Source organism: Chelonia mydas, chromosome 24, assembly GCF_015237465.2.
Source record: "Chelonia mydas isolate rCheMyd1 chromosome 24, rCheMyd1.pri.v2, whole genome shotgun sequence".
Classification (NCBI taxonomy): domain Eukaryota; kingdom Metazoa; phylum Chordata; order Testudines; family Cheloniidae; genus Chelonia; species Chelonia mydas.
Genome location: NC_051264.2, coordinates 7,072,426 through 7,215,797, shown reverse-complemented (window position 1 = coordinate 7,215,797; position 143,372 = coordinate 7,072,426). Strand labels below are relative to the sequence as shown.

General features: G+C 45.7%; 4 protein-coding genes across 10 annotated transcripts; all 4 read right to left on the bottom strand.

Moving 5' to 3' along the window:
• Nucleotides 1-11,726: 11,726 nt before the first annotated feature.
• On the bottom strand, nucleotides 11,727-60,130 carry RPRD2 (regulation of nuclear pre-mRNA domain containing 2). Of its 2 annotated transcripts, XM_037882995.2 has the most exons (11): nucleotides 58,884-60,130; nucleotides 43,381-43,510; nucleotides 27,426-27,526; nucleotides 25,868-25,945; nucleotides 24,420-24,472; nucleotides 23,362-23,488; nucleotides 21,519-21,694; nucleotides 20,522-20,807; nucleotides 19,846-20,106; nucleotides 19,032-19,235; nucleotides 11,727-18,091 (listed from the first exon to the last, which is right to left on the bottom strand). In XM_037882995.2, the coding sequence occupies exons 1-11, from the start codon at nucleotides 59,083-59,085 to the stop codon at nucleotides 15,369-15,371; spliced, it is 4,341 nt and encodes a 1,446-aa protein (XP_037738923.1). In that variant the 5' UTR covers nucleotides 59,086-60,130; the 3' UTR covers nucleotides 11,727-15,368. The 2 variants fall into 2 exon arrangements, with proteins under 2 accessions (XP_037738923.1, XP_043391356.1); XM_043535421.1 differs by lacking the exon at nucleotides 25,868-25,945 and having other exon boundaries at nucleotides 58,884-60,128.
• Nucleotides 60,131-63,409: 3,279 nt separating this feature from the next.
• PRPF3 (pre-mRNA processing factor 3) lies at nucleotides 63,410-89,419 on the bottom strand. 4 transcript variants are annotated; one of them, XM_037883004.2, is made up of 18 exons: nucleotides 89,192-89,312; nucleotides 88,497-88,674; nucleotides 86,962-87,073; nucleotides 85,014-85,196; nucleotides 83,859-83,989; nucleotides 79,595-79,741; nucleotides 78,289-78,372; nucleotides 77,940-78,160; nucleotides 76,525-76,831; nucleotides 75,146-75,312; nucleotides 74,295-74,377; nucleotides 73,154-73,297; nucleotides 72,178-72,277; nucleotides 70,894-71,007; nucleotides 69,996-70,114; nucleotides 69,182-69,265; nucleotides 67,193-67,254; nucleotides 63,410-64,093 (listed from the first exon to the last, which is right to left on the bottom strand). In XM_037883004.2, exons 4-18 carry the CDS (start codon nucleotides 85,156-85,158, stop codon nucleotides 63,947-63,949), a joined length of 2,055 nt encoding a protein of 684 aa, XP_037738932.1. In that variant the 5' UTR covers nucleotides 85,159-85,196; nucleotides 86,962-87,073; nucleotides 88,497-88,674; nucleotides 89,192-89,312; the 3' UTR covers nucleotides 63,410-63,946. The 4 variants fall into 4 exon arrangements, with proteins under 4 accessions (XP_037738932.1, XP_037738930.1, XP_037738933.1 ...); XM_037883002.2 differs by lacking the exon at nucleotides 88,497-88,674 and having other exon boundaries at nucleotides 89,192-89,419; XM_037883005.2 differs by lacking the exon at nucleotides 88,497-88,674 and having other exon boundaries at nucleotides 86,962-87,090; nucleotides 89,192-89,359.
• A 2,124-nt stretch (nucleotides 89,420-91,543) lies between these two features.
• Nucleotides 91,544-104,214, bottom strand: MRPS21 (mitochondrial ribosomal protein S21). The gene is made up of 3 exons (XM_037883144.2): nucleotides 104,071-104,214; nucleotides 103,183-103,386; nucleotides 91,544-91,990 (listed from the first exon to the last, which is right to left on the bottom strand). Exons 2-3 carry the CDS (start codon nucleotides 103,263-103,265, stop codon nucleotides 91,810-91,812), a joined length of 264 nt encoding a protein of 87 aa, XP_037739072.1. The 5' UTR covers nucleotides 103,266-103,386; nucleotides 104,071-104,214; the 3' UTR covers nucleotides 91,544-91,809.
• A 13,228-nt stretch (nucleotides 104,215-117,442) lies between these two features.
• On the bottom strand, nucleotides 117,443-128,796 carry CIART (circadian associated repressor of transcription). 3 transcript variants are annotated; one of them, XM_037883163.2, is made up of 6 exons: nucleotides 128,699-128,796; nucleotides 122,258-122,815; nucleotides 121,333-121,408; nucleotides 119,709-119,787; nucleotides 118,743-118,866; nucleotides 117,443-118,224 (listed from the first exon to the last, which is right to left on the bottom strand). In XM_037883163.2, exons 2-6 carry the CDS (start codon nucleotides 122,801-122,803, stop codon nucleotides 117,613-117,615), a joined length of 1,437 nt encoding a protein of 478 aa, XP_037739091.1. In that variant the 5' UTR covers nucleotides 122,804-122,815; nucleotides 128,699-128,796; the 3' UTR covers nucleotides 117,443-117,612. The 3 variants fall into 3 exon arrangements, with proteins under 3 accessions (XP_037739091.1, XP_007068159.2, XP_027686121.2); XM_007068097.4 differs by lacking the exon at nucleotides 128,699-128,796 and adding an exon at nucleotides 125,279-125,656; XM_027830320.3 differs by lacking the exon at nucleotides 128,699-128,796 and adding an exon at nucleotides 124,827-124,987.
• Nucleotides 128,797-143,372: the final 14,576 nt, after the last annotated feature.

The window sequence follows — 143,372 nt, the reverse complement described above, 5'->3', positions numbered from 1 at the left end:
GATTTTTCAAGGGAAAAAAATCAAGAGTCAGAACTCCCTTTGATTTTGAAAAATGACTGTTTTGGTTTACTATTAAAAAAGTTCTACCCATAAAATATCATCAACAAAAAACAAGCCCCAAACCACGCACACACACAAAAAGCCCAAACAACCGCACGCACAATTTTTTTGGTTTGTTTCATTCAAAAAATGTTTGTGGAAAATATTTACCATTTCCCGAACAGCTCTATGGCATTACTAATAAAAGGATGAGTGAGCTTGAAGAAATTCCAGTAGCCAGTAAAAGCAAGGGGCGTTTTGGGGAGGTTTTAGCAGGGGCAGGTTCTAAGAATAAATAAGATCTTCAATTCATTAACACTAGATCACCTGCTAGCCTGATCCTGCCATGAGCAACATATAGGTCTGCCCATTCTGAGCCATGGCGGGATCGGGGCCTATTTTTTATTATGTATAACTTAAAGCCTCTTTTTACTTTTGTGCAAATCTAATCAAGGCTCCAGCTGCCTCTGCCATAAATTACAAAAACAAAATCAAGTTAGACAGCCAGCCAGCAGAACACAAAAACTCTCTTCCCTCTGCAGAACTAACCTTCAGACTCCATTCTGTGCAGCAGCATGTGCAAATAGACACACCTTCCAGCATGGCCTGAAGATCAATGGACTAGGGCTATTTTGGGTCATAGATTAGGAGGTAGCATGTTCCGTACCCCCTTAGACAGAACACGCTATTCCTAGCCCCTCCTCTTTTAAAGTATGGCGGATCCCCTGATTGCAACTGTGGCAACAGGTCATCAGGAGCAGGTACTCTCCCAAGGCCCTGATTCAGCAAAGCACTTAAACGTGCTCAAAGTGAAGCAAGAACTTAAGTCCCATTGACTACAGAGTGCTTTCCTGCATTAGGGCCTCCAGGAGAAAGGTCCAAACCCCTTGGGGGCTATTTAGGTTAAAACCCAACCAGATTAGCAACATTTATTTCTAAAGATGATTTGGCGCGTCAAGCTCAAATTTCTACCTAAACTTTGTCGCACTTTAGTTAAACGGTTCCATTTACCAATGGCTAGTTAAGAGTTAATAGGTGTTGTCCACCTGTTACAGATGTGAGCAGTAGGCTTTATGGATGGTTTTAGGTACACCAGCAGAAGGGGCCAGCAATGGTTATAACCAAGCTACTGACCAGTTGGACTCAATAACAAACTATAACAATTAACTATTTATTAAAATATCAGTAATTGATTAACCTTTTATAAACTATTCAGCAATTATAACATGTGACCAGCTATCCCTGGTCCTTATTTGTCCCTGGGCCTCTGAGCACTTCACAATCCTAATTTACTTCACGCCCGGGAAATGCTATGACCCCATTGTACAGATGGGGAACTGAGGCCAAGATCTGCAAAGGTATTTAGGCTCCTAATTTCCAGGAGACTAAATATATTTGTGGATCTGGGTCAGAGACTTACAGGTAGGTCTACGTAGCAAAAAAAAAAAAGTGAGTTCTTAACTCTGGTTAAAGTAGCAGTGAAGATACAGTAACTCTGCCTTTAATTCAGGTTAACACTCAAGTTAAAGCCCAGAGAGCAGGTGGGATTGAACTCAAATTGCTGGGTCTTCAGTGCTATTTTAACCCAAGCTGGCTAACCTGAGTTACGGCCACACCTGGCTTTGCAGAGTAGACACACCTAGAGTGACTTGCCCAAGGTCACATGGGAAGTTTGTGATAGACCAAGGAATTGAATCCTAGTCTCCCAAATCCTAAGCTAGTGCCCTAACTACTGGACTATCATTTCTCTCTGAGCAGCTGCACATGAAGGTTTGAATGCTACCTCTGCTTCCCCTCCCTCTTCCCCACTTTGCACCTTCTCGCTACTGCTAATGCAAGAGAGTCTTCTTCCTTGCAGCTCCTCCATCTCACCAACTCTCTATCGCACTTCAAATATCAGCTGAAACCATCTCTACCTCCCTCTCATCTTTGTTACACATATTCGAATGCCAACTTGCTGCACTGGAGGATCCAAAATTGTATTCAAACATAAGGGCCCAGGACACCCCAGTGCCCCCATCTCAGCCCAAACATCAGCCACCCTCTAACTGTTTTGAGTGAAGTGTCTGAATGGAAATGCACATAGGTGATGTCAAAGATTAACAAGATCTTCTGGAAGCTCTATCATTCAGACTCTCTGCTTTAGGCAAGTCATGACGTGAGCGGTAAAGATTTCATACAAAAGCACAAAGTAGCCGGTACGTGGAAAAATAGAAACTTTTGGCCAACTTTTACAAGCGGGAAGCTGAAAGAACACAACCCAAACACCAACGTTTTCTTTTGTGTATGGACTTCCGAGAGAGAGAGAGAGAGAGATTGCGCTTTTAAGTAGATGACACAGTCTCCATACAGATGTAGTAACACTAAAGCATAACCTGGGTTATCCTAGCATCATGGAGAATATTGAACACATTTGGATAACAAGGGGATTTTGGCATTTCACCAAATGTCAGGGGATGTGACCCTGCTTGTGATAAAAGGGTAGTGGATAAAGGAGGGGTGGAGAGCTGAAGTTGTATTTGACCTACAGGACTTTAAACCAACCCTGTGCTGCCTCCCTCCTCCCTTGTCTTGTCACATTGAGGCCCCCAAGCCTGCAACAATCAGATCCACTAAAGCGAATCCCCATGCTCATGTGGGCGCACACTGGAGTCAACAGGGCTCTGTATAGGTGCAGAGCTCTGCATTAATGGATGCGATTGCAGGATTAGGGCCTATCAAACCAATCCTACACACATTTATGGGACTACTCACGCAACTCAATTTACACGCAGGCTTAAAAGCGTTTGCAGGACCAAGACAAGCCTAAAAGGCCAAAAGACTCAAGCAAGAGCCCAACTTTATTCATTCATCCGTAGGGCCCTACCAAATTCACCGTCCATTTTGGTCAATTTCACGATCATAGGATAAATTTCATGATTTCAGCTATTTAAATCTGAAATGTCACGGTGTTGTAATTGTAAGGGCCCTGAGCCAAAAAGGAGTTGTGTGGGGTGGGGGGGGGTCTCAAGGTGATTGTAGAGGGGGTTGCGGTACTGCAATCCTTCTGCGCTGCTGCTGGCGGCTGCTCTGCCTTCAGAGCTGGGCAGCTGGAAAGCGGTGGCTGCAGGCCTGGAGTCCATCTCTGAATGCCGAGTTACCACCAGCAGCAGGGCAGAAAGAAGGATGGCACGGCATGGGATTGCCACCCTGACTTCTGCACTGCTGCCCACAGAGCTGGGCCCTCAGTCAGCAGCCGCCATTGTCTGGCCGCCCAGCTCTGTGGCCAGCAGCGCAGAAGTCAGGGTGGCCATACCATGCCGTGCCATCCTTACTTCTTCCCTGCTGCTGGCGAGGCTCTGCCTTCAGAGCTGGGCTCCCAGCCTGCAGCCGCTGCTCTCCGGACGCCCAGCTCTGAAGTCAGCACAGCGGTGAGGGTGGCCATACCACAACCCCCCTAAAATAACCTTGTGACCCCCCTGCAACTCCCTTTTGGGTCAGGACCCCCAATTTGAGAAACTCTGGTCTCCCCCCATGAAATCTGTATAGCATAGGGTAAAAGCACACAAAAGACCAGATTTCACCTGGGGCGGGGAGGGCGGGAAGACACCAGATTTCACGGTCCAGGACGTATTTTTTCATGGCCGTGAATTTGGTAGGGCCCTATTCATCCAGATTTAAACATGCATTCAGAAAGAGGAATGCATGTTTGCCCTTTGCTCCAGGCACTCTCTGATACATTTTAAAAATACGATACAAAACAGACTCTTCCCACCCCCACCTCTTTGACCAATAGTTAACATATACTCGTTGGCATCCCACAGCTCCCATTAACCTTGTGCTCACCACCATCCTGTGCTTATAGATTTAGGAGCCCAATGTTACTTCTTTCATTCGCACTCCTGACATTTTAAGAATTTTTTTTTAATTCCTTATTCCATGGAGCGGTTACCTTCTCTCCTGCTGAGTACAGTATAATTTTTGTTCCCAAAAGTGTATTTGGAATTAAGGGCTAAAGCCCTGATAGAGCAAAACGTTTCAGTATGCGTGCACATCCCATTGGTTTCAAGGCATATGCTTAAGTGCTTTAGCAGAACTTAGGCCCTGATTCAACAATCTGTTATACTGGAGTAAATCCAGCCACGCCATGGCAATTAGTGGAGTGACTCCATTACTGTTGGGAGCAGAATCCAGCTCTAAGTCTGAACCTACATTCTGCATCTGATTTTATTATTTAGTATTTCACTGCGATAGCACCTAAGACGCTAGACACCATGCAAACAACAGAACAAAAGAGGGGGTTTCATTGTTTGGGTCAGTTCACAGTCTTTGATTCACCTGTTTTGATACCATGCAACTTAAAAAAAAAAAAATTAATTTAGGCATCTAAACTTCCATTGATTTCAGTGGGATTTAGGTGTTTAGGAACCCAATATTTTGGAAAAGGACAGACATTGACAGCATTAGAGACTGAAATTCGAGTACAGAGTGATCACCACAAAAAAGTTGGCCTGGGTGTTAATGGTAGATAAGTCAATGTGCACGTACAGTCAAAAAAGCTAACAAGCTGGTAGGATGTATAAGAAATGGGATGAATAATACAGAGCTATTATAATGTTATATATAAATCACGTGCTCTCATCCACATGCTGTGGCCACCCCATCTCACAAGGATACTGCAGAATTAGAGTGGGTTCAGAGAAGAGTAATGAGTATGACCCAAGGGTATGGAAAAGCTCTCCTATGAAGAGACTGAAAAGACGATGATTGTAACCTTGGAAAGGGAATGAATGAGAAGCAACAGATTAAAAGTTTATAAATACTGAATGGTCTAGAGGAGATTGACTGCGTTCCCTGTCTCGTAACACAAGAGCAAGGGGACAGCCAAAGAAATTAAAAAATGAGAAATCCCAAAGCTGATAAAAAAATTTTTTTTCAGAAGGTGTAACTGGACTGCAGAATTCGCCTCCACAGGATGTCAATGAGGCCAAGAACTTAAGATTCAAGCAGGGACTGGACATTTATACAGCCAGCAAGAACGTCCAGAATTATCATTGATGACAAGAGTTTTTGGAAGGGATATAAAAACTCATATGTCTCAGGGTTTAAACCAATCTAAGTCTTTAGAGATCAGGCTGAGACCTTCATGGGGCAGGGAGAAGGGAGGCAAGAGATTATCCTAGACAGGATACTGGACAAAACAGGCCTCAGGTCTGACCTAGTCTGCCACTTCTTAAGGGAGTGGTATGCTCCCACTATGAATGCCTCTCAGCCCTATCCCAGATGACTCTTCTTGAGGGCAGAGCAGAGTTCAGTCTCCACGGCCTAGTCTATCCTTAGTGGCTCTGCTAAAACTGCCAATTAAGTGTCAACAATGAAGAGTTGAGGTGTTTTTGGATGGGGGTGGGGAGTGTTTGGCAATGGAGACATTTGTTGGGGACCAGACACACAGCGATTCTGGTCACACAGGCAAACAGCCCACCATCAGATCATGCCGTTTCCCAGTCACTAGTGACTGGAGTTGGTATTACTGTGATTGGATGGTAGCTTGTGTTTCAACTAGACATCTTAATTCAGTGACTTCCCTTCTCCACACACCCACTTTGTCCCCCACAGGAAAATGCAACTTGTTTCTTCTCTCGTACAACAAAGCTTCACAAAGGTGAGTTAGCACTTGGACGGACGCTAAGCATTTCTTGCATTTTGTTCACTCGCAATTGGCAGAAGTATTTGTTTAAAAAGAAAGAAAAAAAACAGTGCCCCCCGCAGGAATAACATTTTCTAGACTACCAAATCCCATGTAAAATTCACCTATTGCCTTGACAAGCGAGGCAGATTCTTCCAGTGGCTACGGTATTGCACAGGGACTGAAGAGATGTGTTCATCTCCGGTTTAGTGTGTGATTTTAGGCAAGCCACTTCCCCTCTCTATGCCTGTTTCTCCTCCCATCCTTTGCCTTTCTTATTTAGTTTGTACAGCATCTAGCACACTGAGGCCTTGACCTAGATTAGGGTCTCTGTGCATTATGGTAACACCACTACTAATATACTTCAACTAAAGATACAGCCAGGGTCTATCACTTGATGCACCATGGTTGGTCAATCTGTTCCTCTAATGAGACCAAACCTCAAGAACTATGGGCAGGATCTTTAGAAGCATCCAGCACTGGCCGAACTTTGCTCCCATTGACTTCAATGGGTCAGAGCCAGGTCAGGGGTGGGTGCTTTGAAGAAATCCCACCTTCAGTATTTTCCATTAAAAAACAACTCTCCTTGCTTATTCGTATTAGTGCTTTGGTGCCTGTTACCTGTTAAGTCAACAGCAGAAAGAAGGGAGCTGCCATTTAATTACCATAAGGCTGAAGATATAAATGTGGCGGAAGAGCATGCTCTGGGGCTAGATGAAGACAGGAATGAAAGACAATTATAACTAAAAGCTGGTTTATTCAGCTATGGGTGTTACAAGAGCTACTTATGCTGTGGAGAAACAGAGGAGTTGCTTATTCTCCTCGCTTTGATGGGAATGACAGCAGCCAAACAGAGGCACTATTGTTCCATACGTCAAGATGGAGATGCTAACTACCGGCGAGATGCTAACTACCCTAAAACTCCAATTAAAAGTAGGAGGGCTTCAACATCTTACAGCATCTTCTAACCTCAGGCCCACAAGCAAAAGGTTGCGAGTTGTTGCTTTATTATAGAATTTACACATCGTCTCTTTAAATCAAGATTGGACGCTTTTCCAAACAATCAGCTATCGCTCAACCATAAGAGTACTTGGCCTGTGTGACACAGGAGTTCCAACTGGATGATCCTAGTGACCCTAGTTTCTGGCTTACAAAAAAACCCAAAACCAACCACCCTATGATTCTATGAAGGGTATGAACCTTTGCAACTCCCCAGCAAGAGACTACGGAGGAAAGATTAGAATTGGCCACCCGCCGCAAATGCTATTAGCTGCCAGATTGGAGGGCCAGGGTTGTCCCAGTTCTTGCCCAGAGAGCTTAATATATAAAGGTACTTGAACAGCTGATATCAGATAAACTTGGACCAAGAAACAAATCCAGTACAGCAGAGCAGGAAGGGGGAGGAAAGAGGCATCAAAGTGACCATTAGGCCCCATCAATGCTGCAAAATGCAATCATCTTGGGATGTGCTACTCCAGCAGGGTTGATTGAAATAGATTCATTTTGCACCTAGGCCAGTCTTTAAAAATGGGACTTTCGACATTTCTGAAAATTTTACCCAAGGTCTAAAGCTTCTATAATACAAGATGCTGCTCCCCTAGGCAAGCGATTGTTAGCTGTGCAAACTGGAGAGGAAAGAGGAGAAATGAATGATTTAAGGCTAGGCATCTAAGAGAATTAGGTGCCAAACATTAGTTTCTAATGGAATTTGGGCATCTAACTCCCTTGGGCTCCTTTGCAAATCCCAGCCTTAAACCCATGCTGTCACATTGGAAGCCCTGACACCAAAGTCCTGTCCCTGCTAGCATTTTTAAAACATCTTAGGAGTTTACCACGGTTGAAGTGGGAAGTGTGATTTTAAGTCAAATAGACACCCCAGCCAAGCCTGTCGGGGGGGGGGGGGGGGGGAGGAAGAGGGAGGGATGGCAACAGCTAGTCAAACCACTGGTCAACATGACTGGCTTGTCAGCTAGTAGCACAATGAAAACTAAACCAATTTAGGGCTTTAGTGGGTACAGGCCTTGGTACCCAAATGCAATCAGGTCTGCAAAGGTAAGACCCTGCTGAATTACAGTTTGCAAATGTTTGAATTATTTACTTTTTTAAGATAAACCCAAATAAGCTAGTAATTCCTGCCAGCCTCTGTGGAGCAGAAACCAAGATTTTCAGGAGAGACCCTGCCCATTTGGGGAGCGCAGCCTGGGCTGTTAACAATGGCTGACAGGGGAAAGGAGGGTTGAGGCAAAGAAGTGGCATTCTCCATACACTGTGGCAGCACAATGGCCGTTTCTCAAGGGGATGGCTTTGGATCAGTGGCTGGGCTTGGCACTGACTACCAGGTCTGGTTTCTTGTCCTATGGCCTCTGAACTGTAGGAGCAAATTACATGTCGCTGTACAGCAGCCTCTGTCGGCTGATTTCAAAGTGGCTCCATCAGCTTCCAAACTAAGCGCTGCACAACTCCACCTGAGCCAGGGGCCCCTTTGCTTTGGACATTAGGTTGCTAGATCCGAGCTGCCATTCAAGAAACTCCTAACCTCCAATAATTTAGCAGGAGGGATACACCACACCTGTGCCATGTTCCATCCCCAAAGCTCAGCTAGCTACACCACTAATTCTCAGCACGTTCTTACAAGGGTGAGACACAGGGCAGTCGCCTCCCTATCACATCATATCTTGGGACATGCCAAGGTCACCTCAAAAGGGCAAGCTCCCTCAATGTATTGCAGCTCAGCAGTCTACGCAGGAAGGGTGGGGGGTTTTCAAATCACTTAAATGCTTTATAATCCCATCTGAACACAGCGAAGATACCAAGTGTCCAGCCCATGGGACAAATGCATTCCCAGCACAGTCTGGGGCTGCCCTTGTCTTCAATATGGTGGCTTAGCACATGGTCTTGACACACATGAATGAAAGTAGAGAATTGTGCATGACCAGCAATCCCCAGGGGTTGCACTGTTGTAAAGTGGGAGGAGGCTGGACGTACCTGCATCACGTTCAGCAAATTAAGAGAGCAGCTCTCAAGCTCCTGCCAAGTTGCTAAAACAGCCCCTAGGCTGGCATATGTTTGGATGCCCTGGCATAGGCTAAGCAGCACCTCACTGCATGAGCAGACTGAAATGCAGCTGGAAATAAAATCTCTATTTTGCAAGTCTGCAGTGGGGGGTGGCCGTGTCGGTGGAAAATGGCATTACTTCTGATGCTAACTTGCCAAGCTACGCATAAATAAGCTGAATGGAAGCCTGCAGAAGAAAATCTTTCAGAAGGTTTAAAAATGTAAGCAGTTAGTTGATTAAAATGGAATTAAACAAGGATGGGAGAATTTTGTAGCACTTCTACCCTGGGCTTCGTTATTGCCCGTAACACACAGCAGCCCACACTCAACCAAAACGCAAGGAACACCAACTGCAATTCAAGCAATTTTCAAATACCCTGCCCAGTTTTATCCATGCTGGGAAGTTCTTTTTACCCTGTGCACATTCAGAGTGCTGGGCTGAGCCTAAGGGATCATATCCCCTTGGAAGACTCCGACGCTGCATTAGCTTCAAGAATGTGAGAGCACTTAATGTGAAAACAATCTGCATCCGACACACTCGACACATGGGCCTCCAGTTATAGATTCTACAGGTCTGCCTGCATCAGGGATAAGTAACAGTACAGAAGAGGAATGCAGTGCCAGTGCTAGTTCAAACGGCAGCTCTGCTCTGAAAAGTAACTAAGTGGGCATATTTATGGAACAGGTCTGCCCACCCCCCATATTCAGCACTATGCATAATCTTAGTGACCTTGCAAAGTGCAAACAGCTTTCGGAGCGAGCTGCTGGATTTTATTCTTATTTATAAGCTCATGTAGCAACTGCAAGTGAGAAGTTAACAATTCAGGACAAGACTTTTCCACTTGTGCCCCCCCACCCCAGAATTTGGCCATTCATGGTTCTGACGCAGCAGTCCAGCAGAAACCAGCCTGACCTTCAGATCCAAGATGAAGTTTTCAGGGCTGCCCTTTAAAAAGCTCCACACCCTTCACTTGAAAATGAGAAAGATCTTTTAAGTCACTGAAGTGCAATATGGAACCCTACCAAAGTCAGTTTGAGGTAGGTCAGAGTAGAGGGAAGATAAATAGAAAATATTTGCATGGCAGGACTCATCTGAAGAGCAGGGAGAGATATTCAGGAACACCCACTGAGCTAGGGAGGAACCAAAGCCCCTCATGTTAGAGGAGGGTAGCAAGTGACCTGCTCTATATTAGTATATCCATAGTGTGACCTTTCTTGAAAACCTTGGAAAAGACTTTGTGAAATCCTCTCAAGATGAGAAATGGTATCAAAAGCAATGAGATGAAAAGGAGGGAGGGGAAATGGTCACTGGAGACGGACAAGGAGAGTAACTGCCCTGGGTTGGATGCTAAAGGGTGAGTGGATGCAACATCACAATAAAATGACAAATTATACACTCACTAAGGCTGGCGGGTACAGAGTGCTGAGCAGGATCTGACATATTTTTAATCTGACCAAGATTAAGTTTGCATGACACCTGAGCTAACGAGAGGAACTTTTACAGTTCAGACACACAGGGGGATTTAAGTTGTTAAGAGTCTACTACTTTAGATATTGAAAAAGCTATAAATAGGCTTACTGAATTCAGCAGTATTCTGCCTCAGTCACAAAAACCTTGAAAGACTTGGAGTTCCACATGAAAGACCGCACTAAATACAATAACCAGCATGTTTCCAAAACTAGGGGTGAGTATTCATTAGATTCACAGACACTGGATTAGAAGGGGCCTCTTGGCTTATTTTTGTATTGATTCCTAGAGGTCCATGACTTCCATGTTTAATAGTGCCTTGCTCGAGACGTTTGATAACCTTTCCTGAAGAGTTATTCTACTATCTAAATGATCTTTACAAAATGACATGTGGACATAAGTTTAGATACAAAAATTGTAGCTTGGAAAATAAAATAGGTTTCCTATTCTAGAAACAACTTCAAATAAGAATTCCTTGTTTATGTACGACTTTGAAGCACCTAGGAGCCAAATTACTACTACATTCTACTATTGTACCAGAATGCAGAATTTAGCAGGCTCTTCTTATTGTCCATAGTAAGTGAAATGCAAAAGGTAGCCAATCAGCATAAATGGCAAAAAGTAAATTCAGTTTAAAATTCTTTCCATTTTGATAATCTAGGTTTGGCCAGCTAAGGCAATTTGTTAAAAATTAATGACCATGCACCTCTGAAGTTATTAAAAATGATACTCTTTAAATTGCTTCACATAACTGCATCTTGTGCTATGCAGATACAGACTGAAAGTGAGGTTCTAGCAGTAATCACGGAGACCAGCTTCTCTCAAGGCTGTGTAGCCAGCTATTCCCATCCCCCAGCCAACAAAAAAGGACAGGAAGCCAAGACAACCCTGAAAATCAACATCATCACCCTTCAAAATTACATGACAGAACAGAAGAGTATGTACAGAGGCCAGAAACCAGTAAACTGGTGCAAAGATCTTACTCTTTTGAAAGGAAACCACACCAAGTAAAGTACACTTTATTAATATGCAATACAAAAATAAATGGGGGCGGGGGAAGTGTTGTCTCAGCCCACAAGTATTGGTAGAATATTCCATTTTCTGTATTTTGCTCTGCGAGTTAACAGTAATTTCAGATTTGCCTCCAAACACCGCCTCTATGTAAAATTAAAAGAAACAGAACCATCTTCCAACAGTTTTAAATTTCTTTCAGTCTTCAAAATGGTCACGGAACCTGAGCTGCAGGCAGATTTTTCCTTGTGTGTGTTTGTTTTTTTTTTTTTTAAAAGAGGTAAAAAAAAAAAAAAAAAAGGGTTAGGCCACACTAACCCTAAACTTGTAATTCAGCAAAGATGAAACAAAGCCTGGCTGTTGTTCTATACTGCAAAAAAACTGACGTTCTCTCTTCAGCCCAATATTGTGGTCATTTTCACAGATCAGGCAATCTCACACCCCCTGTACACTTAAATAGAGTTCCAGTTAAAAAAGAATATCAAAACATTAGAACTAGTTATTTTATTAAATGTATTAATACACATTTCAAAATGATCTGCAGTTTTATTGTCGCTTCCTCTAATGCACGTTGCTTTCTCCACACGGAACACTTGAGAATATAAATCCAACATATCCAATTAATCTTAACAGGCACACAAAAAAAGCAGCCAATATTTACAGCAGTTTTGAAACAACAGCACTGCAGCTTATTTTTGAATAATTAATTTCAGGATATGATCATTTATTCTGCACGTTTTTTAAAAAAATTACCATTATTCACATTATCTAAACAGGTTTCTCACACCTGAACAATGTTTTTACAGGTAAAGAATCTCTAAATGTATTTAGATCACAAAGTCAGCCAAAGCTGTAGACCGGCCTCTCTGATATACAACGCACACCATAGCATATCTGGTATTTTTCCAAAGAGGCAGGTATGCATACTGTGTATCTGAGGGGACCGTAGAAATCTAAATGGTGCATATTCATAAGTCTGGTGACAAGAACAGCTGTCCTACACTAGAAGAAGTCTAGAACAGGGATACATTTTAAATGTTTATAACCTCTAGTAAAAGTTAATTCTACTGACTGCCGTTAAGCTGTACCAGTGCAATGTTTGGGTTGTCCTCTCTGTTTCTAGAACAGCTGGAGTGCACACTGAAGGCTGTCTGCAATTTGATTTTCTTCTTTATGAAGTTATGTCCTTCATGAGACACACTGTTTCATGCTTTATTTAAAAAATACATGTTTATTTCTTTTTCTTATAAGGTGAAATACAAAAGTTCAAGAACGGTGGGGAGTTTAAATCACAGACACAGGAAAAAACGCCTTCATGTCCAGAAATAAGTTGTGTGGTTTCTACATATGTACACGTGTCTTCAGTTACTGTAGACAGTTTGTTTAAAGTAACAAGCACAGAATAAAATGAAAAACCTCAAACAAAAAACATGGAGCTTTCACCATTAAAATAGTTTTTTTTTTTTTTTTACAATAGGTTTTTGTGTCTTTTTTTTTTTAATCAGTCATTTTACTTTTCAAGTTACCCAAAAAGCCACCTCCAAGAGCAAGGAAGCTACTCGCCAGGCATGTCAGATGGCATGGAGAGCAGTTCTTAGATGGTGTCACCATCTGATTTTAATAATTCCTTACTTCGAAATCACCACTTTAAGCAAGAGCAGCAGAAACAATTCACATTCTTTTATTCTAGAGGGAATTTTTTTTTCTAGTCAATATTGGTTCCATTCTTACATCAGAACCTCCTGCGTTTTTTCACCCCCTGGGTTTCCTCCAACAAAGCATCCTTAAGCTATGACTTCTCTGAAACTGTCCCTTCAAGCCAGGATAGATATTAAAGCAATGGGATTGTGTAGTTTACGTTACTGAAAGCTTCATTTAAAATGTTCCAGTAGAGCAAAGAAGTTGGGCTAAGCTATACGTCATTTCCAATATATATCAAAAGCTGTGAAATTTTTTCAGTTTTCGTGTTGGACATTAACATTAGATATTAAAATATATCCATGTCCTACAAGTCCTAAAATTTAAGAGCTGTATGGCTCGACTTTGGGCATACAAGGAAATGAATGCTGAGCTAACCATTCTTCCATCTTGGGTTGTTTTGTAGGTGAGCACGTTTATTCTCACTAATAAGAAATATGATCAGACATTCTGAGTGCTGGTGTATAGGGAACTGAGTTATATCATCTTACTTCATATCATAGGATAAGCGAATTTTCACATCTTATTACATAGTTTTCTTGCTTTATATCTTTACTGCCTTGTTTTTTCCTTCTGAACATTTTGCCTAACTTACACAAGCTACCCTCACAGTAGTACTCTGGTGTGTTATCCGTTCAATAATCATATTGGAGGTTCACTGAAAGGAGCTGTGGTGTCCAACGAGAACAGAACTCAGAAGGAACAGAAAAGGAATAAATACTGTTTAAATTTAACCCAAAAATTTAAACACTCAGTGTTTGCATGAATTACACATGCAGTTACTTTTTCAGGAATTCTGTTTAACTGAAACAGTTCACACAACAAGGTGCACCATTCCATGATGCTGCCTAAATACAGCCCCCCTACAGACCAGCAGCAGCGATGTCTGCTGCTGACTGCAAAATGAAGTGGAACGCACGTTTTTGTTCTAAGATTAGAAAACAGAGAAGGTTTCTATGCATTGGCACTATAACATCATTCTTTCTGCAAACCCAGGCCAATTCAATAAAATACACCCATACAACCTTCCGATTCGCTTACTTGTGTATGCAAATATAATTATACATATTATATATATTAAATAAAACACACAGCCCAAGCACAAACAAATGCTCTGCCATTTTCTCGTTTTGTAGTTATTTTTATAGATATTTTCCCATACCTTTATCAAACACTAGTATGTTGTATTCTACTCACTTAAAAAAAATCAAATAAAGTAATTCCAACTCCACACAAAGTCTTCTATGCACATGGCAGCAGAAGTGAGTTTATGAAAATATGTGGGAAGAGAGTTTAGGTACTGTTTTCACATTGCTGCATGCAGTTTCTCTCTCATCTTACATGGAACTATGTGCTTCAAACAAAGCACACGGAAAGGTGTGATTACAAAAAGTGAAGAATGCATGTAAGTCAACGATGCTCCCAGCAAAAAAGTAAATATCGTTTACTAGACCTGGCCTAGCTCTGTGATACAAGACAAGAAAGAAAAAAATACGATGCAGCTTGTACATGCGAATGCAGGCGCATTTCAAATATACATTGTATACATTAAATGTGTGTGTGTAAGCAGATTTGAGTTTTACCGCTAGCTACCTCCCTGCATCCACTTATTTCAAATGCATTACTTGATTTATATTCAGCAAAATATAACCCTCTTAGCATGTTGAGGAAGGAAGCCAAGTTAGAGACAGGAAGTGCACAAACTTGAGAGACTGTTTTCTGAAACCCAGCTTGGGAGAAAAGTTCAAGACCCTCAGTGGCAAAGCTGTCAACTGTGAAAAGCAGAGGCTTTTTCCTTTTGCATTTTGAGAAAGGCAGAAAAAGCAAACAGAAGGGCTGAAAAACTGACCATGTTAGTTGCCTACCCTCTCCCTATTCCTGTCAGCAAGATGGAAAACAGCAAGCAGCAAGATGTTCCAAGGCTTCATAGCAAGGGACCGACTAAGCAGATATCAGTGAAAAAAGTGACTGATTAACCTAACAAAAGGCACAAGGAAGGGTTAATATTTCTATTGCCACAGGGAAGGCTTTGAAAGCTTGGACCCTTTATCTTCCTTAATCAACAGTAGCAACAGAGTTCCTTCCCCCATCTCTATTTTTTGACATGGGTTCGGAGGACTCATGAAGCAAAACAATTTGGTAATCAGCTAAAAATAACATCCCAACATCGCACATTCAAACATTTTTTACGACTAGAAGTTTTATTTCAACGGCAATACTCTTCGGAAAATTCTTATTTTTTGTTAAAACATTTTGCTAGATTTATGCCAACTGGGTGGCTTAAAAAAATAAACAACCAAAAAAAGTATCAGAACATATTTAATTTAGAAAAATGTTATGGGGCTCTTTAAGGAAAAACAAAAGTGAAAGCGCTACTTCCACTGCTCTCTAGAATATCCAAAATACCTTCACTTACAGAGATGCATGTCTGTTTCAGTACCTGGGAGGAAAGAACGGGCGTTTTGGTGCAAAGAATGGAGGGCCCCTTCCAAAAGGTGGCCGAGGCCTTTTTAAGCTCTGAAATGGTTCTCTGTTTATGAAAGGTTCCCTAGGCCTAAAGTCTGGTCGTGGGTTCCTAATCATCATTCCACTCCGGTTTACATTGTCTCTATGAGATGGGCCAATGGAAGGAACACTATGGGATGGCCCAAGCTGATCTCTCGAAAGGGAAGCTAGGCCTATGTTTTCTCGAACCCGACCAAGGGGTGGACCACTGTGGTCTCGCTGAGGTGGGGCCACATGGTCCCTTGGTCCTGAATGCACATTAAAATGCTCTTTTATAGTTCCTTGATGAATAGTACCATGATCCTTGGAAAACGTGACACCACTATGTTCCACGGTCAGGGGAGGGGCAGGAAATGGAATGCCACTGTGTTCCCCAGAAGGTGGCGGCGGGGTAGGGAATGGAACGCCACCATGTTCCACAGAGTGAGGTGGAGGGGGAGGAGTAGGAAATGGAACCCCGCTATGTTCCACAGAAGGAGGAGGAGGGGCAGCATGAGGCAATGAGAGTGGAGAGGATTTTTCTTTTGAAAAAGGATTAGTGTGATCCACTGATGACATGTGTGGAGGAACTGAGTGATCCCTAGGAAACAGGCTTCCATGATCCTTGGGCGGAGCAGATGGGGGCCCAGCAGGTGCACCAACTTGTTCCCTCTGAAAAGGAGTTCCATGCTCTATGGGAGGAGGTGGTATGTGACGCTCAAAGGCAGTGCTGAAATTATTTGTTCTGAAATTGTTTACACTCTCCTGAAATTGTGGCACGTGTTCTTTGTACTGTGTTTGAAAGCTGGCAATTCCACTGCCAGTACCCATGGTGGGCAGCTCAGTAGCACTTGAGGGCCCATTATCAAAAGCACTACCTGTATTACTTAGCTCAAACCAGCCTACTCTAGTTGCCTCTCGCCCGTGTCCTCTATTTCCTTTCCCAAGAACTCTTATAGATTCTACTGTCTGAATTGGTTCTCCTGACATTCCCCTATTGGATGCATTATGGTAACCCAGAGTTTCTATGGGGGCTCCTTTTTCTTCAGTGCTATCAGGCAAGTCTAAACAAGATGACGACACCCTAGTTTCTATACGATAGTGCTCCTCTTGCTGCTGCTGCTGCTCTCCTGTCGAGGTTCCAGCTTGGCTGAGACTAGACAGGCTAACCCCTTCATGTGAGCTACCTTTAGGAACCTGGCTAAAATGCTTTTCCTCAGAAGGCTTGCGAGATGCATTTTTAAGCATGTTCTTAAACTCAATTGTTGAAGTGGCAGAAATGGAAGAACCTAAAGATTTCTCCACACTGGATGTGGGTGGTCTACCAGCAGGATTTGAAAGAGTGTTTTGAGGAGAAAAGATTGATCTGTGAGGAAGTGAATGGGGAGAGTCTGGATACTGTTTCTGTGCCAGGCCAGAATGTATCACAGATTTTGATAAATTATTATGATTGGAGTCTGGTGTGAAAAACACATCGTTCTTACTGGGTGAAGGGGAACCATCGGATCCAGAGTCATTTGCTCGTAGGCTGTAACTTCCATACATTCCAGAAGACGATGACAGCGGATCACAGCTCTCATTCTGATCAAGAATAGACCTCATAGACTGAGGAAAAGACGACTTCACACTAAACTCTTGTGCTCTTTGACCGTAACTAGAGAGAACCTGCTGATACTCTGCAGTGTCGGAAAGCTTACTAGCTTTCAAAATGGATTTTGAAGGCTTCTTCTCCAGGTTCATGATGGCAGATGGTGGTGGCCCAGAATATTCAAAGTCACGATAATCTTCATCTTCTTGAAAAGATGTGTCTGGGTAAAACTTCTCCTGCGGGGAATCCATTAAAGAAGAAGGTATTTCCATATCAGACGATTGCTTGTACAGGCTGGCTGGAGAATCCCTGCCAAGACCGAAAGACCTATAGGCAGGCACAGAATTAGACAGTTCTTGGGAATATCCATCATCTCTGCTCTGAGGAGGGGACCTTGTGCTACTGGGAGTAGAAGATCCAGGGCTTATAATCTTTGATAATAAAGACATAGTGTCAACATTGCTTGATGTTGGCTTATCCATCATCTCATCTTGGGTTGGCGTTCCACTTCGTTCGTCACGGACTGGCGTTCCATCCACATTGTCCATAGAGGTGCTAGTAGGACCACGCTGAAAGTCAGATGAATGGCTTTCTGATGTGATGTTGGACCCTAAACTGCTTAAAATTGGAATATTCAAGTTTAGACCACTGAAACCAGGGTTTCCCTTTAAAAAATTGTGTATCTTCATTTCCAGGCTTGGAGAGGTGGGTTCTGACTCCAGCTTTGTTTTTGAAATCTCAGAGGACTGACTCAATGGGGTTTCTGTTGGTAAAAGGGAAGGACTGGTAGGATGGGTACTGGCAAATCCAAGGGAATTTGTTGGTGGTTTAAAACTAGAACTTGAAAGCCCTGGGCTATGTCCAACAGGAGCCTTGTTAACCGAAGTTGAAGAAACCTCAGCAGTAGAAGAATTTGGAGAATAACCAATATTTTTGGACATAAAAGACTGAGTATTGGAAGGAACATTCCTCCCTTTCACGCAAGAAACAGTTGTATTGGCGGGTGATGCTGAAGTGCTCTGAGATGCCGTTTCACTTGATTGAGCTGTATTTCCAGCAACGCTTTGAAGTAAGGATGACAAACCTGGAGAAAAAACAAACAAACAGAAAACATTTTTATTAGATATTTTAAGAGGCAGAGTAACCTACAACCATTTCAACAGAAAACTCGTGCTAAGCCATAATCATGATTGGTTTTGTAGGCAGAGAAGCTACAAACTTAAATTTTTGAAACTGACATCTGAGCCAACAAAATGGTTAGACTTTGCCATCTCTACATACTATTAAATATTAATTACTTTGCATTCCCATAGTGCTTTTGATCTCAAATTGTTTTACCAATATAAATTATAACACACATCTAAACCACATCGGTATTATGTCCATGTTACAGCTAGTTAAGCAGACATATGGAAGTGATGTTCTTAAACAAGATCATACGAGCAAGTAGCAGAGGGAACCCCCCTCCCAGAATCCTAGAGTCCTCCGCTCCACCGAACCCCATCCAAGAGCTAGGAATAGAATCCAAGTGGCACTCACTCATGGGTCCCCTGCTCTGCTACATTTTTTCCATGCACCATAAGATTTTAGCAAACACATGCAATATAATTACTTGGCTAACTGGAAAGCCAGGGTGAAGTCCAGCAATTAAACATATTAACACTATTTGCTTACTGTGCAACAACAACAAGATTGAGTCATAAAAGTTGCAACTAATAAAGCAAATATAAAATGTCCCAGGACGGTATCCAACACCATCAGATTTTAAAAAGGTTTTTAAAAGATTAAACACACAGGAAAACACTTCCCAAATCTGTTGCAAAACTGACTTGCCCATACCAAATACACTACCTTGCAAAATATAACTTAAATTTGGAAAAAGTGTTACATAATACAAGCTAATTTCCTCACGGATAAACTCGTTTCAGGAGCACGCAGCAGGATGCTTTAGTATTGATGCTGCCATCCAAATACAGATGCTAACTATTTATACCGTGCAAAAGGAGTGAATTTTAAATACTTACCTTGCAATGCTGGTGCAGTCTGGGTCTGGGTTTTGGAGAGAACTGATAAAATGCTTTCAGGAGTTATTTCAACTTTGGAAAGAATATTTGCTAACGGATTTGGAGGACCAGATGGAGTCCCCACAATAGGAGTCTTCAGGCCACTAGTAAGAGTCGTGGGGCTCGTTGGGGTTCCTGGGGAAGGTCTTGATGCAGGACTGACCCCTGGGGTGAAAACATTTGCTGCTCAGAAACACAAAATGCTACTTTCCAAGAGCAATGAAAACAGTCAATAAATACACCGCTCATACATACTGCTTTGTTAAGGTAGGGTTTTCTGGCTAAAAATTTCAACTATTACTAATACCAGTAGAGTTGCAGTAAGGTGCTAGTGTAGGCAAGGCTCCTGAGGCAACCAGCATTTAACATGACACTGTTAAAAATGTCAGCAGCTGTGGAAACCTTGTCTACAACTAGCATGGTCGCCTTCACTACTGCAGTGTTAACAACAGTAGGAACCCTAGCACAGACACACCCTAAGATCACTATGGTGCATAGACTTGGGTAGCACCATGTCCTACTTTGAAACGCTACACTACAGATCGCCTTAAATCATTTAAAAGGAAGCATGTTTAAAACTGATTTTGAGAGTGTGTTTAGTACCAATATGTCACAGCTCTCCTGAAGTACAGACTGAATTACAATTCAATGTTTTAGTTCTAAAATGTTAGAAGCAAAAAAAGATCTGACCAACAAAGTTATTGCTTGTACAACGCAGAATTCTGTCTCTGCTGAACAGCACCACTCAGTCACAACCTGCAATTTAGACACCCACCTGTATTCTTCATAACAGAAGTTAAGCTGCTAAGAATGGAGCTGATCTTTGCTAGGTCAACGTTGGCAAGGTTTGGCAGACCAAGTGCCGGTGATGGAGGGACAGGCACTGTGCTCACTGTCTTGGGAGTTGGAGGAGTCTGAGCAGGAGTTGTTACCGCTGGTGTAGCAACAACCACTGTGGAGGGTGTTGCTTTTGGGACACTTTCAGTCTTTGCAGGTGCTGAAGAAGGAACAACCTGTTTCTCCTTCCTCTCCTCCACTAATTCAAATATAGAGAAAAAACATGGAATGTTCAATCTGCCTCACAGAATTCTTTTGGCCTAAGAGCTGCAGGCTTCTCAATGTGTTCCAGGTTTAAAACATACTAATGTAAAGACTCAGAGGAAAAGCAATTGTTCATACTCTTTACTGAACTGTTAGGGTGTGTAACGACAGCCTCATGAAGAGAAGTTTTTTTATGCTTGTTTTTTAAGTTAGGAATATCTGGGTCTTAATTCCCTGTTTTTTGCTGGAGGACTGGCATAGTACCGGAGCTGCAGTACTCCCAGAACAAGGAAAGTTTCTCAACATCCTCTTGATTCTAAATGAGGTCTGGAAAAACTGTTTTGCCTAAAAAGTTTTGTGGATAGTATAAAACTATTAGCCCATTTTACTGCTACTTCCACAGAACGTACCAATAATTTTAGAGGCGTCATCTTCCACATCAGACAGTTCCATGTCCTCCACATCCCGATTATCTGCCACAGGTTCCGGAGATACAGACTTCTCGCTTTCCACTGCTGGAGACTGGATGTCATCCTCTTCCCCCATTCCCTGGAAAGGGGACTCAGAACCAGTTGGAGATGGAGCATCCATACTTGGAGAAGGGACAGGAGACTCTTCTGGATCAGGAAGAGTTGCTTTCAATTGATCTAATTTTTTCTTTAGATTGCTCACTCTATTGGCAAATGTTTTATAAGCCTAACACACATAAAAAAAGGATATTTAGCTTAGTGTCCTTTATAAAGAAGGAAAAATAACACACCTTTGAACCATTTCTATAGTATTAATAGCAGCATATTCAACTCCCCAAGCATCTCTGCCCCTGCATTAAGAATTTCGCTTTTCAGTATGGCTTGTAGAGCAAAAACCTCAGAAGGAATATTCATGTGACTACTTTTTCCATTTAGTTAATGCTTTTGTTGGAAGAATCTTTTCAAATCCATAAACTATCACGTTTGATACAATGCTGCAAGAAATGAGGAAAAACTTCAGTACCCAAAAGTCACTCTCAGATCTAGATTACCAACAAAGGTGTTCAGCTTCTTGACATTAACTTTACACTCAGCATAACAAATGAATCTTTTCTTTTTTCACATGCAGAGAATTTGCAAAACATATGAGAAAAATGGTAGGTCAAATTATGAGCTCCTATCAACCTTAACAGCATCTAATTATCTCATTAGTTGACCTCCATCATCTCTGCTCTCCTTTTAAACCATCTGTGTTATAATCTCACACAATTTCTACTTCATTCATTAGTACACTGAGATTTTATCACTTATTTTTCTAGTAAAGAGTTTAACAAATGCAGATAAACCTCAATTATCAGTTTGAATTCAGCATTATGTCCTCTTATTAGTAATGCTGTACCAATAAGATATTTGCTACTGGGGAAAACTTTGCACTTACATTTGCTACCACCTTGACTTCCTTATATTGTGCTTCATAAAAGATACCAGCATTCTCAAGCACTTCAATTAGTGAGGGGCCATTTTTCACCTGCTTGTCTAAACCATTTACAAATTCTTCTAACTTTGAACTCGCTTCTTCAAATTCTTTGGAGAACTTTTTTCCTCCTGTTTTGTCTGAAAGAGATAATATTAACGACAAATTACATTATGCACATTATCTCCCCTGGAATACACAGAGCTCTTCTCTCACTCACTCACACACACTCACACAGAATAATTAATATTCAGTAAGTTGGTACGTGCACTTCATAGTTTTTAGCAGATAACTAGTGTAATAATTGGTAATGAAGTCATGTAAAGGCAAAGCAACTAGCAGTCTGTATTCTTTGGTTTTCAAGCCAGTGATTAGTAATAACATCTAACGTGGATTTAAAAAAAAAAAAAAAAAAAAAAAAAAAAAAGAAAAACAAAGAATAAAACCACATTCTACATGCATGTGGGGCCACTAGAGTTAGCCTTTTGAAATTCTACTCTTCCAATCATCTGGGGTCAGTAGTTTTGATCTGTTTAGAGGGGCAACAAAACATTATTCAGTTTTCTTTCACCATTACATTGGTAGGACTATGTTTATGGGCTGCTACATTTTTATGACAATTTTGAAAGGCTGCAGTAACTGGATACCAGCTACTTTTAAAGCAATTCAATTTTACAATGAAATTTCCCATTCATTTGGGCAATGAAACTAAATTTGTTTACTCCCTTGTAACATTATTTCCAATCAAGTTTACACAGCTTCCTAAATCTTAAATTATTGTAGCTTTATTGAAGAACTAAGCAGCTAATTATTAAATCTGTAATGTTAAGTTATGGACTACTGAACACATTAAGAAATCCATGCATTCTGAAACACATACTCTGTTCTGAGGAAAACCCTGTAACAAACAAATCCTGGCCAGCTACAGTTTGTACTTTGTACTTGCTAGCAGCTGTTGTACATATAGGGACAGATTTACAAAGGTATTAGGTGTCTAAAGCTGCAGGTGGGCATTTTTGAAAATCTCACTAGGTGCTTATCTGCAACTTTGGACACTTAAATAAATACCTTTGTAAATCTGGCCCATGGCTCTTATCTCCATGCAGGTTATGTACTAAACTGATGAAGTGTTCCATCCCCTTCTCCTAGCCAGACGACAAAGGATGGCAGCCTTTGGGTATCTTCAGTTACTCCTTTAGCTCAAGCAGTAGAGATGTGCTTTTGGTGCTCAAGCTCCCAGCTTCAATCTCACAGTTTAAGTTGTTACTACATCTTGAGGACAAGTGCTCTGAAGTTCTGTACTTCAGACCATTAAAGGCACGATGTGCATTTTTAAGTTATTTGAAAAATAAAAACATTCAATACATGCATTGGGAGAACTACATTTTTAATTAAAAACAACTGTAGAAGAATTACAAGATCTACTACACATGAAAACAAGATATTGGGAGACTATGTGCATTAGGAGGCAGTTGATGTGCTCATGACTGAAATCAGACATTTCTGTCCTGTGACTTATGAAATGCTACAGTGACAGCTAAAAAATTTGCGGTATCAATACTGCTGTAATGTACTGGATCACTAAAGTAGAATACCGCAGTACTGCATTTTTTAAATAAAAGGAGCTGATACCTCTGAAAATGTGTTAATTGTGCTTTGACATCACTTAGCATTCTATAATCTGAAATTCATTAGAGAATAAGGCAGAAATCTAACCTGTGATGTAAAAGAGCCCATGAATTACTAAAACTACGGATACATTTTTGTTTCCTTTGATAATATGACTGCCAGAATACACAACTTGTACCTTTTAAGCATTTAAGTGTTTCAGTGCTGCATACATCCACCCTCATGGTGGAAAGCTGCTTCTCTTTCAGTTCTATCTGGTCTTCTGAACGCTTATATAACAACAATTCATCAACAAGCGATTGTGGCTGAAAAACAAGAACAGCATCCTCATCACATTCTGCAGAAGAGAAGCCCTAACTTTGCAACGATAACATTATGGACCTGTTTTTAAGTAACAGAAATAAATATTCCATTGAAAAGCTGTCTCTGTATCGAAGCAGATGCTTTTTTACTATTCTGGAATAAATTAATTCAGAGAAACATACGGTTTAAATTCATAACAAATGGAAGTGAAACGAACATGGTGGTGATCAGAACTCTATGTCTCGTAAACAGGAGAAAGATTTGCCGGCAGTGGTATGTCAGTTAGGAGTGTGGGGAAAAAAAATTACACCGTCAACTGACAGAGCTGTACAAACAAAAGCCTTAGTGCAAATCCAGTTATACTGGCAAAAAATCCATTTGCCAGTATAGCTAATTCCATTCATGGAACTGTTCTAAGCTATAGCAGCAAAATAGCTTTTGCAGTATAAGCTGCACCTCCACTACAGGGGTTGCAAGTATAAATCTACCAGTAAATACTTAAGTGTATAGACAAGGCCCTAGTAAGTGTTCCTATATTTAAACATACATTAAAACAATGGGCAATCATATAATCAAACACATTGGCTACAAAAGCGACAGCAGTTCACTCTTCGCAAGAAGACAAACTGCTTTCTTACAGCAGATAACTCTAAATGGTGTGAAAGAATTAACTGCCTTTACTAACTACCTCCAATCCCTAGCTCTATTTCCATGCCCTGTTTTTAAATAGCACCAACATACACGATGCTTTACAGAACAGGCTGCAGCTCTGCAGAGCTTGCAGCCTCAGGGCATTGTGGGCACTATACAACAATGAACAAATCAACACTGAGGGCCACAGCTTCAACACAAGCCCCAATGACTCTTGGATATAAACAAACTAGTCTAAGGACAGAGGTTAATGCAAAAGATGTTTTCACTTGTTAAACTTACTCTGAATTCAGCAACAATCTTCGACTTTAGAGCAACTTTTGGATTTGTGGATGCTGTTGGTATACAAACGCGTAAAGAAATTAAGATATCAATTACAAGGATTAAGTAGAACAAACACTCAATACTGCCTGCAATCAAAATTCAGAAGAGACTGTTCTCTTTCAAAAACCTTTTAAACACATTTCTATGCAAAACATACACAGGATGCCACTTCATTATATTTCCCCCTCCACACAGATGTCACTCAATGTTCTATCTGCCTTTCAGACATGTTAGAAAGCACAGAGCTATGATTCAGAAGCCAACAAGTTAGACTGTGGAGTTCCTGTATTATATATGCACTACATAAACAGTTACCGTGAAAGCCTTTTCCAGTTCTATTGTATATAAATGTTCTTGTAATGGTTCGTTCACTAATCTTGAGTGCTAGTTTATAATTCTCTGAAGAGTTCCTGAACTCTAGACATAGAAAACTGACCCTCTGAGTTTAGTATTTCCTTGGGATGACAGATCACTTACTTCTTTACTTGAACTAACCAATCTCCCTCCTAAAGATTTCCCTGCCCTTACAATTATGTTCTAATATCTCACTTTGAGATTGAGAATCTGAGGAGAAAAAAATATGGAATCACATTTCATGAGCTCTAAATCCATTTGTTACTAAAAAATAGCACAGAAATGTACAATAAGATGATCAAATAAGAAATGCTAACTCCCTTGTCCACTTTTGTTCTAGAAAATGATTTTCTATACATATTTTGTGGCCGAATTCTTTCTGGTAATCCAAGATTCCAACCCTCCTGTCCCCTTTTATTGTCCTCCTAGTCCCAATAGTCTTAGCATTCACACAGAGTGGCATGTGTCAAGTTTTACATCTAATGTTGCATCATCTTGCTTTCTTGCCAACTCAAGGATTTTCCATATTAAAGTTATTGCAAGGTTAGAGACTGATATATTAGAAATGTGGTTCCAGCTAGCAAGCTGTACTCCTGATAGTTTTGAACGATGATTCATTAACTGCACTGCCTCACTGTAAGTATTCCATTTATCCTATAATCTAGTTTGCTGTTGAAGATGTATTCCTGAACTTGAAGGGAATGTCCACCATGTTTCACTGTTGCCAATGTACATGGTTATCATGTCTGTCTTCTCTTCATCTCTGAATATTCTAAAGCCAGTTTCCAAGAAGTTCCACCAGATCTTTTCTCTACTGTTCATAACTTTTGCTCTTTTAAAATTTTATTCACATTTCATTCCTTAAAAAGTGATTTTCTAGCAGCAACTCCTTGATGTTTTACACATGTCAGTAAGGAACTTCACAAGTCTGGAAGACACAGGCTTGCTCATACTTTAGGCCAGGTACTCTGCCAGTTTTGCACTAGTCTTTCTTCTGTTCCTCAAGAAGGCATTTTTAATATTAGTTCAGGTAGTTCACATTGTTTCCTTACTTTGAGATTTCTTCCACGGCTTATTCGGTTGTTTGTTCAGATTTTCTTTCAGCTGCTTCTGTGTTTTGAAAGTGGTACCTGGAAAACATTTCATTTTTTGCAGTCTGGCATTATGGGATTCCTTTAAAGGTCTCTGGTTTTGGTGTCATATGGTTGCATGGTAAAAGATTAACAGAAATTTGTTTTAAAATCCACAAACCAGCTTCCCTAGATGAGCTGTTGAATGCCCAAGACAAACTAAGTTTACTCAGGAATATAGCAACTTCTATGACGGTCATTCTATTTTTAAAGCAAGTTTCTGTTCACCTTTAAAAGAACAGAGGATTCAGCAATCACAGAGATTGACACAATTTGCTCTTTAAACTCTTAGACAATGACTTATTTATGTCTGGCCCAAAAAAAGCAAATAGGAAAACACAACACATTTCAGGAGAAATGGTAAGGTATGTTGTTTGGTAGTTTAAATGAGCAATTACTTACCCGATGTCTATATTAAAAAAACATGCATCCAACTGAAAAGTTTCTTGCGAAACAGTGTAATAAGAAATATTTATTAAATCAAATTTAGAAGTGAGCTGGATTTTTTTTTTAAATTACGAAAGCTGTATGAGATTCCAAATCATTAACAGAATACATAGATTTCACTTTTATAGATTTGTAATGTTCAACTGAAAGTCTTTTCATTCACCAAGAAGCAAGTACAGTGTTTTGCATTTCTCAAGTAACAATTACTGACCCACAATCACATAAAGCCACATCTAAACCAGCAACAGAAAAGCAGTTCTCACTGTCAATAATGTAATCAGGGAAAACAGAATCATGCACTCATCTCCTTCACACTCAGAAAGAACAGATTTTCCATTATTTAGTTTTAATGTGCATGTTGCTTTCAGTTAATATTTGGAATCTCGGGATTTTTTTAAAATATATTTACATGAGTGTCTGAGGACTTTTTAACTATTCCATACTCTAGTTAGTGTTTCCATATTTTTTTTTCAAATATGGTAGATGTTTTACTGATAACATTCAACCTTATTACTATAATCTACAGAGAGAAAATGGAAGAGATTATTTTTACTATTATTATTCCCAGATAGAATTTTAGTATCAACTGAAGTTTTAGATGTAAAGTCGGAATGTTCCAAAACCTCAAGGTAAAGGGGAACAGCCAAGGACACAAATTCCATACAGTTAACAACTAGCTTCTGTGTAGGCATGATGCTCAGAACTCCTTTAGGATGAAGAGTCACCTTAAACATAATATACATTTTCTATCAATTAGTACAACTGCAATTTACACTATAGATAAAAATTAAAGGATTTAGTATTGGCTTTATTTAAACGGAAGGATTGTCCAACAAATAATTATCACAAAGCTCATTCATATTAACCTACTAGCTTTCTTTTTTATTAATTCCTGCAAATGCAGAAAGAGCAATGAATGCATTTAAACAGTGATTAATGAATGTTTTATTTTATTGACTTCAAACTATTTAACTACTACAAGTACATACTAAATTAGCTTATATGTTAAGAAAGGCAAAAGATAAAGACTTACTTAAAGCTTCTTTTAGTGCCACAATGGTTTCTTCAGGGTATACATTTCTGTCTTCCCAGATTTTAAAGATTCTTTCTATAGATTTAGAGACTGATGGATCCCTGAAAAGAAGGGCATACAATATTAGTGTGTTTTAACACTATAAATTTCCATTATTCTGCAATGGAAAACTATATGCTAGAAGTGTAATCCCAGTGCTAAAGAAAAGCGAATTTCTAAAAGATCTTTGAGATATGTCAGTCTGTCTGCAGGTAAGCCCCAATTCAACAAGATACCTAAGTACACAGGTAACTTTACGCATGAGTAGTCCCATTTAAGTCAAAGGAGCTATTCTTATGCTTAAAATTATGCATGTGCTGAACTTGGGTTAGAGAGGTTAGCACACAGAAAACTAGCAATTCTATCCTGAACACGATAAGGTATTGTCCACATGGGAAAACTGTCTGATATAGCTATTATGGAATAGTTCCCCATGAGGACACACTATTCTGGAATAAAAGTGACTTTTATGGAATAATGAATTACTCTGCTCACAAAATAGAGTAAAAATTCCAGAATAAAATCACTTTTAATCCAAAAATAGTGTCCACGTGGGACTTATTCAAGAATAGTTAAATTACATCAGAATAGTAATTCTGGAATAGCTATACAAGTCAATTCCCTCCATGTAGGCATGGTCTGGTACTATTATTCTCTAGAGCAGTGCTACTTAAAGTGGAAGTCCGCGGACCGGTGCTGGTCCGCAAGCCATCAGTTGCCGGTCTGCGTGCACACTGGAAAAAACAATTGCCGGTCCCCCACATCAGATAGCTTGAGAAGCACTGCTCTAGAGAACTTTAGTCTCAGATCACATATCCTCCTTTCTGTGCCTCTAAGAACCAGTCAGTTTTGGAGATTTTGCAGTTCTACCCATCAGGAACACTGATGTAGGTGGGTAGACATTTTACCACCATCTCACAAGATCAATTCTTTCTCAAGCCAATTGTCTTATCTTGGTAACTTGATTAAAGGGTAAATTGATAGGAAAGTGAAATAACCTACCTACCCACAAATAACTACTCTCAAAGTATACAGATACCACACCTGAGTTAAATTCACACAATTCTCACTATTTAAGTTGTCTCATGGTATCTCTTGTACATGTAGCACGATCAGATCAGTCTGGGCAAAAATACATTGAATCAAAAAGTAATTTTACATTTGACTGTATTTTGTAATATACATTGTAAGAAAATCCTACTATGCAAATTGAAACAAACAAAAATAAAAGAATGTGAAATAGACAATTACAAGATTTTAGGGAGCTTTTAGTGTTCCTTAAAACTGACACCTTCCCATTTCTCATAAATGTAAAGGCCATCTTTTAAGATTCCGGTTCAAATTCTGTCAAAAGCATGCCAGGGGAACCTGTTACTTCAATAAAAGCCCCATTTAAGTATCCAAGGGCTGAAGTGGATACTTAATCCAGATCTTGAAAAATCTACTCCCTCAGGGTGAGTGGAAACCTTTCCCAGCTGAGTACCACCAACTTCTGCAGAACAGCACTCTCTCTCTCTTTAAATTAAGTTTTGTGGCCCTTACAGTTGAAAAGACAACTTTCCAAATGTGAACAAAATATTAATCTAAATCAGCAGACAGACACCTCCAAGGCCTCCCCAAATTGCAAGCAGACTGACATTAATTGTTTCACAGAGGCTTTCCAAAACTCTGTGGGCCACAGTGAAATTGTCAAGTATTGGCTAAATTTCTTTCTGCCGCTGTTTGTGGGAGTTTAGAGAAGCTGCGTAAATATATGTAGGCACTGGAGCTGTTAATTAGGGCGAAGGAACTAAAATACAGAGGCTGGTGAGGGACAGATTAACAAAGATTCACACCAACACACTTGCAAAAGCTAGAGGAGTTCTGGGGGGAAGCGGGAGAAGACGAAGAAGAAATGCATCTTCTCTTTTCCAGCAGCAAGAGAGCTCAGAGGGGTAGGCGTCAAATTTCGGATACCTTATTAGTCAGAGGTCACAGAAATAATCCAAGCAGTCTCCTCTTTGGAGGGAGAGGGGATTGGCTTGGTTTTCCACCTGGGACACTGGGGCCCTTCAGTTTAACTATCTGGCTATTGTATTTGGTAAATTTTTCTAGGAGACGGGCATGGATGGTTGAGATTAATGGGATAAATTTTAGTAGTAGTATTTTGAACACCCTGGGGGAGAAAAGGGACAGAAAAAATATAGGGAGGGAGTTAAAGAATAACTACTTCGGCAAAGAGAAAGCTATAAAGGGGTGGTGGAAAAAGACAGAAAACAGACCCTTTAAATAACTGAAGAAAGGCTACACCAGTATCTATTATAAGATGGAAAGAGTAGAGTGAAGCTCGGAAGGGAAAGAAGGGAACACAAAAACAGGTAGAGTAAATTACATTTTTAGAAATGTACTAAATAAACTAATATGTTACAATTAAATACAGCACACAAACACAGCACATAGCTGTTATGTTCCCTTCAATGACAGTAGAGATGGCTTGGAGGCCTAGGTATTTTTCTCTAAGGCTAGTAGGCTAAGTCTTCTGGCTGAAGTACTGAGTAATTTTTTTTAAGCCTTAAACTTAAAAGTTGCCCTCTCATTGACCAAACTGAGATAGCAGGAAGGTGGTCAATGCTGACAGAATTTGCACTTTGAAGAAAAGCGCCTGAGATTATCTTAATTTTATTGAATACCTGACCGAAAATATACAGGAGGCATTTTAATCAGGTTTTGAAAGACAAAAAGAAGAACTTCACTTTTTTCTCAGATTCATGAACAATGATTTCTTTAAATTATGTTCAGCTTTCAAGAGAATTCAGTTTTTAGCAGCGAGAATGCTTCAGACAAAACTTATGAGAGATGGCTTAATATATCGACTCTGCTTCTTCAGCAAAGATATTGTAACAGATTCCACATTGTTATCAAGAACTATCAGTTTACTCAATGTGATCTGGCTTAACCTGGCCAGGAATCCAATGTTAACATTTAACAAAAATAAAGTCACAGATTTGTCAAGGCCATAAGAAGTTTAGGAGGTCTGGGCCCTCCTCTGTGAGCACAGGAGGGACAAGAATTGGGAGCTTGAAGCCATGTGAAAGGTATAAAATTGCTCTCACAAACAATACTGAGATTTATTTTCTGCAAATTCTCTATACCAGAGAGAAAAATAGGAATTAACTTTAAATGTTAATGGCTTCTCAAGATCCATCCTGAAGCTGTGGTGCAGGCTGGGACTAGACAGCACTCTTTAGGGCTATATATAGACAAACTTGAAACAACACACCCAGAAATAAAAATCCCTCCCCACCCGCCACAATTCCTTGAATCAATACAAAAATGCAGGGATAAACAAAGAGTTCCATAAACATGGGGAAAAGAAAAACAAGTAGTAGCACCTAGTCATCAGTCATTAGCCACTACAGGGAGTACTATTCTTTCAAAGTAACCTTAATTAAAGATCATGTACACAGGCTTCAATGACAAAACAGTAAGAAACCTCAAGTGGCAGCATACGAACCTAGGGCCTGCTCAGCACCTACGTAAAAGCAATTACCCTAGAGAATTTGAGAGATGAGAATAATAAACTGCCTAATTGGAAATACAAACTAATATCAAAGGAACCTTAGAGGCACTTCGCACCACAGCATCTCTCAAAGCTCATTGTAAGTCAGTTAAATCCTACACTCATTACAGAAGTCAACCCACCTCATATTTTAAGATACTCTGTCAGGCAAAACTCTGGCAAAAGGAGTAGCATGAGACACAGTCTATTCAACTGATAACTGGTGTATCTAACTGAACAGGAGTAAAAGTTAACCTACCGCATCCGATGAAGTGAGCTGTAGCTCACGAAAGCTTATGCTCAAATAAATTGGTTAGTCTCTAAGGTGCCACAAGTACTCCTTTTCTTTTTGCGAATACAGACTAACACGGCTGCTACTCTGAAACCTACCACCCTTGGACATTGTAACTCAGGGTATTGTCTACACTACGAAATTAGGTCGAATTTATAGAAGTCGATTTTTAGGAAGCGACTTTATACAGTCGATTGTGTATGTCCCACTAAGAGCATTAAGTCGGAGGAGTGCGTCCACAGTACCGTGGCTAGTTTAGACTTTCAGAGCGTTGCACTGTGGGTAGCTATCCCACAGTTCCTGCAGTCTCCACTGCCCATTAGAATTCTGGGCTGAGCTGATGGGGCAAAAACATTGTCACAGGTGGTTTTAGGTACATGTCGTCAGTCACCTCTCCTTCCATGAAAACAATGGCAGACAATCGTTTCGCGCCTTTTTTCCGTGAAGCTGCCATACTGCTGTCAGCAGACGGTGCAGTAAGACTGCTAACCGTCGTCATCCACCGCTTCCGCTGCAACTCTGCTCTCCTGCAGACGATATACCACGGCAAGCATGCAGCCCACTCAGCTCACCACTGCTGCTGTGAGCATTGTAAACACCTTGCGCATTATCCTGCAGTATGTGCAGAACCTGCAAAAGCAGGAGAGGAGGCGACGACAGTGCGATGACGACAGCGATGAGGACATGGACAGACTTCTCTCGAAGCACAGGTCCTGGCAATTTGGACATCATGGTGGTAACGGGGAAGCTTCCTGCCGTGGAATGCAGATTCTAGGTCCAGGAAACAAGCACAGACTGGTGGGACCGCACAGTGTTGCGGGTCTGGGATGATTCCCGGTGGCTGCGAAACTTCTGCATGAGTAAGGGCACTTTTATGGAACTTTGTGACTTGATTTCCCCTGCCCTGAAGAGTAAGAATACCAAGATGAGAGCAGCCCTCACAGTTGAGAAGCGAGTGGCAAGGGGTACTTTTCAATGGTGCTGCAGGCACTGATGGATCACAAGGGACGTTTCACCGACATCAATGTGGGATGGCCGGGAAGGGTGCATAACGCTCGCATCTTCAGGAACTCTGGTCTGTTTGAACAGCTGCAGGAAGGAACTTACTTCCCAGATCAGAAAATTACCGTTGGAGATGTTGAAATGCCTACAGTTATCCTTGGGGATCCAGCCTACCCCTTAATGCCATGGCTCATGAAGCCATACACAGGCACCCTGGACAGTAGTAAGGAACAGTTCAACTATAGGCCGAGCAAGTGCAGAATGGTGGTAGAATGTGCATTTGGATGTTTAAAAGCACGCTGGTGCAGTTTACTGACTAGGTTAGACCTCTGCGAAACCAATATTCCCATTGCTATTGCTGCTTGCTGTGTGCTCCACAATATCTGTGAGAGTAAGGGGGAGATGTTTATGGCGCGGTGGGAGGTGGAGGCAAATCGCCTGGCGGCCGATTACGCACAGCCAGACACCGGGACAATTAGAAGAGCACAGCTGGGTGCCCTGCGCATCAGAGAAGCTTTGAAAACCAGTTTCATGACTGGCCAGGCTATGGTGTGACAGTTCTGTTTGTTTCTCCTTGATGAAAACCCGCCCCCTTGGTTGACTCTACTTCCCTGTAAGCCAACCGACCTCCCCTCTTCGATCACTGCTTTCAGAGGCAATAAAGTCATTATTGTTTCAAAATCATGCATTCTTTATTAATTTATCACACAAATAGGGGGGAAACTTCCAAGGTAGCCTGGGAGGGGTGGGTGAGGAGGGAAGCACCGGGTGGGGTGGTGGATGAAGGGTGAAGGGAAGGACAAGGCCACACTACAGTTCAAAACTTATTGAATGCCAGCCTTCTGTTGCTTGGGTGATCCTCTGAGGTGGAGTGGCTGGGTGCCTGTAGCCTCTCCCCCCGCCCCCCGCGTTCTTGGGCATCTGGGTGAGGAGGATATGGAACTTGGGGAGGAGGGCAGGCAGTTATACAGGGGCTGCAGCGGCAGTCTATGCTCCTGCTGCCTTTCCTGCAGCTCCACCAGACACCTGAGCATGTCACTTTGCTCCCCCATTAGGCTCAGCATTGCATCCTGCCTCCTCTCAGCATGCTCCTCCCTCCTCTCATCACGTTCATTTAACGCTTTCCTGGACTCTACCATTGTTTGCCTCCACGCATTCTGCTGAGCTCTTTCAGTGCGGGATGACTGCATGAGCTCTGAGAACATGTCATCGCAAGTGCATTTTTTTCGCCTTCTAATCTGCGCTAGCCTCTGGGACAGAGATGATAGGGGGAGCGTAGAAACATTTGCAGCTGCGGGAGGAAAAAAGGGAGAGTAGTATTTAAAAAGATACATTTTAGAGAAGAAAGGGAAGACTATTTCACACTAAATCAAGTGATTCACATTACATAGCCCAGGTGCTTCACCCCCCATTACCCCATCCGCATGGCTAGTATCAGGGAAGATCCCTCTCAGTGAAACGCAAACAGCTCAGCATGAATGGGCCTCCCCCCACCGCATGGCAAAGGCTTTTAGAGTACCTCCAAGAGAGCTTCATGTAGATATCCCCGGAGGGTTTCCGCTCCATCCCCAGACACATTAACAGACTTTTCCAGTAGCTATTCTGGCCGCAAATACATCCCAAGTCTTCAGGGCAAATTAATCATGAAACATGCTTACTTTTAAGCCCTGTATTATATTTACAAAGGTACACTCACCAGAGGTGCCTTCTCTGGCTTCATGGTCCGGCAGCCCGCCCTGGGAGGGTTGGGAGGGTATTGGCTCCAGGGTGATGAACAGTTCCTGGCTGCCAGGGAGAAGGGATTCTCCGCTTGCCTGCTGTGCGCTATGCTCCTCCTCCTCATCCACAAAATCCTCATCCCTGTTGCGTGAGACTCCCCACTTGCAGGTGTCCACGGACAGTGGTGGAGTAGTGGTAGGGGGCCCCCCCTAGAATTGCATGCAGTTCTTCATAGAAGCGGCACATATGGGGCTCTGACCCGGAATGACCGTTTGCATCCTTTGTTTTTTGGTAGGCTTGCCTCAGCTCCTTATCTTTCACGCGGCACTGCTGTGTGTTCCTGTTGTAGCCTCTGTCCATCGTGCCCTTGGAGATTTTGGCAAATATATTGGCATTTCATCTTTTGGAACGGAGTTCTGCCTGCACGGATTCTTCTCCCCATACAGCGATCAGATCCAGTACCTCCCGTTCAGTCCATGCTGGAGCTCTTTTGAGATTCTGGGACTCCATGGTCACCTGTGCTGATCAGCTTCCACGCTGGCCAAACAGGAAATGAAATTCAAATGTTCCCGTGGCTTTTCCTGTTTACCTGGCCAGTGCATTTGAGTTGAGAGTGCTGTCCAGAGCAGTCACTATGGAGCACTCTGGGATAGCTCCCGGAGACCAATACCGTCGAATTGCGTCCACACTACCACAAATTCGACCCAGCAAGATCGATTTTAGTGCTAAACCCCGCACCAGGGAGGAGTACACAAATTGATTTTAAGAGCCCTTTAAGTTTACAAAACAGGCTTGGTTGTGTGGACGGGGGCAGGGTTAAATCGACCTAACGCTCCTAAATTCAACCTAAACTCATAGTGTAGACCAGGGCTTAGTGATAGTGGGTAGTTTCTCAGGAAATGGGATGATGCATTTTCAGTATCTTTTGATGGGTATTAAACTGACAGGGAGAAGCTGGTTGGAAACAGACTCAGTTTGAGAAAGGTAGTGCTGGTTTACAGTTTGAGAGGTTATGATGGGACTATGCTGGGGGTCTTGGAAGTCTAAAGAAATTTTTGTAGAGTGATATGTTGAATCTCATCACTCATCAAACCTAGAAAGGCACAGAATTGCATTCTTACAAATACAAGAGATGGAGGAAAGGTCTGCAAGAGTATGTCAACACAGCAAAGAAAAACCCATGGCCAGCCTGTGCCAGCAAACTCAGGCTTCGGCTCCAGCCTGAGCCAGAACTCTACACACCAGTAAAACAGCCCCAGAGCTCAAATCAACTGGCATAGGCCAGCCACAAGTTTTTCTTTGCTGTGTAGATATCCCCAAGGGTACATCTACATTGCAATAAAAAAGACACAGCATGAAGTCTCAGAGCACACATCAACTGACTCAAGCCCAAAGGACACAGCAGTGTAGACGTTCAGCCTCAGGCTGTATCCTGGACTGAGGCTCTCCCACATTACGGGGTCTGAGAGCCCAGACTCCAGCCCAAGAATCTACACTGCAATTTTTTGACCAGCAACCTGAGTCCCACAAGTTTGAAGAAAAGGAGTACTTGTGGCACCTTAGAGACTAACCAATTTATTTGAGCATCGGATGCATCCGATGAAGTGAGCTGTAGCTCACGAAAGCTTATGCTCAAATAAATTGGTTAGTCTCTAAGGTGCCACAAGTACTCCTTTTCTTTTTGCGAATACAGACTAACACAGCTGTTACTCTGAAACCTGCCACAAGTTTGAGTCAGCTGACTCAGGTCAGCTGCAGGTCTTTTACTGCAGTATAGACATACCCCAAGATATGTAAATTAAGGAGCGGACAAACCAAGTTACACTGACATACAGCACTGGGAGAGGATGGAAGTAGTGAAGAGTGAATTCATTTCCCTAATTTAGCTACTATATAGATGGTTTTATGGGTTCCCCCCCATCTTTTATTAATATCCATATATGTTCTCCCTCATTTTCTTATATAATTAGTGTTCCTGCAAGTTCAATATTTTCCTTAATGTTGATGTATATGAATATTTTTGTTAGTTTCAACTTCTCCTTGTGGCCAGCTACATTCAACTATAAGAGAATGAGTAGCCTAACTATGATCTGTCCCCAAACTCACGCTGCGTTTAACCATTAGCCATCTGATAGTTTCCACTCTACCCGGAAGACACACAACATAGCTTATGGTGCTACTATTTTTATAACCACCCTCTTTAAGAACTACTTTGTTACATGTAGATTCTGCAACTGACATGTCTGTTACAAGCAGGTCAAAAAGGTGCTACACTTAACTGAGTACAAGATAATTTGAAGGATAAATAGGGTTAAGCTGGCACCATCTGGCGAAGTGCCAATTTTAAATTTATGTTATGCTATCAATAAATACTACCTATACTACTAAAAGTGTTTAATACAGACATTTTATGATGCAGAAGTTAGACAGCATCTATTTTATTGCATTTTCATTTCTCTTTCATTCCTCTTCTGCTATACAACATACGTTAAAGCTGTAAAATTTGACTTTTTGAAGTTAAACACTGCATTATTGAAATATGAAATTAGTTTACTATTTTTGATCACAGGAAACTAACATTCAGAGCCAACAGAGTTGTAGGAACAGCATAAATGAAAGGGACATTAATAAACTATGCTACTGCTACAATGATCAGAACCCCCTACAGGACACCTTTCAAGATCCATGGATCCTACACATGCCCCAATAACAACTATGTGGGTGTGACCAGACATTCATTACGCTCTCGAATGAATTCACACAGGAAAACGATAAAAGACAAAAACACTATCACTTTTCACACAGCAACTACTCTATATCTGATCTACCAGTCCTCATCCACAAAGGAAACCTGCACACTTCAAAAGATGAGCCTGGGAGCTTAAATTCATTACTCTGTAACAAGAAAAGGAGTACTTGTGGCACCTTAGAGACTAACCAATTTATCTGAGCATGAGCTTTCGTGAGCTACAGCTCACTTCATCGGATGCATACTGTGGAAACTGCAGAAGACATTATATACACACAGAGACCATGAAACAATACAATCTTTTTTCATCCTGACTGTGCGTGTTAATGGGCCTATGGGGTTTTAACAGGCCTCTACTTTGAATTGTCCCTTACAATGTGCTAACTTTTATGTTAAACAATCTGTTCCACCGTGTGTTTTCCTATGACATTGGGAGTACCTTTCCCAGACCTGAAGAGCTCGGTGTAACTCGAAAGCTTGTCTCTCCCACCAATAGAAGCTGGTGCAGTAAAAGATATCACCTCACCCACCGGGTCCCAGTGAAGCTCTGCGTCTATAAAACTTGTGTCCTATTGGAAGGAAACATCATTTCTGACAATTCTATACTGCCACGAAGACAGGTACATCTGTCTGTTGAAAGTTTTACTCATTCAATTGCCTGGAGTGAATAACAGTTTTGACAGATGATTAAAATATAACTAATTATTATCATGGTATAGGTGGGAGAGTCAAGTTTGTGCCTGGGCTGGTAAATACATACATTTTCATCATAAGAAAGAACCATAAATATTAAAATTACATGCCCAAAAAAACATTGTTTATACAGAATTAAAGTAACCCACTGGTGCCTCATATCCTTCCAAAATGTGGAAAGTTGGTAAACTTAACCCTCTAAAACCCAGAAAATATAAAGTTAAGGTACATGCTAATCCTGCAAAGCAATCTTAACTGCCCCAGAGAGCAGGCAATAACCACTGGGAATGCTTCATTAAGTGATGAAAAGGTTATCCAATTACCAATGGAAGTGATGGATTCTCCATCTCTTGATGTCTTCAGATCAAGACTGGATAGCTTACTGGAAGATGCTTTAATCTATTACAAGCCATTAGGCTCAATACAGGAGTAACTAGATGAAATTCTCCAGCCTGTGTTATGCAGGAGGTCAGATTAAATCACATAATGGTCCCTTTTGGATTTAAAAATCTATGAATATACAAAAAAACCCGCAGTATGAGGAAGGACTAAGAGAACATGCAATTGTTTGTTTTCCACAGATTTGAATTCCAGCATTTATATGCACGCACTCCAGCTGCACCCACTTTATTAGGTGTAGCTGTATTGAACAGTGGGGGTTAGCTGGAGCAGTTTGGCAGAGCTGTGGCTGCAACATGGAGAGTTGCATGTTACCTTGAGAGAATAAGTATGCCTCATTTCTGCACATAATTTTGTAGGCTGTGTCTTTAGCACTGCACAAGAGTGTCTTCTTGCCATGGGATTGTCACCAGTCTGGTGGCAGACATGACAGTGGTCTGCATGGCTAAATGACGGACAAACGAAGGAGATGTCTCAGAAGGAATCCTCAAGGCAAGGGTGAAGGGGTAGTAACATTTAGTAAGTCTGAAGTGGAATAGGTTCAGTGTTTAAGTGCAGGCCCGATGCAGGGCCTCCTGTTTGCTATGCCTGACCTAACTCAAGATTTGTCTTAGCAAAGAGAAGCTGTAATACTGCCATACAGTGCTCATTTGCTCTGTCTCCAAAGCATTAGGTAGCATCTGTGAGTGCAGAATGCTAGTACTCCTGTTACTGGGATTCTGGGACACTGCTCAGAGACGGCCTGAGTTAAGGTTTGGTCTACACCTATAACTTAGGTCGACCCAGCTACATTGTTCAGGGGTGTGAAAAAAATCACAACACACCCAAGACACATAATTAAGATGATTTAAGCTCCGGGATAGACACTGCTAAATTTATGGAAGAATTCTTCCATCGATCTAGCTACCACCTCTTGGGGGGGTGGATTAACTAGAATCATGGAAAAACCCCTTCTATAGCAAGGGTCTCCACTACGGCGCTGCTGCACCAGTGCAGCATCTGTACTGTAGACATACCCTAAATTAGGTTGCATTATAGGGGATGGAGAATACCTTAACTTTATACTTTCTGATTTTCAGAGGTTTAAATTTAGCCACTTTTCACATTCGGGAAGGACATGAGGCACCTTTTATATTTCCTTGGGTTTTGTTTTTTTAATAATATCTCTGTTCCCGACCCCCTCCCCATGTACAACAGCCCACCTCTCCCCATCCACTGCCTCTGGCTCCTTGGTAACGATTACTCCATTGACAGAATGCACTGGCTGCCTGTTAGTCCCTTTATTGCCCCTGCATTATCTCCCGTCTCTGTCTATCCAGCACTGCCTGGTTCTCCCTGCTCAGCCCTTCTCCCCACAGAGAGGCAGGTGTTAGCAGGGGACCCACAGGCCAAGGAGAGGAGATGTAGGAACAGTGTAGTGGCTAGCATGTAGTATGTGGGGACACTTTCTGAAGCGGGGGGAAGACAGAAAGAGATCTGGATGTGGGAATTTTTGAGGGACAAAGATGAAATCTCCCCAGCACAGCTCTGATTCCTTCTTTTTCACACATTCTTTCAAGTACTATTCCAACACACACAACTCCCCTCGCACACACACACAATCCCTCATTGTTCTGATCTTCCATATTCCTTCCAAACTGTTCCGACTCCCCCCACCACTGCTCCAACATTCCCATCATCACAACTACAAGCTCTGATGACCCCCATACCCTGCTGCTCTGAACCCTCTCCCTCAAACACACAACTTTCAGCTCCCCAGCACCAGCTCCACCATCTTCCTTGTCACTCTACGCCCCTGTGTAAGCATGGAGGAGTTGCAGAAGATGGTGTGGCTGTGAGGAGTAAGAGTATAATCTAGGGGCAGGAAAATGAAGATGCAGAGTCCTCATGCCAAATCTGGGACAAGGGTATCAAGCACAGGCTCGGCACATCTGTCTGCAGTATAGAAGCAACAGAGACATTTGAAGTGGCCCATTCATCTCAGTGAGGTGTCCTCAGATGACTGGGAACACCCTATGGAGGTGAATACAGCTTGAAACAATAGCTCAGAGAAGTGAGAGTTATCCCATTCATCTCAGTGGATGTTCTTATCCCCTCTCCCTTGTATATGTAGTATCCAGGCTCTCACACAGGGGGCAGGAAGAGTGCTTAAGAGCTTGCCAAGAGAGGCAGGGCTCTGGATAAATTGACTCTCATATAAGGCAGGGTCCCCCAATCCCAGATCCACACACAGAGAGGCAAGAACCCCCTTCCCCAGATCCCAGCTTACCTTGGGGCAGGGAGATAGGCTCAGACCTCCCCAGGAAGCAGGACCCTCCTGAGATCCTTGCTCACGCAAATGGGGGGGGGGCCTACCCTCCCGAGGGCTGGGGGTCCCTGCTGCCCCATCCCCCACTTATGTTTGAGGCACATCCCTCTCCAGCCCCCTGCCACAGAGAGATAGGGCTATGAATTTCCCACCAAGACTCAAACCAGCCTGGGGGGCAGGGTAGCTTCAAATGGGATGGGGAAAATGTGGGGCTGACAGTCCCCTGACTTCTGCAGTGATACACCCCCATGTTGCCCCTCTCTCAGCCCCCCCCCCGCACTCCCATTTATCCTCCTCCCCTTGCCACAGCTCCAAATGTCCCATCTTCATCCCCTAGTTCCCCCCCATCCTCTCCTTGCACACACAATCCCCACACCCCTTGCACTGCTCTAACCCCCTCGCAACATTAATCTGACTCCCCCCCATATTCCCTAGCAGCCCATGCTGGAGGGGCTATGTTTCAGGAACCCCTTGACCAAATGACGCAGCAACTAGCTTTCCTTTGATCTCATGCAGTCCCATTGTTCAGGAAACAAGATCACATCCTCAATGCTTTCTAGAGTCTATCTTCCCTCTATTTAATGCTAATTTCCTTGCCAAATGAGATATCAGGGCACTTTAAAAGATCACTCAAACCAGAATCTTTGGTCTCAAGACAAAATGTGCAAAAAGTTGCCCCTGCAGAATGCAGGCAGAGAGCAAAGAATGTGTGTAAGACACACTCTGAAAACTGCCCAGGGTAGAATTCATACTCATGGTATGGGTACAGCTCAGGTTCAGTGACCACAGCATGTCACCCAGTTACTTTTACAACAGACTACCTGGAAACCCTTTTTCTTCAACAGTCCCCTAATCTTGCTAAACATACTCATTTCACTCTTTTAGGCATGTGCTGACCTGGGGTATCTAACTTAACCCTGAATAACTGTTTCAATATTTCTAAGGGATAGTGGGAGCCATGCACAAGCTGATATAAATCCTGAGCAACTGAGATCAGTTTCGAGATTAGAGCCATAGCGTGCACCAAAGGTGTGCGCGCACACAAAAAAAATGTTTGAACGAGATGATTTTGTAAAATGCTATTTTGGGAGGGGGGGGTAATCTTGGAAACCCCTTGCTTGAATTACCTCAAATTTGAATCACTAACACACACACTCCTGAGGCAGAACAAATTTCAAGATAATTCAAGTCAGCATATGGCTTTTAGAACATTTAGGATAGTCCGTCTAAGTAGAAAGCTATTGCTCTGCTATAATATTAAAAAAGTGGATTAAAAAACACATTCCCCAAAGTGAATGCACCACAAATATATCCGCAAAAGCTCTGTCATATTTTTTAAACCGTAGCATTTGAGTTTGTAACATAACTGAAAGGCACTCTGGAGAAAAGATAGTCTTGTGGTTAAGGTACAGAGGTCAAGTTTTATTCTTGCCTCTACAACAGACATCTGGTATGATCTTGGCATTCGAGTCACTTAAGCTCACTTTACTTCTTTCCACATGTGTAAAAATGAGGACTGCATTTCTTTGCTTCTTCACAGAGATAGAGTACCATTAAATAAAACACTAATGAAAAGATGCAGTTAAAAGCAAGATGGAAACTCTCCAATAAAAGTTAAAACAACTCCCCACCGCCTGCCTCTCTCTCTCACACAGCATTCCACACTAAATGGTTGCTTTGTCTCGGAGCAGATAAGCAGCCGGCTGTCAGAAACGGAGCTTTCAAACGGCATATCCGCATTCCTACAGCGAGTTCAAAACAATGAGAAAGCTGGCCACTTGACTTAAGGGGATTATGGGACGTTTCCGGAGGCTGATCAGAGTGCAGTAATGTAACACCTTGTCCACACTGGCGCCGCAGCACTCCAGCAGGGGGCGCAGCAAACGTTATTCCACTCGCTGAGGTGGAGTATCAGCAGCGCTGTAGCCGCGGAGTCAGAGCGCTCTACGTGCCTTGCCAGTGTGGACAGGGAGTGAGCTAGTGTTCCTGGGGCTCCTTTATTGCGCTGTAACTCACAAGTGTAGCCAAGCCCTTAGTCTTGAGGAAAGAAGACCGGAGGGGGGAGACACACACCACGTGATAACAATTGTCAAATATGTTAAGAGCTATTATGAAGAGGATAGTGATCAACTGTTCCCCATGTCCATTGATGGTAAGACAAGCACTTCATCTCCAGCAATGAAGATTTAGAAAAAATCTTTCCAACTGTAAGGATAGTTAAATACTGGAATAGGGAGGTTATGGATAGAGCCCTGCACGGATACAAAATTTGTATCCGCATCCAATCTGCAAAAATGGTCCGTGGATATAAAGTGGATAACCACAGACTTGCAGGGTTCTAGTTTTGGAATTGCCCGCACTGGAGGTTTTTCAGAACAGATTAAGCAAACATCTGTCACTGATGGTCTAGGTATCCATGATCCTGTTTCAACATGAGGGGGTAGACTAAATTGACCTCTTGAGGTCCCTTCCAGGCCTACATTTCTATGAAAGACTTTTAAACCCTTAAGAACACTTTAAGTACAGCAGCATATATAGGTTAAGATAAAAAATGTGAAAATAAGGTGAAGAGCAGGATGAAAGCACAGAAATCAAGGAGACAGAAGGCAACATAAGAGAAAGTGTTGTAATTAATATGACTTTAGCAAAACAAATCCTCTCAGTCTTCCTTCACAACATTTTTAGTTTTTTTTCGAAAGCACGGTCTTTGAAACAGAGAAGGGAGCATAAAAAAGTAACCTTGACAGACAAATCAAAGCCCTCAAATTATACCTTATTTACATAGTGCATACAGAATATTAGGTGCTTTACAGATAATTTCTTCATGTTTCACTTCACCAGTCAGACACTTCATATCATTAAAAAAAGTTTCATACAGTTTAAGAACTTCCATAAAGCCAAATATACACTCCCTTCTATTCCCGTCCCACATCAAGATCCTCAATTGGCATAGCTGAGTTTATGTCCCCTCCAGCAGATGATTTTTTTAATCAATAAAAACAATGTTCTAATGCAAGAGATTCTGTTTTTTGCAAATGTGAATGCACCGATGTGTGCATTAATAATCTTAAAAAATGGGACAATTTATTGAGTAAATAAGAAGACACCTTTGAAATATTTCTAACACTTCTATATAGCTTGATCTGTTAGGGCAAACACAAGTAAATTCACATTTTTGAGCTATTAATCCACAAACAAACAAAACATATCACTTACTTAACTAATGCAGCTGCTTCAGGAAGCACTTCTGCAAATGTATCCCGAAATACAATTGCGTTTTTTCTTTTACAGTTCTGTATGACATCATTGGCCAGGTAAAATAGGTTCAATCGATGAGGAAAAGCAGCTAAAGACAAAATGAAAAAAAATTCAGTTTTACTGCAAAGCAAAGAGTACCATCAGCATTTCTGATGAAGTGTTATAAATGTGTGATGATTTTTTTCAGCAATATTTCTATTAATGGTGCAACGGTAACAAGACAGGACTAGGATTTAAAACAGGGGACTGGGAGTTAGGATACCCAAATTCTATGCATCGCTCTGACAAAGATTTGCTGTGTGATTTTGGGCAATCACTTCACTGCCTCCATTTCTTCATCTGAAAACTAGGTACAATACTAATTTAGCTCAGGTATGTTGTGAAACTTCATTTTGGGAACTGGTTCAAAATCCTTGCATGAAAGGTGCAACTAAGTGAAAGCATTCTCCCTACAAGTACAAAGTCTCTAGTCTAAAGTTGGCCATATACAGAACCTAAATAAACAGCAAAGGGTCACTGACTTCTTCTAACTTTTGTAATTTTTACTCAGCTCATGGGACCATATGACCAAAAGACTACTGATATCAAAGAGTGGTAAAAGGTCAAAATAAATACTATATGGTGATCTTAGATGGAGAAAAGGCCAGTTTGGCCCAGAAAATCTGCATAGTATGCAGCCTTTACAGTTTTTGAAGAAGCACTGTAGTTTGCAGTGTTTTTGGCTGCCCTGTTATGAAAAATATTTTACAGAAATTTCATTAAGTAATTAAGAAGCCTGCTATATCTAAAAAATAATCACTCATATAGGGTCTCTTTGGCTGGGCAGCTAGCCTATAGCCACACTGAGTGCAGTGACTGGAACAACAATATTACCAAAGAAAGTAACAAATAATTGACAGATTTTAACCTGAAGAGTAATTGGATTACACTGGCATATGGGAAGCAGTTACTAAATAGGAGCATTGTCGATTTGGAAAGCTTGTTTATCTGAAAGTTTTGCACCCAAAATAGCTACAAACACCACCTACAATTATTTAAATAGTTAACAAAATTTAGTTTTTCCTCATTTTTCAATTTGCTCACTTTGTGCTTAAGAGTGCTTCGTGTATAATCAGTTTACTTGCTTTCCCTTGTATAGCAGGTTCTCCCCTGAAGAAAAGATCCTTATAACCAACAACAGAAAGCAGTGAAAAGTCATAAAAATATTTTTAAAGGATTTTTTCAGTTTTCAGTATATATTTGAAGAGGGCTTTAACAGATATGGGATTTTAAAATGGAATTTTTGAATTGATTCAAGCTGTCACACTACAGTACCAATTATTAGTATAGAGAAGTATAACCTAATCTAATTTTGAGCTTTATACTGCAGCCCATCACCACAGAATGTGAGAACGTACCACATATTTAACGCCAGAGTTATTGTGTGAGATCCACACTTACCATCACCTACCGCCCTAACCCCACTCACTGTTTCAACCTCTTTCTTTCCCGGAGGCTTCCACAATCTCCCCACCTTCCTTTCCCATTCACTCCCTTTGCAAAAGTCACACAACAAAGCACTTCTCTGGTTGTGGAGGGATGGATATGGCACCCTCTGGAAACTATTTATACTGTACCTTCATTCAACTCAGGGTAGTTACAATGAAGTGAGCTGTAACTCAAGAAAGCTTATGCTCAAATAAATTTGTTAGTCTCTAAGGTGCCACAAGTACAGTACTCCTTTTCTTTTTGCGGATACAGACTAACACAGCTGCTACTCTGAAACCTAGCAAAGAAAAGCTCAGCCTTACCAAAGAAGTAAAGTGTACTGCTTCCCTGCTCCTCCTCACAAAGAGCAAGCTGATAAGAGCCAAGCAGGCCAGTCCTCTGCTGCTTTCCTTCTGTGTGCCTAGTCCATTAACTACCTCCTCACTTTCCTCCCTCTTCCCCAAAGAATATATACGCATTGCTGCTTGTGCGCGAAGCACTTTCCCAGCAACAGAACTGCAGTGATACACAGGCCTCGATCCTGCTGCTGCTGTTGGGCCATGGGAAAAGCACGGTGTTGAAACAGAACAGGTGTAAATCTTCTGCTACTTATGAAAACTTGATGAAAGGCAAAATGATTGTGCCTTTGGTGTACCTATATAAAGCTCTTTCCCTACAGTCCGGCCAAGCAATACAGTTCCAACTAGGTCTGCCCTAATTTCACTATGCTCCTACCAGCACCACTGAGGGAAGGACCGTTCATCAGAGCAGTAGCACAGGTGCTACCCTCTCCTGCAGGAAAAACAAACATTTTCCAGAGGGAAGTGGCATATACCCCATTAAAAGCCACTGAACCATCACGACAGCAGCCTCAAGAAACCTTTCCTCATATTGTTGATGCTTTTCCAACAAGGTACCATATACATTGTCATATATAACGGCACTCTGTTAACATGCAAACAGAATGTTGTGTTTTTTTAAATTCCACAGTTGTAAACTTCTTTCAGACTATTGTTCTGAGCATGACTTTTCATATAACCATAACTCCACTAAACCCATTTTAGCAAAATTACTGCTACTGCAAACGTGAACTAAATTCAGGAGGCATATTAAAAGAGCTGTATAATGACATTTCTACAATGCATTTCTTTAGCAGAGGCAGAACGGTTCACATAGTGTTCAGTTAAAACATTTCTATCATCATAATGGGGAAAGCTATGAGAAGGAAAAATGTTGCCCATAATTTTGTAACTTCAGTTATAAAGCATATGCAAAGAGGCCTATCCTGTATTGTGCTTTAACCAAAGAAGAGCCCTAGATTTCTCACATCAACACTTAGATATTATGGTTATTAGCAATACAGAAAATACTAACATAAATCTCCTAATACATGAAATATCTCTTCTGCCCCGCACTCCTCTGGCTATTGTGTTGTTCCCTGCTGTGTCACTCTTTTTGGGCTATGCAAGAAGTGCTAGATGCAGCTTATTTTATTTTGCTGCACTGCAACTGGCCTGAACAAGTCATGACCCAGTAGCTAAATATTTTAACTTTCAAAAGTAAGAGTGTTAGGAGAAATATATAGATTTTCATTTGATGGCATTGTTCAATGAGATATAACTCACTGTTTACTGCATTGCTCTCATTCCATACCATGTAAACAGTCAAATAATAACAACAACAAAAGTTTATGGAAAGCAGCTCAGGACACCTCCTGCTTGAACAGATGACCAAAGAGAGTCCCTTGGAGCCATGTCATCTATTTTCTGATTTTGTAACAGCAGAACCTCAGAATTACAAATACCTCGGCAATGGAGGCTGTTCGTCACTCTGAAATGTTCATAATTCTGAACATTGTTGTTTTCAAAAGTTTACAACTGAACATTGACTTAATACAGCTTTGAAACTTTACTATGCAGAAGAAAAATACTGTTTCCCTTTATTTTTTAGTAGACTATGTTTAACACGGTATTGTACTGTATTTGCTTTTTTGTGTGTCTCTGCTGCTGCCTGATTGCGTATTTCCGGTTCCAAATGAGGTGTGTGGTTGACTGATCAGTTCGTAACTCGGATGTTCATAACTCGGAGGTTCTACTGTACCTCTAATCTACCTATGGTGAACTGAGAGGTATTCACTTACAGTGTCTCTTTAACATGTTGGATAACATGATCTAGGCCAGGCAACAGGCCTCTATGGATATGACTACACTGTAATAGAAATACTTGCCACTCGCCCATGTCAGCTGGCTTGGGCTCCGGGACTATAAAATTGTTGTGTAGATGCTCAGGCTGGAGCCTGAGCTCTTGTATGCCATGAGGGGGGAGGGTCCCTGAGACTGAACATCTCCACCTCAATTTTACAACCCCGCAGCCCAAGTCAGCTGACATGATTCAGCTGTGGCTGTTAAACTGCAGTGTAGATATACCCTATAGAGCCTAGAGCCTTGTCTACATGGGGAAGTTTTAGCAGTCAACACTATACTGGCATAACCCACCCCCCCCCCGCCCCCAACACGCACACAAGGACACGTTTATTCAGGCAAAAGACTGGCCTTTTCCATTTTAGATTACACTCCTTCCCAAACAAGCACCTAAATGAAAATTTCAGAGTAACAGCCGTGTTAGTCTGTATTTGCAAAAAGAAAAGGAGTACTTGTGGCACCTTAGAGACTAACCAATTTGAGCATAAGCTTTCGTGAGCTACAGCTCACTTCATCGGACATCCGATGAAGTGAGCTGTAGCTCACGAAAGCTTATGCTCAAATAAATTGGTTAGTCTCTAAGGTGCCACAAGTACTCCTTTTCTTTTTAGAGAGAATATGTTGCAGCCAGTTGAGAAATGCAATCACGCACATGTTGCAAATTTAAACACTCAGTGGCCAAGTTTCTTATATATTTGCTGCCTCTCATTTATTGAAACACCATTGGCCACACCCTATATTTCTCCCAAGGAATGAAGTTAAGGATGCTTAATGCAAACACTTGTGGGATGTCACTGAACCTCTGGAAAAGAGATGTAGCCAAATGAACCAATCACCTCTCTGCTTGCCTGCATGGAAATATCTAGAGAGGGGATCTACTTATGGCTATCAAGGGATATGCTGTGTTTGGTGACAAGATGATGGCGTCAGTGAAGGGAAAATATAGTGAGAAGTCTTATGATTTGTCAAAATGAGCTCCTCCCCCGGTTAAAGACAGTTTGTACAAAGCCAGAAAAAAATTCAATTAATTTCACAAGTCTCTGTCTGATGACTGGCAAGCTGTAGCACATGGCAACATCACAGTTGCTCTACTAGAATCAGAGTGTAAGGTGAGAAGGGACCACCAGATCATCCAGACTTCCTGAATATCACTTGCCACTGACCACCACCCGACCACCCCCACATACCAAGCCAAGACCTAGAATTAGACCAAAACAGAACTGCCCTCAGGAGACTAAGCTATTGTGTGCCACAGGCTGAGAGCTAAAGGGACTGAGGTGAACCAATGCCTGAGGACCCTGCAATGGCAGGAGTTGATTAATAGAGATATAGACAGATGATCTTAAAGAATGATGTGTGCCCCATGATGCACAGGAAGATGAAAAAACCCAAGGTCACTGCCAATCTGAGTTGAGGGACAATTCCTTTCCAACCTTGGTTTAGAAGAGTAAGTTATAGGTGTGCAAAGTGTTAGCTATAATCTCTAACATCCTATTAGGGCATGGGCCCTGACTAACTAGCAGACTATGTCTCTTTCTATGAGCCCCAGTATGATAGACTGGGGTATGTCTGTGTCAAATTATGAACTCAATCATGTGTTGTAACCACCGTTTTTTTTTCAGGGGAGACACTGTATTGCAACCTCCACTTTGGATTAGTGCATCCATTTTGTAGTAGGGGTTTGATATTTAGCTGAATTACTACGTGAGAGAAGCACAGAGCAAACTAGGGTCAACAGCTCTCATCCCTCCACTACTAGCCTGTCCACAAAAACAGTCAAGTCTCTACATAGAAGTCTAGTCTGGGGAAGGGGCTGGAGTTCTTGAGCCTGGGCACATTCCCTAGAGGAGTCAGAAACTATATTTAAGGGCTAATGGTCTGTGAGGACAGACCATCCATGACCTCATGCCAGACGGCCAGGGAAAGGAGAGGGAAGTCAGGAAAGTCTCCCTAGCCCAGCAGTTCTCAAACTGTGGGTCACGACCCCATAGTGGATCGTGATCCCATTTTAATGGAGTTGCCAGGGCTGGTGTTAGACTTGCTGGGGCCGAAACCTGAGCCCCGCTAGCCGGGGCTGAAGCCCAAGGGCTTCGGCTTCAGCCTCGGGCAGTGGCCTGAAGCCCTGGGGTTTCAGTTTGATTCAGGCAGGCTCAGGCTCTGCCCCCTCTCCTGGGGTCGTGTAGTAATTTTTGTTGTCAGGAGGAGGTCACAGTGCAATGAAGTCTGAGAACCCCTGAGCTTATGGACACTGACCAAACCCAGAACTCGCAGGAGGGTGAGATGAGACACAAGAGGGCACATTCAGGACTGTGATATTTTCCAAAGATCTGCACCTCTCCAGTGCTGTTTAACACTAAAGTACCTGTGACTAAAAAATTCCTTTGCTAAGCCTGTATTCCTTGCTTGCCTGCCACACGGTTGCTGAAGGGATTAATTTAGAAGATCAGAGCACCCACAGTAAGGGGAAACTCTAAAGGATCATATACAAGTAACTGGGGGCCCAAGAGGGATTGGGGTCTAAGGAGGCCAGATTGTAGAGTCCCACTGCACAAGAAGGGTGTCAGACATGGGGACTACACCTGGAAGTGTGCCTGAGAGATCCAGAGCTAGGAACAGTGACCAGCTATCACCCAGAGCCAGGAGGCTTAAAAGCTCATGGTATCCAGCAACTGAGTCCAATCAGAACAGACTGATGTCCATCCACAAAGGAGGAACTGGGCCAGGCTGCAACACACCAACAGCTGAGGAACTTATGTGACTAGATTTGAATTTTGGAGGACCAAAGGCAGGCGTTTTCCTGAGGGAGGATGGTCTTGGACTCTGGAATTTTTCCCCTTACCAGTCTACCAAAGCTCAAAGCCAGGACTTCTCCTTGAGGAGAGGGAAGGGGTAGTTTTTTCTTTATCATCAGTTCTGGTAGTGACATATTCCTATTATATTAGTTGTTGTAGGCAGTAGTTGCACCGATGCTTTTAATCCACTCTGTGAATGTGCCCATGCCATACAATGGGCACACTTATAAATCCCAAAATAACCATTAATTCTCACAGTGGTCAAGTCTACAATTTCATCTCTACACCTTTTGTCTTCAGAAGCAAAAATTAAAAATAAAGTTATGACAACATCTTTTCAGCACTTAGCCATAAATTATCAAATGAAAAAAGCTATGGGACGAGTTAGTCAAAGCTAGTTTAACGCTGTTGGCACTACCTGTGAAGAACCTATTTTAAAGGGGGGTGTGTGTGTGTGTCAGATCACTAGTTGCAAAGAATTTGCATCAAGTGCGGGATTGTGTGCAATGATTACTTATTAATGTGTTTTCTGAAGCATTAAGTCACATCTGCTTCAAGACACTGACTATACATAGTCATTTAGGAAGACATCCACTGGAGAGCTAACTTCAAGACCTGAACATTTTACTAGACTCTAACAGGCCAGTGCCCAGTAAATAAAAAAAATTACACCTCCCAACTCAAGCTGTGTCCAAGAAGTCCCAAAGTAGTGATCTAAGCTGCTATTGCCCACTCAGCTCTAGTCTTTTGTATTAGCTTTGGCTAGCAGATGACAGGGGGAGTGCTATGTTCAGTACACAATCAGGAGAAAGTCTCTTCTTCCCATTCCTGTCATTTCTGGCTGTTGAGGATGAGGGAGAGAAAAGACAAGGGTGGATGTGTGTGTTGGGGGAGAAGATGCGTCTGCACAAATGCCGCTTCTTTGCCCTCCCTTTCTCTATCCTGTTCTACATAGTTTTTCTGATGCTTTTCCTCTCCATTTGTGAGCTGTGTCAGTGAAGTGAAATGGATTATAATCTTGTAAATTTCCCTATGCTGCTCCTCTTACAGAAGCCACAGACATTGTCCTTTTGCTTCTGCAATCTCTTAGGAAACTACCAAAAAGTATGTTCAAATAAATCAGAGTTGATAAGGCTATATCTTTAGTTATACACAAGTCTTAATATGCAGTGTTTTAGTGATTAAAAACTACATCAAAATAAGAACACACACTGCACACTGGTTTTATGAAACAGTCATATGCAAAAAGAGAAGCAAATTTCAATCATACCATTGTGTTATGCAACTGGTAAGCTGGGAATGCATACAGTTAACATACTGGGAGGTACCTGAATAAATTCTTATTATACATCAATGAATGAAGAGACCTTTTATTCGATCATGATGTCTCAACAAATTGTAAAGGAGACATCAGTTCTTCTCATGAAACAGTAAACTGTATTATTGATCTCACACTGCCTATGCCCAAATGTTTTTCAAATTCTTCTTCAATTGCACCTCCTGTACTTTTTTTTTTTTTTTTTAAAGTGATGTTATATTGCTTGATGGACTAACATGTCTCAAGTTAATAAATGCATGGTTTACTGACCTGAAAAGCAGTTATATTTAAGTTGTGACTAAATACTAAGCACACTGAATAAATTAGATACTCCTGTCAGAAAGTCTTTTATAATATAAAGAAAAGGAGTACTTGTGGCACCTTAGAAACTAACAAATTTATTTGAGCATAAGCTTTCGTGAACTACAGCTCACTTCATCGGATGCATGAAGTGAGCTGTAGCTCACGAAAGCTTATGCTCAAATAAATTTGTTAGTCTCTAAGGTGCCACAAGTACTCCTTTTCTTTTTGCGAATACAAACTAACATGGCTGCTACTCTGAAACCTTTTATAATATAGATTCACAGTAGTAAGTTTTGGAGAAAAAGTGATTCACAGCATTAAATACCTTATACTTCTATAAAGCAAATATTGTCTATTTTATTGAAACTTTCGGTTTTCACATAAGCAAGTGGTCATTGTCCTTATGATTTTACTACTAGAACAAAAAACTGGTGAAGAGGTAATTCAATCATGTGCTGACATATCCAAAATGTCAGCGCTAATTTTGCATTAAAAGAGGAATGGTTCCATTCAAATAGCATCACATCTTTTGTATAAGAATTAGATAGTTCCTTATCTGTTAAGAGACTTAAAGTAGAGAAATGCAGAGGGAAAAAAATCTGCCAGGATTTTATAACACATACATACTATATGATATAAACAGAGGAAGAAAACTGTGGAATTAAAGAAAATAACTCAAATATCAAAACAAAAATCAATAAATGTTCTGTTTCAAGCAGTATCCAGAGAATGGTAGAAACCATTAGATGAGAACCTAGCCAAGGGTGTAAGACTGATTATATGATGGTGGGTGTAAGTGGGGAGATTTCTTCCTGACCACAGTTTCCAACCTGAAGCATGAAAATCAATGGTCTTTTTTAAAGTGCTGCTAATGTCACTACAGATGATATTCTAATTCATAGAAAAATTTCTAATTCTCTTATTCATATATTTAATGAATTTGTAAACCATAAAAAAATACTGTATAAGGCAAGTATCATTTCAGAAATACCACCTATAACATTGATCAATTTAATTTTTGTACAATGCTTCCTTTAACAGTGTCACCCTACTAAGAGATGTAAACACCAGTTCAATATAAATACAAGCAGTAGAGGCCTGCAGTGGGACTGGGATCCTGCAGGTCCCACAGGATTTGCTGTCTTAATTGCAGGATAACTATTCAACAAAAAAATGCAGGAGCGAATGGGAATTGTGAGGTGGGATTAAAAAATTGTCCCAGACAGGGCTCTAACAAGAAGAACCCCATTTATTCAATCTAACTGGGACTCAGGCCGGCAGCCAGCTCCCCTCCCTCCCCCGCCCCACTCCCACCTGCCAGTGGCCCCTGCCGATTAACTCCTCCCTTTCCCTCCCAGTGCCTCCTGAACACTACGGAACAGCTGTTTCGCAGCATGCAGGAGGCACTAGGGGGGGAGGGCGCAGAGGGGGACAGGGCGCACTCAGGGTAGGAGGCAGAAAGAGGTGGGGCGGGGGTGGACCAGGGAGGGAGTGGGGCCTTGGTGGAAGGGGTAGAGTGGAGGTGGTGCCTGGGACTGAGCAGAGGTTGAGCACCCCCCTGGGAAAATTAGAAGCCGCATCTGTGACTCAGGCCAGATCGGATAACCAAAAATTCGGATAACCCAGAGAATGGGAAAGTGCGAGGCTGCAATGCCATCTAGAGGGCACAGGAGAGATCGCCCTCTTTTGGACCTGTGTGCGCTGGTTGTTTGGTTAATAAGGAGAACTGGTTAAAGGAGGGTCGGACAACTGGATTCTACTGTACCTTCATCTTAATCTTATAAAAACTCTATTAAGAATTCTGAGACAAAGCCACTCTGTTATCTTATTAATTCTACCTTTTGCAAGAGGCTCTCCGAAAATAACAGCTATTAGATATTTTTACAGGCTTTTAGAGTAAAAATACATTTAAGAGCTGCAGAAAATAAAAGCAAATCAAATTTTCTTAATTATTACCAGCTATTATTTGTATTATCATGGACCATTACTATTCATGGACTAGGACTCCTTTGTGCTAGGTGTTGTAAAAATGGAACAAAAGGACAGTCCATGCCCCAAACTGCTCACAACCTAAGGGCAGGTCTACACTACGGGGTTAAGTCGACCTAAGTTATGCAACTCCAGCTATGTGAATAACGTAGCTGAAGTCGACGTAGCTTAGGTCAACTTACTGCGGTGTCCACACCGCATTGGGTCGACAGGAGAGTTTCCTTAATCTTCTCATTCTGGTGGAGTATCGGAGTCGACGGGAGCGCGCTCTGTGGTCGATTTAGCGGGTCTTCACTAGACCCGCTAAATCGACCCCCAGTGGATCGATCACCGCATCAATCCTTGGTAAGTGTAGACATACCCTAAGTATGAGGCAACAAACAATAGGTGGATGCAGAGACAGGTAAGAGAGTACGAGGAAACAATGAGACATAAATTGGCTCAGCATGATAGGCAGTGGACTCAGTACAACAGCCAGCTAACTATTGTCAAGTTTTTGTAGGGATGATAGAAAAGGAGAGTTTTTAAAGTGGAATCTGAAGGAGAATAATTAGTTTTGTGGTGTTTATGGGGAGTTCCTCTCAAGCATGAGGGGCAGCATGGAAGAAAGCATGAAGGTATCTGAAAATGTATCAAGTGGGTGATGGATCATCACTAGGGCCTTACAAATCACTGCATCATTAGGGCCTTACAAATTCATGGACCATTTTGGTCAATTTCATGGTCATAAGATTTAAAAAATAATACATTTCAGTTTCAGATACTTAAATCTGAAGTTTAACGGTATTGTAACCGTTGGGGTCCTGACCCAAAATGGGGTAAGTGCAAGGGGGTGTGTGTCGCAAAGCTATTGCGGGGGTGGTAGTGATACTACCACCCTTACTTCTGTGCTGCTGCTGGTGGGCAGCTGCTGGCTTGGTGCCCAGCTCTGAAGGCAGTACCACCGCCAACAGCAGCACAGAAGTAAGGGTGGCAGTAACATAAGAATGGCCATACTGGGTCAGATCAAAGGTCCATTTAGCCCAGTATCCTGTCTTCTGACAGTGACCAGTGCCAGGTGCTTCAAAGGGAATGAACAGAACAGGTAATCATCAATACCATAGCATGCCACCCTCACTTCTATGCTGTTGCTGGTGGTGGTGCTGCCTTCAGAGCTGGGCTCCCAGCCAGCAGCCACTGTTCTCCAGCTGCTCAACTCAGTGAAATCTGGTCTCCCCTACAACAGCCAGTTTTCACAGTCCATGACGTGTTTTTCATGTCCAATTTGGTAGGGCCCTATGCATCCTGGGCTGATGGAAGGCAGGAAATCAATGTCTCGATGGTGCATAAGTAAGAATATGATTTAGTCGCAGAGGTCATGGAAGTCACAGATTCTGTGACTTTACTGCATTTTCATGACTTCTTCGGCTTCAGCTACCAGTGACAGGAGATGTGCGCCCCCCTGCCCTCCTGTGGCTGTGCACCCCAGCCCCTGTAGTGCGGCTCAGGCTGTCAGTCCACACACAGTGGGGCTTCGGCTGTCATTCCTTCCCTCCCCCCACACCCCCAGTTATTTTTAGTACAAGTCACAGACAGGTCACAGGCTACCATTAATTTTTGTTTATTGCCTGCGACCTGTCCATGGCTTACTAAAAATAACCGTGACAAAATCTTAACCTTAAGCTTAAGAGATAATAGGTAGGGATAGGCCATGAAGCTCCTTCAAATTGAAAGTAAACAGCTTGTTTGATGTGATAGAGAAGGGGGAGCCAGAGGAGGGATGCAAAGAGAGGGATGACATGGTCTAAGAAAATGATCTTTGTGACAACATTCTGAACAGATATGAGTGGGGCAAAACTGTATTTGTCGAGGACGGAGAGAAGGATGTTGCAGTAATCAAGATGCGAGAGGACAGCCTGGACAAGAGTTTTAGAAGTGGATGAACAAGAAAGGCCCTATGTGGAAAATTAAATATAGCCTAAATGGGAGGATTTAGAGAGTGATCTGAGTCAAAGATGATTCCCAGGTTAGAGGCCTGAATGACAAGCAGGATGGTGGTGTTGTCCACAGTGAATGGGATTGGAGGTAACAGGGAGGTTTATGGGGAGGGGATTAAGAGCTCTGTTTTATCCATGTTGAGACGGAGCTGATGGCTAGACATTCACAAGTAGATGTCAGAAAGACCGAGATTTTAGTTTGGACAGAAGACAGGTCTGGAGTAGAGAGGTAGATCTGTGAGTCCTTAGCAGAGAAATGGTAGCTGAATTTTCTTTGCAGGTGAGATTACCCAGAGGTAAGGTATAGAGGAAGAAGGGGCTCAAGGACAGAGATCTGTGGAAACTACACAGAAATGTGCGGGTGATGAAGAGGATGATACAAAGGACACATTGAAGGAGCAATTAGAGAGCAGAACCAGGAGAGGATACGGTCATGGAAGCCATGACAGGACAGGATATAAAGAAGAGCATGATCAATGGTGTCAAAGGCAGATGACAGATTGAGGATGAGGATGGAGTACTGGTTCTGAGCTTTAGAAAAGAAAAGGTCATTAGAGGTTTTGACAAAAGCAGTTTCTTAAGAGTTAATATTTTGATTCTTATATGATACCATTAAAAAAAGACAACTTAACTACTTGTCACACTACCAAAACAAAAGAAAATTATGAACTACTCTATTTTGCTCTGCCCAGCAATCCCAGCCCTAGAAGACTCACTTCTCACTATGATATACATTTGAGTTCACATATCTGAAAATAAAGTTTAATTACAACCTTTGACAATAATAAACTGTTTAACATTTTAGTAAGTCAGACAACTGTACTGTTGAAAATTTCAATAATGAAGTGTTTTTTATGCTGATTAAAAGGCAAAGAAAATAGTTTAATTTTATATTTGAACCCTCATGCTAGCTGAGTTGCAAATGTCCCACTCTCACAAAATGTCCCCTTTACTTGCAGACTGCTCCAAAACCTTAATTTTCATTGACCTTTGTTGCAAGATACATCTCAGTTTATTCCAAATGACAAGCAAGTCTTGCTTTTGAGACTTTCAGACTGCTAGGAAGAATTGATGTGTAATTTTAAAATGTAAAAGTTATGCTAACTGAAGCAGTGTGTAATAGGTACTCGCCATAATCTCTGCATCTAGATAAATACCTGCAATTCAAGCCCTAATAACTGTACCTCACAAGTATCAAGATTCATAACAATTTACAATCTATTCTGCCAATTAATTCACAGCATTCCTCAGCCTGCTCAGATTAGAATAAGTGATGCAAGTGAAGGACATAGCTCCTGAATGAGGACTCAATCCTGTTTCCCTTCTGTAGAGAGCCCTCAAATACAATCAAAGTAAACAGGGAAAAAAGAAAAGGAGTACTTGTGGCACCTTAGAGACTAACCAATTTATTTGAGCATAAGCTTTCATGAGCTACAGCTCACTTCTAATCAACCCTTAAAATGGAGAATGAACTATTTCAAACATCTTTAAGCATAACATAAAAAGTTATAATGCCACTTTAATGTTACCTCCTTACGCCTGCAAAACTTGCTTTACCTCATACTGAGACAGTACGAGATTTGAATGTTTTAAGGACATATGAAAGAGCAATTCCAGCAAAGATGATCAAACCATGTTTAGATTAGTGAAAAAGATTAATCTCTCCACTGTCAAGTCCACAATACAACTACAGCCAGTGCTCTCTAGATTTGATTTTAATATCCAATACTCTTCCTCCTATCCACGTCTAAAGAGACTACTATTTTGGGAGTGGGGGAAGAAGCCTGCGGCTAGCCCCCAAAAATGAGAGCTGATGTTCCGGGAGGTTAATTTACATCTTTATTTTTTTCTTGGAATTGCATACTAAAATCTTTCAGACGCAAGTATAAATAAGTACAGACCTGAGACTCTGGAGAGGACTCCTTAGTTACTGGTTAACATTGTAAGGAACATACACAGCAATGATAATGCCATATGATAAAACTGAGAGATTAGAATGGCTTGCCTAGAAGTTATTCTCTGGATAATTATGCCTCAGAGATCCTTAACTTCAATAAGTTTACTAAAGCAGGAAGAAGACTAGCTATCAATTATTAAATATACGTTTGAAACCTGTGGTACAAGAAGGTAGTTGCCTCCCCTTCATCCTCTCAATACACTCCCTCTCTCCCTACCCCAAACATTCTGTTGCCTCCCATTACAGTTTTTGGACTTTTGTGAAGTTGTGTTAGAACGTCTATTACTGTAAATGTTATACACTCACATCCACTTCAAACTGAACATTTCCGCTTGTGAATCAAATACCACACATACAAAAATTCTAAGCAACGCAACAGATTTCCCAGACTTGTCCTGAACTATAAACGAAGATCTCAACCAATTTAGAAATTCACAGTAAATCACTGGGTTCCCAAATGATCACTACAAATTCATACGCAAGATCTTTTAAATTCTGAAACAGATCTATTTTAAAAAGGTACAATGGAAGAGGTACCATGCATTTCTATTATTTCTTATTAACACCACAAATCATCAATCCATAAATGAAAGAAATGGCATTTTTCAAGCTAAGAAAACCAACGCATTTTGCAAACATCTCTGATTGTACCAGCTATACACAGACCGATAGTTTTGTTTATAGACTCCAAAGTATTTAAAACACAATAAAGGAACCATCTGGGTAGGAGTGGGGGTGGCTTAAATAACTAGGAGAAGCCACTGAGAACCTGATGCATAGTGAGGGAATATAAACAAGATGCAGATTAATGAGTCTGTAGGGTGAGAATCACAGGGTAAGTGACACAGGAACAAAGATATCTTAATAACTGCGGGGGGAGGGGAAGGAGGAGAGATTCATATCAGGAGATATGTCTGGATCAACAGGGTTTGGAAAATGGGGAGAAGGGACTAGACATGGAAGGCAAGTGAAAGGAAGAAAGGGGTTATTTCCCCAGAGTCCCTCACAGCCCCTAATGCCTCCATCCTAACCTCACTCTCCCAATTCAGAGTTCGAGTCTTGACCTCCTGCATAACACAGACCAGAGAACTTCCCCAAAATAATTCTCAGAGCATGCTTTTTAGGAAAACACTCAATCTCGATTTAAAAACGGCTAGCAACAGAGAATCCACCATGAGCCTGGCTAACCTGTTTCGATGGTTGGATGGGGAGTCACTACATTTGTCTCTCTCTCTCTCTCCCTCCCTCCAATGAAAAATTATGGGGTTGTGGTGCCTACTTTCCTAGATGCCCCGCCCCCCACATCTCCCTCCTGGTGCCCTCTTCGCTCATCCAGGGGCAGATAATGAGGCCGCGGCTCCTTTTTCTCAAGAGCCCCCCCCCCCCATCTCCACCTCCCGCCACGGTGCCCCCCCCGCCCCGGAGTCCTGCTCCCACCCCCCCCCCCCCCGCACTCACATCTCCTCAGCCACTTCATCCAGTGATACACGATGGTGCTGTGGTGCCTCTTGTTCTCCAGGCACCAGGACGACAGGCCCTGGATGGACTCCATGGTGTTGGTGACCGACTGGAACTTCCTGTCCAGCGATGCCTCCAGGGCCCCCGCCGAGGAGGACGACGACGAGGAGGCCTTGCTGCTGCCTCCGCCGCCGGCCGCCATCTTCCTCCCCTGGTCGCACAAGCAGCAGCGCCGCTACCCTCCGCCGCGGCCGGGAGCGCGTGCACGGCTCAGCCGTCCTCCCCTCCCCCCTCGCCCGGGGGGGGAGCGTGCCTCCGGCGCGCGCGCCCGGGCGGAGATGGGCTGGGCTGGCCGCGGCACGGGTATGCTATATTTAACCAGGGCCGCTTCCAAAGAAGGATGCATGTAACGATGCACCCCTTCTGCGCCTTGTGCTAGGGCTTCGCAGCCCGGCTCCGGTCGTGCAATGCGGTACTGGAAGCAGGGCACCCGTGCAGCCCCTGCGTGCTGGGGTTTCCCAATCGCCCCAGGGTGCACACCGCAATGAGCAGCAACGCGCCTCTGCCCTGGGCGCTGGGGTCCCTACGCCGCCTCCATGCCGCGACGTTCAACCCTAGCCTCTAGCCCCCTTCGCCTGCACGCAATCCACGCGCGCAACGCGCCCTACGCCGCGCGCGAGGGTCTCGGCACCCACCCCGCAACCGCATGCAATGCAACGGCGAGCAAAGCAAACACGCCCCCCCCCCCCCAGCAAATGGAGCGGCTCTATCCCCGCCCCCTCGAGCGGGCACAACGCACAGAGGTGAAACCCCCTCACGCTGAACTGGGCCCGGCCTGTCCGGGGCCGGAGGCGCGACAGGCCGCTACACGCCTCCTCTCTGTGGCACCCAGGGGTCGCTCTGCCACAGCCCCCCGCCCGGCCTCTCTCACGGGCACGCGCCCCCTCCCAGTCCCGAGACCCACGGGCCGGGCGCGCACTCGCGCGAAACGGTGGGAGCGTCGCGCGGCCGCCACTGGTCGCGGGAGCGCGCGACTCACGCTCCCTCCCGGGGTACGCGCCGCAACCCCGCCCCCTCGCTCTCTGCGGGGATTTTAACGGACCCCTTCCCCTGAAGGGCCCCTCCTGTGCTCGCTGAGCCGCTAACCGGTTAGGCGGCTGCCAGGGGCTGGTTATTCTCCATCCCCAACACAGCTCGGAGGCCGCCCATCTGCCGCCATTTTGTACTAGGTTTCTCAAGTTACCCTCAGAACCACAGCCACCTAGTACGCATGCGCCAACCCCTCTCGGGACGCTGCCAACTACGCACGCGCCGAGCCCCTCCAGGCGCAAGATGTTCACGACGCACGCGCCACACAGTGGTTGCGCATATGCCAAACTTCTCGTCAGCGTCACGGAGCATACTGGGCATGCGCGAACGTGACCGCGCAAACACCCCATCCCTCCCAATTGATTGTGCGCAAGCCTGAGGAAATCACGTTCCTGCGCATGCGGGCCGCTCTCTAAAACAAGCGCCGGGCGTGCGCCGTGAACTGAGGCGCTCTTTCCTATCACTGCGCATGTGCGAAGTGTAGGGGCTAGACCTGAGGCGGGAAGGGAGCGCGAACGATTGACCGAGGCCTTCCCCCGCCCCTGGGGAAAGGGTCAAGAGTGTCGGTCCAATCAGGGCTTCCCAGCGCGAACTGGGGAGGGAGGCAGCTGCCCGGGGGCTGTAGAATGAAGGGCAGGGCTATACTCCCTCCCAGCATCCTTTGTGCTTCTCCCCCACCCCTTGACCATGCTCCCAGCATCCTTTGTGCTTCTCCCCCCCTCACCTTGACCATGCTCCCAGCATCCTTTGTGCTCCTCCCCCACACCCACGTGGCTGATGCTGCCAACATTTGTTACACTTCTTTCCCCACACCTGCCATTAACCACACGCCTGGCATCCTTTGCGTTTCCTTACAGCATGGCCATAGTCCCAGCAGCCGTTGTGCTTTCCTCCCATCTTCATGTTTTTTCTCCCAGCAGCCTTTACAGGTGGGCACAGGCCCTGCTGGCCCAAGTTGTGGAAGAACGCTTATGCTCTTTGTTTCTCCCCACCACCTTTTTGGCCTGCAAACCTAGTACCCTCCCCTCTTCTGCCCAAGAGAGCAGCATCAAAAACACAACTGGCCCAGCTCACTCAGCACTGGCACCATTTTGCAAAGGCACCCCACATCAATGGTAGAACCTGCACCAGGTGGTTTGTAGAAGAGAGCAACAGGTGGTTTTACTGAGCAGAGCCTGCCACAGAAGAGATTTAAAAAAAAGAGGATAAACATAGAGAAACAAATTACCACTTTTAAAGGAGTAATTTTTTAAAGTTGTAAAAAAATTTTTTTTTAAATCAAGCTCTTACAAGAGATAAACCCCCCTCAATTGCTTCATTACAGTACATTTTAAAACAAATAAACCAACAATTAACAGACAATACTGATTTACAACCAAAGTAGCAAAGCCTTAGCTGAAGGAGAAAAGGATTCTAATACTGTATTGTCCTCAGCCAAAATAAAAAAAAAACAAGCAGCACAAATTGTTAAAAAATAAATGTTAAGATTGTTATTAAATTAAGATGGCTCAAGAAACAATATCTGGTTTTTAAAAAATGTGAATAAGATTGTCTCTTTACAATGAAGAGGCATATTTTAAAGCTCTCTGTAACAAGATGTGGTACTTCACACCAGCTTCTGCAGAAGGCAGGCTGATGGGAGAGAAGTGGTTCCTGAGCTTTAGCTCACAGGGGGAGAAGATGATTTTTGGGAAGTTACAGGAAGCTGTCTCTTTACCACCAGCCATCCCCTAGTTCCCATCATACAATATTTTGCTCCTGTGGTAGACATAATAAGCTCGTGTCTTGGATCCAGTTCCTCATATAATTGAGCAAAACTGGTTTATTCTGAGACTTGTCAGTGCACAATTAAAGAAAATCTAGAATTAGATGTTAATACAATCTTGAGTCTTTCCTACATTCAGGACACAATATACAAAGTCCCTTTCATTGTTTAGAATGAGTTACAGCAGGAAGTAGTGTCAACATCAGAGTATAAATAGTTGAGAGTATAAACAGAAGCACTGTTGTGCCAAAGAGACAAAAATGACTAATCCTACTAGAAACCTGAAGCACAACTATGCAAGCCATGCTGATTAGCAACAAACATTTATTATGGCATTTCTACCCCAGCCCCCAGACACTAGGTGAGCTGCTTATTCCTCCCCTGAAGTCCTATTTCTGAGAATGTATTCAAAAGTTTGACTCCAGCTACGGAATGAAGCAATAGGACCAGATTAAAACAGAGATCCTGCATTCACAGAAACACTGTGCTTAATTCTCCATTGTCCTGCACTTTGCACAGTCATTCCCAGCACTATGAAATGAGTGTAAAAGGCTACCACACTGATCTGATAGCATTTGACCTCCACTTTGCACTGATGTAGTTGTCTGCACAAGATGAAAGGACAGGATCAGATCTAGTGTTCCAACCTAGACAGATATTCTATATTTCCCGTGATGCATCAGCCTGTTTAAAAGCTGTTAACCTAATTAGGGATGAATGAAAACAACAAAATGTGCTTATGGGAACCCTTTCCCACTTCATTAAAAAAAGACACTGGACAGCTGCTATTTACTTTTCATCTCTGCAGCAGCTGGGATAAGCATCCAACTGAAATAAATGGGATGACACCAAAACATTTCCATGAATTTAAAAGCAGGTTCAAAGCCTGTCATACAGTGAGAGAAGTTACCTGCATGAAATACAAGACAAGCCAGCTCTGGCTGTAGAAGCTCATGCTAATGTTAATTGAAGAAACCCACTCACCAACATATTTTCCTTCTAAGGACCAACCTAACAGATAGTAACTGCCTCAGTAAGCACAGTACAATGTGCACTACAGCGCTAAGTGCTGATCATATTTACTGCTGCAATTTATAATGTTGCATAGGATATTACAAGAATTCCACTTTTTCCTAAATATTAAAGTTCAAGCTTCACAACTCTGCCTCTTCATTCTTGTCTACTCATCTCTCCAAACATCAGCCCTCAACTGCTGCTACTCACACCAGCTTCACAACAAAACAATTTGACCCTTCCTCCACTTTGCTTCTTATGCATGGAATATTCTCCCTGAACTCATCTGTAGGGCCAGTCCATTTTCCCTCATCAAGTACTTCTTCAAGATCCGCCAATTAATGATGGCTAGCTGAGCTGGCATCTTTTGTTTATAATTAGAGAACTGCAAGAGTCTATAAAAACATGTATTTGGTTGTATCCCTCTCCCCATAAGCTCTCTTACTTCTCGTAGATTTTACAATTGAGAGCAAGGACCATCTTCCCTCCATGTTTGTAGTAGACTAGGCCCTTGATTTTAAGGCTGTCAAACAATCCTTCCAAATATACCCAGGCTATGGTATAAGACTGATGCAAGAGTCAAGTACAGAAGAACATGGTTTGCAGTGAGTAACAGCAGGCTAATTGAAACTCCCATGTAAAGAAACACATCTTTGACTTTCTTTTAAAAAAGTTTATTATGTAAATATAGGATGTGGGCTAAGTCCCCATCTCCTACTCTGCTTTACAAATTCCAATGCTCCATACTGCATCCTCAGACCATTTGGGGCTGCTCCCAGACTGCCTCCCTGCCCACCAAAGGAGCAATCTTTGATTGTGTGCACCATATAGTTTGTCCAATGTCAGACTTCATCTATGGAACAGCTGACAAAGCAAGGAGGTGTTTGTACCTCCACTTGAGACAGCCGTATGTGAAAGACTAAAGAGACTACTGAAAACAATTTTCTCTGCCCCTCCCACCTCCTCAAAACTAAATTCTCTGGCGGATACCACTTTCCAGTGGTTTTGCACCACAATTTCCAAGAGTTGGGTTTATCTAGAAAACAGTGTAGCTGTGATTGTTGTTTTAAAAATATTTCTTTAATCATATGCAACGTACTGTGGGGATTTGAGGGGAGGAAGGGAGTTCTGTCCAAGTTTTCAGCCAGGTATTGTTCTCAAATTAACAATGGGAACGCTGGGGGCAGCAGCACCCTCAGTCTGTGGATTCCAACACGGACTCGCTCAGAGCCAGGTCCCAGTAGTGCTCAGCTCCGTGTTTTTTAAAATGCTCCCGTGCCATGTTTTCAGTGGGGCACTGCTTAAATTTCATTTCACCAAAGCTGCGATCCTTCGCTGTACCCTGAAATAGACAGAAAGAGTAGGAGTTTTCTGATGCGTTGCTAACAGGAAAAACAACCAAACAAATGCAACCACAATTACAAGAGGAATCAAGAATAAACCTCTTTAGAATTGAAAAAGTAATTTCTCAGGTTTCTAAACAAGTGTTCAGAGAGGAACTATGATTTGTATAATTAAATTAGTGCTATTTTTATTTGTGCAGAGGTGAAAGGTTGTATAGAAACATGCTTAAATAATGGCAATTTCCACTGTCATTTAGTAATGTTTTCTTTTAAATGAACTGCCAGGAAAAGACTTTCCTTTGATACAGTCCGCAACAAACTGAAGTTTTTAAGAGCACTTCAGTGGCTTTAATTGAAGTTACATGTTTTATTCCAGTCTGTGTCTATCTTTGTTTGGCATAGCCAGTGTCTTTTATCATGCCATGCAGGATAATCTCCAAAGACTGCGGAGATGCCAATATTTTTATATAGCATCTCAAAGGATGTGATCATGAAAACTGAAGGGTGCGGGCCCCAACCTCAAGTCACTTGGAACGCAAGGGAATAGCCACAGTACTTCAGGCCAGGACACCTTTTGAAAGCTGCCAACTTGGTTCTGTCACTAGTTAGCCATAGAAAGCATTGACTGCTTTCTCCTCCACAAGGGCTGAGTATGCTACCTCCCTCCACCAGAGTAAGAGAGTCTGAAACCCAGCTCTCCTGCATTGCAAAAAGCAGGCAATAAGTTAGTCCTGGAAGCTTCCTTTGAACAGTGATTAGATATTTGAATGGGATCACACATCCTCTGCATTTCCCAGCATTATACCCTTCCAAATGCAAAAATACTCCTGTGTGGACTAGACAGAGAAAGTCACCACACTGTTTTCTCCATCTGAATGAGGTTTAAAAAGATAAACCACGAACATTTCATAAAAACATAAGAATGGCCATACTGGGTCAGACCAAAGGTCCATCCAGCCCAGTATCCTGTCTACCGACAATGGCCAATGCCAGGTGCCCCAGAGGAAGTGAACCTAACAGGTACTGATCAAGTGATCTCTCTCCTGCCATCCATCTCCACCCTCTGACAGAGGCTAGGGACACCATTCCTTACCCATCCCGGCTAATAGCCATTAATGGACTTAACCTCCATGAATTTATCCAGTTCTCTTTTAAACCCTGTTATAGTCCTAGCCTTCACAACCTCCTCAGGCAAGGAGTTCCACAGGTTGACTGTGCGCTGAGTGAAGAAGAACGTCCTTTTATTTGTTTTTAACCTGCTGCCCATTAATTTCATTTGGTGGCCCCTAGTTCTTATATTATGGGAACAAGTAAATAACTTCTCCTTATTCACTTTCTCTACACCACTCACGATTTTATATACATCTATCATCTCTCTCCTTAGTCTCCTCTTTTCCAAGCTGAAAAGTCCTAACCTCTTTAATCTCTCCTCATATGGGACCTGTTCCAAACCCCTAATTATTTTAGTTGCCCTTTTCTAATGCCAGTATATCTTTTTTGAGATGAGGGGACCACATCTGTACGTAGTACTCAAGATGTGGGCATACCATGGATTTACATAAGGGCAATAAGCTATTCTCCGTCTTATTCTCTATCCCTTTTTTAATGATTCCTAACATCCCGTTTGCTTTTTTGACTTCCGCTGCACACTGCGTGGACGTCTTCAGAGAACTATCCACGATGACTCCAAGATCCTTCTCCTGATTAGTTGTAGCTAAATTAGCCCCCATCATATTGTATGTATAGTTGGGGTTATTTTTTTCCAATGTGCATTACTTTACATGTATCCACATTAAATTTCATTTGCCACTTTGTTGCCCAATCACTTAGTTTTGTGAGACCTTTCTGAAGTTCTTCACAGTCTGCTTTGGTCTTGACTATCTTGAGCAGTTTAGTATCATCTGCAAACTTTGCCACCTCGCTGTTTACCCCTTTCTCCAGATCATTTATGAATAAGCTGAATAGGATTGGTCCTAGGACTGACCCTTGGGGAACACTACTAGTTACCCCTCTCCATTCTGAAAATTTACCATTTACTCCTACCCTTTGTTCCCTGTCTTTTAACCAGTTCTCAATCCATGAAAGGATCTTCCCTTTTATCCCATGACAACTTAATTTACGTAAGAGCCTTTGGTGAGGGACCTTGTCAAAGGCTTTCTGGAAACCTAAGTACACTATGTCCACTGGATCCCCCTTGTCCACATGTTTGTTGACCCCCTCAAAGAACTCTAATAGATTAGTAAAACACGATCTCCCTTTACAGAAACCATGTTGACTTTTGCGCAACAATTTATGTTCTTCTATGTGTCTTACAATTTTATTCTTTACTACAGTTTCAACTAATTTGCCTGGTACTGACGGTAGACTTACCAGTCTGTAATTGCCAGCATCACCTCTAGAGCCCTTCTTAAATATTGGCGATACGTTAGCTATCTTCCAGTCATTGGGTACAGTAGCTGATTTAAAGGACAGGTTACAAACCATAGTTAATAGTTCTGCAATTTCACATTTGAGTTCTTTCAGAACTCTTGGGTGAATGCCATCTGGTCCTGGTGACTTTTTACTGTTAAGTTTCTCAATTAATTCCAAAACCTCCTCTAGTGACGCTTCAATCTGTGACAATTCCTCAGATTTGTCACCTACAAAAGACAGCTCAGGTTTGGGAATCTCCCTAATATCCTCAGCTGTGAGGACTGAAGCAAAGAATTCATTTAGTTTCTCCGCTATGACTTTATCGTCTTTAAGTGCTCCTTTTGTATCTTGATCATCCATGAGCCCCACTGGTTGTTTAGCAGGCTTCCTGCTTCTGATATACTTAAACATTTTGTTATTACCTTTTGAGTTTTTGGCTAGCTGTTCTTCATATTGAAACCCATGGCCAAGCTACTTCAATCAAAACAAAAATCAAGTGCCATCAAGTTGGTAGTGAAATGCTTTGTGCATAGCGATTTGCAAACAGAAGCGTGCAGCAAGTAACAAGGCTTTATAGCTTGCACGCATGTTTTAATATCAGCAGTAATGAAAAGCCAAGTGACCCAGAAATTAAGCACTAGAGCCTAAGGCCCAAAATGCTCCTTTAAATCAAGATCCTAACTTACCTCCCAAACCAGAGAGCATTTGTTTGTCTTTTTAACAGACTCCTCATCAGATTCATCATCATCTTGAGGAAAAAGAAAAAAAGCAGATTTTAGACCTACAGCCAATAAGGAATTCCAGGCAGTCACTAAGAAAGCCAGCATTAAAAACACAAGTCTTCCCCACCTGAAATCTCTAAGCCAGGGTCCCCAACGCCGCGGGCGCAATGGCGCCCACTGGGGCAGTTGTGTGCACCCGCAGGACACCGCGCCACCAAAGTGGCGCCGCCGAGCGCGGCCGCAGGAGAACCGCCCGCCAAAATGCCACCGAGAAGCACTGCCGTTTCTGGGCAGCATTTCGGCGGCGACGCTTCTTTCCGCTGCTGCTTCTCGGCGGCATTTTGGCAGCAGGGTGTCTGGCGCCCGCCAGTCTTCAGGGAATAGGAGTGTGCTATTCCCACAGAAAGGTTGGGGACCACTGCTCTAAGCAGTGGCAGTCCTGACCATGCTTCTATTCTCATTCCACTCAAATAACTTCTCCCACCTAAATCCAAACTACATTTCTGCATTTAGACTAAGACTTTTACATTTCCCTCATTTTGGGCGTGCACACAAATGTTTGCTGATTTCCCATCACCTTTCTCTAATTGTGTTTAGGGGGGAGTCCTCCCTAGCTATTAGTAGTTATGTTATACCTGACTTCATAATCTGACATTTTAAGCACAAAATCGAATTCAAATACTGTGGAAGATCTAACTTACTTGCACAGAAGGTTCAGCAGTGAGTATATCCCTCTATCACATTTTTATTCCCATTTCAGGCTCCATCATGTGCCTAGAGCCGTGATACTCAGATCTCTGGTTCAGGAGCCAAATTAGCAACCAACATTACCTAAGAGAGCCACAGTAGTAGCTGACTAGAGTACTATGCATTCATATTTAAACAGTATGACAGGGAAATAAGTTTTTATATATATAAATTATTCCCAGAGCAAATATAATAACTTAGTGCAAGTTGATAACTTAATTGATAACTTAACTGGTTAATAACACAGTAAAAGCATCCTGATTGGTTAATAAATTAAATCACTGTTTTAATATCACGTGCTGCAAAGAGCCGCAGGACACACATTAAAGAGCCACTTGTGGCTCCTGAACTTCAGTCCGAGTATCACTGGCCCAGAGCAACAGCCACAGCCACGGCCTGGTCTCTCATGTTACACAGTTACGAAATATCTATTCCAGTAGTACTCAGGGGTCATCCAGTCAGGATCAGCTCCCCCACTGGGCTGAGCACGCATAAAGCACATATGAAGGCACAGGGCTTGCCCTGGAGAACTGACCCATTTAAGAAAACTGTTGGCCGATGGCATTACACAGGCACCACATTTATAGAGAAGTTGTTTCCAGCACTGTGTGTGTATCAGTATTAGCCAGGGTTATGTGATTTGGGCTCTGGGCTCCCACTTCCTGTCTCAGGGATACATACCTGTACTGGGTTCTAGAGGACCACCCAGAGTGCCTCACAGAATTATAACATACACCTCAGAGTGCCTCACAGAATTATGGCATACGCCTCCCTGGGAGTATTCATCTCCCCAGTCTGCCAGGACTGGATGTCATTCAGCAGTACACACACTATCCCATACTGGAGTCTGTTTTTTTTTTTCAAACCTCGAGTCTTGCAAACGCAAAGCCAGCTCAAGCTCTATTGTGCGTTAGAAAACATACAGCTGAATATGAGAGGCAGTCTGGAAAACTGGTGTAAACAATAGCAAGGAGCATAAGCCATCACTGAAGTTCTTGGCTTTTTATCATCTAAATCACAGTCCCAGTATTGGTTTGCTTTAGTAGCATTACAGAGATTTTCAAATTTACAACTCAAACGATCAGATCTATTATGTTCTGCAGAAGGATTTGCATAGTAATGGCTTCTCTTCCAGGTTGCAACAAAATGACCCTATTGCCATTTCCTAGTCACATTTCATATAGATCCATGTGGGTCTATGCTTACCATCTCCCTTTGTGTTTGATGTCTGCTCGTCCCACTTGATTCGATGGAGCATAAGACGTTTGAATTTCTTCTGTGCTTTTGGGCCTGGAGAGAGAGAGAGGATGACAGTCATTTTCACTCAGTTCTTGCTCACTGACAACTTCAATTTAAGAGTCCTAAGAGTCACATTCTGCCTCCAAAAAGCAGTGAAAACTAATGACACCTGAAACCATGGAGGAAAAACTAAACACTCAAACACACACACAGTTCCAGCTAAAAGCCATTGGCAAAGAGAATACTGTAGATCAATGACAAAGGAGTACAGTCTCTAACCTAAGCACAGGGCTTGGAAACAGGAACTCTCAGTGGCCTTTGGCAAGTCACTTCACCTCTGTGCCATCTGTTTCCCTTGCTGTAAAATGGGGATAGTATCTCACAAAATGTGCTGAGAGAATGTTTGTAAAGCACCACGAAAGTTGGAAGCATTGTAGCAGACTCACCCAGGGCTGGCAGAGTCTTTCCTGAGAAGCTGCCACTGTCAAAGCATTGTGACTTCAAATCTAGCAGATTTAATAATGCTGGGTTTCTTAAACATATAAGCTACAGTTTAAATATTTAGAGGATTATTTAAAATACTTAAGTAGCTAACATACTTGACTACACAAGGGCTGGTGCGGAGTAAATCTAAGAAGAATCCTGAGTAGAGCAGCGTAATATCTTCCTTTACTTCCATAAATCCCAGTAATTGGCAATGTAAATATTTGGGTATCTTGGTTAGAAACAAACTTTTGAACGTCTAATGTTCTAACCAGAAAGTGCACTCCCCGAGCCTTACCTCCTTCTACCACCACCACATTGACGTCTTTGTGTAAAACCACCACTCCTGTTAAGTACAGCTGCCCAGCATTTGCTTCAATTTTGAATTTTTTTGCTGGGTTGCCCAGATTTCTGACTCTGAGGATAGAAAAGCAAAGGTTTATCTATTCGAAAAAGGAACTACAGAACAACGAACAATGGACAACAGAGAAAGAGGGTTCCCTCACTCTCCTCCAATTCCGTCCAGTACTTACTCTCACTTCAATCTCTCCAGTACTGTCGGGGTATAAGAAAAACCCTATGTTCAACAGGGTTTTATTCAGTGTGGAGCAGGGACTGTACCTACCTTTTTACAGCTCCTAGCACAACAGGGTCCCATCCTTAGTTTATAATACATTATTACATATATTACATTATAATAGAAGCTTTCATCGGACTTTTGAACGGTGTTTTATCAGATGTCAGGACTCCTGGGTCCTATTGCCAGCTTTGCTTGTGACAGTGGACATTCAATATCCCAGTGTCTCAGGTTCCGTGTCATTAGGTTTAAAATTCATAAAGTGCTTTGAGATCCTTGGATGGAAAGCGCTACAGAAGCACTGAAGTATTAAAGAGACTTTCTACATTCACCCTGAATGCTCATGCAGGATGAGTGAAGAATGGAGTTATCTTTTCATTTATTTACTTTTGAGAAAGTGGGGCTGTTTCTCTCTCTACCATAAAATAATTTGAACAGCCTTCAGTGTTTCTAATGGAGTTAAGGGAGCCAGAGGACAATAGCCTTGCATTAAAGAAACACTCCATATTAGCACACATTTATAGACAGGCGTCTGTCATCTGTATTTATAAAAAGTCACATGGGAAAAATGTCTGTTGAGTCAAAGCACCTCTAGGGTCTGTGGGAGAAGGCACCTCACCTGTACACAGATATATGCACTCCCTGTGAAATATCTTCTTTAAGTTTTTTAACCTTCTTTGCTTTTCTCTGTTCCGCTGTTAGTTTTCGTGCAGCATTTGCCTCTTCATGAGCTCTGGGTGGGAGGAAAGAGACAACAGGTAAGCAGAAATGCAGCTTGTTGGATGTCTGTTCAGAAAACTGGAAGGGGAGTGAGCCTTGTAGACCCAAAGTTAGGAACACTGAACCAGACTCTGCCCAGACCCGGCTGGCTTAGAAGCACGTGAGTGGGTCCAACCCGCTAGATCACAAGAGACTGGTTTCCATCCAGAGGGAAACTGGACCAGGTTGTAACAAGTATGAACAGTGGTACTGCAAGCTTCCTGCAACATGACCCTCCAATTTGCCTTCAATGCCTCTAGTGATGAGGGATCAATCCATTTAGACCTTAGCCTCTGCTGAAAGAGAGCCATTAATGCCAGCTGTAATGGTGGAAATTTGTGGTGTGAACTGGATCAGCACCCACCAACTAATTTTAAATAGGTCACTAAACCACCAACAGATGGTACAAACTTTCTGTCAGTACTGCTAGAGGATGCATTTGATCTAGTGGTGATGATGCATAAGGCCCTGTATCATTACCACTGCCTGAAAAATCCAACCATCTGGTTATTTGTAGTTTGAGACTACACATGAACTTTTAATTCAGGTACTTTGCTTTAGATTAATTTCTTGAAGAGCCTACTCAGTTCATCTTTATTACAGTGAAACCTTTGCATTTCCCAGATGACTTCCCTTGAAGATGAATGTGTACACACACCACCTAACACTATTGTGGTAATGTTGCTGTCTGGAACAGCCAACTGCTTAGTATTAAACCTGAAAGTGCTCAGTGTAAGTGACTGAATGTAGCGAGCTCAGGAGGACCATGTCTCAAAGTCATTACTACACAAGCAGTTGTTGGAGGGTCTGTGAAGCGAATCAGGGTCTCAGTCCAGTTCCCAGCAGATAGTTGTAAAGCCACCACTGCAATTGGGCCTCTTGCTGACAGCGTCAGGACAAGGATCCAAGAACGGATGGGTCATGAACACTCAACTCTCTTCTAGCTCTCAGAGGAGAGCCTTTCAAGACAAAGCTGAAATAGGTTGTAGAGTCATCATCTGAGTAAAATTTGTAATTCTTTCTTCCTTTGCTGCATCTGTTCTGTGCTTCAGTAGAGGACTTTAGTCTCTAGGGCTGTCAGCACACCACCACCACCAAATCTACTTTAAAGTAAAGCTTTCTTGTTTTAGGACATGCAACCTACTTCTGTCTCTTTGCCATCTGTGCTCTAACGTGAGCTTCCACTTTTGTCGGGTCCTGAACAGCTTCTGTCCCCAGGACTCGCATCAGGTTAGAAATTCTTACTGCAAGGGAAATAGAGAGAGGAACATTGTAAAGGGACCTATCAAGTACCAACTTGTCGTAATTTGTGTCAAAACTCAAAAGGCATCTGTTACTTCCTATAAGTATAGGAGTGGAGATGCAGCAAGAGCTTAAAAATGAGAAGATCTTCAGCATAGATGTTTTACTTTAAATAAAACCGAGTGCAAAGAGTGAAACAACATTGGGGAAACCATCTGAAAGAAAGGTATAAGTTAATTTCTAGGTGGGACCAGATCTCCTCTCTAAGGCTTGCTTCAAAAGGCTCCCCAGCATTATTTAAAAACAGCCTTCCGTAGCATCTTTTGTCAGGCTCAGAATACTTTACAGAATTACTAGCTATGAACAGACGTCACTTGCCTCTGAAATGGAGGTATTTCCAGGTGCAGTGTGGCAACTGTCTGACAAGACACAGCAACAATGCATGAAATTTAGTAAAGAGTGGTTCCTCCGTATGAGCATTCCATGTAGCATGTTCATTCATTGTGCCTCATTCTGCCTCTGTGCAACCCTAATGAAGTCAGTAGGGCTGGATGGGGTGTAAGTCACCCCAGAATGCTGCCCTATGCACATGGGGCTTGAAGCAGGAATTACTGAGTGAAATTCTATGGCCTGTGTTTTGCTGGTCACACCAGATGATCATAACAGCCCTTTCTGGACTTAATTCTATTAATATACATGCACAAATGTAAATTCATGAACAGAGTAGATCTGTAGGATTTCTCACACACAGCTCCTTTGTCTGCTGCAATTTACCAAAACGGTGGTTTTACCTAGCCAATGTGTCACCATTTGGAGGCAGTGCCTGTTTTAATGCGGCATTTTACGTACAGCCTGTTCTCCACAAGGTAGTCACCCACCTTTCGGTTCAGGAGGCGGCATTAGGCCCAGCCTGACTTTCTCCTGCAGTTCCTTCTGTGCTTCTCTCCGCGTCTGGCGTCGTAACTTCTTCTGCTCTTTTTTAGTCAGATAAACGCCCAGAGTCACTGGTGTGTCACTGTCCACTAGGAAGGCAAATCAAAGAACAGTCACTTTACATTTACCAGTTCCTCAAGGGCAGGACCAAATACTGTTTACAATCATTACTGGGGAAAGGGAAGGGAAATAGCTGCAGTCTAGGAGTTATAACCAATTCCTGACGCTTAAGGCTAAGGCAGCCAAACACCACCATTTTTGTCCTCCAGTCTGCTTATAACCTACAAAACCCCTCTTTCTGAGCATGTACTTATGCCTCTCAGCTATCCCATATTAGATCATAGTTTCTCTCTGCTACTATCTGTGATCCTTGAGTTACTCCAGATTGTTTATATCAATGCTGAACCAGAAAACAGAGGTTACAAGGCTGTTTATGTTAAACAGATTAACCACTAATCCTCTAAACCTTTCTTTACTATCCTACGTCCCTTGTCTGGGTCTGCGTTACCATGTGGATCACAGGAGGAATTTGGGGTACGCCGACACTGCAACTAAACACCTGTGGCTGGTCGGCATCAGCCGAGTCGGGCTCACGGGGCTCGAGCTGTTTAATTGTGGCACACACGTTCAGGTGTGGGCCCAGCCTACACCCCAAACGTCTATACAGCAATTAGACAGCCCTGCAGCCCAAGCCTGACTCAGCTGACAAAAGTGTTTAGTTGCTGTGTAGACACCCATAATGTCCAAGTAGCAGTAGCCATCCCCTCTGCTACCTGGGAATCTACCAGTTTCCAACATCTAGTTGGTCACTATGCTTTTCAAGGTGATCTCCTCCACTCTTTTTGCAGACTCACCTTCCTAGTCTTAGCTGTCTCGCTACCCTATCAGAGCTCTACATTCTAACTTAGCATGATTTCTTTCATGAGGAGAAATGAAGTCAGTGGTATTACAAACGGGGATGGTCTTAGTCTGGTTCAGGGCTCATGCTGCCAGTGGTCTGGAGCACTTGACGGGTCTTGCTACCAAACCACCTATGTTGATCAAGACTACAAAGAGGCCTTGAACTAGACTGCTACATGATAGTACCTGGTGGGCTTAGCTGTGCTGGGTGTTCCACAAGGTTTGTGATCCCAAAGTAGTCGTCTCTTTTAGAGTAGACTCCAGCTGTTCTAAAGAGGAGAGAATTTGTGTATCACTATCAAGTCGTCTTAAGGCTTGGTTCCCTCACTTTCTTCAATGTTCCACAAGCCACAGCATTTGGCGAACAAAGCAATTCCCCCCCCCTCCCCCCCCCAAACTCCACAATGCTAACTATTAAACTTACGCAAGTTGCTGACAGGTACTCTAAAGCCAAGAGTTCAGGGGAAGCAGGGAGATACACAGGTCCTACATAAGTATTAAAGTCCCTCCCATTGCCCCGAATATTCTAAATATTGATCTTACATTTAGACATTAGAGGCAGAACTTTCAAAAATGCTTAACTGACAGTCAATGGGCTTGTGCTCCAAAGTCATTTAGCTGCTTTTGAAAATCCCACAATGGCTTTTAGCCAAAAATTGCTCTAACAAACTGCTGTATCAATTGAACACAGGAATTGTTTCCTCAGTCACTGGAATAAACCAGCTCTGAAATGGAATACGGCAGCTGTTTGGCACCACACCGCACACTGGAGCAGGAAGCGAACACAAAATACAACTGAACCTCCCACGGGGTATTCAGGGGGGCAGAATGCAGTTACCCAAGCGGATGCACTTGCTCCTGTAAAAGATGCAGCAAAGGCTTAGGGCCTGATTTTCAGAAGCGCTGGGCACTTCAGCTACCAACAGCTCCCAACAAATTTCAATGGAACCAGGGGTTGGGTCAGCAATTCTCAAAAGCCAGGCCATTAGTTTCTTCTCTACAATAAAATTATCAAAGCCAAGCAGGTAACAGCTTACAGGTCAAAGCCATTAGGGATGATATACGAATCCCACCACTCTATCTCAGGGATCTCCCCTTCTTTCAGCTCCTTCTTGGGAGTAATAAGAGCTAGTTTGGTAGAGGTGTGGATCCCAGTCTTTCTGGCAGCTTGAGAGATCTCTGCCTGCAACTTTTCTAGCTGAGCCTGAGAACAAGAGGAGAGAGATGGGACAAGCAGGTCACTTACATGGGCACACGCAGAAATAGTGCAGCCTTTAAAAAACAAAGCACACGGGGTATATTATTTTACAAGCTGATCAGGGCACGTCACAGAGGAAGCACAGAATGGAGCCTGGGACTAATGGGTGGTTTTGTAGAGGTTTGTGGGTGTTACACCTGCCCCATGCAAGGATTACTGCACAACCCTAACAAACGATTGTTCTCCTAGTTGATACTTTAAAACTGGGCTGGGAAACGTACTGGGAAATGTCTTAGCAATAATACTACCTAGCTCGTATATAGCACTTTTCATCTGTAGATCTCAAAGGGCTTCACTATTTCTTTGGGGAATCTCTTCCACGGTGTAACAGACCTCAGTATCAGAAAGGGTCTTCCCAATATCCAGCCTAAATCAGCTCTTCATTCCAAGAGTCCTCGTTATACCTCACAACTGCAGTAAATAGTTACTGCTACGTAAACCTATGTCAGAGATCAGCAACCTTTGGCATGCGGCCTGCCAGGGTAATCTCCCTGGAGGGCCGGGCTGGTTTGTTTACCTGCCGCGTCCGCAGGTTCGGCAGATCGTGGCTCCCACTGGCTGCGGTTCGCCGTTCCAGGCCAATGGGGCTGCAGGAAGTGGCGCAGGCTGAAGGATGTGCTTCCCGCAGCCCCCATTGACCTGTGGTGGCGAACCACGGCCAGTGAGAGCCGTAATCGCCTGAACCTGCGGTTGCGGCAGGTAAACAAACCGGCCCGGTCCTCCAGGGAGCTTACCCTGGCAGGCCATGTGCCAAAGGTTGCCGATCCCCGATCTATACTTTTGCGCATAGTTAAAATTTAGGCAAGTTCTCTCCCTTTAAGTTCTTCCAGCCCCCAAATAATTTGCTTCTATTGAAAGTAGGTCAGAAAGTGTATTTTTCCCATAGAAAATTTCAGCTTTTCATAAGAGAACTAAGTTCTTTGTGTTGTCAACAAAAGGACAAAAATGTATGCAGAAAGACACTTTCCACAAAAACTGAAAACCAATTTTCCATTGAAAAACAGTTTTGATGGAAAATTTTCAACCATCTGTAATGGAAATCTTTCTTGTCCTGAAGCCTCCATCGTTCTCGAATGGGACACAAGAGTTCGGTTCCCATGCCACTCTCTGCTTCTAGTGCTGTTCATTAACACCGGCACTCAGGAATCTAGACAATACCTTTGTTCGTAACCTCTGTGCAATTTTTTCAAATTTGCCTTTGTCATGGAACTTAAAGGTGCGTTTCTGACGTTGGGATGAGGCTATGGAGACCCGAGGGTCAAAGTAAGTGTTGGATTCCATGTCTTCAGAAGGTTTCTCTTTGAGCTGCTGTTTAAACTGCTCTCTCTTCACAGCCCTGATGTTTGCTTTTAGGGTTGGCATACGGTGAGTCAGTTCAATCTCTTTACCAGTTGCATCAACAGTTCGGCCTTGTTCGTCCAGGATCAATGGGGTAGGCTTTGTCTGGTCCTTTAGCTCTACTTTCCTGATGCAAGAAACATTTTGTTAAAATGCAGTCATGTAGCATTAAACTCAGAGGAAATATAGAGGGTACTGTGACCACCACCAAATAGGTCTTGGTGGTTTTCTCTAAGCCTTTTTAGTCAATATCATATATAGGAAACAGATGTGAAGCTATTTTAGTGCAACAGTAATCAAAAAGTAGATGCCAGTATTATGATCCACAGAGCCTAGAGCAACTTCGACTATTATAAGTCTGAACGAAGCATCAGCACCAAGGTTTCCACATTCTGATCACTCAGAACATCAATAATCTAAATGCTTCCCTCTTCTTGATACTTCGGGGAACAGAGGTGAGTTTCACACACCATGAATGATATGGGTGTGCTTACACTAGGGGCCCAATTTGCATTTACATCAAGATCTCCTTACACTTCTTTGGCAGCATAAAGGGGTCCTAAAGTGGGTGTAAATGTTATACAATTAAAATGTTATGCTGCCAGAATGGCACAGTGTAACAGTGTCAGCCCTGAGGCATTGCACCCGGTAAGATTTCCCACTGCTGCTATCATTTGTTTAGCTACATTGATGGCTGCAATGATGCAAGCACCACTACAGTTAAGGTGATGGAGAGTGATCTTGCATTCTAACCATTGTGCAATCTAGACTGAGCAGGTCCAGATCACTTGGCGGTTAGATAACCAGGGGCTTATCTACCCTACTCTTCCCACCGCTGCAACTACTGATGCTGAACGCACACTGGCAGTGGTGGAAAATTTTAGAAAACCCTTTATGTAGACAAGGCCACAAGGACTTGATGTAGTTTAGACTACTCTTAGTTGACCCTGAAATGGACTGAACATTCAAAGGACAACTACAAGTCTTACAGTGGGAGGTGGACAACAGCAGACAGACAACATCCAGAAGGGCAATGCCTGTCAAGCATCACTCTCTGGTGCTTCTATCATTGACACAGAGCCGCCAATTATCCAGTTTATGAATCCAAGTCAATACACATGAATTTTGGTGGAAAGGCAATGATGAAGGCTGACAGTATACACGCCTAGCATTTGTCTTGTTCCTATAGGAAGTTACCAGGGTTACAGTGTACTTGGCAAGTTGATTGTACTCACGGAGGTGCAATTCCCATTGCATGCAGGTTGGCCAACCCCACCATGTTGGCATTGCCAATGAGCCCAGGTTTCAAGGCCAGCTGAGCCTGGATTCGGGCTTGCAGCTCAGCAGCTTTCCTGGCTTTCTCAATAGCATCATTCATAAACGTGGCTGCCTGTGAAGGCTGGATGGTATTGCCGATGGGGAGACGCTCTGGCTGGGATGAAGAGGGAGTTTTTGGCTGTGGAGAGAAATACACTGTTAGATACGTGTCAGAACAATCACACAAGTCACTGTTTGAGGAGAAAGGCAATGCATCCATTTGAATCCTGTGGCAAAGGATCTTCCCTTTTGCTTTCCAGGCTGTACCTGGGGTGCAGGAGGACTGATGAAACTCAGTTGCTTTTTCCTCTCCTCAATCTGACGTGTTGCTGCCTCCATCATCTGTTTGATCTGCAGAAATAAAAGTTGGAAAGTTAGGTTTCTTCCTCCTCTTCACAAGTAAGAAGGGCTAAAGCATTCTTCAGAGGCTCTTCACATAGCGGCAAATGAGTGCAAACCCAGCTACAAACCGGGACAATTCTAACCAACAACCTCTAATTTAGCAGCAGCAACCCTGGGTAGTCAGTGCCCACTGCCATGACCTGTTCCTTCCTATTCAGCTCACCCTACAGAAAAGGAGCCTTGTTTCCTTTTTTCATTTGTGAAGAGGGTCTTCCCCTCTCTTTCTCACTGTTCTCTTGGCTGAATTCAAGTGTGACCAAGGGCTTTGCATGTTCCAAAAAAAGTGAAAGGACCTGCAAAATGATTTCCTGACCTGTTCTTAATCAATTCAGTCTGCTCACTGACACCGCAAACTGTAAGAACTGAATTTCCCTTTCCTGGTGGAAATCACTGTTTCAAGATGATATACAGGAGACTCTCACTAATTCTAGAACACCACCTCCACTAAATTCAGTGACATTAATCCTTTGAGATTAAGCCATTTACTGGTAAATTACTTCATGTGTCTGAACCGTTTGGTCAGTTTAATTTAGACTAAGAGCTTTAGTCCAAGCACGTTTTCTGAATCTGCCAAACTCCATGTACATTTATGGTACCGTGTAACTAAAAAAAAAATGAAATGTGCCAGATCATACAGATGGCATTCAGCTAATGAACTGTTTATACTACATAACTGCAAGTGAACACATTTCAGTGCAAGTCAACACTTCTTCAAACAAATGAAGGATACTGCATATCAAATGTATTTTCTCCACTTATTCACAGTATAGTTTAGTTGTATTCATTAACATTTCACAGTATTTTAGCGAACGTAGATTCTGTGTGAGTAGCAAGTTTTAGCAACACAAGGCATCAACATTGCACTCTCTCTGCCACCCAGTTTTCCAGAAATGGCAAAGAGGACCATTAGGCTTGTGAATTAGGGAACTTCTATTGAAATTGGCCAGTAGTAGCAGCAAACTCTGAAAAGAACACAGTGGAAAGCACTTGCCATTAGTTTTCAAAAGAAGGACGCTAGGCCCTGACATTCAAATTTCTAATCATGATAAGAAGTATAAGATAACAAAAGTTTCAGCTATTCCCTCACACTGAAACTAAATATTAAGATGTTAAGATCCAAGATCTCAGTTTCTTGGGAGGTGGCGGAGGAGAGCAGCCTGAGAAGACAAACCTGTAGCTTGGTCAGCATTCCAGGACTCTCTGAAGGCGGTCCTGGGATAACCTCCGGCTCCTCCTCTACCTCCTCAAAACGTGGAATACGCCGCTTCTTAACGCCGGAAGACTCCTTGGAGATCTCAGTCTCATCACCAAACACATCCTAACAGAACGGGAACAAGACGAGATAGCTTATGATCAATGATATAACAAAGCTACTTGAGGCTACTGATGAAGACAAGCAACCAGCACTTGAGTCCAGCAATTTAGAATTCGGAAAACATTTTGGTCAAGCAGTCACAGCAAGGGGCTTGAATCCAGAACTCCTATGTTGGATTCTCAGCCCTGCCATTCACCCACTGTGGGATCAGGCACAAATTCAATCTGTCTCTCATTTTCTCACCTGTACAATGGTAAGTGAGATCCATGTAAATGGGAGGAGGTGATATGGAGGTTAACTAATGTTTGCAAAGCACCCAGATCCTTGTGTGAAAGGCACTACCATCCTTTTGCATGGGTTAAAGAGTTTCTAGGTCCATCATTCTTCCCAGTAAGCCTGTGTGTTCTCTCACACACCTATCCACGGACAAAGGTCTGATCTACACACAAACTGAACTGATTTAACTAAATTGGTTTCTAAATCTCAAACTGATTTAAGAGTCACTACAAAAAGTAATTTTCCCTCTGCTCAGACTTGCACCTTGTCAACTATTTGAAATGGGCAACCCTGATTGCACTGGCCTTGTTAGCACTACAAAAGTAATTTTCCCTCCCTTGGTATTCATCCCTTCTTGTCAACTGTTGAGAATAGGCCACTTCCACCTTAATTGAATTGGCTCCTTAGCACTGACCCGCCACTTGGTAAGGCAACTCCCATCTTTTCATGTGCTAGGATATATATTCTGCTTACTATCAGAGGGGTAGCCGTGTTAGTCTGGATCTGTAAAAGCAGCGAAGAGTCCTGTGGCACCTTATAGACTAACAGAGATATTGGAGCATAAGCTTTCGTGGGTGAATACCCACTTCTTCAGATGCTCCAATATGTCTGTTAGTCTATAAGGTGCCAAAGGGCTCTTTGCCGATTCTGCTTACTGTATTTTTCACTCCATGCATCTATGAAGTGGGTTTTAGCCCACGAAATCTTATGCGCAAATAAATGTGTTAGTCTCTAAGATGCCACAAGGACTCCTCGTTGTTTTTGCTTATACAGACTAACACAGCTACCACTCTGAAACCTGATTTAAGAGAGTGTCTACAAGGAGATTGCACTGATTTAGTTAAATAGGTGCCATTTGTGTGAGTAAACAAGCCCTTAATCTACCATACAACAGGCATACTGCATTATAAGTGAATGTTATTTGAAAAGAAGATATACACACCGGTTGTAAGCGTTAGTTGAAATCCCCTCTTCACTATTATGGTTCATATTCTACAAGGACACTTCCTCAGCCAGACACAGGTACTTCTTGGAATACCTACAAGTTCAAGAGAAAGGACTTGCCCATAGTATAAAGTGTGTAGACCATTACGTTTTAGTTCCTGAAACTTCCCAAGCAGTGATCTACCCCATGAAATGGTAGAAGGGAGAGAGGAGAAAGAGAGGGCCAGACAGAATGCTGAAAGACAGCTAACATGGGTAGTATCTAATGTTTTTATCATCCCTCTGTCCACCACTACAATTCTAATTCTGTGACCATATGTAAAAGCAGAGCTAATATTTTCAAGGGAAAAGCCAGAAAGGAAAAGTTACCCTAGTTATACCACCTTGGGCTGCAATCCAGTAGATCTCCTGCTAAGCAGGGTCAGGGGAGATCAGTGTCTGGATGTGACACTTCTAAGGAAGTTAACTTCAGGAAGAGCAGCTGGTGATTCAGTAGATACACTTTTCCTTAAAAAGAAAAGGAGTACTTGTGGCACCTTAGAGACTAACAAATTTATTTGAGCATGAGCTTTCATGAGCTACAGCTTACTTCATCGGATGCATTCAGTGGAATGACTCTTTTCCTTGAGTCAGTGGCCCACCACAGTGTGTTTGGGCATGCTCTGCTATTGGGAGGGCTGAATTTCAAATTAGATACAAAACTGAGGGCCTGGAACACTTTTGGTCATTTAAGATCCCAGAGCACTTTTCACTAGAGATGGGGCAATCGCCCCAGTGACCAGTCCAAATCCCAGCTTGGGTATCTAACCTACCTCCGTAAGATTCCCCATAGAGTTTCAACAGAGTGTAACGGTCTTCCCTTTCTGTCCTATAACGTTGTACGGTGTTGCTATTTGACGCTAAGTAGCTTCCACATCATGCGAGAATGGGCATTCCGGGTGACTAAAGCACTGTCTTATAAATGATTTGTAACTGTGAAAAGCTTTGGGATCCATTTGCATCAGAAGTGCTACAGAAGTATAAAATAATCATCACTTGTAAAGTGTAGACTGCAATCCATCTGCCAAAGGATTTATCTGCAGAACCACCTGCTTTAAAATGACATGCCAAGTGGCTGCATGGCATAGTTCAGTTATTCCAGTTTCTTCTGTCTCCCCAATATACCAGAGGTAAGAGACTTGAGATCTGGCTGGGACAAAATATGATGGCTTACTGCCTTTCAATGTGAGGACAGTTTGGTGGCTTATGTGAAATGAGTTAGTGAATTTCAGTCTAACTCCTAATTAAATGTGCCCACAGCACAAAGATGACACCACATTACACTAGCTGGCTCCCTTCTTGATAGTCTCAGTAGAGGTGCCAATGACTGAGAGCACATCGACACTTAAGGCACTGCACCGCTTTAATGAAAACGCTCTACACCGACAGGAGAGCGCTCTCCTGTCGGCATAGTTAATCCACCTCCCTGAGAGGAGATAGCTATGTTGGTGGGAGAAGCTCTCCTTCCGACATAGCACTGTCCACTCAGGGGGTTAGGCTGGCATAACTACGTTGCTTGGGGTGTGGATTTTTCACACCCCAGAACAACAATTATACCAATATAGGTCTGTAGTATAGACCAGACCTGAGCTATGGAAGATTGAACTTCGCCCCTCTCTCCCCTGGGAGGAGTGGGGCTCACTCCAGATCAGACTAAGGCACATTGGCAGGGATGATTGCACTGCTGCCACCTAGGCTGTACCTATTCTGGGGATAAAGACCTCTTTTTTGTGCATAACTGTTTAATCAGTGAATGTAACTGGAACCTGTAAGAGGAAAGGTAAGTAGACCCTTCTCTAGCACATTTTAAAGCCTCAGCCAGGCAGAGGAGAAAAGTAACAGTTTCAGACAGAAAATATTGAGAAGGGTAGGTAGTCCCTCTCCTCCTACAAAGCACTTTCCCACAGACACCTGGAAAGGCACAGCTGAGAGCCCTGTAAGGGAATATACTAGGTAACTGACGAATCAGGAACTGATACAATGCAAAACTTCAAAAAGAGAAATATAAAATGCCATAAAATAGGAACCTCAGGAAAAAAGTGAAAGGAAACTTACTTTAAGACCAGGGAACAGCTTGTCGAGTAGCCATTTTTAAACTCTGTATGCAAATGATGAAAAAAATTGTAATTCCAGGGTCAAAAGCAAAATCTTTAAGATAGTGAGAAGTAAAAGACAGCTGCGGATGCATGAGACTTTCCATCATCCCAGTCAAATGTTAGATGGGAAAACCATCAGAACACTAGAAAATCCTTGCTGTATTTCAGGACCTTGAACTTTGGTGGGGAAAAGAGGTTGCCAGAAGGTGCATATTGTGGGTTCCAGAAGAGCTTCAGTGCATGAACAGAAAGTGAAAATCCACAAGGTAACCCACCAACATTCATTCACTGACAATTGTGAAATCAGTTTAGATTTTACGATGACACGTCTGAGCAAGGAAGAGCAATGGAAAGTTACTAGAAGCTGTGACCGACTAACCCAGACTCCTAACCTCTAGTTAATAAAGTCTCAACAGTATAGCAAAAATTCAAGTGGGGGATAAAGGAGTATGAAAAACAGCAGAGAGCCACAAATCCTGCTATTTAAGCTGTTCTGTTTCATTAAACCACTAGGGGATTGTTAAAGAAACCAGATGCTCAGGCTTCCAAGCCAGGAAAAGTATTTTGGTCCCTCATAGCACCTCAGAAGAGAGTAAAAAGAACTGAAATGTAAAGGCTCACACACTTCATTATAGAGAAGGGTCTTTTCTCTTGAACTTTAAGCATTATAAGATGTGCCTTTCTGGAAGAGGAGAATGTGGTAAAGTAACAGCACTACATTCATGGCCTTTATCGAACAATATAACAATCAGTCCTCAGCTTACCTTCAATTCTCTCTTTCGGTTCCGGTCACTGTTGGATTTTGAGTGCCTGGAGCTTCGTCCCTCCTCTACAGCTTCAAAGAGCTTGTCGACAAACCGCAGAGTGGAATCATCAAGAAAGGGCTTCAGATGGTCTGGCAAGGAAGAGAAATGTGTGTGACTAGACAGTGAACATTTTTGGAGACAGGAATACGTGGATAAAAATTATAGTTCAGCCTGTAAATTCACAGACTGCCATTCCTCCTGAAATCTAGAATACATGACCTATGGGTTTTGAGATTCCATGCAAGTCTCTTTTTAAGGTAGTCTCTAACACTGACTACAGCAAATGTCTTCAGTTTCTTTAACAATGGAGCCTTTCAACTGCATTTCCTGTCTTGTCAGTTTCTGTAACACCTTTTAAGTGTTTTGGAAGCATCTTAAGACAATGCCACCTTCTGCCATGAGGAAAAGGGGAGTACAAGAAAATCTGTCCAAAGTAAGCTTCTATTACTACACACAGCCTGTGAAGTAAGTCTGAAAATATTAAGTACATAAAAATTGGCTCTGAGCTAAGAATTAGCAAGGACATTCTCAGCTCAAAAGGGATTTCACACATCCATGAAAAGGGGGTCCATCTAATGGAAACACTGTCACAACCTTAATTAGTGATGAAGAAACAATTTGCCACATACAGTTCAGCACCACTAGTCAGGTGAAGAAGTGCCCAAGAATAAGGAAGACAAATTCAAATCTGACTTAAAGACCATTTCAAATGCAGTGCAGATCCTCCAGTTTCATTTGAAAAGCTCACAGCTACTCACAGGAACAAATACTCTCATTTATTTAAGATACAAATTCGAAAGCCTCACTTGGTTGCTTTCTAGACCAAGACAAAGTGTCTATATTGTTAGTTTCATTTTCCTGAGTGATGCTTCTATTCCTTTCCCAGCTTTGCTACTGTTTAGTTCGAAGGCATGGTACGATACAGTTTATATGAAATACTTCGCAGAAAAATGTATTGTATCGCTAAACAGAAATCCTGAGAGATTCAACAGGTTGTCACTTTTAGCACCTATTTCATACACCTCCCTCTCTTTTTGTCAAGGATCTTTACTACTCCAAAATACACAGCAATGGATGTGTTGTGAGTGTCGTAATGAAAAGCCGAGGACATACCAGCTGCTTTCTTTTTGTCCATTCCCTTCCCAACACAGTTCAATGCTGCAGTGACCACAGTGGGTTCTGAAAAACCCAGGACCCGCTTCACTGTCTTCTCGATCCATGGCTTCAGCTCATCCAATTCCCGTTTAGAGAGTGACATCTTCACCAGCAGGCTGACTTCAATTACTTGAATTTTACCTATAAGAAAAACAAAGAGTGGAAAAAGCATCTCTTAGAAGAGAGATTGGAGCAGCCAAATCACCATTATATTGGTGGCCATTATATTTTTCTTTTTTTAGTGTGAATTTAGAGCTGGAAGGTACAAAGCATTTTTTTTTTTTAAATGTATTTCTTCCTAGAGACCCAACCAATGTTGGGATGCCATTGTTCTAAGTGCCGTATAAGACAAGAAATAGTCCCTGCCCTCAAGACCTTACAATCTAACTAGACAAGACAAAGGAAGTATTAGACCCTTATTAGAGATAATCTCTCTGTGCGTTAGTTCCCTAAGCAGCTTTCTCAAAGTTACACAGGAAATTGATGGCAGAGCCAGGAACTGAATCAAGATCTCCTGACTCCTAGTCCAGTGCCACGACAACAAGGCCAACCTTCCTCTTGTGGACACTCTTGGAGACTATGCAGTGTTGCGCCGTGGATGGGCCCAGGATATTAGAGAGACAAGGTGAGTGAGGAACTGTCCTATTTATCCACAGGGCAGGTAACAGGTACCAGCAACACAGTTTCCAACTTCTACAGACTTACAGCCTCATAAATGCCCCCAGGACAGAGGGGGGGAGTTCTGTCTTCGTGGCCCATTCAATCTTTGGCTTGTGCTAATAAGGGAGCCAATCAGTGACAATCAGGGTGGTAGATTTGTGATGTGAACCCGTGTCCATTAGTCACTAGACTGAGACCTATCCAAATTTATTTCACATACACCACTCGCACTCAATACATTAGAATAGTTTTTACAGTATTTTGAGAGGGGAACAAGTCCATTTTCAGCAATGTGGATGAAATACATTTTTGATAAACACTGAAAATTCTAATATACACTAGTTAGTGCTTAGTACCTTCACTTGAAGATCTCAAATCATGTTACAGACATTAAGCCTCACAACATCTACACAAGGTAAGCACGTGCAGCCTTCTAAACTAGAGGAAATTAAGGGTGACTTGGCAAAGCTCACATAGAAAGGGACATCTCCCAGGTCTCCTGACTCACAACCTCACTATAGATTCAGACTTTAAGGCCAGAAGGGACCATCATGATCAACTAGTGTGACCTCATGCGCATTGCAGGCAGCAGAACCTCACCCACCCACTCCTGCAAAAAGCCCCACAACCTCTGGCTGAGTTACTTAAGTCCTCAACTCTTGATTTAAAGACTTCAAGTTAGAGAAAATCCTCCATTTACTCTAGCTCTAGCATTCTATAGCTACATTTCAGTTATAGCTGCTTGTTGAGTAAGACACATTTTGGATGATGACTGTTAAATGTTAACATTTGATACTCATGATCATTAGTTCAGCTAGGTTAAGAGCCATTATTACATTTCACAAAAAACATGTTGCCATATTATATCCTCATTTATATATTGTAAAAACAGGCTAATATGGCTATAAGAATGAGTTATGCCTTGGTAGATTTTACCTTCATTTATGTAATTCAATAAGACTTAATAGAATACTCAACCTCAGGCAGGTTAGCATGATATTTCAGTATCTGAAGAGCGAATAGTATACATGAGCATTCTCATTATGTACTACCTACAGAATGAGAACACTATCTTTCAGCCATGTAAGTATTCTATATACAGTTAAACCTTGCATATAAGGCCAAATGTGTGCATTAAAATGTCTAAGAAAGTTGCCAGCCAAAATATAATAGAAGATTTCTACCAGGTGGTCCAATAGTGAAACTGCACAACATGTATCTCTCATTAAGGTTTACACTCACTAACCTTCTTCACTATGTTATTCCTCAGTAAATGGATAATCTGGAATTGATGTTCTCACAAAGCTGTTGTCAAGCAACTGTGGCTCCTTCAGATAAGCGACATATTTAGCTTCATTCTGTAAAACATGTATGCCTAAAATTAAGTAAAAGTTCTAATTATAACTAGTTTCCAAAGCCACAGTGAGATGTACAATGCCTCCTTTCAATAGAAACCCTCTTGCTCACAGCATTGCCCCAATAAGACAACTACTTTAAAGGTCTGAGCACTGGCTATGTTAAGGCTAGAAATCTAGATGCCTTGAATCAGACAAATTTAGCTGTAACAGGATAAGAGTTCGCATACATCCGTGGAAAATTTTACCAAATTCTGCAAATGAAAATTGTGTACACAGGAAGATTGGGTTGTGTCCCCCACCTCCTTCCCAATTACTTCTTTCTGAGAAGCAACCTAGCACAAACGTAACATGTTTATGGGCAGACAATTCTAATCTCATTATAAAACTCATTTGCTCTAGCAAAGATTAAAACCCACATGGATACCTTTTTTTGTTGCTGCTCACGTTCCCTTTTATTTGTTTTAATAAAAATGTTTATTTATCCAGAATGGAAATAAATGCGCCAATTCCCTCCCCACCATTACGTGTGTACCTTTGAATAGTCAGCAAAGGAAGCAGTGTAGTCTAGTGGTTAGAGGCAAAATGGGAGGCAGGAGTCCTGAGTATTATGCATGGTTAACAGTGTGTTTGTGAACAAGAACTTCCTTATATTTTACATCTGCTGCCTCTCAGTTTTACTGGATGACCCCTTGATCTTGTGTACTCAAAGTACTATTATCTCCCTAAAGAGTCACTGGTGTTACATGAAGTATCCAGAAGACCCAAGTTTAGAAACAAACCTAATACACACCATTAAAGAGAATGCTTTTTGCTTATGATGCATAGAGAAGAGGAGATATAAAGGGAAAAAATTCCTCTTGACAAAACCATCACTGTGGCAGATTGATGGTATTGCCCCTCCAAGTCAAACTCTTTAAAAGGAAAAAAAAAAGTCACTCCGTGACTCACTTCTAGGCGAGATGTTAGAGAAAAATAACTGCGTTTAAATAGCATGTTCTCTCCAAAGCACTGCACTGATTTTTTTGTCACCATACTCCTGTGAGACAAGTAATACTAATTTTCTAAATGACACAGAAGAGTTCAGTGACTTGTCTCAAGTCAAACAGTAAGTCAGTAGCAAAGCTGAGATCAGAACCTAAGAGCCCAACACCCAATTGCCTGCCCTAGTATCCAATTCACACACTTCTTGTGCGAAAAAGGTGCAAACACTAAAAAAATAGGAGTATGCAACAAAAATAAAGAGTGCAAATCTATGAGTGCTCCCTGATCTGGGCCAAAATGATAGAGGCAGCATTTCTAGAGGAGTTTGAGATTGTTAGTTTTGAGGTAGATGCACAAAAATCAAGTCTGCTCAGAGACTCTGGAAATTCCCAGAATCATTCACTGAGATGTTTTAACTTAAAACGTTGGGCTAATAACTCACTTGTGCTTTATCAGTTTCATTCAGGAGCACAGAGGGAAAAGGGTACATGGTGATGAGACACGGATACCAGTGATAGGTCCAAAACAGCACACACAGCTGAGTACCACACACCCGGGGCACCAGAGCGTGTGTTGCTCACCCTCCTGACCAAGGGAGTCCTTTAGGGCAGGGAAGATGTCTGGGGTATAACAGATAATAGAAAAGAAGAGGAAGTGCACAGATTGATAAGGAAGGTCCCTGTCAAAGCCTCTGAAGTATGAGGGGCCGGCTGGGGGATCCCCCCTTCCCCAGGGCATGGGGATAGCCGGCCAGTAAATGGGGGTCCCTATCACAGCCTCACTGAGGCTGCCTCAGGAGTATGAGGGACAGACTAGGGGCTTCCCCATTCCCCAGAGCCTGGGGGGGGCAGCTGGGGGGCTCCCCCCTTCCCAAGGCCGGGCGGGGGGGAAGCGGCAGACCAGTAAATGGGGGCCCCTATCACCGCCTGAGGCGTATGAGGGGCAGACTAACGGCTCCCCCCTTCCCCAGGGCCTCGGGGGGGCTGGCTGGGGGGAGCTCCCCTCCCTTGGTCAGCGCCTCGCGCGCACACATGAGGCCTGCGCCGGCCTAGCTCAGGCCTCGAGCCCCGGATCCCGCGCCCGCGCCCCCAGCCCGGGCTCCGCGGCCTGCCCATCCCCGGCTCCCGCGCGCCTCACCTCAGCGCCGCCCGGCCCGGCCCGGCCCCAGCCCGAAACTTCCGCTCCCCGCCGCGGCGGCCTAGAGAAGACTCGCTGCGACTGACGGAGACGGAACGTTAGAGCGGAAGCGGAAACGGCCCGCCTGAGGCCGCCCCGCGCGCTCGCGGGGGGCGGGGAAATTAGGCACCAGCACGTGACGCAGGAGCCCAGCGCCTCAATGGGGGGGTGGTCACGTGACGGAGGAGCGGCACCCTGAGGCCTTTTCACGTGACGGGGAAGAGGCCAACGCGTCTGGGTCGGGTCACGTCACGTGACCGGGGGGGAGGGGAGAGAGACGAGTCCAGCACTTCCGCGCTCCAGGCGAGGAGCTGCTGCAGGGCGAGTGGAAAGGGAGATCTGGGGCCTGGGACAGGTGATCCAGGGCGGCTGGCGTCCTGGCCCCACCACCTGCAGAGGGCAGGGACTCCAGAGGGGCTGGGGTCATGGCCCCGCCACCCACAGGGGCCAAGTTCAGGAGCTGGAGGGCAGGGGATCCAGAGGGGCTGGGGTCATGGCCCCGCCACCCACAGGGGCCAATTTCAGGAGCTGGAGGGCAGGGGATCCAGTGGGCTCAGATGCTGGTACCCAGCTTTTGCAAGGGCTAAGGGGAATAGCAAAGTGGGGTTGGGCTGAGTTCTTGGTCCCCAGCTTCCCTGAGGCCCAGGAGGAGCATAGGAGAGAGGGCCAACGGCTTGGCAGAAGCCTGCCCTCATAGCACCCATGATATATGGGCCATGGTAAAATCATGCTAACATGTGTCATGCTGTCAAATTACCTTCTTGTTCCTCCCATGGTCTTGGCCATGCCGCTCTGCAAGCAGCAGCAGCTGAGTATGTCATTGCACCATGCCAGAAAGCCAATACAATGCACTGTACAGCTGACACCTGCAGTTACAGCATTGCAACACTATGGCAGAGTTTCATTATGGTGGCTCATGAGGTCACCCAGGCATGTCATGGCTTGATGCCATCACATCTGGGTGAACTCCATTCATATAATTTTTAGAACCATTCATCTGCCTAAATCTAGCATTTAATGGAGATTATGGTGCTAAGGAAAAAAACACGAGACAGGCAGCCAATCCTTGTTCTACCAAGAGCTCGCATGAAGCGATGCTTGTTGTAATTCACTGTAGAACTTGAGCTGACCCCAGCATGAGTAATGCAAGCATGTCAACAGGGAATTGCTTCACAAAGAAGATAGCCAGCTTCTGAACTATCATCATAAATTTCCTATCTCAGCCCAGCTGGTCTTTGGAGGTTTCCCATCCCAGTACTAATCCTGTGACATACACCCTAATTTGTGAGAACAGAGTTTTGAAACAGAATAGCTGCAGGTATCCCTAATATCATAATCAGAGGCATCCAGTAACCAGTCTGCTGCACAACCCAGTATCAGTGGCAGGATATTACAAGATCCACTTCCAAGTATACCCAATTATAAGGCAAATAGCTTCAGGAGATAAATGCTTCCACCTTATTTGTTCCCCAATCATTTATTAGTAGGAGCATCTCCTCATGCTCTGTTCTAAGTGCTGAAGGACTTCTCTTTTCTGTCCACTTGGTTACTTGAGTCTGTGGAAATAATCAACCCTCTAACATTATTATACCAGCAAAAGTTTATAGTGTACACCCATCCAAACTCATCCCCTTTTATAAAGGTTCTCACACTGCTCTCCACAAAGGACTTGCTAGTCACAAGGGATTGGCTTCTCATTTCTAGGTGTCAAATCACATTAAAAGATATCTAAAAATACACTAAATACTTTCCATACTGAAAGAGGTTGAGGACCTCTGAGATGGGATCTTGGAAACAAACCTTTGGTTTTTTCCCCCCAAGTGCTAAATTTTATTTTATTTTTCCATTGGGGGCAGCCAGTATTATGTTGTCCAACTATACAAATCACTTTTGTGGACTCTGGCACACAACACACAACAAATGGTATTACAAGACACTACATGTGTGTAAGATTGTCAGAAAAAGTATAATTATATGAAAAACAGGATTGATCATATTCAGGAAAGCATTTACAGAAGCAGGGAAAGGAGGGTCTGAAAATTATATCTGCAAGCTTAACTTTGACATTTCCTGACATGATTGCTTAAGAGGAACCTTAAAAAAACTGGAGAAAATTAAATGGATATTCCATTAAAAAAAACTAAGTTAAAACACTACAGAAGCAGCTGTACTCTCCCAGATTTGCAGGGCTCTGATTATAATGAGCAGCAAGCACTATTTAAAGGAATTGTTCATAAAAGGGAAAGCCAATTCTAAACTTTGAATTAATATAGTTTCCTTATGTTTGTGTCACGCAAGAACAGCAGGACAACATGCTAAAATGGTCACTTTATTAACAGATAGAAAGACAACATGGCAACTGCTCAGAAACAGAGATTCTATGGTATGATGTCCTTCAGTCCTGCCCTGGTGAAGAAGGGAGATCAGTCTCCATGACCCATTCAGTCATTGACCTCTTGGCTGAAACTAGCAATGAGGCGATCAGATCTGACAGTGGTGTGTTTTGGGTTGGTTTTTTTTGTTTTTTTTTAAAACAGAAGTCACTAGGCTGTTTCCCCAGCTATTGTAATTCTTTGGACCTAACAGCCTAGCCAGGGGTCCTGTCGATTCTTCCTCATTAGAAATGCAATCTTCCTGGCCATCTCTGTGTTATAAATCCGCCGGCACATCTCGTAGGTCTCCCGCTGCCTCTTGCGGCATGGTTTCTCATAGTACCGACGTCGCTTGGCATCCTCAATGATCCCATCCACTGTCAGAATTCTGAGGAAATTAATGAAGTGTCATATTTTGCATTTCCCGAGGGCCTTACAATTGAGCATAATAAAGAGCTTTACATACATTCGTTAAGTCTAAACCACAGTGAAGTCAGTTGTCCACACAGTAAATCAGGGGAATAGAATCTAGAAGTCCTATCTCTCAGCCCCCTGCTCTCACCATCAATCCACACTCCCTCCCAGTCAATGGCACCAACAGGTGACTTCAGCACAATTGGCATAATTTATTAAGCAGCAAAAATAATGAACCCTCCCAACTGCCTCTTATGACAAATGATACCCCGTTTTGCAGATTCAAATTTGTCCACAAACCTGATGTTTTCTTAACTGTTTATTTCTAGAAATTAACATCAGAAATGTCAAATAAAAAAAGGGGGTGATTTCAGCTAGAGAAATGGGCCCCATGCAATTTTCAAATCTCCTGTATTAATCAGTATTTCCTGGGCTTCATTTCGGGGTCTGTGTCGTACATTGTGCCTATGAGCACATTGAGAACTGTAATGAGGAAAATAAAATCCCTTTAAAACTTTGTTATTAAACTATCTGGTAGCTGTAAAAAAAAATCATGGAATAATGGGACTGTGGCAGCTACCTCCACTGTTAGATTTTATAGTCTCTCTCCTCTTTAGGCTGCAGGCTCATACATGTGCTATTCAGCAGAGGGCAGTAGTGCAGAGAGATTAGAGAAGGCCACATATAGTCTGAACCAGACACCGCTGCAGGCAATAGGAAGACTCCCATTGACTTCAAGGGGCTTTGGATCAGGCCTTCCCAGTGCATCCCCACAGAGATGAGGAACCTTTTATCCACAACATGACACATTCTGTAAGAGAACAGACTCTGCTACACAAAAGGCCTTCTCAATAAGGCTGGCTTACATACATTTCACTGAACGCAACACGTCTGTTTCAGCTGCATTCCTGTGCTAAGTTATTCACGGAAATGGTCTCAACACCATTACTGCTGGCAAGCTATCCATTACAAGCAGGCAGGACGGTGTCCTTCCTCATTCTGTAACTGAGCAGGTAAGCCTTACCCTACAGTAGTTTTCCTTGCGATGTCAACTCTCGGTCCCCTTCTCTCACAATAGGACTCCTACCAGAGTTCAGGTAGTGGCTCTCAACCATTTCCCATGCATTAAATGTCTGTGAGACACAGACAAATTGCTAAGGAGGAGTACAAAAGAATAGCACAAGCATGTAGGAACAAAATCAGGCCAGGTCTACACTACAAACTTCTATCGGTTTCAGTATATTGTGCAGGGATGTGAAAAATTCACACCCCTGAACAACATAGTTATAACCACCTAACCCCCTGTGTAGACTGCAGAAGAGCTTCTCCCACTGACATAGCAACTGCCTCTCAGGCGTAGTAGCTATATCAGGCCTAATGGCTTCTTCACTAAAGCGCTACAGCATAGAATCATAGAATATCAGGGTTGGAAGGGACCTCAGGAGGTCATCTAGTCCAACCCCCTGCTCAAAGCAGGACCAATCCCCAACTAAATCATCCCAGCCAGAGCTTTGTCAAGCCTGACCTTAAAAACTTCTAAGGAAGGAGATTCTACCACCTCCCTAGGTAACGCATTCCAGTGTTTCACCACCCTCCTAGTGAAAAAGTTTTTCCTAATATCCAACCTAAACCTCCCCCACAGCTGCATCAGTGAAGACAAGCCCTCAGAAAGGCTAAGGCACAAAATGAGTTACCCCTAGCAAGGAACACAAAAAGCAATAAGAAGAGGGTCTTTAAATACATCAGTAGCAAGAGAAAGATGAAGGAAAGCGTAGGTTCTCTATGTAGCAGGGAAGAAGAGGTAATAACTGATGACATCAAGAAACCTGAGGTATTTAATGCCTATTTTGCGTCGCTAGAAAGGTAAATGGTGACCGGATACTCAACATAATATTAACAATAAGGGGGAAAGAAAGCAAGTCAAAACAGGAAAGATCACATTAAAGAATATTTAGATAAGTTAGAAGTATTAAAGTCAGCAGGACCTAACGAAATTCATCCTAGGGTACCTAAGAAACTAGGTGAAGCAATGAAGTGAGCTGTAGCTCACGAAAGCTTATGCTCAAATAAATTTGTTAGTCTCTAAGGTGCCACGTGTCCTCCTTTTAATCTTGGAACTGTTTGCAATTGTCTCTGAGAACACATGGGGGAGGGGTGAAGTCCCAGAAGACTACAGAACGGGAAACAGTGTCTTTAAAAAGGGGAACAAAGAAGACCTGGGGAATTATAGACCAATCAGCCAGACTTTGATACCTGGAAAGACACTGGAACAAATTATTAAACAACCAATCTGTGGGCACCTGAAGGATAGCAACGTTATAAGGAATAGCCAGCATGAATTTGCCAAGCACAAATCATGCCAAACCTTCTTAATTTCCTTCTTTGTCAGGGTTACTGGCCTAGTAGCTAGGGGAGAAAGAGATGGTGTGATATATCTTGATTTTAGTAAGGCTTTTGATAGTCCCACATGACATTCTCATAAGCAAACTAAGGACATGCAGTAGGTGAAATTACTATAAGGTGGGTGCACAATAGGTTGAAAGACCATACTCAAAGAATACTTAATGGTTCGCTGTCAAATTGGGAAGGCATATCCAGTGTGGTACCACGAGGATCAATCCTGGGGCAGGAACTATTCAATATTTTCATTAATGACTTAGATAATGAAGTACAGTGTATGCTTGTAAAATTTGCAGATGACACCAAGCTGGGAGGGGTTGCAGGCACTTTGGAGGACAGGATTAGAATTCAAAAAGACCTTGACAATTTGGAGAATTGGTCTGAATTCAACAGGATGAAATTCAATAAAGACAAGTGCAAAGTACTTCATTTAGGAAGGAAAAATCAAATGCACAGCTAGAAAATGGGGAATAATTGGCTGGGTGGTAAAGTAGTGCTTAGTGAATCACATACTGAATGAGAGTCAACAATGTGATGAAGTCGCAAAAAAGGCTAATATCATTAACAGGAGTGTCATATGTAAGACATGGGAGGTACTTGTCCTGCTCCACTCGGCACTGGTGACGCCTCAGCTGGAGTCCTGTGTCTAGTTCTGGGTGCCAGACTTTAGGAAAGATTTGGCAAATTGGAGAGAGTCCAGAGGAGAGCAACAAAAATGATAAAAGGTTTAGAAAACCTGATCTGCGAGGAAAGGTTAAAAAAAGAGGACATGTTTAGTCTTGAGAAAAGACGACTGAGGAGGACCTGATGATCGTCTTCAAATATGCTAAGACCTGTTATAAAGAGGACCGTGATCAGTTGTTCTCCATGCCCACTGAAGGTGGGACAAGAAGTAATAGGCTTAATCTACAGCAAAGGATATTGAGGTTAGATACTCAGAAAACCTTTTTAAGTATAAGGATAGTTAAGCCCTGGAATAGGCTTCCAAAGGAGGTTGTGGAATCCCATCATTGGAGGTTTTTAAGAACAGGTTGGACAAACCTGTCAGGGATGGTCTAGATTTACCAGGTTCTGTCTCAGCACAGGGGGCTGGACTTGATGACTTCTCAAGGTCCCTTCCAGCCCTTCGTTTCCATGAAATACCCTACCAACAAAAGGAAAGCGTTATTTCATGCATTCACCCCTTGCCTGCTAGTCAGAGGAAAACTCCTAACCACAGATTGCACTTGAAGGACTATAGTGGGTTTTCTGATATGCCATGTCAGACTACAGGCACATTTAACAGCCTCAGATGAGGAGCAGGGTGATTTAGTGGTTGCTGAAAGGGCTTGATGCAAACGCTGAGTTACTGACTTCATTGAATAACCTTTAACAAGACCCTTGGATCTCAGCCAGTCCAGCTGCTAAACTGTGTAAATACAGCTGCTGCATAAGAATTCAATTCACATAAAATTGTCTGAGATCCATTTTGCCTGTGGCTTAGGACACTAACAATAACTGTAGCATAGGAGTGTATCTCCTCCTTCAGGCACTAGAGGAATTTACCTGTCACAGCTGTCAGTCAAAGACAGGCTTAGATCTTGTCACATCAGATTCTGCAGCTTTTCCAAAGTAAGATCAGGAATAGCTGCTTCCTCTGCTTTATCCTGCACACATTGGACATTGAGAGGAATTTTACAGAGAAGGGAAACAGAAGCAGAGAGATCAGGGAAGTGACTTGCCTGGTCACAGAATGAATTGGGCAGAGCCAAGATCATAATCCAGACCTTCTAGCTCCCATACCTGTGCAAAACCATCCTTCCTCCGCTGCCAGAGCAATCACAGAACAACAGAAGAAAGAAAAGGACTTACTAAGCCACTCAGTCCATCTCTACACTGAGGTCCAACCACTTGTGGTTTGTGACGTCCAGTTTTACAATATGCTGAGCAAGGAGGCTTCTACCACTTCCCAAAGGAGATGAATCCATAGCCTAATATAGCACACTACTGGGAAGTTTTCCTTGACATTCAGCCAGGCATTTCCCTTTTTTAATTTCAAACCATTACCTCTAGTTATTCCACCCTACTTAACTCCTCTCCTTTCTGGGTTGTTACATCTTTCAACTTACACCTCATTCCCCTTTTAGCCAAATTACACTTAAGATCACCTACACTACAAACGCGAAACTTTTTTTCTTGCTTGTGTGGACAGAAAAAGACATGTATAGGAACCATGTTTTAGCCTAAGTATCTTAAGGAGCTTAAACATGGTTTCCCAACATGTATATAATATGTTCTCATCTATGCGGACAAGAATAAATCTTGTTCTAACACTTAGACATGGCTATTTTTAAAGCAGAGACAGGGCCTTAATCTTTCCTCTGAAATTGATCCCTCCACCTGCCTGATCATTTTTTGTTGCTCTTTATTCTTTCTTGAAGAAAATCAGAATGCACAGTAGGGGGATTTCACCACTATGTGGAGAAAACTGCTGTTTAGCTGTCCTTTCACATAAAGTACTTGATGTGTCTACTTGTGAATTTCTTATCAGCAAAGAACAGGTTAAGGGCTAATTCAGACAGAGCTTATACAGATTTAGCAACATGCTATAGTGATGCTTGACCTGCCCAGTAATACAGCCCTGATCAAACCTGTTACAGATTTTAAAGGGATACTGTCAATTACAGTAGTTTAGGCCAGCAATTTCTTATAAAGAAAAGGTTTTACAAACCTGATTATTAACAACGGAGTTTTAATTATATTATTAAAACCAACAACAACCAATGAAAACTGGGTTTTGTTGAGATTTAAAAATTTCCTTTCGGTGTTGGGAACTCAAACACTGCAGCATCTCTGACAGGGCATGTGAATCAGAAAATGAAACTGACCAGAAAAACGCGAAATTGATTGGTTAGTTTTCATCACCCAAACAAAATGAAGTGCCAAATAAAAAAAACCCATCAGTAAAAAAAAATGACAGATGTGTTAGATTTAAAACAACGTTACTCTTGAGGTAATAGTGTAAAGTACTGCTGGCATCACAAATAAAGAAATTTGCTTTTTAAAAAAATATTTTTTTAATCTGACAGTTTCCCTTTAACAAAGTTCACATTTGAATAGAAGCCTTTTTAGAGCATAAGCATTCACATGGCAATGCACGCAGCCTGTATGTCAGCAGATAACGAGTGTAAGATAAATAGTCTTCAATGGACTGGAAAACCCACCCACAAGCATCCAGCATCCAATAAGATAAGGCTCAGTTGTTTCTAGTTCCCCTCCTTGTCCCAAAAGGGCAGCCAATCTGAAGGCAGCAAGTTTTCCTGCATCAAGCACTTGTTATGTCACATCGCGCGCTTAGCGAGTCCCATGGGCAAGAGCTGAGAGAGACACATGTTCAGCTCACCAGCTGCACAGGCATTTTAAAACCGTGTTGCCCTTCGTACGGTTCTGAACAAACACTTATGGTGGAACTGCCATCCAATCTATATTTAAACCAACAACTATGATCCGCAAATCTGCTGAGCGCAGAAACAAGAGAAGGAATACAAAGCCACACGTTCTGTAGTCTGCTGTTAAAAAGGGATGCAGTCAAGGATCTGAGGGCCAGAAGCTGACCTGCAAATACGTTTTTTAAATGAGCTAATCAGTGCTGAATGGTTCCGACTGCAGCTGGGAATTAGGTCCCCTCTAGCCACGATCAGCCAGCTCCAACCCAGTTACGACCTGGCATGCACTGTGCTGCAACAGCATAGCAATCAAAGAAGCCGGTGCAGCATGGAGCCAGCCTCGAGGACACCATGTATACACGGGTTTGAAGTACAGGGCACAGCTTTGCAAAGCTTGTTACGTAAAGGGATCCTTTGGATACAGAAGTAAGTGACTTTGCAGAGCCATACCGTATTCCAAAACACCACTTCCTTGATTCTAGTGTAATCCAGCTCCGCACTTCAACAAAGTTCTCAGTTTCACATCACCTTGGAGTGGTAGCTAGACAGAAAATCAGGACTATGGGGGAACATAAGAATGGCCAGAATGGCCATACTGGGTCAGACCAAAGGTCCATCCAGCCCAGTATCCTGTCTGCCGACAGTGGCCAGTGCCAGGTGCCCCAGAGGAAGTGAACCTAACAGGTAATGATCAAGTGATCTCTCTCCTGCCATCCATCTCCACCCTCTAACAAACAGAGGCTCGGGACACCATTCCTTACCCATACTGGCTAATAGCCATTAATGGACTTAACCTCCATGAATTTATCCAGTTCTCTTTAAAAGAGACTTTAAAAGGCTTTAATATTTAGGAACATAACCCTATAATTAATAACCTTTTACATTTTTACAGCACTTTTCAAATCCAAAAGCACATCACAAACTACATGTGTATAGCACCACTGAAAGGCAGCCAGCTCTGGGGTGAATGGGGCTGACCAACAGATATATGGCACACTACAGAACAGGGCATAGCAAGGGAGAATAAAGGTTATACTCTGCCTTTGAAATAAAAGCAGCTGTCTTTTCTAAACTTCTTTATGACGATGAAGCCCCAGGTAAATGAAGTATTTGCCTTACACAGCAGAAAAGCTGAACAAAACCCCAGGTCCAAAGTCCAATCTTTTCCAAAGACAGTCTCATTATTGGACAGGAGGGGAACACCACAAACTGAGGACCTAACACCACGCAAACACACACATAACAATGTGCAAGAAATCACAATTTTAGTTGTCACTCCTGCCCTTAAAACGCTAGCCCAGGAGATCAAAGTACTTAACAGAAGCTGAAGCCTGTTGCCAGTGTTTGAATCAATGTCACAATGAGATTGAGAGCTAACAAAGAAAACATATTGCCCTTCTGGATTTTTAGTACTGAAGCCAGCAGAGGTCAGTATGATCACAAGACTGAAGAATTTCAGAGTAGCAGCCGTGTTAGTCTGTATCTGCAAAAAGAAAAGGAGTACTCGTGGCACCTTAGAGACTAACAAATTTATTTGAGCATAAGCTTTCATGAGCTACAGCTTACTTCATTGGATGCATGCAGTGGAAAATACAGTGGGGAGATTTTATATACACAGAGAACATGAAACAATGGGTGTTACCATACACACTGTAAGGAGAGTGATCAGGTAAGGTGAACTATTACCAGCAGGAGAGGAAAAAAAAAAACACCTTTTGTAGTGATAATCAAGGTGGGCCATTCCCAGCAGTTGACAAGAACGTGTGAGGAACGGGGGGGGGGGGGGGGGGGGGGGGGGGGGGGGGGGGGGGGGGGAATGATAAATATGGGGAAATACTTTTACTTTGTGTAATGACACATCCACTCCCAGTCTTTATTCAAGCCTAATGTAATGGTGTCCAGTTTGCAAATTAATTCCAATTCAGCAGTCTCTCATTGGAGTCTGTTTTTGAAGTTTTTTTGTTGAAGAATTGCAACTTTTAGGTCTGTAATCAAGTGACCAGAGAGACTGAAGCGTTCTCCAACTGGTTTTTGAATAACACGTTCTTCTCTCCTGTGAATGAAGATACAAACCCACATGCTAGTAAAGCAAATAAAATCTCAAAGCAAGGCGATGTTGAAATATATGTGCTGGGCTTATGGGACATCAGTGATCTAGGCTTTTTCTACCTACACAGCTTTTAGCAATACAGCCATGTTGCTAAAAGTCGGGCAGTGTAAACGCTGTTTGTCAGCACTTTTGTGAACAAAATACTTCCACCCCCTACAAGTGGGATTCGCGTTGTGGACAGGAGAGTGCTCCTGCCAACAACAAGCCATTTACACTGTCACTTGCTGTAGCAAAACTTTTGTCTTTCGGGGGGGGGGGGGGGGGGGGGGGGGGGGGGGGGGGGGGGGGGTTTAAGCACCTGTGTATGACAAAAGTTTTGTCGTTCAATTGGCAGTGTAGACAAAGCCTTAGACAAGCTTCGCTATATTTGTGGCTCACTAACTCAACCGCAGTAGAAGATACAATGCCCATGCTCCCAAGAGCCCATGTCCCATTATTCTAGTGCAGTCTATATATCCATATGCCTGCAATGAGGGACCCTCAAATACACAAACATGGACCCAGTGGAATCCCCAGAGGCAGAGTGGTGCAGCGGTTAGTGCAGATCACTGGGCATCAGATCTTCATACTATTCTCAGCTCTGCCACTGACTCTCTGACACACCACGAGCAAGTCACTTCACCCCCCGCCCCCACCTGTTTCCCCATCTGTAAAATGGGGATAAACCACTCATCTCATGGGACAAGGGAAAGAACTGTAGGGCTTAGTTAATGTTAGTTCCTCAGATGCAAGGTGCTAGAGAAAGACAAAGTATTATTACTCTACAGCATGTTACATTTGCAGACACGGGTTAATCTACAGAAGGGAAGTACAGTATTTACATTTTGCAGATGGAGAAACATACATCTTGACTCACAAGCAGTGAGAAAGTCCTTGTCAAAGCCAGAAATCAATCACAGAACCCTGGCTCCTATGTTCAGGCCCATTATTTATTGAGCTCTGACAACATACTTGGCAATGCACAAATACAGAAAAATTCCCTAGCAGCTTACACTGTAAATCACATACACCTGGCTATGCCTCCTCCGATGGATGGAGATCTACATACCCACACTATATAGCACTGCCCAATGAACTCACATTAACCTGGAAGAATCAAATGATGACCAGAGAAGAATAAGGGAAAGGCAGTGAAAAAGACATTAAATTCTAAACATGGTCCAGCCATGAGGCTTGACAATTTATCTTGAAATGAAAAAGCCTGGCATAAATTAATATTTCTTTCCCCAAGACAGAGTTCCCCACCGAACTAAGACCTCATCCAGATCTGATGAGCATTATCCTTAATGCTTTCCACTGTTCCAAACAAAGGCATGCTAGCACATGTATGCTAGACCTCATGGTAAGACAAATGTCCCTTCACAGTATTATTCGGAAGAAGAAAGCAAGTGTCACAGGCCAATATACAGACACTGCCCAATGATCAAATGAGATAAAAGACTTCAGCATTTTAGTTTGTTGTTTCTGAGGAACAAGTAAAGGGTTAATAACACAGCAAGAAGTTTACTATCCCTACACAGTGGGCACCTTTGTTTCTACCACAGACACTGCAAGCTGAAAGTCTTGTCTTGAATTCAGTCAGTGGCAGTTTGGGGTGCACAAGGAATGCAGGACCAAGCTGTAAGCCATCACGCAAGTTATATCATTTTAATTTGCATGACAGCAATTTCCTCAAGAATTAAAGTTCAGCTGAATTTCCACACTCCATTTCTCTCTGTTCTAAACTAAGCCTCCCACCTCTGTGCAATCCTTCACAGACATGAACTACAATAACATTTATCCTTCTCTGATGCTTTCCATCTTAGGATCTCAAAGCTTCCCAACACATCTGCAAGGTGGGTATTATCCTCATTTTCCGGGTGGGAAGCTGAGGTGCAGAGAGAAGTGATTTTACCCAGGCCAGACAGGACAGGTTTATCCAGATGATATATCAGCAGCAGGTTGGGAAAATGAAGCCATGTTTCTAGTCCACAAAATCATCCTTCTTTCATACGATATGGAAAAGGCTTAGTGGGCCATCTAGTACAATGTTTCTCAATCTTTTTGATATCAGGGACCAGCTTGCTGCCTTCCTAAACTGTGTCAGGGAGATCTCAGGGACTTGTCGTTGAAAAACACTGGTCTAGTACACCCCAGTGCCAATGCAGGATTACTCCCTCCAGCCCAGTTTTTAGTGGATTGTCCCTTCTAATTGAAACGACTGAGCTCCCCTGAAATCCTATAGAATGTCACAGTCCAAAATCTTGATATTAGCAAATACTTCCTTGTATTCAGCCCATGTTTTCCTTAAATTGTCACCCCAATTTTCTAGTTATAAACCTTTTGTGCTGCTCTAAACTAGTCCTTCCACTCATTGGCATCTACACCTTTTAAATACATGCACATTTATTTTGTGACCCCCTCCCAATGATCAATGTGAAATACTCATCCTTTCACAGGCTTACTGGCTTTAATCTATGCTAAATGTTACCTTTTCCCCTTGAAATGTAATGTAATACAGATTTAAATTTAGTGATTTTAATTAATACAGTACTGGGACTCTCATTTTCATGTGACAAAATGAAAATGTTAAGTGAAACTGAGAGACTATGATTGCCTTGTGCATTTCACATACATGATGAACCCAGGTTTACTGAACTCCATTTCACTGACTCTCCAGGATTAATGAGTTCTTCCCTTTGCTTGGGAGGTCTGCCATGCCCAGAGCCAGCCAGCTTGTTTCAGAGGCTGCTCTCACAGCACAATAAAGACTAGACAGAACAGCCTAACTGGATCATAGCCCTGTAAAGCCACTTCACTGCAGTTTAAAGTCAGGGGACAGAAAATGCACACTTACCAGCACTTGTTAAAGGCCCCTTGTGATTTTTCTGTGTTCTCAAGTCTCACCATCCAGTTCGGTCACAGTCATTCAACTGACAGAAGCAAGAATAAAATCCAGACTCCTGACCCCCCCAGGCCACTGCTCTAACCACTAGACCACATACGATTAAAACTACTACTACCTGTTAGAAATCTCCCTTCCCCTAGCAGGGGTCGAGTATGTGATTTGCTCAAGTGTTTCTTTGCTCTAACAGTATGCAAAGAAATATAAATCACACTTTATCTGAATGGACATAACCAATCACAGACAAACCTAACAATATTTGTCACAATCAATACAGAGGACTCACTTTGCTCATCAGTAAAATGCAGCTACTTCTGGAGTGGAGTCTGACAGCTGTTAACATTTACCTGCTTAGTGTCCTGTAAGCAGCATCCACATTCCCATTCTGGACCATCACCGTTCTGGCAATAAATTTCAGGTGATGTGACATTTTGGGTGTAGCTGTTCCTGAAGAAGCTTAAATCACAGAGCTAGAGACCTCTATACTGTGTTTTTGGCTGCTACACAGATAACCTGCTCTTCGGGGAGGCCACTGAAGTGAAGTCTGAGATCTACGGGGAAAAGAAGCCACAAAAGTTAAGCATAAGTAACAGATTTCTAAACAGACATTTCTTGTTCCTTTTCCAATTGATGTGTATGGTGCCGAGCAATCGATTTGTTTCTATCCTAAGGTCCTTTCCTTTAGTAAATTTTAACCAGATCGCTTTTGACCCTATTAACAGCAAACTGTCACACACCAGCAGAATTCTTGAAAATACTACTAGATGTGCCCAGATTTCCTCTGGTCAGGCCTTGCTTGTCCTGTCCCGCGCTGATCACATTTTTAATCACTATTCCTTTGAAGACAAGCTTTAAAAAATAACAATTGTAAAGTATGTAGGGGATTTTGGGGAGGGGGAGGGGGGAGGGGCTACTTTGAGCATTTGCTCTCCAACGACAAGTTTGTGAAAACGTTTGCCAAAATCTCACATGTATGAAGTACTGTTAATTAATCGCACAAGGTGCATCTCAGCAACATCCTCACGTTAAGGGATCCTGGCACCCCCAATGGCGGGGGGGGGGGTGCCGTCCCACACCCCTCCTCGGACTGGGGGCGGGTGCCATGCCCCCACCCCCACCCCCTCATAGCTGGGAGGGGGAACCGTCCCCCCCACCCCTCCTCTGCAGCCCCTCCCCGGGCTGGGGGGTGCCGTCCCCCTATCCCCCTCCAGGGCGGGGGTCCCCCTTCGCCCCACCCGTTCGCTGGGGACGGGCCGATCCCAGCCTGCCCGGGAGGGGCCCGGCGCCGGGCCCAGCTTCCACGCGAGCCCGGGGATCCCGAGCGGCCTCCGGCCGCAGCACCCGAACCGCGCCCCGGTCGCCGCCCGCACGGTGGGCCCCGCCCCCAGGAGACACTCACCCCCTCCCCCGAGCGCCCCGCGGCCTGGCCAGCCACAGACTCCGGAACCGGAACCGGAACGTAGCACCGCCCCCCCCCGCCTGGGAAACCATGGCAACCAAACCCGCCCACTGGGGTGCCGGGGGAGGTGTCGGGAGGACCGGGCAGGGGGAGGTGTTGGGGCGCAGGGCAGGGGGATATTGGGGTTCAGGGCAGGGGGATGTTGGGGCGCAGGGCAGGGGGGAGGTGTTGGGAGGACAGGGCAGGGGGATATTGGGGTTCAGGGTAGGGGGATGTTGGGGCGCAGGGCAGGGGGAGGTGTTGGGAGGACAGGGCAGGGGGATATTGGGGTTCAGGGCAGGGGGAAGTGTTGGGGCGCAAGGCAGGGGGAGGTTTTGGGGCTCAGGGCAGGGGGAGGTGTTGGGGTTCAGGGCAGGGGGATGTTGGGATGGAGGGCAGGGGGAGGTTTTGGGGCTCAGGGCAGGGGGAGGTTGGGGGCAGGGGGAGGTGTTGGGGTTCAGGGCAGGGGGATGTTGGGATGGAGGGCAGGGGGAGGTGTTGGGGTGCAGGGCAGGGGGATGTTGGGGTTCAGGGCAGGGGGATATTGGGGTGGAGGGCAGGGCGATGTTGGGGTGCAGGGCAGGGGGAGGTGCTGGGGCAGAGGGCCGGGAGAGGTGTTGGGGCACAGAGCAGGGGAATGTGTTGGGGGGACAGGGCAGAGGGAGGCAGTTCCCATATTTTCAGAGCAGACCTCTCCTCCATTTATTCTCCCAGGAAACCTTGTGGATTTCATGGGTGTGTAGGATCAGGTTTGGGGTGGGATCTTGGGAAAACTCATTGTGTTGCACATGAGCAATGTTGCACAGAGATTTAAGAGAAAGCCCAAAATGTGTTGGTTTAAATCAAACCCTTATTATGAGAAAGTCAGGCAACCAGCTATGTTTCAGTGCCAAGGTTATAATGCCATAAATAAAATAAATTAGCTAGAAGTGTCACAGAGATGGATACAGGAAGAAAAGAGAAATAGATAGATTAGATGATGTGACATGGGGATGAGTGTGCTAGGTAGAGACAAACAGAGAGGTAGGTGATTAATAAATTATATTCTGAATTGTTCCTACACTGTCCGACATTGCTTAGGGCAATGGTTCTCAACCAGGGGTACATGTACCCTGCAGCTATGCAGAGGTCTCCCAGGGGGTACATCAGCTCATCTAGATATTTGCCTAGTTTTACAACAGGCTACATAAAAAGCACTACCGAAGTCAGTACAAACGAAAATTTCATACAGATAAAATGAGAAAGTAAGCAATTTTTCAGTAATAGTAAGCTGTAACACTTTTGTATTTTTATGAATGATTTTGTAAGCAAGTAGTTTTTAAGTGTGATGAAACTTGGGGTACACAAGACAAATCAGACTCCTGAAAGGGGTACAGTAGTCTGGTAAGGTTGAGAACCACTAGCTTAGGGCACAATGTTCCACCATCCCTGTCTATCCTGCTGTTTTACAGAATGGCTACTTTATTGTTTTTCTATAACTTAATTTTTGTTGTGAGGCTAGACTGATCCATTGTTCAGCTCCCCAACCTGGAAGACCAGTGTACTACTTTTCATCTGGTCAATACCCTTTGATTTGTCTGACTTGGGTGGCTCTACAAGGAGTTAAAACTCCCACTGGCATAGCTCTCAGGGTCACTGGAACACACAACCCTTTGCACTATGTCCCTAGGAAAGGATAAATTAGAGTTCAAGAAAATGGAACAAAGCTTATTTATAAGGAACAAGCCCTTTCCTACCAGATGTTTCATTTGTGGTACAAAAACAGTATAGTACTCTAATGTACGATCCTTTCCTGATATAGAAGTGTGTTTTGTGATAAGGGATAAAGGACATTCGGCACTGAATGAATGCATGCTTTGGAACACAGGAGAGGTGTTCACACTATTAGGAAGTGTTTCTGGTTAGGACAGGGGACTGGAACCAGGATTTCTGAGTTCTGTAACAGTTCATGGCAACTGCACCTGTATTCCCCTCTGTGATCCAGCAAAGGCACCCGCTCCAGGCTCCTCAGCTGTCCTCTCTCTTGGGTAAAGACCCACATCTCTCTCCCTTCTGACCAGGGTTTTCCCAGGCTGTATAGTTCCTTTCCTATGCTGTGAATTCCCCAGCAAGTGAGACTGCCTAAGCAGGCCTACTATGCTTTCTCCTCGGGGGCTATAAACAGTGCAGCTGCCCACAGGTATAAGCTGTTACCGCACAGCCCTTTTTAAGCAAGCGCATTTATTCTTTAAGGTGAAAGCATTACAGAGAAAACATATTAGAACAATAAAGTAACCTACACATGCTAATAAGCTTACCAGAGATCACCCCCTACTCCAGATCACTGTGGCGAGTGATCAGTTCTTCAAACCCCACCAAGGGGTTACAAGTTCATAACAGCTGTTAGCATAGAACAAGCATGCCCACAAATGGCTCGTTCTTCCCTTTTTTTTTTTTCAGTTAGGGCCTTTGAGCTTGTCCTTATGTAACAGCTGATCATTGGACAAAGGTCCCCTCCTCCAGGCAGAGCTTCAAAAGGCTGATTTCTTGCATAGGCAGAGAAGGTACATGTGCATACACCACCCCCTAAAGATTTCCTGGGAAACCCTCTTACCTTTGTTTGCCCCAAAAGTTCATACTTGTCTGGCATATTATTTCAAATCTTCCTTTAAAACTCATAATATTGCTCAGAGATTAGAGTGGTCACATCTCCCCCCTACAGAAGTTACAATCCACAATATGACATAAACTTTGCATGGTCACATTATCTGCCACTGTCTGTTCATCAAACTCATGCCACCAAACCATTACTTATGAGATGTCGAACAGGGAGCAAGCTAACCAGTGTTTTATAAACTGGGGGAGGGCTAGCAGAAGCACTAGGCCATCACTGAGGCGAATGTTTGTCATACATACTCTCTGAGCTCCTCTGTCAGTTCATGCTGAGTTTGGTCAATATCACATTAACATATGTGGAAAGTCATTGTTCTATGGAGCAGCACTGGAGCAAAATGTCCTTCCTAAGGGACAAGTGTCAAAACTGACAGGGACCTGCAGAAAAACGAGTGTTGGCGATATGTTCTAGATAGACTCCACCACCCCCACAGGAACTGAACTCCTCTGTTTATCCATGGAACAAGTACAGCATGCTGGGCAAGTTACCCATACGCTGTCTCACCAGTGGGTGTCACCTATACCCTGGAAGTCCCATTGCTAATGGAGAGAAAGGAGTTCACTCCTTGGCCTTATTGAGCATATTCTGCAATAGCTATTCCAGTCAATTTCCTGGTGTAGACAAGCCCTTACATGTTTTCAGGGTAACCACAATAAAGGATGTCACTGTTTCTCTCCCACACCTGCCCCCAGTCAGCATGGTTTGCACAGACTTCAACCTGCCTCCCTAGCCTCATCAAATGCCTGGGAGAAAATATGAGCTTTGTAGCATGCCAAGGAGGTTAACAAGGCCACAGTCTGATGGACTGAGGCAAGGAGAGAGTTGCCTTCGCAGAAATTACTCTGCCAGTAGCCCCTTTCCAGTTTAAACCAAGGAGAATTCACCTCAGGCGCCACCACCAATCACAACAGCCATTGGATCGCACAAGGAGAGAGGCAGCCCGTCATGTAATGAAGTCCTAAATCATCTGGGGCTCTGTTCTCCAATCCCACCTCTTTACAAGTGTTGGGTGAACCTCAGGAAGGTTCCGAGTTTGGGTTGGTTCAGATCAACACCCTGTTCTCTGGCTGATCCAAAACCGTGTGTCGGCAAAATCGGGCTGGAAATCTCATGATGTCAGGCTCACTCATGAGATTTCTGGAATCAGAAGGGACCAGGGATACCATGAAAACAGACTTTCTTGCCCATATGCTGGTGCTTCAGTGTTTCATCATGGCCCAGCCCACACCAGGCTTCAGCAATGAGCAATAATAAGGTATGGATTAATCACACATTTCAGGACCTTCCAATAGTATTCATTCAAAAAGCAAGGCCTTCAATGGGCTTTAGATCAGACTCTATCTGAAGGCCCCAATATTCCGAGCTGCTCCATGCAGAGAAATCTCTGAGGCCATGTGGAGCCCCATGGTTGAGCATGAATGCAGGGGTTTGCCAGCATGGAGTGGCTTCCAGGATCAGGGCCTTAGTTATTAAAACTTAAGTGAACTTTAAACATGCATCTGTTCATTGCTGAGTGGGAGAGAAAGGGAAAAGAGCAGGCTGGGGAGGGCAAAGTTTTTTGTGATGGCTCCTGCTGGCTCTCAGATTCGTGCTGAGTCTGATCAATATCACATTAATGCTATAGCGGTTTTTCAATTACAAACCCATTGTTATGGGAGTTTACAAGTGGGGTGTATAAATTCAATAACATTTGACACAGAAGTTCTCTCAGGGGTGAATATTACCAGGGGTGATTGTTTTTAAACAATATCTGAAGAGGGATGATGGTGGGAGTCAGCACGTGGTCTGAGATCAGGAGTGGAAGCCAGGATTCTGGAGAACTAATCTTGGCTCTACCATTGACTTGCTCTGTGACCTAGGCCAAGTCACTTTACTTCCCTCTGTCTCAGTTTCCCCCCAGTGTGTAAGATGGAGAAGGTAACATTTCCCAGTCTGGCAGTAGAGGTAGTTAGGATTAAATTTGGTCATGCTTGCAAAGTACTCCAGAAAGGCAGCATACTAAATATTATTATTACCAGGTCACCAATCTATGGACTAAGATGGGTTTGCACAACACACACATTAGAAGAGTTTCCTATGAGGCATTCCACTCTATTGGGTTAAAATCCACATTTAAAAAAACGCCTCCATCCAAATTTGCTCAGCAGACTGGAAGAGCTCAGTAGGGGGCCTTTGAGTGAAAAATCGGTGCTTTACAACCTTCCATAAATGGTCTTTTGGGTTTGGGGCTTTTTAAAAATCTCCCATTAAAAGGACAGAGTCTCATTTCTCCGTCATCACTTACCTTTAAATTCTACCTAGGAAAGTGATCTTGTGGGGCTCCTCCATTTCTTCCTTCTCCATCTTGTCTCATAGTAGCTCCATTCACAAGCCAAAAGATATTTTTCTAGTAGGCCAGGCAGCTCTTCAAATTGAACCTGGGGGGGTCTGAATTGGTAGCCGGGCGTCTTTCTGCCTCTCACCTCATCAGCAGTAATAAAGATCCTTCAGTTGGAACTTAGCTGAGGAGACGCCAGGCAGAATGGACTCCAGCTCGCTTGCCAGGAGCTGTGGCGGCTGTCGCAGAGCCACCGGGGTGAAGCGCTTTTTCAGGCCGGTCCTGGTGGTGGAAGTGACTCAGAAACTCACAGGGAACAGTTGGGGAGTCGGAGGGGCCAGTTTTACAGCATCACTTGTCAGAGAAGACCCACATTTTTATGAATGTGGGTGTGAATTTAAGGTGATGGCTCCACAGCCCTGGAGACCCAGATCCTCTGTGTATCAGCAGAACAAGGTGAGACTCCCACTGTGAGCTGATCAGCGTGTCTCAGTCCTGACCAGAAGGCCAAAGAGAGCTGTATCCATAGCCCATTGATGCCTTGACCGCTCTGCTGAGATGATCAGTGAGGGGCCAGTTCCCACCAATGTCATGGAGCCTTGCCCACATGCAGGGCTGGATTTAGGAGCAGGCGACTGCCTGGGGTGCTGAGCTTTGGGGGGCTCTGGGCACAGTTTTTGTTGTTAGCGACAAAAGGGAAAATAAAATGTTGGAAGTAACATGTTTCCGGTATTGATGGTAGTACATTTCAGTTCTTCTTAACATTAAAAAGTTTCTAAAAGCTTAGTGGAAATGAATTTTTTTTTTTTTGCTTATATATGGCACAAATAAATACACATTTACAGATCCTGGTGTGCAAATGTATCGTCTTATATGACAGGACTAAATCATGCATGCAAAGTCATGAAATGGGCTACAAATGCAATAAAAAATAACGTAATTCAAAAGTTTAACAAATGGGGGGGGGAAGCACCATTTGGCCTTGCCCGCATGTGCCGCCCACCCTAAGAACCTGTGCTCACTCTCACGCACACACGCTCATCCCATGGCCACATACACATACCAACCGCACTTGCTTGTTCGCAAGCACGTTCCCTCTCATTGTGATCCTAGACTCTGGTGGAGGTCATCTGTAGGATTTTAAGTCCCCCATGAGGCTAATTGGACCAGACAGCTGTAAACATTTGGTGGTCTCCGCTCCAGGGTACTAGTGGGACTCTGACCCTGTCATCTCTGCATCCCACTTAGCCCAGGGCGCCCTGACAGGGCCGCTAAGCCATGCAGTAGTATTCCTTAAGAGCAGCGAGCTTGATGTTCCTTGAAGGATAGCATCCCCCTGCTGGGTCTCCATGGAAACAGCCATTCAGTCTAATTCCTGCCTCCTCTTTTCCCTTGCTCCACTGAGCATTCGTCTTCAATAATTCACATCAGCAGCCCCCAAGCCCAGCGGGGGGATTGGGAAAAGAGCCCCACACAGCCTAGCCAGTGCATAAATCATTTCTCGACAAGGAAAACTACTCTATTTTCCACTTCGGACTTTAAAAGCCTTTTTTAAAAAGCACCAGTCCAAGAGGGCTGTCAGTTTCGATTCCTCTTCCCACAAGCTTACCTGCCGATGGGCTTAATTTAACCCTTTGGGGACTGGGGCCATACAGACATGTCCCTCTTAAGAAGTCTGTCATCAAGGAATTGCTTGCCTTTTCAGGGCGAATGTTTTCTTGTGCAGCTTGCTCAGGGGGTGCTGAGCACTTGCAACTCTCATTGATTTCACTGAGACGTGGGGATGCTCGGTCCAGGATCAGATCAACGGCATCTTCTTCATTTTTGGAGGAGCGGTAGCTCAGCAAAGGCAGCCCTGGCTCCATCACACGCCCCCTGTCCCTACTACAGCCCCCAGGTGCTTCGTGGAGGTTGGTGGCCTCGGAGACTGGTGAGGCCACACTGACACGAAGGTGTGTACAGACTTGGCATCCGGCACTAGGAAAGTGTCATGCCCTGTCAAGGCTCCAGGCAGGGTGCTTTGTCCAGCCAGCCTCCAGTGAGCTCCCTAATGCTGTGGGCAAATTCAGTCCGCTGACAGTGTCCTACCGGCCCACCCTGTCCCCCAGATCTTCACTTTTAGAACAGCACCTGGGCATCTCAAGACAGGCTTAATCACAAGCCAAGGGAAGGAGAAAAAGGCCAAGAGTAGGGAGCAAGTGGCCTTCCATACAATCACATGTAGGTCTTGCTATGACCAGCTGCTCCATGCCAACAAGTCTCTGAGGCTATGTGCAGCCCCCTGGCTCTGCATGAGCACTGGGATTTGCCAGCACAGAGCAGCTTGCAGGAGTGGATGTGTATTATTTAAGAACTCTTTGCCCAACACTCGAACTCAGGCCCCGAACCTTGGAAACATCCAGGTCACTCGTGATTTAAAAACTACTCTGCCCCACGCTTTGGCGCTGCCCAGTTCCAACAGGGAATCACGAGTGGCACAAATCATATAGGCAAGAGCTTCCTTGGACAATTACTGGCTCTGAACCAAGCAGTTTGGATAGTTCATATCATCAGCCAAATGTCTGGGCGTTAATCTAAACCTTGGTTCACCCATCATTGCCCAAGACAAAAGGGCCAAATTCCACCATGACTTACCTCCCACTCCCGTGACCAAAATCAAGGTGAAGATCTCATCTTGATTTCGGTCACGGGAGTGGGGGATGGGGGGTAAGTCATGGTGGACTTTGGCCAGGCTGCGCAACTCACTCAACAAGTCAGTAATCACCTGATGTAGAGTGGACAAGCCACAGGACAGAACCACAGCAGGACCACCGTGGTAGGGGCCAGCAAAGGTCTTGGAGTCCTTTGAACAGAAGAAATTCTGGGCCTTTGACAGCTGTCTATTGCTTGGGACCCTTCACAGCTGTTTCAAGGCGAATGAACTGGCCTGAGGTGAGAAGGCCGAGGCCCATATGGGGTCGTCTTGCCTAAAACCACAGCTTGTACGGAGAATAAAATCCTGCCTCATAGCAGAGAGCTCACGACACATGCTGGGGGGAGGGGTGGTGGCGGCGCAGACATGGCCATGCCAGTGATTGGCACTGGACATGACCAGATCTGATTCCAAGGTCACACTTCAAATGAATTGGTTTTCTTTGGGGGTTGGACTGGATGACCTCCTGAGGTCCCTTCCAACCCTGATATTCTATGATTCTTCCTTCCACCCCCCTGTGCTGATGAGAGGCTGATGAGAAGAGGAAAGGGATTGCAACATTCTGTCTCTGAGGGGAGCCGGGGGACTGACTGGCCTTTCCCTGCAGTTGCCCAGTTTGAATCTAGCTTTAGTTGAAAGGTGTTACTGTCTGATTGCTGGCTGGAGGCTTGGCTGGAATTAGTTGATGGACAGGGGTCAGTGTCAGAGAAACCGTCACGACGCTTGGCACTGATTGGCCAGCTCAGCAAAAAGCCCACAGGCTGAGTTGGCTCCGAGACTGACCTAGCTACACATTTTGAATGTGCCCAACCCCACAGAGTCATGATGGCACCTCTTTCCTACCTCCCATTGCTGTCCTTCCCGGGCACGGCTGCAGCACGTTGGCACAGGAAGCTTGCCATGCAAACCTGAGTCATTCTGTAGCTGAAAAGTGGATTTCAGTTTTCAGCGTTCACCCTTTGAGGCCTTTAGCACAGAGGTTGCATAGATGGGTACCTTTCATTGGCACTTAGTTTATAATACATACAGTGCCAAAGAAACGGAGCCAACTCTTGAGCGGGGGGCAGCAACTAAGACACAGAGCATGGGCAGGTGGGAAATTTGGGCCAAGGGCTCCAAGACAAACCCCCTACGCTGATGAAAAGAGGGAGGCTTGGAAGTGAATGCAGAGCAGACAGGACAGTGATGTCTTAAGGTCTCATCCAAAAGACCCATATAGAGTAAACTGCATGGCACTCTTCTGATCTATTTGGGAAGGGCAGAATGGACCCTGCTGGGACTTGAATGGTTCTGGAGTCTAGTATTTCAGCTCAGAGGTTTGGAGCATTCAGCTTTCCCTCTCTGTTTCTGGCATTGCTGCTGTTTTGAAGGTGCTGCAAACCCCAGATGTCAGTTTCCCCTTGTTCTTTACACTCCCGGGTGACGTAAAACAGCAGCTGCCTGATAAATAATGCCAAGCCCTGGCTAAACTTCTGAGCTTGGCTTCTCTGGAGGTAATAAAGAAGCCGGAGCTTTGATCTGTGCTCTGGCTAGCCATATGCTTAGCTCTGCAAGTCGGGGCACACGCCAAGGCCCAGCCATTGACAGGGTGTCTAAAGCACCACCTCTCAGCTGAATCCAGTTCTCCCACATTGCGCAAAGCATGCCGCCGTGCAAGGAACCAGTTGTGCAGCGGTGGCATGGATGCGTCAGAGCAGATCCTTTCCCAGCTGCAAGGACGCCACGTGAAACCACGTGCCTGCCTAGGTTTAATACCCAAGCACAAATAATGGAAGGAGATTGCAGAGGAGACCAACAGCTGATCCTGCTGGAGCCCTCACCTTCACCTCTTTATGCTTCTGAGGCAGCTGGCCAAACAAGGATGGGGGCAAAGTCTCCTCTGGGCAGCTCGCGCCCTCTCCCCCAAAGCAGCGTTGCTAATACCCTCCTTCCCGGGAGCGACAGCTGAGCACTGAGGCTGCAGTGAGGCTCCCTTCCCAGGGGCGCTGCTACCTCTGCAGATTGGGTGCAGAGACAACACCCAAGTGTTACAGGGGAGCTTGTGAGATTTGTGGGCTCGTCCATGTTTTGTGGGAGTGGCTTGTTTTCCCTTCTCTCCTTATCACGTTTAAATGATCAGCTCCTCTTTGGGGCAAGGCCTCGCTGTTGTTTCTATAGTGCCGAGCTCAGTGGGGTCCTGGTCCATGACGGGGGCACCTAGGTGTTACTCTAATACCCCTAATAGCAGTGAAACATGCAGCACCTTGCACAATGGCCGCCAGCTCTGGGACTGGGGTAACCAGCCACAACTGCAGGGCAAAGGCTGAATGATGCCTGTTTATCCCGAAGGCTCATTCGCAGAGCTGGCTGAAGTTTCATTCCAAATGCTTTTTTGCCCCCCAGCGTCGTTGCGGGAATGGACGCTTCCATCATCTGTGGGGGGTTTTGTACTGGGTTTTTTTTTTGGAAAACTGACAGTAGAAAAAAAAATTGGGTTGGGATTGAATAAAAACTTTCCAACTTGTTATTAGCGAGAATAACCGCCTGCTTCACGTGGACAGGTTACTTTCTTCTTAGGTGGCTTCTCCATTCCTGGAGGTTTGCAACCATGGTAGCCCATTCTGCAGGACCCTCTGCTCATCTCTTGGTGGATGAATAGGCCTTTAGGTCCACCCAGGATACCACATCGGCCGTCCAGCGCCGTTTTCTGCTCCTGTTCTTCTGCCATCAGCTTTTCCTTCCAGTGCCCAACAACATGCATCGTCCACCCACCCTCTTAAAATGGGCCCCGTCATGCACATTGAATCTTTCTTTTCCATAAAATCTCCGACGACTGGTTACTGAGTTCCAATCCACTCCAACAGTTTTTCGCTGGACAGTTTATTCCAAAAAGATGTAAAGGGAAATTTTATCAAGGCTTAGTTGAGATTTTCAGACCCTAGTCCTGTATTGGCAACATACATCAGAAGGCAGCTAACTGAACAGTACATAGAATATGAGGGTGGGAAGGGACCTCAGGAGGTATCTAGTCCAACCCCCGGCTCAAAGCAGGACCAATCCCCAGTTTTTGCCCCAGATCCCTAAATGGCCCCCTCAAGGATTGAACTCACGAGCCTGGGTTTAGCAGGCCAATGCTCAAACCGCTGAGCTACCCCTCCCCGCACAGGCCATTGCTTAAATAAGAATGGTAGGCATTTCACAGTGTATTAAAGCCAACTTTAAAAGGTTTAATCTTTAACTATCTTAAAAAAACAACAACAACAAAAAACAAGCAGCACATTGTCATGCTGTGCAGCACGTGAGAAATTCACATTGCACCATGCTCTTCAAGCACAGTGCAGGTAGCTTTGAGCCTTCACACCGCCCCTTAAAATCAGATAGCTTTAAGGGCAACATGCAGCCTGCAGTATATTCTGCCTAGTGTGGACAGGTGTTTTGGGTTAGCAAGCACAGATGCCTTTCAAAACACAAGGCGGCTTTTTGCCTTGACAATAGAAGGAGGCTTCTGGAGCCCAAGACCCAAGTAATCAGGACCATTGGTTAGCAAATACACCTCTACCCACATATAACGTGACCCAATATAACACGAATTTGGATAGAACCCAGTAAAGCAGCACTCTGGGGGGCAAGGCAGCGTGCTCTGGTGGATCAGTGCATCTGGCTCAGACACGCTGCTCTCAGCGGTGTGTTAAGGGTGCCAGGCTGGGGCCGAGGGGTTGAATAAGGGGCAGAGGGTCTCGGGGGACGGTCGGGGGACAGGGAGCAGGGCGGGTTGGATGGTTCAGAGGTTCTGGGGGGTGGGGCGGTCAGGGGACGGGGGCATTGGATAGAGCGTGGGAGTCCCAGGGGGCCTGTCAGGGGGCGGGGGTGTGGATAGGGGTCAGGGCAGCCAGGGGACAGGGAGCAGGGGGGTTGGGTAGGGGGTGCGGTCCTGGGGGTGATTAGGGATGGGGGTGTTTCTGGAGGGGGCAGTCAGGGGACAAGGAGCGAGGGGGCTTAAATGGGGGTAGGGTCTTGGGAGGGGGGGGTCTCTGGAGGGGGTAGTCAGGGGTTCTGAGGTGTCAGTCAGGGGGCAGGAAGTGACTATCAATAATGGAAATGCTCGAGGCCGAAGCAAGTTCAATATAACATGGTTTCACCTATAGGGCGCTAAGATTTTTTGGCTCCCGAGGACCGCGTTATATCGGGGTAGAGGTGTAATTGAGAATCTTTCATTTATTCGGGCTGAACTGGTTTAGGATTTCAATGCAACAGCAAATGCTGTTCTTACCCACTCCACTGCCCATTGCTGGGATCCCACTCTATTACGTGACCCAGGCTGGGTTAGCACTGAAGTGGGAGACATAGAAAATTCAAGATGCCGGAGGACACATTCGCAATTCACTTACATACTTACATTGTAAGTCCCTTGGGGCAGGGACTGTCTTTTTGTCCTTTGTTTGTACAGCACCTAGCACAAATAATAAAAATGGGGCTCTCACCTCCAAGAGCATCCTGAGCCGGTGCTGTAGCTTGGGGATGGGAGGCGCTGCGGCTGCAGTCGGTTTCTTGGGTGACAAAACAAACAAAATCTGACCCCTTGTCATCACTGAAGATCCCATGCCAATTGTTGCAAGAGTTCTGGCATCCAACCCAAATACCCATCCTCACTTGCCTCAATCCCCTTGTCATTTCTTGCGTTGTTTTTCCACTTCCTGCCCTGGAGCAGGGGTAGCAGAGTTGCTGCCTGCTAACAGCGGCCACATGTTCCACTCCAGAGCTAGGTGCATTTTGGTAGCTGGTGAGGAGAGCCTTCAGGAGTCTGCCTGATGTCACGGGATCCAGCAGAACAAAAGGCACCATTACAACATAAGGTGTTAAGGCAAAGGCTTTGTTCAACCATCCATGTGAATTGTGTGGGCCTGGTTTAGAAATGTGCAAGGAGGGTGTGTAATGTCAGGGAACGTGAGCCAACGATGCACAGCCACTCCTGTCTTATACAAGAGCGGCCCATTCTCCTGGGAGATGTTGTTAATAATATACCTAGGCATGCTACACCTTTAGCAGTTTGCATTTACTGTCTCTCCCCTCAGCCTTCCAGAGATGTGCCAGGTGCTGTATCATCTAGTTAGATATGTATTGGTGAGAGAGATGCTACAAGCTGTGGGACAGGTCTCAGATTACTCTGCAGTCAGCAGTACCTAGTAGCTAGGTTAACAGTGTTGTAGACAAGTATTATTCTTGTTTTACAGATGGAGAAACTGAGTCACAAAGATAGTGGATTTGTCCCACAGCCATGTGTGTGAGAATTGAAATTAGAACCCAGGAGTTCTGGGCTCTCAGTCCTATGCCCAAAATATGCTTGACAATTTATCTACCTCCCAGGGGAGATTGTGAGTATTAGTTCACATTGACCTGAAAAGCTCGAGAGAAGCACAAAGCATGAGTGCTACAGGACTGACAAGGGGATTAATGGAGGGGCGGGCAGGGGAAATGTATTTCCACTGTACAGCATTTATCAAAAAAGATCACATTCGTCTGGAAACTGCTCTGGTTTAAACCTTTTAATAACATTAATTATTTTCCTCCTGGACGTTTATCAGACTTTTACACAGGCGTGAAATGTTTTACTTTAAAAAACAAACAAACAAACAAAAAAAGGCAGAAATAAAAAAAGAAATAAAATTCACACATTTTGGGAAGTGCCTCGAGCCGAGCATCAAGAGGAATACACGGGCCCTTTCCTAGCCAGCAGTTCTGACTCCCGATTCCCAGTCCAAGCAGCTGCTGGCTTGGGTTCCTTGCTGGAGGTGGGCAAGTGAGGCAAAGATCTGGAGTGGCTGCTTCGATGCTGGCTAAGCACGTAGCTCCCTGCTGCCGTGGCCCCGGGAAGACTCTGGCATCTCGGCGGGTCTCCCATACCTGGAGGTTGCTTGGGGTGGCAGTAGGCGGGCGAGCTCTTGTCAGGAGCGACGGACGTGGAGCGGAAGAAGGGCGCAGGGGCCATCAGGTTGTTGTGGAGGAAGAGAATGACCCCGCACGCGTTTGGTCCGAGCAGGGCCTGGCTGAAAGCAGCATTCAAGTGCCCTAGGTTCGCCAGCCCCAGGGGCGGGTTGCAGATGGGCGAGGTGTGCATCCAGGTTAAGTTCATGGCAGACCAGTCGGCCAGAAAGCAGGCCTCCTCCCTCCACACCGTGCCGGCTTTGCCGTTAGCTGCAGCCGGGTCCGTGAGGTGCAGCTTCTCTGCGGCGGGCCTTTGGGCGGAGTCTTCGCTGGGCACCGCGGGCTTTCCTTCATGGCTGTCCACTGCTGAAGGCTTGGGGTGGGACTGCTGGAGGAGAGGGGAGAGAGGGGGGCACCTTAGGCTGGGACGGCGTCGACTTTCAAGAGCCTCGGCTGCTACAGCCAATATGGCCGACCTGCCAGAGCTCCCCACAAGGCCGACAGATGTGGCAAGAGCAGGCGAGGAGGAACCCACAGCTCCCATGGGGAGACCAGACAGGCCTCTCAGCAACACGTGGCCCTCACTGACACCAGACAAGCCCCTATAGGACCCACATCACCCATGTCCCAAGTGCGGCATGTGCCACAGAAGTTCCTCCCCACCAGCCAGCATCCTGCCTGCCACAGACCCAGCTCCGTCTCCATTCTGCTGGACGAAAGCTTTTACATGCTGCAGTTCTACTAGTAATTCCACCTCCCTCCCAAGGGACAGCTACCTCCACCCTGCCAAACAGCACGTCGCTCGGACAAGGACAGGCCTAGAGGAGCCTCATCCGTGGGCCTTTAATCCATATACAGATGGAAGAGATTGGATAGTCCTGTTATCCAGCAAGGAAGCTCCCTTACCTTAGCTAGCTTGCACGCATGCTCTGCTGGTTTGGAATCAGGACAGGAGCTGTTCAAGGCGACATGAGGGAACCAAACTTTCAGCATCATTTCTACCTGCAGCAGGGTGCCCAAGTATCGCTCCCTGCAAGATGAGAAAAGAAACAGGGGGTTCCTCTCAAGCCAGGAGAGATCGTTGTGCATCGTTTTACCCTGCTGAGCCCAGACAGATTGGTCACAGCCTGGCGCCTCGCGCGGGTATCACACAAGTAACATGAGACAGAAGAGACAGTCAGGCTCCTGCAGCAAGGAGACTGCCCTGTTATTCCGTACGGCTGCCTCTCTTTCAGAGAGAGAGAGAAAGAGGCCTCCAAAACAGGCCAAGTTCCCCCAACAAAAAGATGGGCCTCAACTTTTAAGATCTGGGCTTTGAATTTCAAGTTACAGAATAGCAGAAACTCAGTACTTTGACGCTCCCCTCCCCTTTGCCCAAAAGGAACGTCTCCCTCCCTCCCCAGAGCTTCCCTCTGCAACAGGATTAGAGATTTCAGCGAAGCAAAGGGACAAGGGTAGCAAGTAATTTGTGGCTTCACTGTGCGCCAGGACTTGGCTTGGTTCGAAGCCCAGGGGCATTTCCTAGGCTGCGTGCGGCAGGGCAATCCAGCACTACCAGTCATGGGTGATTGCTGCCAGTGGGGGAATCAAAAGCCAGGAGTTGCAGAGTGATATGAATCCAGCTGTTTCTCTACTGATGCCCAAGGCAGACCTCAGCCCGGGGGTGTTTAACCTGGGGTGCCTGTGAGTCAAACTGTAAGCGAGCTGGGGCACCGACACTCTCAATGCAGCAGCCCAGGAGTTCAGTGGGAAGTTTCCTGATTCTGGAAACACTGGACAGAGTTTGTGCACTGTCTGGCTCCCACTCCTGCAGCCAGTCGCACACCAACCTCTGCTGAGCTGTTATAATGATTTCGTGGAGGAGATGCTTACCCCATTTCTGGCTTTTGCAGGACTCCAACTATCCTCTGAATCCTGTCCATAGCCACACTCCGCTGGAAGCTGCTTAAACCTGGTGGGGGGGAGAAACACACCAAGGCCCAGCTATTAGTTTACAGACAAACCGAGCCAACTTTATTGCGCTAGGGAGCCTGGAGAGAAAGCAGTGGCTTGGGAAGCCAGCGCCAGGCTGATTCAGCCTCCACACTGCTCAGACTGATTACCCAGGGGAGATTATGGAGAGATCACGCCAATTACATGCAACATGGACAGACGCAAGAACCTAGCCCTCAGATTAGCTGGAGGAAAAGGCCAGCACAATGCGGGGGGGGTGGGGGGTTGAGACACTCATGTCTTTGCCCTCCCACTGCAGATACAGTGAATTGCAGCCTCTGCTCCTTGCAGCGGGGGCTGTCGTACTAGGAGAAATCACCCCCGTAATGCAGCCAGCATGGGAAAGGCTTGTATGCTGGAGAAGCAGGTGCCCCCGGGGCTCTATTAGCACCATGTGATGACTTTCTGAAGGGCAGGTATCACGCCTCACCAGCTGCCTTCTTGCACGTTATTCCAAGCCATAATCATTTCTTCACAGCCAAGAGTGGGCGTGACACAAGCAGGCAGCGAGACACGTGTCTGGCTGATGGAAACTTGCACGCACGGAGACACGTGTAAACAGCACGCTGAGAGAGAAAGGAGAGCAGGCTCACAGGGCCGACGGGGCGCGTCAATGAAAGCCTTCTCTTTCATATTTCCAACAGCGTGTTATCAGGGCAGGAAAGCAGCGCTACAAAGAGCAAGCAGCTCCCTGGGAATTTATCAGCTCACGCTGCGATCAGTACAGCTCACAATGGCCTTCTTTACTAGGCAATTTAGCACAGTCAACCAAGGGGCAGAAATTAAGATCAGGGCTCAAGAGAGAGCTATAAACAGAAAGAAGGAATTTAGGGAAAAAGATCTTGTAAGGGGAATAAGCTAGTGCCAAATGACTACACATTAGACCACATCTGGCACTACAATTCTTTTCAGGAGCAGAGGAATGAGGGGAAAACAAAGAATGTTGGGTACCTAACACACAAGCCTCTTAAGTATCGAGCAATGGTAAAGCACCCGTATCTAGTATCCTAGAACGTACAGGATCTCAGAGCTGTGACACCCACTAGATCCTCAAATCCCTTCCCATTCCAGGGCAGGGCAGCCTCCTGCTAGCAGATGTAATCAGATTAATATGTAAACACAACAGGTGATTGAGCCATAGGGCCAACATGATGAAACAGCAGCCCCACGCTAGGAAAAAGAAGTCAGAGGAATTGTGCCAGATCCTCAGCACAGATCTGCTGACATCAGCGGAGTGACATTGATTTATACCAGCCGGGGATCTGGCCCATTTTCTCAACGGCATTCAGGCTGAAAGATCCTGACTACTTACGTAGCACTTTACAAGCATCAATGAAGGGCCAGATTCTGAATGCCACTCCAGCAAAAGGCCCGGAGATGGCCACTGGCCTCTGATTTAGGAATCAGAAGGGGGAGAGAGGGGAAATAATTCCCTGCAGTTTAATAGCCACGTGGCGGCGTCAGACCCCTCTGGTGAGGGAGAAGCATGAGGAACGGCATTTACCTCGCTCATAGCGACCTTTCTTCAGCCCATTCAGAAGCTCCGCGAGAGGCCTGATGAAGCCCTGGAGTTCCCGGCACTGCAGAGAAGGAGCACAAAAAGTGAGCCAGCCCGTCTGGGACGATCCCACTTCTGGGCTTCCCCCAACCCATCCGCACAAGCCTCTCCCGGCGCATCCCTGGGGCTGGTTTTGCACCTGATGCAGGACCCCTGTGCAGCTGTGCTGGGCAGCGAGGTGTGAATACAACGAGGTGGGCTCTAAAGCACTCGCTTTAATCCCCAGTAATGCACTTATTTCATCTTATTTTATGACCCTCCCCAGACTGTAAGCTTTTGGGAGCAGAGACAGTCTTTGTTCTGGGTCTGTACAGCACCTAGCACCACAGGGCCCTGGTCCACGACTGGGGCTCTTACACATTGCTGCAGTATGAATACTTAATGCCACTAATCCTGAAGGGCTCATGGTGCTAATGCAAGTGACCCCAAGAATTCCAATTCCCATCCCTTCACCATTACGACGAAGCTGACCACTCGTTTTCCTTCCCCATGCTAGTCCTTCCCCACTGCCCTCAATTTTTTCCAGTCCATAGGGTGCCCAGCTCACATCTCAGTCTGCACTGGCCACAGCACATGGGAAACTGAGGCACGATCACCCTGACACTAATAACGCAGACAGCTAGATGTCCAGCAGGCTCACACCATGTATTCCACCCACCAGCTTCAGCGTCTACAGGGCCTTGGCTATTTGATGGGATCAAAGGTGCAAAGAGGGCGAGGCTTTGCCAATGGCATTGGTGTATGAAGCCGGCAGGTGAGGAATCCCAGCCTGGATCAGGCCTCGTGTCCCATTTGATCGCACACTTCACCCCTTCCCAAGTAACTCCCTCCCTGCTGACACCCGCTTCCCTGGATATTCTCATAGACTCACCTTCTGGGCAAACAACCGGTCGCCGTCGGTCAAGGGCAACGTCGGAGCTTCCCTCATCTCCGTTTCCCCATTCCTTTGCCTTTTCATCCCGTGGGCAGCGGGCTTTTCAGCATACTCGGGGTATTCCCTCTCCCCTGCAGGACGGATCAGACGCTTCCGTCCGCTCTCCACCCTCTTCTGGCTCAGAGTCCTCCCGGCCAGGCTGCCATCCCCATCCATCAAACAAGCGTAGGCCGAGGGGTATCTGCCTTCCAACGCCCCGGGAAACCGGCCACACTGACTCGAAGGCCGTTGCCTAGCAGAGCTCTGCAAAATGGGTTTCACTGTCCTGCGTTTGCAGTCCCGGCCTGGCAGGCTGGGGCTAGTCCATGCCGACTTGGGAGAAAAGGGAATCCTCTCCCCTCCGGAGCGGGTGTCCTTCTCCACCTCGCTCTCGCTGTCCGACAGGAAGATGCCAAAGTCGTAACACTTGTCCTCTTCGTCGCTGGCAGCACTGTCGACCGAATACAGAGACTCGCAGGACGACATGCTGTTGGGGGACTCCATGACTGCGGGAACCTGTCAGGGACCAAAAACGGGCAAACGAATGAAGATGCTGCCAGTAACAGCAACAAAGAATGCCTTAGAGATCCTACCGTTTGCCTCCCGGGCATCCCCAGACCCAACAGCCCAGGGTCTCTTAGCACGGCTGCTGACCCGCGTTTATAAAAGGAGGCTTTAGAATAATTTCCTCGAGGACAGCTAAAAATCAAGGTCTCCTCTGGTTTACTGGGGGGAGGTGGCTGAACACAAAGGGGTAAAGACAACGGGAGCCAAATGGACCCTGTGCAGTTGCAGTTCCTGGATAGAGCTTGCCAGCAGAAGCTGTTCCAGATGCGACCACTCTGTTCCCATCAGCGGCTGCATGGTGACAAGGCACCCATTGGGTTTCACTGTCGGGGCAGCCGAAGGGTCCACAGAGCAGCCCTGCAGCGGGTGGGTGCACAAGTCAGCTCCCAGACACTTGATGGGAGCGGGAGGAGGAGTGACATGCATGGAGCCTGAACTAGTGAGTGGGGGAGGGTGTAAAGTTTACAACGACAGGCTTCCCTTGCCGCCATCGATGGCATTACTCCATGCAGAAGCATTACAGGATATGGACAACAAAATATCCTAGCAACCTCATTGCCACGGACACAGGCAGTTTCAAAGTCAGTTGGGAAAAAGCTACGTTTCCTGCCCGGTTTTACAGCACAGTCTGCTAAATATTAAGAAGGGGAAACACAATTCTTATGTGTATTAAGGCAGCACTAGGAACCCTACTCAGGGATCAGGACCTTCCCCACTGGGGAAGGGAGAGGGGTTGCTTCCACTTGGACAAACAGAAACATATAACTTGGCGTTTCATTTTCTGGTTCACATGTACAGGTGCTGCAAGGTTTGGGTTGCAAACACAGCAGGGGAAAGGTTTCAAACAAAACAAAAACTGGCATTAAATACACACACACACACACACACAAATCCATGGGGACATTCTGATCAGTCTTAGTTTCTTAGTAAGATCTCTTTTCTGCAGAACCTAAATTGACCCGTTAAACCACTTCTGTGGTGCATCGAGAAAATGTTTACGCAGCGAAAATGTTAGCAACCTCAGGGTACAAAAGTGACCACTAACAACGTAATACTAGAGTGATATTAGTCTGTGTCCTTTCGATTTGGACTCGTATAAAATGAACAGCTCATAAGTCAATATACTAAATACAAGTGCCCACCAGACAGGAAACAAGTGAATTAAAAAAAAATCAGAGAATGTTGGAGCTGTGCAATGCAAGAGTTTAACCCGGCAGGTAAAATAAGCAGAGGACAAACTACACATCTAAATGATAGAAGGTTTCTCCAATACATTAAGAGATAAGAGCAGGGTGTGCCAGTCTGATTAGAAAGGGACTGTCTGGCTGACTCAATGCAGTCAGCACCTACGGCCTCTGTAACAGAGCACTGGTCCCAGCTACTGGGTGACATCGGATCATAAACTTAGGGAAGGCAGGGCTCCAGCCTTCCCCTCCTTCCCATCACTGCAGGCAGACATAAATCTGTAACCCTTTCCTCCATGGCGTGGCAGACAAAGATGAGAAGCTTCTACGCTTTATTCTCCTGCTCTGTTTTAGACAGATGCCAACTGCCAACTCACAGCAGCTACCCTGCTGCCAGCCAAACGGCTGGCGAGAAATCAACAAGCCCCAAGTGAGAAATGTGGCCTTTCACCCGTAAATTGGCCAACAGAGAGTAGCAGGCAGGGAGAAATCCTGGAGAGGCTGTTCTAAGGGCATGCTTCACAGAGCCAATGTCACAAAACAGACACAAGCGGCTTCCACCCCCAAAGATCCCAAACCACACACAAGATGTGCAGCATCGCTAAGTTCCCTGCCATCCTGCACCCACTTCCTAGGAGCAGAAGGCATCAACACACTCACCACCCCCACCTGCCTTTCCATACACGGCACGCCCTGCGTGCGCACGCACACACACACACACGTGGGATTTTTGGTATACACAGGTCTTGTTGTTTTTTAGGTCTAGCCCAACGCACCGACACAGGTAGCCCTCCGGGACCCAATAAACGGACGTGTCCACCTTGCTGGGAACTGAACCCGCCTGGGTGTTTCCTGGTCTGGTGCCGGGCTCTCTCTGCAGTAGCACAGGCAAAGGGGGAGGTTTCCAAGTGCAGCAGGTGTTTTATCCAAGAAGGCTGGGGAGTGACAGGGGCACGTTAACCTACAAGCTGCCATCAGCTGTCAGAGTGCCTCGGCGGTGGTGACTCAGTGGAGGGGTGGGGGTCCCGCTCGCTTTGCTACAGAACATGCCCTTCTCCCTATACCCCAAGTCTCTTCCCAAAGTAGTCAACCCCCTGGTGCCACGGACCAGCCCCGGCAGCACTCCTGCTTCGACGAAACCAGTTACGCTGGTGCTACAAGACCCAGCAGCCCCCTCCGAACTTCAGACCCAGCAGCACCCTCCAGTCCCTTTGCTAAAGAAACCAACCTGCTATGCTTGGAACTCAGCAGGAGATCTCGAGTAGGAACCTGCACGGCAGCTCCTTCCTCCCCAGCAAACGTCCTTCCACTAAACCCGCCCAGGGTCACCACCCTGAGAACCTGAGTCGTTCCTCCTTCCCTTCACCCAGTACAGGATCCGGAGCCTAGCCAGCACCTTGCCTGCAACGCAGCCAGCCACCACCGCACGTTGCTGACCTAGATTAAACACGCATCCGCGCCTCGACACCAAGAGTCGTGCTGTCTGGATGGCTGCTGCAATCAGGGACGGGGCTGTCCCCATGCCATGCGACACAATGAGCCGTGCACACTGGTCGAATTCTCTCACACACAGCCCCGGCCTCTCCTTCTGAAAGCAGGCACACTCTCTCCCTGGCCCTTCCCTTCACACACACACACACACACACACACACCTGCATGCCCCTCCTGCCATTCACGCACTAACCCCAGCGCACACACTATTCACATGTTACACACTCAAGTCATTGCCATTCACACCCTGCCCCTCCATGCCAGTCATACACACACAGCCCTGATGCAGAGCCCCCTGCATGCACACCCTCCATATCCCCCCTCCCTTCCACTCAGGTCACCATCGTTCAGACACGGGGCAGATTAATCCCTTCCCCACCCCGTTGCGCTAAACCCCTTGCATGCTTCCAGGGGTCAGGTTTCCTCCCGGGATTGGTGGGGAGCCGCAATGCTGGCCCTCGGGATCTGGAACGGACTCCTCTGTGCTCGGGGACAATGCTGGGATCCAGACACTCCACAGAAAAGCATTGTGGGGGGGGGGGGGAGGGGAGTGGTGTCTGGATCCTCACATTCTGGTAGGAAAAGAGAATCCTCCCGGGAGGTGCACACACGGGGGTGGGGTGGGGGGGGACTGATCCTCCCAAGGGCGCAGGGTCCTTTCACCTGATCCTGGCCGGGGGGGGGCCCGGGTCCAGTGGGTTCCAGGCTGGGCGGAGAAAGACCCTGGACTCAATCCCTGATGCCGGCAGGTCACAGGCCAGGGCTGGGGGGGCGCGATCCCTAATGCCAGTAGGTCACAGGCTGGGGGAGGGGCCCCAGATCCTATCCCTGACGCCAATGGGTCACAGCTGAGGGGGTGGGGGGAGGAGCCCGATCCGTGATGCCAACGGGTCACAGGCTGGGCGGGGGGCGGGGCAGGAGCCCGATCCCTGACGCCAACGGGTCACAGGCTGGGGGGGCGGGGAGAGGAGCCCGATCCCTGATGCCAACGGGTCCCAGGCTGGAGGGAGCGGAGGGGGGTCCCGATCCCTGATGCCGGCGGGTCCCGGGCGGAGGGGGGAGCCCGACCTCAGATGCCGGCGGGTCCCAGGCTGGAGGGGGCGGAGGGGGGAGCCCGAGCCCAGATGCCGGCGGGTCCCAGGCTGGAGGGGGCGGAGGGGCCTGGGGGCAGAGGGGGGGTCCCGATCCCTGATGCCGGCGGGTCCCAGGCTCGGGCGGGAGAAGGGGGGTCCCGATCCCTGATGCCAGCGGATCCCAGGCTGGGGTGGGAGAGGGGGGGTCCCGATCCCTGATGCCGGCGGGTCCCAGGCTCGGGCGGGAGAGGGGGGGTCCCGATCCCTGATGCCGGCGGGTCCCAGGCTCGGGCGGGAGAGGGGGGGTCCCGATCCCTGATGCCGGCGGGGCCCAGGCTCGGGCGGGAGAGGGGGGGGTCCCGATCCCTGATGCCGGCGGGTCCCAGGCTCGGGCGGGAGAGGGGGGGTCCCGATCCCTGATGCCGGCGGGTCCCAGGCTCGGGCGGGAGAGGGGGGGTCCCGATCCCTGATGCCGGCGGGTCCCAGGCTCGGGCGGGAGAGGGGGGGTCCCGATCCCTGAATCCGGCGGGTCCCAGGCTCGGGCGGGAGAGGGGGGGTCCCGATCCCTGATGCCGGCGGGTCCCAGGCTGGGGCGGGAGAGGGGGGGTCCCGATCCCTGATGCCGGCGGGTCCCAGGCTGGGGCGGGAGAGGGGGGGTCCCGATCCCTGATGCCGGCGGGTCCCAGGCTCGGGCGGGAAAGGGGGGGTCCCGATCCCTGATGCCGGCGGGTCCCAGGCTCGGGCGGGAAAGGGGGGATCCCGATCCCTGATGCCGGCGGGTCCCAGGCTCGGGCGGGAAAGGGGGGATCCCGATCCCTGATGTCGGCGGGTCCCAGGCTCGGGCGGGAGAGGGGGGGTCCCGATCCCTGATGCCGGCGGGTCCCAGGCTCGGGCGGGAGAGGGGGGGTCCCGATCCCTGATGTCGGCGGGTCCCAGGCTCGGGCGGGAGAGGGGGGGTCCCGATCCCTGATGCCGGCGGGTCCCAGGCTCGGGCGGGAAAGGGGGGTCCCCGATCCCTGATGCCGGCGGGTCCCAGGCTCGGGCGGGAAAGGGGGGGTCCCGATCCCTGACGCCGGCGGGTCCCAGGCTGGGGCGGGAGAAGGGGGGTCCCGATCCCTGACGCCGGCGGGTCCCAGGCTGGGGCGGGAGAAGGGGGGTCCCGATCCTTGATGCCGGCGGGTCCCAGGCTCGGGCGGGAGAAGGGGGGTCCCGATCCTTGATGCCGGCGGGTCCCAGGCTCGGGCGGGAGAAGGGGGGTCCCGATCCCTGACGCCGGCGGGTCCCAGGCTGGGGCGGGAGAAGGGGGGTCCCGATCCCTGACGCCGGCGGGTCCCAGGCTGGGGCGGGAGAAGGGGGGTCCCGATCCCTGACGCCGGCGGGTCCCAGGCTGGGGCGGGAGAAGGGGGGTCCCGATCCCTGACGCCGGCGGGTCCCAGGCTGGGGCGGGAGAAGGGGGGTCCCGATCCTTGATGCCGGCGGGTCCCAGGCTCGGGCGGGAGAAGGGGGGTCCCGATCCCTGATGCCGGCGGGTCCCAGGCTGGGGCGGGAGGGGGGGGTCCCGATCCCTGACGCCGGCGGGTCCCAGGCTGGGGCGGGAGAGGGGGGGGGTCCCGATCCCTGATGCCGGCGGGTCCCAGGCTCGGGCGGGAGAAGGGGGGTCCCGATCCTTGATGCCGGCGGGTCCCAGGCTCGGGCGGGAGAAGGGGGGTCTCGATCCCTGATGCCGGCGGGTCCCAGGCTGGGGCGGGAGGGGGGGGGTCCCGATCCCTGACGCCCGCGGGTCCCAGGCTCGGGCGGGAGAGGGCGGGTCCCAGGCTGGGGCGGGAGAGGGGGGTCCCGATCCCTGATGCCGGCGGGTCCCAGGCTCGGGCGGGAGAGGGCGGGTCCCAGGCTGGGGCGGGAGGGGGGGGTCCCGATCCCTGATGCCGGCGGGTCCCAGGCTCGGGCGGGAGAAGGGGGTCCCGATCCCTGACGCCGGCGGGTCCCAGGCTGGTGTCCGTCCCCCAGTCCGGCTCCCAGCTCCCTGCCCAAGCCCCGAGCCCCTGCCCGGCCCCCTGGATCCCAGCGAGCCTCCAGCTCCTCACCTGATCCCGTTCCCCGCTCCGCTCCCTCTGCTCTGTCCCCGGGCGGCTCCGGCTCCGCTCCACACCCAGCCCGTCCCCGTCCCCAGCCCGGCGCTCGGTCCCCGCCCCCGGCTCAGTGCGGGCGCCACGCGGCCACGTGCGGCCCGGCACGTGCCTCCCGCCGGGCCCCGCCCGCCCCGCTCCCATTGGCTCCCCGAGCCCACCCCCGGGGCGCGGGCCACCGCCCTACAGCCACGCCCCCTGCCCCTAATTGGGGCTCGGCGGCTCCCCTGCAGCCCAATGCCGGAGCAGCGCTGAACCGATTGGCCGGGAGGGTGGAGCTCGAGGCCACGCCCCTACATGTGGCTGCGGGAGCTGGACGCAGGGGCCTGGGGGCGGGGCAAGGGAGAAGGACACGCCCCCTTGTGTCAGCCTGCCGCATCGAAGGGGGCTGGGCAGGAGGGGGGGAAATGTGATGGGGGTTTCCGTAAAGGGCAATGGGGCAGAGATAGGGGACCCATAGAGGGCAATGGGGCAGAGGAGGGGGACCTGGTGAAGGCAGAGGAGGAGACCATAGGGGCTCGGGGGGAAGAGAAAGGGCAGGACTGGAGGTCCACAGAGGTTTAGGGGGCAGAGGAGTTGGGGGAGGGGCTGAGAAGAGGAAACAGCTGGAGGACACAGAGAGGAGAGGGGCTGGAAGGACTGGGGAGACGGGGGTGTGCGCTGCGATCCCCAGCAGGGATAGGAGTGGCTTATGGCTGGGGAAACACAGTCAGTGGAGAGGCCAGAGGACACTGCAGGGAAGCAAGAGAAATGGGATGGGAGAAGTTGGTGGGTAGGCACAGGTGGGAGGGAGATGGGGAGGGGGTATGGCAGGGTATGTACACAGCACAGGGGGCTGCTAAGGGGACAGCAGCAGGGACAGGGAGCATGAGGGGAAGGAGACAGGTGGATGGGGGAAGAGAAGGGTAGAAAGGAAAAGAGCAAAAGAGATGGGGGAGGAGAGGGGTGGGAGCTGTGGAGAGGAACTGGGAGCTGGTTGCGGTGTTTAGATGCGGCTTGTAATTATTAGAACTGGGAGCACTGGCTGTTGGGAGTCTGAAAGGACAGGAAACAGGAGGGGGGGGGGGGGGAGTTGAGGAGATGGCGTGAGAGCTACCGAGGGTGCAGCAGCAGCTTGGTAAAGAGGTTTCCACTTCAAAAATAAAGTCCTGTTGAAGTTCGTTAGTACCTTGCCTGGTTGCTACAACACTGGTGAAGGCTTAACCTGCCCTGCAGCTGCCTCAGCCCCGTTCCCTGGGCCCGAGCCAGACACAGGGACCTATTTGCCTCAAAAGATGACGCTTCTGAAAGCCTCTTTGGTCTGATGGCTTTTTTAAATAAAAAATGACTCCTCTTGTACTTCCTGCTGAGGTTGCGTGGGAAAGGTGGGTCCTGGCCAGGAGCCCAGCTCTGTCCCGCTCGCAGCTCCAGCTCCACGAGGGGCTGGGCGCTGCAGACACTATTGTCCTGGTAATGGGTCAGTAGGAATAAAGGGCACACAGCACTGCAACGGCTGGAGCCCTTAGTGCCCCAAAGCAGCAGTTTGTCTTTCTACATCAAAGCCCTTAAGCACACTATTTAGTCCCCTTGACTTCAGAGGACAGTTAAAGTTAACATACGTGCTTAAATGCTTTGCTGAATTAAGGCCTTAATGAGCATAACAAACCTTACTGTTGCGTGCATGCTCATGACCTCCAGTGTCATGCCACTGTGACTGCATGCAGGGGCATATAGCCAACTCGTTTATGGCCCTGGGATGTGGCAAAAGCATCAGCAAAGTGGCTTTTGTTGTAAAGTGCTGTTATATGCTGTGGGGTGGCTGAGGTCTATTATTCTATGTTCCCTGCTGCTGACATCAGTCTCAGCGGTGCACATAATGTAAAGGTGCTCTGTGATCTGTCACTGCCGCTCTGTTCCCCCTGGACAGCCTGGGATGTTCAACACTTACTAAGCTGGCCTAAATGTGCTATATACCATGCTGTAGGGAATGATCCTGCATTGGAAGGGAGCTAGTACGTCCAGTTCCAACAGGCCTGTTCCCTCTCTGGGGTGAATTCCTGTTCATGTTACCATCCGGTAATTTGTAATCAATTACTCCGTCCTCACTTTCCAGAGGGAGAAACTGAGCCAAAGAGACAGGAAGTGACTTGCATCTCACCCCACAGTGAGCCAGTGGCAGATCTGGGAATAGAACCCAGATGTCCTGCTTCTAGTCTCATTGCTCTAAAAAGCAGACCTCACTTTCCTCCAGAGCTGGGAAGCAGAAGATGCCTGATGCTGTTAGGCCCTGATCCTGAGTGGATCCTTTGACTGTTGCTGTATTATGAATGATTAATAATAAGCAGAATCCTGAAGTCCTGCATCTCAGTCAGTTTACAGTCCCTTAGTGACCAATGTAACAGTTCTCCAGCACTCAACCATAATTGGAAGGGGGAATTCATTTGTGTTTTGTAACTATCTCTAATTAAAGAACAATTCTAATAGGAAAATGGCTGTTTTTTCTCCCTGCACTGCGGACGGAAGTCCTTATTTGATATTTATAAACTGAAATACATGCCTAAGTACAATGCTGGGAAATCTGAACATTCTGGGCCTAAGTAGATGTCTGGGGCCAGATTCACTCTAGGGTGAATCTACTCACTTCTGTGGATTTACACCATGGATGAATTTGATGCTTTGATTAGTATGCATGCAGCCTCTTTGGAATAGGATTTATTCTCTGATTATTATTCTCTGTAAGTGATTCAAATAGTCTACTATGTTTATCCAATGCAGACAAGAGTGTCAGCCTTGTTTAGGTCCCCAACAGAGATTTGCTTATGGAAACCAAAAAAAAAAGCGTGAGAGAGATATATGCTACAAAACTGAACATGAACAGAGATGTCGCTGTGATTTATTCAATGAGAGCTTGGTTCATTCTATGCTTCCCGGGCAGTGATGGCAGCCTTGTGCATTAGAGCCCAGCACTGAACCTGACTGCAAACAAAAAGTGATATTGACCAGCCTATCTTTCTTGTCCAAAATGAGTGAAATGCAAACAGGAAACCAACCTCATCAGTGCCTAAAGCAAGCTGGATTTTCTTTCACCACTCTCTTAAGAATCTAAGATGGAGTCAGTAATAACACAGGCAAGGGTTTGATTCTGCTCCCCAGGGCACAGGTGTACATGAAGAACTTCATCCACTCCTATATATATTACATCAGAGGAAAGCCAGTATGAATGAGGTTAAAATCTGGAACATTCACAATTTTTCTGTTACCTCGACAGCATCCCTGAAAACAAAACTGATTAAAATTAAAGGAAAAATAACAGATTAGAAAAGATTTTCCATCTGTCTGATTTGATTTCTCTCTCACCCCCTCACCATATGAATCTATCCATCCATCCATCCACATTCACACCCTTCTGTCTGTCTATTAATCCATCGCCATACATACCCATCTATCTATCTAGATATCTTTCATACTGTGCCTATCACTGTGGTATCTGGTGGTGCTTATGTCTTTCTCATGAGCATCTTGTAGGGCTGTGCAGAATCTAGCTGAGTTGAATGTCTCAATTTCTTTTTACCGTGCAAACTCAGCCCCCTCTCTGGGTGTCCAGCCCATTCCTTCTCAGTGGAACCGCAATTCTCTGGCCGCCTCCATGTTCAATATCCACTGGCAATGCTGTGACTGCTCGTGGTCTGATGTCACCAATGCTCCATCCATGTCCAGAAAGCTGAAGAGAATGAAACCCCGGCCAATGACTTCTGCAGCTTGTGGTGCTACCGGAGGAGCAGGGTACAGCTTGTTAATTAGAGGGGAACTAACCCTGTGTTTTTTCTTATAACAGGGACTCTTGAGCACAAAACAGATTGCAGGCAAAATCTTAAACAGTGTCTCTGTGGAGCCGTTTCCAAGCCTTGGACCTGAAATGTCTAACACAGGCCTGCAGTGAGGCTAGCTGCTATCAAGAGCAAGAGACAAGGTATCTCCTTGCAAACCATTTTCTGTTTATCGCAGATGAGACAAAGAACCGAGTTCATGGTCATAGACTATCAGGGTTGGAAAGGACCTCAGGAGGTCATCTAGTCTAACCCCCTGCTCAAAGCAGGACCGATCCCCAATTTTTGCCCCAGATCCCTAAATGGCCCCCTCAAGGATTGAACTCACAAGCCTGGGTTTAAGCAGGCCAATGCTCAAACCACTGAGCTATCCCTCCCCCCAATAGTCATTTGGCCATTAAAGAGTCTGACACCCTTTTAGCAAAGGAAAGGGTGTTCCCCTTGAGTTCCCCCTGGTTAAGTCTCCTTGTAGATTCCCTCTGTGGGTATGGGGCTTTTCTTTACTTTCCAGCCCAAACTGTTGTGTAGCATGCTGTACATTGGTAAGTGGCGGTCTCTTTCCAAGGCCTGTGAGAGTGAGGGATCGTCCTTCAGGCCAATCCTCGCTTACAGACAGCCCCCCAACCTGAAGCAAATACTCACCAGCAACCACACGCCACACAACAAAACCACTAACCCAGGAACCAAACCCTGCAACAAACCTCGGTGCCAAGTCTGTCCGCATAGCTATTCAAGGGACACCATCCACATCAGCCACACCACCAGGGACTCATCCACCTGCACATCTACCAATGTGATATATGCCATCATGTGCCAGCAATGCCCCCCTGCCATGTACATTGGCCAAACTGGACAGTCTCTACTCAAAAGAATAAATGGACACAAATCTGACATCAGGAATTATAACATTCAAAAACCAGTAGGAGAACACTTCAACCTCTCTGGCCACTCAATAACAGACTTAAAGTGGCAATTCTTCAACAAAAAAACTTCAAAAACAGACTCCATCGAGAAACTGCAGAACTGGAATGAATTTGCAAACTGGACACTATCACATTAGGCTTGAATAAAGACTGGGAGTGGGTGGGTCATTACAAAAACTAATTTCCCCCTACTGTTACTCACACCTTCTTGTCAACTGTTCGAAATGGGCCACCCTCATTACCACTACAATAGTGATTTTTCCTCCCTTGGTATCCGACTGTTAATTGAATTGTCTCGTTAGTACCAACCCCCCGCTTGGTAAGGCAAGTCCCATTTTTTCATGTACTGTGTGTATATATACACACACACACCTGCTACTGTATTTTCCACTCCATGCATCTGATGAAGTGGGTTTTAGCCCACAAAAGCTTATGCCCAAATCAATGTGTTAGTCTCTAAGGTGCCACAAGGACTCCTCGTGGTTTTTGCTGATACAGACTAACACGGCTGCCTCTCTGAAACCTGTCACCAAATAAATAATGTTGCCATTGCAGGTTTTGGTCAGCAAAGGGTTAACTAGACCACACCCAAGGAGACGTACAAATAGTTATAGAAGGGCACACTCTAAACAGGAAGAATTCCAGAGCGGGTATGTGGTCAGAGCAAGGGACTGGCTGTCAGGACTCCGGGATTCTATTCCTGGCAATGGAAGAGAGTGTAGACTACTGGTTAGAACAGGGGGAACTGTGAGTCAGGACTCCTGGGCCTTAGGCCTGGCTCTGTCCATGAACAGCTATATGACCTTGATAAAGTCTCGTCAAGTCTTTGTGCCTCAGTTTCCCCACCCTATAAATTGAATATAATAATGAATGACCCCAAAGGAGCGAGGCAGGCTGGGAAGACAGGTTGATGCCTGCACAGCAACATGCCTGGCCAATGTGCTATATAAGTGCTGAGTATTATGAAACAGATCCCATGTCAAAGCTGGCCGCATGAGAACTGGAGCAGTTCATAACACAGATGCTTCCTCTTGGGTCAGTGCAGTAGTTGCTTCTTGGCTTTAGCCCTCCCCTGCATTCCTGGGTAGAGGAACAAAGTTAGCGCAGCCCCATTGTTTGTAATGAAGGGAGATGACTCTGCCCTAGGCACCACCAATAATACTCCGTCTCTGACACAGACAGGCCGGCTCCAGAGTGGGAAGAGGGTTCTGAGCCCCAGCAGCACACGGATGCCAGGAAAATCTGCACCAAGTGAGCAGTGCTGGGAACGTGCGCCGATCCCTCCTCGAGTCTGTTACATAAGGGGCAGTTGCGAGTTTAATCAAAAAATCTGAGCAGAGGACATAGCGTTCTCCCAGCTCTGTTGTCTCGGCCCCTCCCCAGCTGCTGGGAACAAGGTGGTTTAGTCAGCAGAGGCGTAAATACATAAACACAGAGCCAGGTTGGTGGCTGCTAGCCAACTGGGGGAAGAGCACGCCTGGCTAGGCTGCTGCGTCAGAGGAGCTGGCTCCTTTATGAGTGGGTGGCTTGCAGGGGCTGGGAACAGGACGCAGAGCCTGGGTGTCTCTTGGGGGCTGCTGGTTCTGATCCAGCCCAAGGCTGTGAATCCCTGTTTGTCTTGCACCGCCCTGGAAGAATATTCAGGAAGCAACCTGGGTTCTTCCCCCCCAAAAATCCAGTTACTGATGCGATCAGTAGTGATAGGTAATTCAGTGGTCAGTCCCAGCCAGCCCTCTGCTGGGGAACAGCCCCTGCCACCTCTCCACATGCATCTCATCTCTGCTGGAGAACACCCCCCCCCCCCCCAGACATTTCTGCTGCCCTACCACCGGGTTGGGGACCTTGCTGCCCTGTGTCACAGCCCCCTACTTCTGGCTGCGGGGGGTGGGGGAGGAATAAGTGGGAAGGAGAGGCAGAAAATAACTGGAGGGCTGCCCCAACCCAACTTCTAAAGTGTGGGGGTCACGGTAAGAGGGTTTGTAGCCCCCACCCTCCCAGAAGTGCCTGTCCTTTGCTTTCTTTTAGGCTCTCAGAGCCCTTTATGAACAGCAGTGAAGCCTCTCAACAGTGGGTACTGTTCTCTGCTTTTACAAACTGGGGAAACCGAGGCACTGAGCCTTGCTAGGCTGATCCTGCACTTTTCACCCATCTAACTCCCATGGCACTAAATGAGGAGAGCAAGGGCTGCGGGACTTAGCAGCTTACTCAGGTCCCATGGAACCCAGGAGTCCTGACTCAGCCCTGTGTGTTAGTTACTAAGGGCCGGATTTTGCAGGCTCTCTCTGTCTGAGGTTCTTTTCTGGCCCCACCACTGTAGTATTGGAGCACTTCACAATCGTTAAGGTATATCCTCACCACAGCCTGCGGGGCAGGGCAGGGCTGGGCTATTATCCCCATTGTCCACGTGGGGAAAACTGAGGCATAGGGAGGCTAAGGGATTTGCCCAGGGTCACCCAGGCAGCCTGTGGCAGAGCAGAGACTTGAAACCAGGTCTCTCAACTTCTGTGCTGGTTCTCTAACCACTGCACCAGCCCACGAGCACTCGCTGCTCCACTTCACTTCAGCTGACGTTTGGGGAGCTGAGCATCCCTCTTCGGGCCTGAATGATGGCTCCGCTAACCTGACCAGAGTTTAATGGAGTTTGCTGCAGATAAGTGTGGGGGTGTCTGTGCCCCAAGCCCCCAACAGTTAGTGGCGCCCCTCATCAGAGGTCCAATTGATGGACAGATGAGCCTTGCTAGAGCAAAGGAAATCGCAGGGAAAAATCCCTTTCTTTTCCAGACACCACAGGCGCCCGGGATCCCAATTCCCTCTCACCGGACGCCTTCCTTTACACCGAGCAGATCAGACCGGGAGGATTTTACACTTGCTTTGCACCCTCTGCACAGACCCCAGCCGAGTTAGACAAAGACCCCTGCCAGGAAAGGAATCAAAAGCAAACTGCCCCAGAAAAGATGAAAGGGTCAGAAGCTTCTCCCAGCTGCCAGCCTGTCCCTGAGGATTCCTTCCCGGTTACCTCTCCACGCAGGGCTCGGGTGCCTCTTTCCCAACCCCTGAGCTGCGAAGCTGCTCCCCAGAGTCAGCGCTCCGCTCCCCTCCCACTTCCTGCAGCGCCTTCGGTGAGAAAACTCCAGGCAAGCTCAGGCCTGATGGGCTGAGGTGGCGATTGTCCCAGGGAGAAGGGCAGGAATCCCAGCAAAAAGGGGGGTGGGGGGAAGTGTCTAAGGCCTGGGTGTTTTTTTTTTTAAAGCAAACACTGACCAGATTTGTTCAAAGAAGGCCTTTGGGGGAGGGGGAGGCAATGGCAAGGCGCTCACATGGGCTGGCATGCGGCAGGGCTGTCAGCAGACAGCGTGAGTAACCAGAGAGCAAGCCTTGAATGGGCCCTCTCCCCCGCCCGATGGGCTGCGGGGCCCGATGGAGAAGCCTCCTCCAGCGGCGTGTGATTGGCAGATGGAGCGGCGTGCTCTCTCCCCCAGCCAGCCCGGCCTGCTGGTTACATAACAGAGAGCGGGAGCGCGAGCGTGGGTGCGCACGTGCACGCTTGGGCTCGCTCCCCGGCAGGTCTGAGCCATGCACAGAGACTCCTAGGCTTTACGGCCAGAAGGCCCCATCGTGATCATCTAGTCTGACCTCCTGTGCATGGCAGGCCGCAGAGCCTCCCCCATCCACTCCTGTAACAGACCCCTGGCCTCCCGCTGAGTCACTGACGTCCTCAAATCACAGTTTAAAGTCTTCAAGTGACAGAGAATCCACCGTGTTTAGCTCAGCCCTGGGCCTGCCGCCTCGCCCCTGCTGCCGTCGATCCTCACTGCCTGCGCGTCTCTGACATCACCCCATGGGCGCTGGTGGGGGTGGAGGGGTTCCCGGCTGCTGCAGGTCAAAGGCTGGGCGAGCCTGAGGGTGCCCCTCTCTGCCGAGAGGCCCTGGGTTTGGAAGGGGGAAGGTGGGAGCAAATCACGGCAGATCTGAGAGATCCTGGATTAACTCGGCATTAGTGTGATAATGGGATGTTCTGGGGACCGTCGTCCATTATTCATGAAGGATCAGTGCTGCTATTCATTGTTATTCATTGCATTATTATTATTTCCGTATGTGTCTGCTTAGCACTGACGGTGCTAGGGGCACAACAAACCCAGCTAAGGAAAAGGGCCCAATTCTCAGGGCTTGTCTACATTGGCACTTTACAGCACTGCAACTTTCTCACGCAGGGGTGTGAAAAAACACCCCCCTGAGCGCTGCAAGTTTCAGTGCTGCAAAGGGCCAGTGTAGACAGTGCCCCAGCGCCGGGAGCTACGCCCCTTGTGGAGTTGCTCTGCCATGACTACACAAGCCACAATGACAACGAGCCCTAAGACCTCTTTACTCGCTGCACCAGCCCTGCTCCCAACCCTGGATGCGGGGTGTGGCTGGAGCTCTCTGCACTGTTCTCTGCCTCCCAGGGGGCATAGGGAGTGGAGTGGAAATTAGAGCAGCCCTGAAGCTGCTCTAACTTGCTGAACTGCTAAACACAGGGAGCTTGCAAAGGAGGCATGACGGCGTCCCAAGCCCAGGATCAGAGTCACTGGGAATCAGGGTCAATGCCGGGCGAGGGGCAGAGGCGGAGCTGCCTGGGCTTGAGTTCAAACTTAAAAGGATATTCAGAGCTGTGGAGAAAATGTGTAGAAACAAAGCCAAGGACAAAATAATAAGAAGAGTCTCACCTTTTATGAAGTATCTTTCTAAAGGCTCCCAAAGCCCTGGACAGTCTGTATATACAGTCGTGCTGCTGCACGCCAGGGGTGACCGAAATGCAGCTGTCTCTGGGGTGGAACCCAGGCAGTTGTTCAACCTCTCAGAGCAATGTCCCACAACAGTTTAGGACAGGAAGTGAAGAATCCTGCATCTGATTGAAGGTGAAAAGGCAGTAGGAACTGCCCTATTGGAGCAGACCCTTGGTCCATTAAGCCCGACACCTTGGCTTTGACAGTGGTCAGTACTTGATACTTCCTTGTTATGTGTATTACCAGAGCACCTAGGAGCCCCAGTTATGGACCAGAACCCCATGTGCTAGGCGCTGCACACACATAGAGCAAAAAGATGGTGTCTGCCCCCAAAGAGCAAAGAATCCCACTCCCTCCAGCCATGGCATGCCACGAGGAGAGAAGGCTCCTTCCTGACCCCTGTAGGCCCTGAAGCATGGCATTGACTTACCCACAGCATCTCCCTGGAGGCCCCTATCCCAGACACAAAGCAGTAGTGTCCCCATCCCTTGGCTGGAAGCTGTGGGACTCCCATGAGGGTTGCACGTGGGGACTAGATGACTGGGGAGAGAGTGGGCAGGTGGGCAGGAGACAACATGGTCTAGTGGCTAGAACGCTGGACTTGGAGCTGGGAAACCTGGGTTCTGCTACTAAACCACTGGGGGACCTTGGGCAAATCACTTCTCCTCTGCCTCGCCTCCTTTGTCTATTTCAATTGTGAGCTCTCTGGAGGCAGGGGCAGTGTGGGGGCTGTGATCAGCGCACTGGGGCCCCAGCCCCAGGTGGAGCCTCTGGTAGCTTTCGTGAATATGAATAAGACGGAGAGGAGGCTTTTGCCTCCCGGATGTCCAGCTCACACCCAAAGTCCTGTCGATAGCAGCGGGTTGGTGATATGTCTGGAATGAGTTTAGTAGGTCTCGACCCAGTTCTTAATGACACCACCACAATTAGCTCTAATTGGCAGCCTCAGAAAAGAGGCCGATGAGACAGAGCTCTCCTCCTCACCCCTAGAGGGCATCTCTCCAGAGGCGGGTTGAGTCCCATTGGGAAGGGACAGCGGATAGGGGAGACTTGCCTAGCTGCAGCTGCACCAGTACCCGCTGGCTGGGTAAGCTGCCAGGCACTGGGGATCTTAACCAGCGGCTTTCTCCAGCACTAACTTCACAGGGGCGGAAACCAAATTACAAATCAGCATCTCTGAACCGGCAGGAGACTGCGGCTGGTGCTAGTGAAAATGTCACCTCTGCAGCAGGGAAGAGGGAATGCTCAGAGCATGAGCCAGGCTGCGGGGAATCTAGGTTTACAGTCGGGCGTGTTATGACGTCAATTCAGGGCGGACAGGTGAGTGAATCCCAGAAGCTGAGGGAGGTGATGGCCCACTTTGTGCACGTGTGTTGTAACACCTCCTCTTTGAATCAGCGGATCTCAAAGTGCTTTACAAAGGAGGTCAGTATCATCACCCCCATTTTACAGATGGGGAAACTGAGGCAGAGGAAGCGACTTGCCCAAGATCACCCAGCAGGCTAGTGTCAGAGCTGGGAATAGAACCCAAGTGCTCTGAGGCCCAGTCCAGTGCTCTACACACTAGGTCCCATTGCTACCTGAGGTAGTGCTAACAGGTTAGACCCACCCAGTGGGGGCTGGTAGGAAGTGGGAAGGAGGGCCCCTCCCACAATAGGGAACATACAGCTTTCCATTATTTCCAGAGAAGGGATTTGTCACGACTCAAAACGCAAAGCAGGGTTGAGCCTGGCCAGTGCTAGCGGGAGATGGCCTCTTCATGCTCTTATAATTATTGTGCTGGCCCTTCAAAGCCCTGACTGAGACTGGTTCTGCCAGGCGCCGCACAGACATGGAGTGAGAGACAGGCCCTGCCCCAAAGTGCTTCCAGCCTGAACAGACAGGACAGGCAAAGAGTGGGAGGAGGAAACTGGAACATGGAGCGGAAGTGACGTGCCCAAGTCACTCAGCAGGTCAGTGGCAGAGCTGGAGTTGATTCAGAGATTCCAAGGCCAGAAGAGACCATTGGGATCATCTAGTCTAACCCCCGCATCATCCCCTCGTCCCCCTGTAGAACACAGGCCAGAGAATTGCTCCAAAAGAATCCCTAGAGCAGATCTTGTAGAAAAACATCCAGCCTTGATTTAAAATTGGCCCGTGATGGAGAATCCGCCAGGACTCTTGGGAAACTGTTCCAGTGGTCAAATATCCTGATTGTTAAAAATGTATATCGCATTTCCCGTCTGAATTTGTCTGGCTTCAGCTTCCGGCCATTGGCTCATGTCAGACCTTTCTCTGTTAGATTGAAGAGCCCATCATTAAATATCTGTTCCTCATGTAGATTCTTCTAGACTGTGATCAACTCACCCCTTAACTGTCTCTTTGTTAAGCTCAATAGATCGAGCTCTTTGAATCTCTCACATAAAGCAGGATTTCTAATGCTTTAATCATTCTCATGGCTCTTCTCTGACCCCACTCCAACTGATCAACATCCTCCTTGAACTGTGGGCACCAGAGCTGGACACAGGATCCCAGCAGCAGTCGCACCAGCGCCAGATATGGAGGTAAACTAATCTCTCTGCTCCTACTCCCGATTCCCCTGTTTACACAGCCCAGGATCGCATTCGCTCTTTTCGCCACAGTGTCTCACCAGGAGCTCATGTTCAGCTGATTATCCCCCACAACCCCTAAATCCTTTTCAGAGTCCCTACTTCCCAGGACAGAGTCCCCCAGCCTCTAAGTGTGGTCTGCATTCTTTGTTCCTAGATGCACATGTTTACATGTAGCCGAATTAAAATGCAGTGTTTCCTTACGCCCAGTTTACCAAGCAATCCCGATCGCTCCGAATCAATGACCTGTCGTATCCTCTTCGTTATTCACCGCTCCCCCAATTTTGGTGTCATTTGCAAACTTTATAAGGGAGGATTTTATGTTTTCTTCTACGTCAATAATGAAAAGGTGAAGTAGCGGAGAGCCACGAACCGGGCCCTGGGGGACCCCACTAGACACACACCCATTCAATGGCAATTTTGCATTTACAGGCAGTACCCAGGCGGCCTGTTGTATGACTAATCATGCTTTATGGCACCTCTAGCCCCCTCCAAATAGAGATCTCAGTGCACTTTGCAAGCAACTGAGCAGGGCAGTGGGTATTATCCCCCCTTCTGCAGTAGAGGCAACTGGGGATCAGTGCCTGCCCTGCAGGGAAGCTGAGCAGATCACAGTTCTGTTGATCTTGGAAGTGCAGGCCAGCACTGCCTCATCCACACGGTGCCCGTGCCCGAACTTCCAGGCCCACTCTTCTACCTCCTCCACCTGTAGTTTGACCACAAGACCATACTTCCCCCCTTTATAAACCATGGAAAGGAATTTGGTCCCTGTTGTGTTTAGAGTCCAAATCCCATTTCTCCCCCTACACCCCAGGACATCTTTTATTATTACTACATCCAGTCTGCTGACCAACAGGGGGCAGTACAACCCAATTTAAATCAAATCGCAGCCGTGGCAATCAACATGGGATTAGGAAAGTTCCTTCCTGAAGACACAGTTGTGAGGAGAGCTGGGGTAACTAATTGGCTATTTTACATATCATTTAAAAATGGCTCCCCGTGATTTCGTAGCCATCGTGCCGATTATCCACCACGGCTACCCACGTGTTCTTTTCTACTCTATTATTTTTATTTTATTTTATAAAACCCTGAAGGGCAGCTGCTCCTTAGCACTGATTGAAACGTCTGATCTTCTTTTCTAGATGGAGAGTGTCTCCTATGTGTTGGAATGAAACTTGCGGAGGTGGGTCCATCTAGAAGTGAATGGAAGGGGAGACAGGTTCTTGGAAAGGAAGCATGGTCCAGTGGTTAGAGCACTAGGCTTGGCTGTGGGAGTTGGAGATGGTCCTTGGGTAAGTCTCTGAGGATCCGTCTACACAGCAATTGGGCGGTGTCATTCCCAGCTTGGGTAGACGGGTGTGCGTCTGCTCTGCTGGACCTAGCAAGACAGCAGTGTGGCTCGGGCAGCTGCTTGGGCCAGCTGCCGGAATACATCCCCAGGGGGCTGGCCAGGGTTGTACGTGGCCCATGCTGCCGTGGCAACCCTGCTATTTTTAGGCACGTATCCATCTACCCGTGCTGGGAATTACACCTCCCATGCAGGGTCTCTCTGGGGCTTTGTTGCCCGTCTGTACACTGGGGATAACAGCCCTGCCCTGCCTCCCAGAGGGGTTGTGAGGATAAATGCATTATGAGGGGCTCAGTTGGGGCCCAAATAAGTGTCTAAAAAAAGACCAATGGGGCGGGAAGTGGAGTCATGTGACGGCCAGTGGGAGGGGAAGTGGGGGTTCTGTGATGGCCAATGGGAAGGCTCACCCCATAAGGTGCCTTCCTGCGACTGATCACAGCAGTCCATTCAAATTATGCCTCAGTTTCCCCTACATCCCCTCTAAGCTGAGTTGCCCACCTTCTCCACCACAGATCAGACCAACGGTCATCCCCATCCCTGGCCCTTGCAGAGTCTAATTCAAGCCCTTCCAGGCATAATTACTGCAGTTTCGACCTTCAGGAAGCCAATTCTCCAACCCTGCAGGAATAAAGCAGGTTAGGATGGAGCAGTCCTCCAGGGCTCATCTCCAGGCTTCCCGACCCGAGAGTCCATAATCCCTCTTCTCCCGCTCCGGTGCCCCTATTCCAAGGTCTCCATGCCTCTGGAAATTCTCCGGGATTCTTGCTGCTCTTCTCCTGCCGTTTGCAAATTAATTCTAATTCAGCAGTCTCTCATTGGAGTCTGTTTTTGAAGTTTTTTTGTTGTAATATTGCGACTTTTAGGTCTGTAATCGAGTGACCAGAGAGACTGAAGTGTTCTCCGACTGGTTTTTGAATGTTATAATTCTTGATGTCTGATTTGTGTCCATTTATTCTTTTACGTAGAGACTGTCCAGTGTGACCAATGTACATGGCAGAGGGGCATTGCTGGCACATAATGGCATATATCACATTGGTAGATGTGCAGGTGAACGAGCCTCTGATAGTGTGGCTGATGTGATTAAGCCCTATAATGGTGTCCCCTGAATAGATATGTGGACACATTTGGCAACGGGCTTTGTTGCAAGGATAGGTTCCTGGGTTAGTGGTTTTGTTGTGTGGTGTGTGGTTGCTGGTGAGTATTT

Coding starts and splice junctions, on each gene's coding strand:
- RPRD2 (XM_037882995.2), bottom strand. CDS start 59,085: ATGGCGGCCGGCGGCGGAGGCAGCAGCAAGGCCTCCTCGTCGTCGTCC. Junction 43,511..58,883: donor GATGAAGTGGCTGAGGAGAT/GTGAGTGCGGGG, acceptor TTTTGTCTTTAG/CTGCTTTTCCTCATCGATTG. Junction 21,695..23,361: donor AACACTTAAATGCTTAAAAG/GTACAAGTTGTG, acceptor TATCTCTTTCAG/ACAAAACAGGAGGAAAAAAG.
- PRPF3 (XM_037883002.2), bottom strand. CDS start 85,158: ATGTCACTCTCTAAACGGGAATTGGATGAGCTGAAGCCATGGATCGAG. Junction 83,990..85,013: donor GGACAAAAAGAAAGCAGCTG/GTATGTCCTCGG, acceptor CTTCCTTGCCAG/ACCATCTGAAGCCCTTTCTT. Junction 76,832..77,939: donor GCAATGGGAATTGCACCTCC/GTGAGTACAATC, acceptor TTCTTGCATCAG/GAAAGTAGAGCTAAAGGACC.
- MRPS21 (XM_037883144.2), bottom strand. CDS start 103,265: ATGTCACATCACCTGAAATTTATTGCCAGAACGGTGATGGTCCAGAAT. Junction 91,991..103,182: donor GCTTACAGGACACTAAGCAG/GTAAATGTTAAC, acceptor TAATTTCCTCAG/AATTCTGACAGTGGATGGGA.
- CIART (XM_037883163.2), bottom strand. CDS start 122,803: ATGGAGTCCCCCAACAGCATGTCGTCCTGCGAGTCTCTGTATTCGGTC. Junction 121,409..122,257: donor ACCGGTTGTTTGCCCAGAAG/GTGAGTCTATGA, acceptor CCTTCTCTGCAG/TGCCGGGAACTCCAGGGCTT. Junction 118,867..119,708: donor CTGCAAAAGCCAGAAATGGG/GTAAGCATCTCC, acceptor CTCATCTTGCAG/GGAGCGATACTTGGGCACCC.